The 144179-nt window shown below is 36.7% G+C and overlaps 2 protein-coding genes across 2 annotated transcripts; one reads left to right on the top strand and one right to left on the bottom strand.

Moving 5' to 3' along the window:
- The first annotated feature begins 72515 nt into the window (after positions 1-72515).
- On the top strand, positions 72516-85365 carry LOC131065123 (ribosome-binding factor PSRP1, chloroplastic). Its single transcript, XM_057999540.2, has 5 exons — positions 72516-73034; positions 73135-73278; positions 75730-75960; positions 84369-84477; positions 84585-85365. The coding sequence occupies exons 1-5, from the start codon at positions 72744-72746 to the stop codon at positions 84710-84712; spliced, it is 903 nt and encodes a 300-aa protein (XP_057855523.1). The 5' UTR covers positions 72516-72743; the 3' UTR covers positions 84713-85365.
- An 8951-nt stretch (positions 85366-94316) lies between these two features.
- Positions 94317-95695, bottom strand: LOC131065121 (uncharacterized). The gene has a single exon (XM_057999539.2). The coding sequence runs from the start codon at positions 95306-95308 to the stop codon at positions 94844-94846; it is 465 nt and encodes a 154-aa protein (XP_057855522.2). The 5' UTR covers positions 95309-95695; the 3' UTR covers positions 94317-94843.
- Positions 95696-144179: the final 48484 nt, after the last annotated feature.

Raw genomic sequence — 144179 nt, forward strand, 5'->3', positions numbered from 1 at the left:
AGCAATATGGATCCCATCTCATATCAATTTAGGCATCATTAGTATAGGCATTTTGCATTTCAATTATCTAGCATTTAGCTTTGGATTTATCATAGTATGTTAATCTAGTTTCTTAAATCATGCATTTCATATCATCTCCATAGTCAATCATGATCAAATAGCTACTCAACTCTTGAGTTGTCACTTTGGAGGTCATTGCTCTGCTGAGAGCCCATCAATCCAACACCTTCAAGGTCCTCAAGAATAGAGGAAAATGGGACATTTCAAGGAAGGCTTATGGTTTGCATTTCTAATCTAGTTTTCAATTACATTATATTGTCTCATTATATGTGTATCTTACTAACCATATTTTTAGCATCACAATAGTCATCCTTGTGATTTCATCATTCTTTTCAGACACTAATGCTTCAAGCTGTTGTTTTTCTCTTTCTGTATCTCTTATGTTATCCTCGGTTGTCCTCAATGAATCAAGATTTTCAGTCACCTGTGTGTTGAAATGCTCATGTTCTCTTTTCATTGCTTTTAGCTGATCAGTCAGTGCTTTGTTCTTTTCTTTCAATATTTCAATCATTTCTTTAGTCTCTTTAGATATAATGTTCTTAGATGATGTCTCAATTTGTTCCACTAGCTCTTGTGAGTCTTGCAAATCATCTGACAATCTTCTTCTAACTTTCAGTGATCTTTGCATTTGTTTTTGCATGTCTGCAATTACTTGATTAGTATGATCCAATTCATTTTGAAGATTCATAATTCTTCGAGATTGTTTGTAGCCTTCCATTGATAAGATCTTTCTCTTTAGGCAGTTAAACCCTTTTCCAAGATTGAAGCTCTGATACCAATTGTTAGGTCCAATATGGAAAGCTAATGTACTGAGAGGGGAGGGGTGAATTAGTACTTCAAAACTTGTCTTCGACAAAAAATTTACTGTTAAGCATAAACTGAATATTGTTGAAACATAATATAAAGCTAAAACATATAAATAACATTCATACATGTTTCACTCCATAACACATATGTTTTGGTTACGCAGAAACTCTTTGTTAGAGAGAAAAATTGCGGTGGGGATGGCACCCACAACTTACTACTGCAATAATAAAGGTTGCTTGGTTAGAGCTACATGTTTAGCTATTTCTGATAGCTTACCTTGTTAGGAGTATCAAGATCTTTAGATCTACCTTGCCAAAGGATTTTATAACACTTATACTAAATGTTGTACCTAGTTAAAGGCTTTACAATTTATATACTTTGTTAGAGTCTTTTACCCTGTTAAAGGTTTCTCTTACAACTCAAAATAATACAATCAAAATCTTTACAAAATATCTGCAACTTCACATCTAAAATGTTATAGCAGATTCTATGTGCTTAATATGAAATTACCTTGCTCATAGCATACCTCGGTAATTGATAAATCAACTCGATAAACCGTTCTGTTTACTCTGTTCCTTAACTGTTCTCTGAAATCTTTCTCGGTGACCTCTGAATATCTCTGTCAGTCGTAACAGTCACAACACATTGTGCTTTCTCATGATTTTTCCTTTCAGCTTATCTATCACACATGTCTTGCTTCATACTTTTTGATCCTCATTTCATGCTATATAAATAGATCTCTTATGACAGTGATTTGTTCATGCTTCGATCTTACAAACATGATTCATCAAATGAATAACCATACAAATTATTTCATTAGATAGATGTCCTCAAAATCATACAAAATCTTAATGTGCAATTTCCTATGTGATAACGGTTCCCTGTTCCTCAATCTTGTAACACGTTTCCACATATGTGTCTAGGTTCAATGAATTTTGTAACACATTTCACTCGGTTCATATTAACTCATTATACCATCTTTGTTGCTTGGTATACATAGAGTGTTACTCGGTAGACAGCTCGATGTATACTAAACTCTGTGACTTCTTTCTTCTATAACTAACTACTTTAGTGCTTACCGACTGAGTATTTCGGTAGTATTAACTAACTAGAGTATATAGGATGACTTTGGACATAAAACTAATGACAACTTAGTAAATAGTAACATACTTGCCTATATAATTTCTTCTCCATCTTCTTGTTCTATGCTTGTTGTTACATTGACTATTTTCTCTAAGGTGCCATCCCATGCTTCCTCTTCAATAAACTGCACATCTCTGTTGATTATTACCCTTTTGGTTATTGGATTGTATAGTTTATATGCCTTTGATTCTTCACTATATCCCATGAATATGCATCTTTCTCCTTTGTTGTCGAACTTCTTTCTTAATTCATCTCGGACATGCCCATATGCCATGCATCCAAACACTCTAATGTGAGCAACATTTTTTTTTCTTCCACTCCATACTTCTTCCGAAATCATATTCTTTAGAGTCTTGGTTGGACATCTATTTATTATATAGACTGCACATGAGACAGCTTCATCCCAATACTCATTTGACAAATGTTTTTCTTTTAGCATGCTCCTTGTCATTTCCATAATTATTCTATTTTTCCTTTTAGCTACACCATTTTGTTGAGGTGTGTACCTTGTAGTAAATTGTTTGTGAATACCATTATCCTTGCAGAATCTTAGGAATTCATTTGAGTTATACTCACCACCTCTATCCGTTCTTAATGCTTTGATATAATATCCACTTTGCTTCTCCACAAGGGCCTTGAATTGGCGAAAGTAATCAAATGCTTCATCCTTATGTTTCAAGAAGAAGACCCAATTTTTACTTGTATAGTCATCAATGAAAGTCATGAAATAATATCTTTCACCAATTGATGATGTTTTCATAGGACCACATAAGTCTGAGTGGACAATCTCTAATGGTGATGCTGCCCTCATTGACTTTCCTATTGGGAATGATTCCCTATGCTATTTGCCTAGAATGCAACCTTCACATAGTCTTGTTGGTTTCTCTACGAGTGGAAATCCCCTTACCATGTTCTTTCTATGTAATAGATTTAAGCCTCCAAAGTTTAAGTGTCTAAATCTCAAATGCCATAACCAATTTTCATCCTTAATTTCAGCTTGAAATATTGTTTGGATGACCATTGCACCTTTCCCTTTGTCTACTGGGTGTTGTGTTTGAGAAAATTATGCCTTCAAATCTGGTTGTATCCTAAGGAGAAACATTCTATTATTCGTCATTTTTACTTTTACAATAAGTTGATTGTTGGGGTACTTATCTAAGATTGTGCATTCTTTATTTTTGAAAAATATATCCCTTCTCAATAAGCTACCCAATGCTCATCAAATTGTGTTTTAATCTAGGGACAAAATATACATCTGAAATGAACCTTTTTTTCCCCCTCCTTTGTTAGAATATTAATTTTTCCTTTCCCCATTACTAAAACTTTGTTATCATTGCCTAATGTGACATCTGATTTTATATTCTTATCCAAACTAGAAAATAGTTCCGCATTTCCAGTCATATGATTGTTGCATCCTGAATCTAAAAACCATGCATCCTTTTGTGGTTCTTGTGCAACATTACAGGCTAAAAACATATTGCCCTGATTTTTATTTCCTTTTGTAAAATTTGCATTTTACTGCCTATTGTCATATTGTTTCTTTCTACATTCATTCAAATAATACCCATATTTTTTGCAATAATGACATTGGACTTGTGATTTATCATACCTTTGACCTTGGGGCTGATTTTGATTGAAATTTTGGTTGCTGCCTCTTCCACTTGAGGTTGATGGGTTGCTTCTTCCACCTGAGTCTGATGGGCTACTTCTTCCACCTCTATACCAATTTCTTCCTCTTCCTCTTGAGTTTGACCTTCCTCTGCCTCTACCATGGCTAATTGTATCTTGTATTTTGAAGGCATGCTCCAATGATGAATTTGTTGTTCTACTCAACCTGTGCTCATGTGAAATGAGTGATGCATGTAATTAATCCATTAAAAATTGAGAGAGATTCTTAGTCTCTTCAATGGCTACAACAATTGGCATAAACCTTGTAGGTAGGCTTCTCAATATCTTCTCAACTACTCTTCTTTCTTCAAGTGCCTCACCATGAGATCTAATTTGATTAACCAGTCCAATAATTTGTGTAAAAAATGAGTCTATTGATTTAGTCTCCTTCATGACTATGGTCTCAAAGTCTCTTCTTAGCATTTGTAGTTTTGTTGTCTTTATTTTTTCCATTCCCTGGTATGTTATTTATAGAATATCCCAAGCTTGATTGGATTTTGTTGCACTTTGAATCCTTGGAAAAATGCTTTCATTGACTCCTTGAAAGATGAAGAAGAGGGCTTTTGAATCTTTCTTTCTATTTTCCTTAAATAAGTCTTTATTTGCTTGAGACAATGCATTATATGTTGCTATATCTACTGGTTCTGGGTATCCATTCTCAATAAATTCCCATAAATCTTGAGCACAAAACAATGTCTTCATTGTGACTGCCCAGTAGTCATAGTTCTTGCCATTAAATTATGGAATTTGTGGGTTTCTCAAGCTTGTGCTTGTGCTTGCCATTGTTGGCTGTGTAAAACTTCAAACTCCTTGAAATTTTTGAAAAAACTTCAACACAAATAACCTTTAGCTTACTGACCTTCAGCTCTAATACCACGTGAGGAAGAAGCAGAGGACATGAAAAGAAAAAAATAGAACATCAAGAGGAAACAGTGCAGTGAGATTTAAACATAGAATTTGCCCAAATTTCTTTTCTATTTATATTCATATACCAATGCTTACAAAATCTACACCAAATAGAAAATTACAGAGCCGCTACTCTCAAGTTTGTTCTTAGAAAATAAAACAGTTTAAACTCCCCTGTTTCTGACTGGCTATTGCTACTGCACTGGATGTCTCTTTCAATTGTTGTTATAGAAAATGTGTGGCTGCTCTGCTCTGCCCTTTTTCTCTTCTCATTCTCTCCAAAAACTAACTTCAAAATGACCACCAAACTTCTATTAAAAAAAAACCATTTCTAGAAGTTACGTATGACCCAGCCAAGGAGGATAAATAAATGCATTTAATTTTTGCTAGCTGGGAAATCTTGTCTAAGAAGATATAGATTTGCATTTTTACCAAAATTTGTCCTCTCATGCAAATTTCAAAATATTGATTAAATGATATTAGCTAGAGAATGAAATCTCACACATGTGAGAATATTTGTAAGATTTGTTGGGGGCCAAAAATTAAGATTTATGGTGGCAGAAATAAATGAGGCAGTTGGGATTAATTTTCCAACAGGTTAGTATTTTAGAAGATTATTTATTTTACGATGATTCTCTTCTATTATAAGATATATCTCTGTATATTTTACATAGTTTTTTTTAATATGAGTATACTAGTTGTAATGACAAAAACCATCCAGGAAACATAACTTTGATATATTGTTTGCCTAAAAGGAGTGCAGGAACCATTCAAAGAAGGGGAAGTAGTCAGAACCCTTGAACTTGAAGATCAATAACAATTTTTGTACGATTTATTAATTTGGATTTGAATTTTTATTTCAATAACACTAAATAGAAAAGAAGAACATAGAAAATGAAAACTTAAAATGAAGATGAAGTGACTTACCAAGTTCTGCATAAATTAAGGCGTGTTGTCACCAATGTTGATGATTACAAAATTAAATTTATTTCAAAACTTAAAATGAAGATGAAGTGACTTACCAAGTTCTGCATAAATTAAGGCGTGTTGTCACCAATGTTGATGATTACAAAATTAAATTTATTTCCAGGCCATAGGCAACCAATGTTTCAGGTGCAAAAGAAAACAAAAATGATTTCATTGTGAATCTTTTTATAATAGATCAACCGACGCATAAAGAAAACAATCATTGCTTGTTGTTTCAAATTCTTTGAGTTCTTGCTATCTTTATAACCTATAGGTTTATCTATACATCTGCAAATAAAATATTAAATTTAATATTTTGTAATTGTCCTTTTTTTTTGTTTCACAATTCATTGACACTATATAGGATGTCTCTTGACGTAATTAGGAGATGAAAAGAAAGAGGAATGTTGTAAAGGGACCATTGATTGGATATATGTGCTCAAGTTATTATTGGTTTAAGATTGATTTAAGATTGATTTGTAAAATCTGAATATCCATGTGTTGTTTAATGTGTGGGAGTAATTTTAGGATAATTGTCTAATTATTTAAGAATTAGGTCTTTTAATTGCTTTTTCACTTAAGTTAAATTTAGGTGCTTTATTTTATCTAGGTGTTACGCTTTTTTAGTTCGATTTCACTTAGATGCACTTTTAGTTAGCTCTTTTAGCTTGTAGTTAAGCTCCTATTTTGTATTATTTTAGTTCTTCTAATTTTAGGATTAAGGCATCTCTTGTTTTCTATAAAGTAAATCATTCATTCATTGTAATTGTACCTCTCTAATATTGTGTATCTTCAATATTGAATCTTCAATACTTTTGTGCAATAATATAGAATTCTTTGGTTGTTATAGAGCACACAATCTTTGTTTGATCTCTTTTGTGTGATAGGTATTTTTCTTGCAGATGATTCTTGGCTCATGTGGTTGATCATCATCTTCTACATAATGAACTTGTGCTTTTGTTGTGAATTTTGGCTGCAAGATTAGGCAATTTGAAAAGGTCTCCTAGCTCTATCTGCTTCAATTGACATAGAAATTAGAAAGAGGGTTGAATTGAAGAGAAAGTAGAGGAGGGTAATAGAGACAAGGGAAGATGCACACAAAAATAGAAATACAAAGAGAGGCGCCAAAATATAGAGAGTTTTTGTTGTGTAGGAAAAAAAAAAGAATAGCTTTATGGTGGAGTTTGAGAGAGAAGGGCGATTTATTGTTAAAAAAAACAAAGCATTATACATATATACATATATTGCAAATTATAAAGGAAAGAAGAGTGGATAAGAAGAGAAGAGGAGTGGGCAACACATAATAACAAAGAGTTTCTCTTTAAAAAAATATTCCTGCAGATTTAATTTGATAAATGTAACTGTGGCTTAGGAAGTGTGTGAGAGTATAAATAAAGTGCAACTTTCTTAATAAATATTTAACAACAATAAAGAAAAGAGAGAGGGGGGCGAGATGGCTAAGAGAATCTGCAGAGAGAGAACAAGCAATAAGCTATGCACTGAAGTTTCGGTGCAAAATTTAATTAAACACTTTGTATAGAAAAAAGATAAGAGAATTGAGTGTTAAAAAACTAGAGAGGTTTGAAGGGGAATTAATAGATACAAAATTTGTTTGCAAAGTTATGATTTTGAAGTTTTAAGGTGCGGAATATTCAAAGTAAATTTGTATTTTAAACATATATGAATTATCCTTCATGTATGGGTAACAAAATTTGTTTTCTAGGTGAATGTTAGTTTCATGTTTGGGCTTATCCCCAAGCATGGTTTGCATCAAATAATAAATTGCAATCAACATACCAATAATCAATGGAAAAGATATTATGACAGTTGAATAAAGAAAATCCCAAACAGTGAAGCTGATATTCTTGTATTTGATTGTCTCTGCATTTAATCTTTCTCATTAAAATTGAATGTAATGTCATTTTGGACATCATTGTAATGTTATGTTGTTTCCCTTTCAACGTTTTTTATTTGTATTTTGGACATCATTATTGTACCTATCAATTGAATCAGGGGTTTCCTAGGACTTTGAGGGATTTTTGTCATGTTTTTGGGTTCTATAAGGTAGATATATAAATCAAAAAGGCTGAAAGGGAAACAACATAACTAAATCCTAAACTTAAAAAGAAAGAAGAATTTCATGTAGCATGTCCATAAATCCCAATCGACATACACACAAAACATAAACATTCTTTTCAAGTTGCACATGTTTAAAGCTCAAATCTTGAATAAAATACACACTCTTGGTTTAAAATTTGATTTTTCTCTTTAAGATTTGATTTGACTCATAATAGAAATAAAAGAAACCAAAATGCAAACAAATATAGGTAGATGATTGAAAACGTCTAAGGCAATATAGTCAAAAATAATGACTGGGCATGCCACACAATTGAAAAATACTAACTTAAATCTATCTTAAATGTACATAAACAAATTTACTACTTTTTCTATATCATGATTTATATATATTTTTATTTAAGTTGTGGGATGCTAAACCTAACAAAGGTTATTGCATTTTATTATTACTTTCTTTTTAAGTTAAATTAATTAATACTATTTTCATTAAAGTTTAATTATTTTATTAAAGTTAATTTAAAAGTCTATCTTCTAAACTTTTTTAAGTTACCATTAAATATTGTCAAAAAATTATAAATTAAGAAAATATCTAACACAAACCATAAAACTTAGGGTGGGGTCCCATGGAGGGGGGCTTCCTAAAAAATAGAGCTGGAGCTTTTTAGTTTTTTAAGGAATATTTTGAAGTTGTTTGTCTCATGAATTTTGTGGTGCAGTCCAACTTAAATGTTTTTAAGTCCAAAATTTAAGGAAGCTAGTGGTTTCACGAACACAATACCTTTGTATATAGAGACAAAAACAAGTTAAAAAGAATTATTTTCCCTCCAATTTTTTTTTAACAAAAATCTAAACTTAAATTATTGACAAGTGCCACCTTACATTCTTAAGGTGGTGGAATAATTTCTAGTCTCATCCCAATTTCAACTACTTAGATATGCAAGCCTAATAAGTAGGAGCTTCTATTTTTTAGGAAAAGATTTCAAATTATTCTGTAGAAAATTTTATTTTTCTTCATGGGACCTCCTCTTCCTAAAAAATAGAAACTTAAGCCCCTCCATGAGAGAACAACCTTACATATTATATCAAATTTTTAATTAAAATGATTAGGTGATAATAATATAAAAAGTAAAATATATTGTACTCTAATATTTTAATATGTATAGGATTGTAAAGTGGAAAATTGAACCCTAGTGATTCCCCACCTAGGAGAGAGAAAGGAAATCAGTAGGATGATTTTCACTTGGGAGATACTTTACATTCAAAAGAGGGGTTGAATTCACTAGATCCAAACCCTAGAGTGAATAAGGATCTGAATATTAAGTGAATTGCAAGGGTGCAATGCAATTTACCCTCTTTTGTAAGTAGAAGAATTGACTTGTTGACTATGCATAAAATGAAGACAAAATGGGTGAAATAAGGAGCTACCGATTTGGGGTCGTGCTATAAATTTGGATCTAAGGTATTTAGATTAATATGGATCTGTCCTGCAAATTTGGAGAAAATTTTTCGAGACCGTGCGTAAGTTATACACGGTCCTTCGAAAAATCTGCAAGTCGGAAAGGGTTTTTCTGTCTCTGCAAATGAATCCTAAATCTACAATTACAGTCATGCACTTGCAACCTGCACATAGAAAAGAAGGGAAGAAGGGTTGTGGATAGGGTTTTGCCTTAGTCAAACCTTGGTTGAGGAATCAACCTTGAAAGAAAGTAATTTCAAATGCTTAAATGTAAATAATGGAAATGTCTACCTTGTAGATTTGCAATTTGTTGATGATGGTTGCTTTGCTTCTTGAATGTAATCACAAGTGTTGCATAAAATGGCATGTAACATGACAAAACCCTAATACATACACATGCTTGCAAATGAATGTTGTAATGTTGCTCCAGTGGATGAATGAAGAAGACTTGATGGATGCTTGAAGACTTGAACACTTGAATGCTTGATGACGATAATGGAGACCTTCCGCTTGTTTACCCAATTTTTTCTTATGCAAATGAGAGGATTATATCCCCTTTTATACTTGCCTTGGAGGGTTAATTATCCCTTCACCAAAGGCTGACATAGGGGGGGAATTTAATTCCCAAAAGATAATTTAGGTCCAAGGTTCGGATGGACCCATTTTGGGGCCATACAAAGAGGGAGGACAAGGGAACCACACCCTTTTCCTAAGGGAACAAGGGTGCCACACCCTTGTCCTAAGGGGATTGGGGTGCCACACCATGGTCCTGCCCATTTTTGGGGCCTGAAACAGGGTCTAAACAAGTTGTAAAGTGTGGAAATGAGGCCCAGTTCCATGCTGAAGGCATAGATGGATCCTGATCAAGCGTGGGAGATGATATCGCCAAGGTAAGGGGCCTAAAACATGGTCAAAATTGCAAGGGGTGCAATTTTATGATGCTAAAAGGATAAATTTTTTAACTACATTAAATTCTTTCACATAAATAAGATACAATTTTAAAATGCATACCTATCTCTAGAGGAATATAGATAAAGTATGCCAAAAGATATCATATTTGTTCATTATTCCACTTAGGTATTTGTTATAATATTATATTGTAATTAATATAAAAATATTATTATATTACGACATTGTAATTAATATTAAATTACTATTAAGATATGATTATATTAATATATTTCCATTAAACCTTTTACAAAAATTAAAGGATTATAATACCAAATTTTTATTATTATATTTTTATTTTATATTCCTTCTTATCCCTTTTTTTTTGAAAAAGGGGTAAAGATTTATTCAAATAAAATATGAGACACAAAGAAAAGGCCATAGACCCACTAGGAAAAAATCAACACAATAAAAGGTTCCCAGAAGAACCTCCAACAACAATCCTACATATTGCTATCCTCCAACATTTACCTCTCTAAAGTCTCAAGATAGTCGGGAGGTAAACCCTCCCTGCCTTCAATATCCCAACCATCAACATCCTCTGAAACCCACTTCACCGAGAAGTTAGCCACTTGTAAAGCGGAAAATCGAACCCTAGGTGTTCTCCCCCACTCCAAGGAGAAAGGGGGTCACTAGGATTGACGGTTTTCACTTAGGAGGGACTTTACATTCAAAAGAGGGGTTGAAACCCACAAGATCCAATCCCACACAATGCAGGATTGGATTCTAAATGAGTTTCAAGGGTTGTGACATCAAGGATACCCTCTTTTGTAAAGAATGTAGATAGAAGATTGAACTAGGAATGTATGTAGAAGCAAGAAAGATTCGCTTATAAACAGAGATAGGGATACGGGATGAAGCTGTGGACTTGGAATTAGTAGTAAAATGTTGAGATGATGCTGTTCTGCAAATTCGGGTGAAAGTTGACGGGACGATGGCACCCGGCGTGCACACGGTCCTCCGAAAAATCCGCGAAACGAAGGGGGATCTGTTCGTCTCTGCACAAGGATTCCAGATCTTCAATTACAGCCGTGTACCTACAACCTACACACAGAAAAGAGAGGACGATTGGGGGGTTAGGGATTAGGGGTTTGCCTTTAGGTCAAACCCCGGTTTTGGAATTAACCAAGAAATGAGAATGCTGTAAATGTAAATGTTTGTAATGTAAACAAGTACTGATACCTTGTTGTAAGAATGTTTGTATTCTTACATGCGAAGGTGTAATGATGTTGTATTTTGTATGTTGTAAGTGATCTCCTCTTTAATGGTTGAATCCTTGTCTTGAATGCAACACCTAGCCTTGAATGGAGACTTAGAATGATCAATTGCTTGAAGGAATGCTTCAATGCTTGAATGCTTGAATGTTTGCCTAGCGCTTTCACCTCTTGTACACATATGTCCTTCCTCCTCAAAATGGGAGAGGAAATGTAGTTTATATACTTTCCAATTAGGGTTGAAAGACTGATTTTTCCAACCTTGGGCCGACCAGGAAACAATATTTTCCAATTTGCAAATTTAAAGACCCGAAGCCCCATAAGAGACCGAGCCCAAAATAGGGCCAGGGACCAGGGTGCTGGGTGCCATGGTCCTGGGGGACCAGGGCACTGGGCACCCTAGTCCTGAAGGACCAGGGCGCTGGGCGCCATGGTCCCACCTCCAAGGACAGCAGGGTGCAAGGAGGATCAGGCTAGGGTGCTGAAAAATGCAGTTTTTGGTGTCATAAACAGGTTTCGGGGTCTCCATTCAGGTTCAGTGTTGCGCTGCCATCGTGAAGACCCAAATGCAGTCGAAATTGCAAGTGTCGCAATTTTAGGATGCTACATTTAGCCCCCACTTTAGTGGGAGTATAAGCGTACGCCCATACTTCCGGTAAAGTACAAGGAAACAATATTGAAAGACTTTCACCACGTCAAGAAGGCAAGATATACCAAGCCCCCAGTGGACTAAGGATCTTACGACTTCGATTGACAAAGTAAAAGGGAAGATCACGAGGGAGAACCATGACTGTCAGTAGTAAGGTTCCCTCACTATGAGTCATGCAAGAAAGATATCAAAAATTTTCAAGGCAAAGCTAAATTTGTGAAGAAATTCTCAAGTATCTTGAAGAGATATGAACAGGGTGTATGCCCCCCTACATTAAAGTGATCGCACATGCCTCATTGGGGGTGATTGCTTTAAGGTAGTGATACATATAGGAAATGAGAAGGAAAAGGAGCACGTTATCACAAGGATTTAGCCCCCAAGTGTGAGATAAGCCCAAGGATAATAGACACAAAACACAAAGCACAAGGTGACTTCACTTTCCTTGGGGTCAGTATGCTGTATGATCATTCATGTATATCATATGTATGTATGCATAATTGTTCTTCATTCCCCAATCAAGGAAGGTCACCTAGAAGAAGGGAACACATGTGTCTTTTGAGTCAACATGAGAGAGACCAAAAGAGATCTCAATGCTTTGCATCGTCCTCAAGTAGACAACACTAAGGACAACAAATAGAAGAATGAGAATAACACATAGAAGAAGTAACAAAAGAGAGGAGGAAAGAGTCTGCTATGCTAATGAAACTAGTCTAGCACATCATCTACCCCTCGATCTTGCTGATCAATGTTTCAGGAAGGTAGGGAACACGCTAGAGGAGGAACATCCAACACAGCAGATGGAGCTATCACGAGATCCAAACAAGGGCTATGTTCATGTTCCAAGCCATGTTGTTCTTGTCTAGGAGCTAGGATAAGTGCTTTAGAAAATTCGTTAGATAAATGGTTATCAACATCAACAAATTCATATTCACTATCAGAATGAAAAGAAGTAACATTTTCATCATGAATAACATTTTCATCTATATCATCATCAAGATTTATAAAAATAGGATCTTTAACTCGCACAGGATCAAGACCATCATGCATCTTATGTTTAGGAGATTTTGGCTCAATTTTTGGTTGAGGAGAAAATGGAATAATACTAGCTGAAGGTGTTTTTGGGGATTGCAAAGTTTGAGAAGCAGCTGCCTGAGCTCTAAGATGACGCTTTCGTCGGCGTTCACGTGCAGAACGATTTCGTCTAGTCTTAGTAGGAAGTTGAGAAGATTGAGGAGGAGGAATATTCTCATCCTTGTCACTTGGGTGTTTAGGTTGTGGTCTCTTAGGTTGGATAATAGGAGAAGAGGAAGGTCTCTTCTCTCTATAAAAAGGAGTAGGAACTGCTCCATATAAAGGAAGAGTATTTGGTTTAGGAAGGAGACCAAGTCCATCATGACGAGGAGGTATAGGTCTACTTTTAGAAAGTTTATTAGGCATAGACATAGTCACATCCATAGGGATGGGTTGATAATATTCTTGAGGAAAGACATTAGTTTTATCTTTCAAAGGAAGAACTTCCTTCTCAAGAATGATAGGAGTATCAAGTTTGGGTGTTCTAGGTTCACTTAGAGATAGGATCATATCTTTTTTCCACTTTTGATAAGATTTGAAAAGATGATCACTTCGCAGTGGAAGAGATTGGAATTGTTTAGGCCAGAAATAATCAATAGGAATGCTAGAAGTTCTTTCAGCTGGTTTAAAGAGACTATGATTGACAGTAACAACTTCACCATTATGGGGAAATTTCAAACACTTGTGAATAGGAGAAGCAATAGCTTTCATGGAAGATAGCCAAGGATAGCCTAGCTTCACACAAAATTGTTCGGACGATGGAATAATAGCAAAGCTCACATCAAGAGATTTGTTATGGACTTCAATAGGTAATGTAATAGAACCAATTGCAGGAGAAGAAAATGCATCAAATAGTTTCACAACCACATTTGTTTCGTCATAGATCACTTGATTCAATTGCAAAGTAAAAAGAAATTCTTCAGTAATGATATTAACCATGCAAGAAGGATCAATAAGCACTCCACGACAAGGTGTATTCTTGACTTTTGCAACTATATATAAAGGACCATCAGGTGCCCTGATAGTTTCACTAGAATCAAATGTGATGGAAGGTTCTTTAGGGATTTTCTGCTGCTCTACAAAGTTAATCACATTTGGAGTCATAGACACAAGATCATCAGGTGAGACAGAGGAATCATTAGTATCGATCGCATTAGAGGTATGAGAAGGTAATGGATCAGTAGAAATCTTAAGATTTTGGTTAGGAGGAGCTACAGATGTATTGCCTTTATCATTCACACCAGAAACAGAGATAGTATTATTATCAATTAAATCTTGAATTTTACCCTTTAAAGCAAAAAAATTTTCAGTATCATGCCCAGGTTGACGATGAAATTGACAAAAAGATTTGTTATCAAAATAGGGTGAATTAATCTTTGCAGGATCTATTTGCCTTATAGGAGGAAGAGTAAGCACATTTTGTTCCAATAATTTATTCATAATACTATGCAATGATTCATTCAAAGGAGTAAAATTTCTTTCTTTCTTGAAAAACTTAGAAATAGGAGGCATGCCTGATGCTGCATTCACATTGTTGATGATGTTTTCATTGAATTTAATGGACTCTCTGTTCGGTTTAAACTTCCCAAATGGTTGTTGACTACTACCACCCTTATCACTTGGAGCCATAGGATTTGCTTGTTCCATTTGACTCACAGTCAGTTGATAATTGTGAAGAGTTGCACACAACTGTTGGAAAGAAGTAAACTCAGAAAACATAATTTTTTCTCTAATATCTTTTTGTAAATTAGAAATAAAGATTCTTTGAATATCATTGTCAGGCACTGGAAAAGAAATTTGAGCATACAAATGCTTATATCTGCCAATGAAATCAGTCACTTTTTCTTTAACACCTTGTTTACAATGCATTAAATAAATCAAAGTAACTTTAGGACTTATATTGTTTTGAAATTGTTGAATGAAAGCATTTACAAGTTGTTCAAAAGAAGTAATAGAATAGGAAGGCAACGAGCAATACCATTGTAGAGCCTTATCTCTTAATATTCTAGTAAACAGTTTTGCAAGCAACCTTTGGTTATAAGAAAAATCAGTACATATTGTTTGAAAAGTCTTAACATGTGTTAGAGGATCACCCTTACCATTATAAAGCTCCAAATGCGGAATTTCAACATGTTTAGGGGGGATAGCTCGAACAATGTCAAGAGAAAGTGGGCTCGCAACATCAAATGTGGGCACACTAAACTTAGATTGATTCATAGAGGCAATTTGTTGTTGTAAAGAAGAGACAGTTTGTGCAAGATTGTTAATGGTCACTTCAGTCGAAGAGTTAGATTGTGATGGAGGTGTTATGTTATTGAAAGAAGGTAGAGAGTAAGGTGGCGGGACACTATGATAGTTAGTCATAGGAGATGATTGGAAAGGAGAAACACTACAAGGAGGAATGGAATGGTTAAATGAATTGCCCCCTTGCGCCAGGTTCATTTGTGGAGATATAATAGGAACACTCATTGAAGGAATGAATGAAGAAGTCGGATTGAATGAAGGAACAGGGTTAATTGAAGAAGAAGGATTGCCCCCATGACTAGTGATCATAGGTGGAATGTCTTGTATTGAAGTAGCCATTATGTTTGATGTGAAAGTAGGTATACTAGCAATAGAAGTTGTCAAAGGGATAGAATGATTGTCTTGAGTAGGAGGTTGTGTATAACCCAAAGTTTCAACACAACTCTTCATAGGAATCACATTCGAATCCACAATGTGTGCAATACCACGCAAAATATCTATTCCATTCTTATCACTTTGAAGCATACGTTTTAGACCCTCAATTAAAGGAAGAGATTGACTATCAGGGTATTCTTGAGACATCCATTGTCGAAAATCATCAAATTGGTTATCCAATTTCGAAAGTTGTTCTACAGAAACCTCATGGAGAGATTCTTCATCATTAAGAGAATTAGAGGAATTACCCATGTCCTCGTTAAAAAGGCCATTCAAATTAGGTTCCATCTCCTCAGTAATTAAACCTTGGAAGGACTTAATTCTAAGGCTTCGTCTAACGGGAATAGTGTGAGTAGGGCTTATTGTTGTAAAACTCATGCACTAGGGAGAGAGAGAAGATTTTGAATTTTAGAGGTAGCAAATTTTAGTAAAATCAGCCAATCTCCTAGATTTAAGCTGTTAAATGCAATCAGGACAATCTCCCGAAATTTCGGAAAAAATGTCCGGGACCGTGGCGAACGGAGTGCACACGGTCCTCGCAACTTTTTTCGAAATTTTCAGGGGTGAAAGTTATGATGATTTTAAAGCTAACCTGAAAAAATCGAGTGATTTTACGATCTGTAGATAGGCCAAACTAAAGTTGCAATCTCAAAATTGAACCCTACCAAGATTGTCGAAAAATGCAAAATTTGAATTTTGAAAAAGAGAGGGAAACTGAAATTTTGAATTTTATGATTTTAGAGGGAATACTAAAAGCAATGTAGGTTTTGAAATTTAAAAATTGACTCAATTTCACACAAAATTCAATTTTGAAAGTGGAAATCAAGGTTGTTGTAATTAAACATTTAATTTCAAAAGTCACAAACTGCAAAAATTTGAATAAAGCACTGAAATTTCGAATGAATGCCAACACACTTTTCAGATTTAGGATAGTAAGAAACACAATTTTGACATGAATTTTAGTTTCAACAATTTTTTAATGATTAGAAGCCTTAATCCAAGCAATCGCTAGACCAACTTTGACTGTAATTTTGAAAGTGCTAGAATTAATGAAATCAGCCAAAATTCTGGACTTTAGCAGAAAAATACAGTAAGATCTAGCTCCCGAAATTTCAGAAAAAATGTCGGGGATGATGGCGCTCGGGGTGCACATGGTCCTCACAACTTTTTTCCAAATTTTCAGGGATGAGAGATATTATGATTTTGTTGTGGAATCCAAAGTTACAACCGATTTGGAAGTGTTTTAATCAGTGAAATCATTAGTCAAAGGCTGAATCAAGAGGGTTTTAAAAATTAGGGTTTTGACACTTAACCACTTAATTTTCAAAATTAAAGCACAGATATGATTTGACAATTTGTAGTAGAAGGGTAGATCTGAAACAAGCATTAACAATTAAACACTTCACAAGCTCAATTATTAAAAAGAAAATTTAGGGTTTTGTGCAATTAACCTCTAAAATTTGCAAAAGATCAAACATGGAAATGTAATTAAGGAGGCAAATTTTTCAGATCTAACCATGAATAATCAGAATTAGGATGTTCACGTCGGGTTCACCAAAATGTAAAGTGGAAAATCGAACCCTAGGTGTTCTCCCCCACTCCAAGGAGAAAAGGGGTCACTAGGATTGACGGTTTTCACTTAGGAGGGACTTTACATTCAAAAGAGGGGTTGAAACCCACAAGATCCAATCCCACACAATGCAGGATTGGATTCTAAATGAGTTTCAAGGGTTGTGACATCAAGGATACCCTCTTTTGTAAAGAATGTAGATAGAAGATTGAACTAGGAATGTATGTAGAAGCAAAGAAAGATTCACTTATAAACAGAGATAGGGATATGGGATGAAGCTGTGGACCTGGAATCAGCAGTAAAATGTTGAGATGATGTTGTTCTGCAAATTCGGGCAAAAGTTGACGGGACGATGGCGCCCGACGTGCACACGGTCCTCCGAAAAATCCGCGAAACGAAGGGGGATCTGTTCGTCTCTGCACAAGGATTCCAGATCTTCAATTACAGCCGCGTACCTGCAACCTACACAGAGAAAAGAGAGGAAGATTGGGGGGTTAGGGATTAGGGGTTTGCCTTTAGGTCAAACCCCGGTTTTGGAATTAACCAAGAAATGAGAATGCTGTAAATGTAAATGTTTGTAATGTAAACAAGTACTGATACCTTGTTGTAAGAATGTTTGTATTCTTACATGCGAAGGTGTAATGATGTTGTATTTTGTATGTTGTAAGTGATCTCCTCTTCAATGGTTGAATCCTTGTCTTGAATGCAACACCTAGCCTTGAATGGAGACTTAGAATGATCAATTGCTTGAAGGAATGCTTGAATGCTTGAATGCTTGAATGTTTGCCTAGCGCTTTCGCCTCTTGTACACATATGTCCTTCCTCCTCAAAATGGGAGAGGAAATGTAGTTTATATACTTGCCAATTAGGGTTGAAAGACTGATTTTTCTGACCTTGGGCCGACGAGGAAACAATATTTTCCAATTTGCAAATTTAAAGACCCGAAGCCCCATAAGAGACCAGGCCCAAAATAGGGCCAGGGACCAGGGCGCTGGGCGCCATGGTCCCACCTCCAGGGACAACAGGGTGCAAGGAGGATCAGGCTAGGGTGTTGAAAAATGCAGTTTTTGGTGTCATAAACAGGTTTCGGGGTCTCCATTCAAGTTCAGTGTTGCGCCGCCATCGTGAAGACCCAAATGCAGTCAAAATTGCAAGTGTCACAATTTTAGGATGCTACACCACTTTGTTTCACTCTCTGGGGATATAGAAAAATGAAACAAACTCCAAGGAGCTGCACGGACTCAAAATCTATCGAACCATAGAGGCTAATTGCCAATTGGCATCATCCAAATTCCATTTGTTCAGCATATCCACAACAGTCTGAGAATCTGACTCACAGATAATCCTCCTCTACCCTAAGTAAAGACCCTTCTCAATCGTAATCTTAATAGAAAGAGCCTCCATCAAATTATTAGAATGTTGTCCCTTGTAAATAGAGAAGGAATAAACAACAACTTCATCATTACCTCTACCAATGTTGGCATTCTACACTCTTATGAGAATAGTTGATGTTGTCATTGATGGCAACCATCTAGCAACCCACTAACATTCATCTGGTAAGCCATTGATAGTTACCGGCACCAGCAATAGACATCTACATACACTGACAGGCACTTCACTGGCAGTGACAATAATGCATACCAACACCCCAGCTGACAGGGAATAAACTTTTGTTTATTGTATTTAAATGTAATTATCTTTTGTAAAGCCAACATGGCATATTATAAAAGACTCATATATATCTATGAGATCTTATAAGTCATTTTCTAATGTGGAATGGTAGAGAAGAAAGGTAGTATGCATGGAGAGAATATATGGATAATATTTTTGTATAAGTAGATATAGCTAACAACAAAGGTTTTGGTTATATAATGAGCTTAAACCGGTATTGAACCTGACATAGTTGATGCTGATTTGAAGCAGTACATTGTATTGGATTTTCATAATCCACTTTTGTAGTCAGTGAGACTCTTATTGAGCAGTGAGCTCTAGACTGTTGGCCTTCCTGCATGTGCAGGCCCCTCATTGTAAGTAATATTTATTCATTTGCCAGTGAGTGAATATTGTGGGTCACAAATCCCACCGAGGTTTTTCCCATACCGGGTTTCCTCATTAAATATCTTGTGTTATGGTGTGTTCTCTATGTTGTCTCTGTTATTCTTATTTGTTGCATTAATTCTTATTTACTGATACAGTGTTTTGGGATGCAAAGTTCTTAATAAGTTTAAATATTCTGCTAACCGGTTAGATACTTATTCACCCCCCCCCCTCTCAGTATCTTTGGGACTGTCATTAATCCTAACATTTTCAAAATCCTAACAGCTTGAGGAAGATTTTGACACTGGTACAAATGGAGAACTTAAGAAAAAAATTAGAAGGAGCTCTTGTAGATTATGATGCAGAGAAAGTGAAGAATATCAAACTTCAAGATGATCTAAGGATTGCAAATGAATTCATTCAAGGACTTCCGGAGAACCTTACTATAGCTCAAAATAAAAGAAAAGAACTTCATGAGAAGATGTAGAGTGATGATGATGAAAAAGGAAAGTCTTAATGAACTTGTGAACAAGTTGAGACAAGAAAATAGTAACATGAAGAATGAAATGCAAGATATGACTATGAGGTTTTGTAAAGACATTGAAAACAAGAAAAAGAATGAAGAAGACTTGACTAGGAGACTCAATGATGCTAGAAATGAAAATCTAAGACTTAGTCATGAAAATGATATGTTGAAGATAGATCTGATTCACATGGAACATGACATAACTGAGCTTGTGAGACAAAAGGGAAATCTGGAAAATGAGTTGGCTACTGCAAATCAACACAAAGAGAAATTCAAGAAAAGTTTAGAGGAACTTGATGATATGTTGAAAAGTCAGAAACCTAATGGAGATACTAATGGACTTGGATTTGAAGTTGGAGAAAGTTCTAGTACTGCAAACAATCATGATCGCAGCAAATCGGTAAGACAACCTAGTGCTTATAAATTTAATGGGAAATGCTTTAACTGTAACAAGTATGGTCATAGAGAAAATTAGTGTAGATTCAGAAACAATCAGAACATTAATGCACCCACTGGTCAATGTTCCAAATGCAACAAAGTTGGTTATAATTCAGAAAACTACAGAATGAATGTGAAATGTTATGTTTGTGGAAGATATGGACACTTATCTAATCAATGCAGACCACAAACTGGCATACGATATGGAAAAGCTATTCAGAGGAATAATGTGACTTGCTATGCTTGTAACAAAATTGGACATATTTTAAAATTTTGTAGAAGCAAGACTTCACTGACAAATAATAAAGGATCCAGTTTGAAAGGTAAAGAAAATGTAGATGAGGTAAAGCAATAATTTTAAAAACAATGGATTAGGAAGAGAGATCAGAATGTTGATGAAATTATCTCTGCACCAGTAGAAAAGAGTAATACTCCACCGATAGGAGATTCTTCATCCAACTGAGAAGTAATCCTTTGGGGGTATTGCAATAATTTGAATATCATGCAGATCACCCTTGGTTGATGGTGAGAAGATAGATTTCTTCTTTACCAGCAGATGTGTTAAGTTTTCACTTAACCGACAAGCATTTAATGTGGTTGTTGAGAGAGAAATTATAAATCATCGAATTTCCCTCATTTTTGATTCACTGAGCATTCAAATTAGTAGAGAGCGTGAAAACTGACCGAAGGCATTCAAGGCAAAGGTGTGAAGTGATTTCTTTCAAGTATTCAGATATTGTCAAGGAGCTAAAGGTATTTTTCAATGGCTTCTTCTTCTACTCCCGAGTTTATTGTGAATCCTACTGTTGTGGAAAACATAAAACGCCCTAGGCTCGTGTTTAAAATAATTCCCGAAGTAGCTAAGCAAGATGATTCCATAGGGGCATTTTCAAAGATTCCTAAAGGTGTAGCATTTGTTGAAGACCCTAGGATATATATACATTGCAACATTGAAGAATTAGGTTTTGAGGAATTGTTGAAAATGTTTAGAACCATAATTTATGATGAAAATGGCACTGTTAAACCTGAACACAAGATTGTGGAGACTTTAGGTTTTGTTGAGATATTAAATATCCCTGAATTTCTGGAAGAAGTAATGAGAATCGTCCTAAGTAGGGAACATGGAGAATTTCTATGGTTGGCTTCTGTCTACAAGATAATCGGTCAAGCAATTAGGGCAGTAATTGGTTTACCCTCAACTGGCAATAGACCAGACAAAACAAAGAAAGTTCCTAAGAAAAAAGTGATGACCCTAACTGGAGCAACATCAAACAGTAGATCACTAAGAGTGAATGATATCAAAGACATCAATGTGAGATTCATAAGTATGGTGTTAGGTTACAAGACTACACATGCAAATAGGCTTAATTCAGTTTCTAGTCTTTGCATTAATAGTGCTTATGAAATGGTTAACAACAATGCAATGATAGATGTGTGTGAATGGCTGAAAGATGAACTCATTGATAATTTGAAAAAGACTAAAGGAGATAAGAAAGGGACATTTCGCTTTGGTAATCTTTTAGTATGCTTAATGTTGTATTTCACTAAGGAAATCCCCAGTATAGGACTGAAAGACTTTGGATATGACACACCAGTAGGAAAATAATTATAGGAAGCTTTCACTAGTATGGGAACTGCAAAAGACAACAACATAACAGAATAGTTTAAAGTTTTTCAAGCTAAAATGAAAACTAGAGAAAGACTACCGCAGGGTGCAGTGGACAAATATGACAAAGAAATCTATTTTGTTATTAAGAAGGATGAGACATGGATGGAATTTGTACGTCCTAGAACTATCTGGGTAACTGAAATGGGTTATGAGGTAGATCTAAACATTATTGAGACTTATGCAAAAGCTTTGTTAGATGCACCAAGAGAACCATCAGAAATTTTTTTGGTAGTGTTGAAGCTATTGAAAAGGGTGTAAAAACATTAAAGAAAAGGAATAAAAGAGAAAAGTACATTAGAGATGCTTAAAAGAAAGTAAAGGAAATAAAAGAAAGTGTAATAAACTTTACTGGGATAACGGCTAGTGAGCTTGAAGTACTGCAACCAAAGGCACACATTTCACAAGTTGGCACATCTTCTGGAACCGACACTGACAAGCTAGCAAAATTCAAAAGAGTTGAGAGGAAGAGAAAACCTTCACCGGTACCCTCTCCTTCACCCAAAAGAACAAGGACCTTGAGGAAGAAACAATAGGCAGTAAGGCAACTGACTAAGAAACTAACTCCCAAGAAGAAACAGAAACCAGTCATACCTTCATTAGATGATTTGTTAAATGAAATAACTGATGATGGTAATTTGGCTAATGTGAGTAAAATGTATAACACATTCAATGATTTAGACAAGGAAAGCATTAAGAACAGTATTATCTTACATCTGGATATATATAAGAAAGTTTTAATTGAAGTTGTGGATGACTTGCCAAATGAACTATACAGAAGATTAGATGCAAAAAGGGTAGCAATGATGGAATTGGATAAGAAACTTAAAGTTGAAAAACTTCTAGCTGTACATCCGGTTAACTCAAAAGAGGAAATTGATGATCTGATTTGTGAGGCTAACAGATCCGTTTTTGCTAGTGGTCACCAACAAGTAAGTTTGATGGCAGGTAGAGTAAATGAGATTTCAGAGGAGACTGCTGATAAATGGGATATATTTATTGTGGAAAAAGAAAAACAAGAGGAATTGAACTAGCCAAAGAAAACATTCAAAGTTTATCAAAAGGATAAGGACAAGGGGAAAGGTAAAATTGGTGGTATTCCAAACATCAGGATCACTGACAATTTACCGCCACCTTTGGAGACTGCACTGGTACATACTGATGATCCACCGGTTACTGACACTGAAGGTATCACACATGATAACACTAATCCTGAATCTGAGATACTATTCACCATGAATGTGGACACTCATGAAGTGAATATCATTGTGGACAAGGACAGTACAGAGGTTAAGGATGATAATGTTGACAGTAGCAACATTACTGACAAACCAATAGAGACTATTGAGGTTGAGATCCCAATAGAGCAATCATTACCAACAAAGAAATCATTACCAACAGAGCAACCATTGGATACTGGGAAGAAAAATAAAGGTATAGATGCTAACAAAGAGCAACCTACCTAGACTGAGATACCGACAGTTCAGCATACAGAGAAACCCATAGAGGCAGAGGTACATATTGAGGCAGAAAAATTGATAATCATTGAGATACCTAAACAATCAGACAAACCCTTATAGGTTGAAATGCAAACTTAGACTGATCCACCAGAGGTTAACAGAAGCAAAATGGTTACAAATGTTGAAAGCATAGAGGTAGTAAAGGTAATTGGTCAGACATCCGGTACTTCAACAAGTGAATTCAGACCTACAAATGTTACTGAGGTACTTTTGGACTCGATCAAGAAGATAACAGACTGTAATGCATTGGCCTACAAGGCAATTGATGACACTATACCAATTCTTAAATTGATTGCACTGAAATGTAGCATAGATCATGTTAAGGATTCTTTAGGTAAATTGGACACATTGTCCAAATTTATTGTTGACAATGTAATAACGGTTGATAAGGTGAATGAGGACACCTTCAAGGAGAAAGTTGAAAAGGAGAAGGATAAATTATTTGAGGACACAATAAAGAAGTGATCAGAACACATGAATACACTATTACCAGCACTGGACTCTACAATTTTGGAATACAAAGAGTTGTACAGAGAAACATGCAAACCATATATTTTGACACAAGACATAGAAAACGAGATCAACAATGTACAGAAAGAAATAGATGACATGGCTGATAACATAATTGGTTCATCCGAATCTATATCAGTTATTGAGCAGGAAATAGCAGATTTTAAGGAGAAATTGGAGAAATTTGAGAAAGAGAAGGCAAGGATTAAGTCTAATGCCAGAGAGCTTAAATATAAACTTGGTGCTAAGTTGGACAATCTTATTTCTCTGAGAAATGAAATATCTAAGGCATTACTTCAAGGAGAAAGATCACTGGAAGAGCACATGCATCATCTCACTGACATGATCCAATAGATTGAGGCAACCCTGAACAATAGCAATAGATTCATGCAGAGTCTTAATTTGGTTTTGGCAGATATATTTCAGATTGTAACCAACCAGTTACAAACTTTGAGGTGAAATTTTTGCACTCGTTTGACTATTTTTGACAACCTTTGTCATTGATGTCAAAGGGGGAGTAGTGGAGAGAGAAAAATGTTTATTCAGAGGAGATCATTTTCTTAGGGGGAGCACATCTTTTTGGTACTTTTTTTGGACTTCAGTTTTGGAACAGTTTTTGGATTTTTCTCATGAGTGTTGCCATCAATGCCAAAGGGGGAGATTGTTGGCATTCTACACTCTTATGAGAATAGTTGATGTTGTCATTGATGGCAACCATTTGGAAAACCACTGACATTCATCTAGTAAGCCACCGATAGTTACTGGCATTGGCAATAGACATCCTCATACACTGGCAGGCACTTCACCGACAGCGGCAACAATGCATACCAACACCCTAGCCGAAAGGGAATAAACTTTTATTTATTGTATTTAAATGTAATTAACTTTTGTAAAGCCGACATGGAATATTGTAAAAGACTCATATATATGTATGAGATCTTATAAGTCATATTATAATGTGGAATGGTAGAGAAGAAAGGTAGTAATGCATGGAGAGAATATATGGATAATATTTTTGTATAAGGAGATATAGTTGATAGCGAAGGTTTTGGTTATAGAATGAGCTTAAACCAGTACTGAACCTGACATAGTTGATGCTGATTTGAAGTAGTACATTGTATTGGATTTTCATAATCCACTTTTGTAGTCAGTGAGACTCTTATTGAGTAGTGACCTCTAGACAGTTGGCCTTCCTGCATGTGCAGGCCCCTCATTGTAAGTAATATTTATTCATTTTCCAGTGAGTGAATATTGTGGGTCACAAATCCCACCAAGGTTTTTCCCACATTGTGTTTCCTCGTTAAATATCTCGTGTTATGGTGTGTTCTCTATGTTGTCTCTGTTCTTCTTAGTTGTTGCATTAATTCTTATTTATCGGTACACTGTTTTGGGATGCAAAGCTCTTAATAAGTGTAAATATTCTGCTAATCGGTTAGATACTGATTCACCCCCCCCCTCTCAGTATCTTTGGGACTGTCATTAATCCTAACAACCAATACCACCAATACCGACATGCCCTGGGTTCCCATGAGAGGATCCATCTGTATTAATCTTCAAGAAACCACCAGGAGGAGGCATCCACCTTCCATGTCTACAAACCCTCTTCTTAACATGTTGAGAGCCTTTTCCAATAGTGTAACCCCATCTACTATCCCCCAAACTCAGATCCCTCATAATAACATGATCACTAGGATCCACATTTTTAGACATATCACACAACATAAATAGTCTCTTGAAGCCTGCTAACTATCTTCTGCCACAACTGAAGACTCCCCATTTTGGAATCATATTAAACCCTATGGTTTCTTTCCAACCAAAAATATCATATAATGAGAGCAAGCCTAATAGTCCAAGCCACTTGAAGAAAAGATGTCTTCACCGAAGGTTTGCCCATACTTTCCCAAAATTCAACTAAGGAGATGGCATAAAACAGGCATGTTGTCATGCCCCCCACCACTTGTGCCATATCTCTCTAGATAAAGTGCACTAAAAAACTAGATAAGAACTGCATTCTTCACTACTCACACAAAGAACACAAATAGAGGGGCCTTGAAAATCTCTCCTCTGAAGGTTCTCCCACGTAAGGCATTTCCTTTGAACAACCGTCCATATGAAAAAATTACACCTAGGCCAAGAGGAGCTATTCCATACCTTCTTCCACCAGTGCACATCTGCTAGACCATGTATTTGCCTGTCCAACAAAGCATACCCTGCAACAACCATAAATTTTCCTTTTGGGTTGGGACCCCAAGCCATAATATCTCTTCCTTTAAGGGAATTGCATAATCTTCTGTTTAAAAATTTTCCTAGATCCATATGATCCTTAACTGAGCCACCCAAGGGTCATGCTCATGTGGCTCTTTCCAACAAATCATCTCATACTGACCATGATGCTTAGTGGTCTTAAAATTATCCACCCTGACCCAACCAACATTAGTAAAAATTTTACAAAGAGAATGGACTAGGTGAGGGAAGCTATCAAGAATAGGAGGGTGTCTATCCCAAGACTCTTGCCAAAAAAGAGCATTATAGTCCTTATTACAAATCTAGAAAAGGCCCTCCTCAATAAATTGTGCGCCTTTTTGAAGAATGTCCCAAATACAAGATCCCCTTCCAATCAAAGCAAGTCGAGGCACATCATGGCTATCAACTCTAGGAAAATACTTGTGAGTTAGAATCTTGGCCCAATCTTGATACTGACAAGTACACCACCTCCAATACAATTTAGTCATCAAGGCTTTACTAACCAAACCAATTGACTGAAGACCAAGGCCTCTAGCATGCTTTGGTCTACAAATAGATTCCCATTTGAATAAGCTCCACTTAGAAGAAAGAAGACTTCTAGACCATAAAAATTGCCGAGAAAGGGCATCAAACTCCCTAACAAAGTTAGAGGGGGGAACTTGAACAAAACACCTATAGAAATGGAGAGTCTACACCACAATCTTTAAGAGAATCACTCTCCCAATAGAAGAAAGACATCTAAAAGTCTAGTGGATAGCTTTACTCTGAAACTTAACCAAAATCCCCTGCCAAAATTCTCTATATTGAGATCCCAAGGCCAAAGGAATCCAAAGGTACCTCAGGGGAGAGAACTAATATGAAATATAAGGATCCTATAAATCTTGCTCTGAATAAGATGTGGAGTATTAAAGAATAAGATAAAAGATTTATCTTCATTAATTCTCTAACCCGAGGCCTTCAAGTAGATATCTAGTACTCTTTTGAAATTCACTACCTTATTGATTCTAGTCACACCCATCAAAGTAGTGTCATCCACAAATAGAAGGTGAGAATAAGGAGACACGTCACTATTCCAACTCCAGCCTTGAATAAGACCTTGCTGCACCTGAGATTTGATAAATCTACCTAGACCCTCCACCATGATAATGAATAAATAAGTAGATAAGGGATCCCCTTGCTGAAGTCCCCAAGAAGCACTAGACAACTCAAAAGGTTCCCCATTAACAAGAACTGAAAAGGAAGAAGAAGTCACACAACTGAGAACCCAATTAACCCACTCCTCTCCAAAACCAAAGTCTAATTAAGATAATTTTTTGTAGGAATTCCCAGCTCACTCGATCATAAGCTTTAGCCATGTCAAGTTTAATAAACATAGACTTCTCCTTAGATATTGCCATAGAATGAATGGTCTCCATCTCTATCACAATGCCATCCAAAATTTGTCTCCCCCAAACAAAACCACCCTACTCCTCAGAAATCAAAGCACTAAGAAGTGGCTTAAGTCTTTCAACAATCAGCTTAGTAATAATCTTCTAGATCACATTACATAGAGTAATAGGCTTGAAATGGTCCCAACTGTTAGCCCCATCCTTCTTAGGAACAAGAGCCAAAAAATTTGAGTTTATAGACTTAAGAATTGGTTTGTTCCTATGAGAACCTTGAACCACTTCTACAAGATCAAATTTCATGATCTCCCATAATTCCTAAAAAATTCAATAGGAAACCCATTAGGGCCAGGAGCCTTACCTTTTTTCATATGAAACACAACTTCCTCCAATTTTGACAACAAAATGGGTCACACAAGGGCATCATTCATCTCTTCAAAGACCAATAGGGGAATGCAATTTAAAATGGCCCTCACCTCCTCCACAACAATGGAATAATCCTTAGTAAACAACTTTGAAAAATAACTAACAACTTCCCTAGAAATATCTTCACATGAAGAGAGTTAAGCCCCTTCCAAAGAGATGAGAGAAGTAATAGAATTGCCATACCTTCGAGCCTTAACAAAATTATAAAAAAAAATCATATTTTTATCTCCTTCCTAAAGCCAATCAACTTGAGACTTTTGCTTCTAGAAAATCTCCTCACGCAACTCCCACTCCTCAAACTCCCCAAGGGCGAAGGAAATTGCCTTACTAAGATCAGGAGTTATACCATGATCTTGAATCTACATGTAACATTATCCAACTTAGATTGTGAAGCCATCCTTTGAGAGTGCAGATTACCAAAACATTATTTATTCCACTTCTTAAGTCTATATTTCACATGTTAGAGTATCTTTTCAAATGTATACATGGCCCTACCATGAGCAGGCCTTCCTTCATACCACAAAACATTCATAAGATCCTAGAGAGGCTGATCCTGCAACCACATCAATTGAAATTTGAAAGAAGGGTATTTGGACATTTTAAATGAGGTAGTTGAAAACTTGACAGGCCAGTGGTTAGATCCCCTCCAATTAAGAATTTCAGAGCTAGTGGACCACCTATCACTCACCCAATAGCAGGAAACTAGAAATCTATCCAATCTTTCTGAAATAGCTTCAACATCACTCCTCCTATTATTCCATGTGAAGACACCATTAGTTGGTTTTACATCAATCAGGTTCAAGAGTTCTATATTATCTCTAAGAAAATTTGAGGAGGGATCTGTTGGAATCTAAGAACACTGAGAGGTGGGGGGGTGTACTAGTGTTCTACCAGTAATAGTATTTTGAACTTATTTCTTATGAATCGGTTAACAATAAATAAAATTAAAATAGGAGTCTCACTGACTTACACAAAATAAGAGTGACCTTATAAGATGCATCTAACCATGTTGGATAAGTTACGGTTCAAGCTCTGTTAACCCTCACTGTGTACTGATTACCAATGCTCTGTTCTACCCTGTTCTGCTACCGGTTTAAACTTGCACGTGAAATTGCACACAAAGGCTTCCATTCACTAATCAAAATGCATACTGATAGTTTCTCAATTATTCACAACCAAATTCACATCCTTTTTAACTCTAAATCCATTGCTGAAGTGATCTCCTTAAATATCCTTTAAACTTTTCATCATGTCGGCTTCAATGAAGAATATAATCTTGTCGGTTGTCAGATCACAAGGTATTTCATAAATAATTATGATGATCATGTCGGCCTTCACATGTTACCAAAAATTCCATGAAAGAAATAATTGGGGCCACAAGATCTCTTAGCCGGGTCCTATCCATAATCGAGTTCCAAATACACGTTATCGGGATTAGGACTTAACCGGCTATGAAGCAAAGCAAATGTTGGTTGAGTATGGTGAATAACGATTAACTCAAACAAAGAAAAGTGATAAATCAATGAGTCCTAATAGAGAATATTTACACTTGGAGATGAGTTGCCATCAATGACAACCCAAAATGCCATTACCTTTACCAGATGAGCATCAATTGCCAACAGGATCAAGTCTGGCTAACCCACCATATTTTTCCTCCAAACTAGAAACAACATTAAAATCACCAGCAACAATCCAAGGAAGGAAAGGAGCCAAGGAGCGAACAAACTTAATGGGAGCCCAAAGTTGAGACTTACCCAAAATATCAATGGGGGCATAAATATTAGAGAAAAGGCATAGTTCTCGTGTCCCAAAGCTGGAAGCAACTATAGAAATGGAAGAGTGACTAGAAACCCACCACAATGGGGCAACCTCTTTGGATTCCAAAAGTACGCAACCCCTCCAGAATTACCATGCACACCCACTCCTTTCCAATGGCCAAGGGGCCAGACATGAGGAGCCCTATTGAATAAATCATCCACTATCATCTTGGTTTCCTGAATAAAGACTATATAAGGGTAATGAGATTCAATTAATCTGCGAATGGATTTTTGTATGGGGATGCTATTCATACCCCTCACATTCCAAGAAATTACAATCATTTATGAGATTGGGAGAAATGAGAATCAATGGTCTTAATAGAACCAAATTCTACCAATTTCTCACCAATTAACTTCACTTTTTCCTAGATCAGTCCTCCACCCTTCCTTCGAGAGTTTTTCAACAAGACCTTTCTTAAGGGGTTTTTGAAGTAACCCCAAAATTTGTGAAGCACTATTTCTCTTGCCATGATCCAAAGCCCCTTTAGATAGAAGAGGAATAGATTCTATCCCAACACTAGTACCCATTTGAACCTCAGTACCACCTGAGTCTTGACCATCGGGAAGTTGAGCAAAAACATTAGTATCCGTCTGCCTTCCTTGTTCAACCTTCATAGGCATATTAGAATTCTCCCATCCTCCATCATCAAGCATTGTTGCATCCTTTGTCCCATCCCCGAAGGAAATATCAACTGGAATGCCCTCTTCCTGGTGGAAACCTTCTAGAGCCTCAAATCTGTTAAAATTATCTTGATTTTGTCTCTCTCAAAGTCCTTTTCTACCCTCTCCCCTTATTACGAGACTTCACATGAATAAATCATACATAATTCCAATGATCATGTCCACCTTCACACGTTACCAAAACTTCCATGAAAGATAATCGGGGCCACAATATCTCTTAGTCGGGTCCTATCCATAACCGGGTGCCAAATACACGTTACCAGGATTAGGACTTAACTGGTTGTGAAGCAAAGTGAATACCAATTGAGTGTAGTCAATACCGGTTAACCCAAACAAAGCAAAGTGACAAATCAATGAGTCCCAATAGATAATATTTACACCTGGAGATGATTTCCATCAATGGCAACCCAAAATACCATTACCTTTACCGGATGAGTGTCAATTGCCAACAATCTCCCCCTTTGGCATTGCTGGCAATACTTATGTGAAAATTGATGCCATTCTTGAATCTGCCTTTGAATTTGCTTATGCTCATGACCTATACATGAATCAGCTATATACATCTGATACTCCCCCTGATTTCTATATACATTTTTCACTTTATTCCTCCCCCTTTGACATCAATAACAAAGTGGGGTGCCCACAAAGAATTCTATATAGCTATAAACAAATGTCGGTTCTATACAAGTTTCAAAATGTCTTTATACATAGTCTTAAAAAATGAAAAGTAAGTATCCCACCCTTGCTTAAGAGAGTCAAAAATGGAGGTGAATCCATTGAAGAGAGTGGCATAATATTCAATTTCTTCTTATGCTGTGGGATCCTCCTTTTGCATGTTAGATATACATTCAGTCTTATGAAATAATAAATTATCCAATCAGGGACCAATGAGATTGCGAAGCTCATTTGCTCGCCTTATTATGTTGTCTTTTTCCTTCTCTAATTTCAAAATTTGATCCATGACCGCCAAAATTGGACCATCCAAAGAACTTGTAAGGTTAGTTGTCAGGTTGTAAGAGTTAGAAATCTGAATTAAATTGTTCCTATAGTCTGATAGTTTCTTGTCTATAGGAGTTGTGAGCTTAGCAAAATTTAGACAAGTCTTATATACTTTACCTCCTTCCTCCAATGTTGCATCAATGGATTGCAAGCAAGTTTGGAGTTTACCCTTTTCAGACTCAATCATTTGCAAAAAATTATGTTTCTGGGCCTCAACAAATTTTTCTTTGGCCTCAGTTAATGAAATCTTGAGTAAAGAGTCATAATGCTTAGGAATAAAATTATTAATCTCTTCCAATTTACCAAATGAGCTTGCACTCTCTTGAACCTGGAATTCAAGTACCAACTGGTTCAAAACTTCAAAAATGTGCTTAATTAATTTTGTCTTTTGAGTCCTCTTGAGCCAACTCTTGGGTTGCTTGAGCCTGAAGTGTTGCCGCTGCCAAAATTTTCTCTGTCGGAGACATCTTGTGGTATGGCTTGTCAAAACTGATAGAAAATTGTGACAAATTTCTTTTGGCTATGGTTGAAGTGTCAATTGCCAAGCCGGAAGAAAGATCTATCACAATTTCCTTTCCCTTGTCTACCAGAGAGGTATCATTTGAATCCTTTATTTCTTGTGCATCGGTGGCTTCACCACTTGGTTCCCTATCTAGATCCTATACATCCTTAGAAACTTTATTCTTATTGTCCTTATCTACATTTGCCTCTATATCCTTTTTGTCAACATTAACCTCTACATTCTGTATATTGTTTGCCGAGGTATTCTCTGTTGCAAAACTTGACTCACTAGTCGTTACAGTAGTAGCCGGTGGAGTGCTAGCGGGTTGCTAAATATTTACATTTTGTTCCTCTGTATCTACCGGTTTCTTATCCCCTGGTAATTGTATATTTTGAGACTGTACAAAACTGGGGTTCAACTCATATCCCAAACTTAAAAATAATTCTTACCCAAATGTCTATAGTTTCCTTTCTGATTTCCTCAAACCTTTCTAACATTAGGTTATTTATTTTGTACTTTGGATTGAATTCAGATGAGTCAGTTTTATTTATTAAATTTTCCATGTCTGGAGGGGTTATTGTTGGACACAGATTAGCCAATTTTGTCTCTTTTATTTGCTCGTCCAGAGTTTGAGCATGTAATTTCCTGGCCTCTAGCTTATCATACAATTCCTTAGGCAAAATTTTCTTTAATTCAATCAATGCTCTACTAAAAGAATCAAGATATAAAAGAATAGCTTCCTCAATATGCTTTTTATCCTTCTCATCAAATCCATCAAAGAATGTAGAAATGTTGTCTAAATTACCATCATTAATAATCTTATCAATTAAGTCCCGAGCATCGAATTTCTTCTTACCAGTTCTTCTCTTGGCTTTCGGTTTAGGCTGCTCATCAGATTTTGGCTTGCGTTTATGTAAAATGGTAATTTTGGGTTTTCGGAGAGGCTCCTTAGCAGGTTCTTTCTTTTTCTCTTCCATCTTCTTGCTCACTACCCTTGCAAAAATGCCTTTCTTCTTCGAAACTTCCTTGATGTCTTCATTTGATTCTATTTCCTCAGAAGAAACTATCATTTATTTCCAGGCTACCTTTTGTTTTCTCTTTACTAGTTCAGTCAGTTTAGGACTGGCAAGCTCAACTGAAGATGCTTCTGGTTGCTTGGAAGTCTCAGTGGATACCGGGACCACATTAGGAGTGGCCTAAGCTACCTTCCTGGTTTCCCTTTCTTCCTTTCTTTTTTTTTTCATTTTTTCTTTCCTCTGGGCTTCAAGGATTTCGACCTTTTATTCAATTTCTACCCTATCATACCCTTCACTTATTAGGGTTTCAGCTGCAACCTTAGTCATTTTTTTTCTAATTGTCGGTGCAACCTGTTCTTGGTGAACCTTTATCCCTTTCTCTTGGGCTGTGCCAAATTTCTCCTCTTTTTCGTCAACTGGTGCTTGCAATAAGTGTTGTGCATAGGCATCCGGTGTGGCCTCATCCACCTTGTAACCCATAGGCATAATCTAGACTATCCTAGGCTGGACTGCTTCCATCATGCATTCATCCTTATTTACCATAAAACATATTGTATCTTTATATTTCTCTACTATAGATTTAGGAATTCTAGCTCTATTTTTCATTTCCTCTTGAAAAGTTTTGAAAAATGCCCATAAATTAACCTCTCTATTTATCACCTTGTCTATCCAAAATTTGGGCTATCTGGGTGCCTACCGGTCGATCAACGACCCATTGAATCTTCCCATAACCGAGAACAGCATCCAAAAAGTAGAATGCTAAATAGATAACAAAAGATCCATACTAGAAAGTGTTTTTCTTATCTTGTTTGATCTTCTAAAGGTTTGACATAAGCTCCTTCAACATCACACTATAGAGATCATAGTTTGGATCCTCCTTCACCATTTGGTGAGCAATCAAAATGTTATTACCAGAGATAGAGTTTAGTCGGTTAGATTGGTAAACTTTGTAACTGAATATCATTACAGTAAACTTAACATTAATTTCCTTCACATCATCAACCGTCATTGAATGACCATAGAAAGTGGTGTAGGTGAGTTTGTAGAGTTCTGTGTTGGAGAGCTTGCACCTAGGGCTGGGTACACCTCCAATCTTGTGCAGACAGGTGACGTTCTTAATCACTTCCTTGGTGATCTTGTAGGGCCAATCCAACCAAATAAATTATCCATGAATGCAGCTCAGAATGTATCAGACCCATTCTACCTCATCGAATATGGAAAAATCCATGAATTGTGTGAAACCCTTCCTCTGCAAGTGGGTAAATTCTAGTTTCAGTTGGTTGTCCATGATTAGATTCTCAGTGAAAACACAGGACAATGCATATCCTCTGAGCTCCTCAATGTTGCAGTGAATGTATGCCCTAATGTCTTTGGTGTGAAGAACACCATGGCAGACACTTGAGAATGCTCCCAGTGGTTCATCCAAAAGAGATTTGAAGGGATGCTTCTTGAATATAGGATGGGGGCAATTCTTGATTTGCACCACCAAAGGAGTATCGACATTGGATGAAGAAGCCATGATCTAACAAATAAATGTTGAGACTAGGGTTCCTATTATCGGTAAATACCTTAAGATACTACCAAATGATGAGATTGCTTTCGAAAAAAAAATGCTTGCACGAGTCGCCTTGAACTCTTGAATCACTTTGGAAATCATTCTTTTGAATGCTCAATCTCTGTGTAAAGAAAATAACTTTACTTTTCCCTTTTTATCATCGTTAACCCTAATTTTCCTTTGACATAAATGTTGTCGGTAAGTCTGACTGGTTCACATAGTCTGCGAGTAGGTTCTAGTAAACACTTTGAAATTGCCTGAGTACCCATCCGCAATCAAAATTCTTTGACTATAGATCTAGTTTGGGGTATTTGCATGATCTTCAATGATTTGCCTACCCCTAAGGTTGAGTGCCTTAGTTACTGGTTATTTCTGCTTCTGGTGCAGGACCTGATGACTCTACTGGATGTTTTGTTGGTGGTGTATCTGATCTCCTTACCCATCTTTTCTCATGTTGCTTTTTGATGTCATCCACCTTTGCCTTTCCTTTCTCATATGTATTTCCATTAGTTACCGATGGGTTCTTACTTCTGCAATAGTTAGCAATATGTCCAACCTTGTTGCATGCATAACAAACAATATTGTTCTTCTGAATTGCTTTGTTAAACCCTTGATTTCCTTTTGATTTGCATTGGTTAGCCATGTGTCCAAATCTGCTACATGCATGACATATTACGTTTCCAAGACCGGTGATTAATGCCTTTTTCTGATTATTCCTATTTCTGCACTGACTTGCCATATGACCATATTTATTACATACAAAGCATGTACCATTGAATTTGTGAACATTAGGCTGTCTTATCGGTGATTTCTGGTTCTGGTTGTTGGCATGATTCTGCTTCTATCTGGATGATTGATCTTGGTGTGTTGTACCAGAGCTTTCACCTTCTTCATAACCAAGTCATCTCTTGTCATTGCCATTTCTTTGACTCTTCAATAGTTCATCAAGTTTGGCAGAGCTGGCTTTGGGCTTGTCCTTGTTCTCATTTCCAGTGACCAAGTCATCTCTCATGATTATAATTTGTCTCTCAAGTTCCTGTTCATTGTTTTGGGACTTGACCAACTCAAGTTTCAACATATCATTCTCATGTGTCAGTCTATTGCATTCATTAGATCTATCCTTCAATGCTTGAGCTAGGTTTTCTTCATTCTTCTGTCTTCAATCTCCTTGCACATTCTCATGGTTAAAGCTTGCATCTCATTCTTCAAGATAGTGTTCTCCTAAGTGATTTTCTGATATTGATCCTTCATAACATCTTCCTCATCATTGTTTTGATTTTTCAATTGATCACAAAGTTCCTTCATTTTAGCTTGAACAACTGAAAGCTTTCCTTGCAATGAAATTATGTGTTCCCTGGCTTGCTTTAGTTCATTCTTCAATTTACTGTTCTCCATCTGTTCATTATGAAGATCCTCAAGAGCAAGTTGAAGTTTCTACTATAGACTGGTTTCCATTGATTCCAAATTCCAGATCTTCCTCAAGTGGTTAAATTTCTTCCAAGGGACCAAGCTCTGATACCAATTGTTGGAATCCATGAACATTGAGAGGGGGGGGTGAATTAATGTTCTACCGGTAATAGTATTTTGAACTTATTGCTTACAAACCAGTTAACAGTAAATAAAATTAAAGTGCATAAACCAAATAACACATAAAGAGGCAACAACATAACACCAATATTTATATGTGGAAAACCCCGCAAAGGGAAAAACCACGATGGGGCTGATACCCACTATATCTATATACTTGATCAAGGTATACAAATATTACATTGAGGGGATTTCACATGCAATCAGGTCAATAACCTAGATCTCACTACTCAAATAGGAGTCTCACTGACTTACACAATATTACAAAGTGATTACAAATAAGAGTGAACTTATAAGATGCATCTAACCATGCTGGATAAGTTCTGATTCAAGCTCTATTAACCCTCACTATGTACCGGTTACTGATGTTCTATTTTGCCTTGTTCTGCTACTGATTTAAATTGTGCACGTGAAACTCCACACAAATTCACTGACCAAAATGCATACTGATAATTTATGAATTATTTGCAACCAAATTCACATCCTTTTTAACTCTAGATCCATCATTGAAGGGGTCTCCTTAAATATCCTTCAAACTTTTCATCATGTCGGCTTCAATGAAGAATATAATCCTATCGGCTGTCGGATCACAAGGTATTTCATACATAATTCTGATGATCATGTCAGCCTTCACACATTACCAAAAATTCCATGAAAGAAATAATCGGGGCCACAAGATCTCTTAGTTGGGTCCTATCCATAACCGAGTTCCAAATACACATTATCGGGATTAGGAATTAACCGGTTATGAAGCAAAGCAAATGTCGGTTGAGTGTAGTGAATACCAATTAACTCAAACAAAGAAAAGTGATAAATCAATGAGTCCTAATAGAGAATATTTACACTTGGAGATGAGTTGCCATCAATGACAACCCAAAATGCCATTACCTTTACCAGTTGAGCATCAATTGCCAACAGGATCAAGTCTGGCTAACCCACCATATTTTTCCTCCAAACTAGAAACAACATTAAAATCACCAGCAACAATCCAAGGAAGGAAAGGAGCCAAGGAGAAAACAAACTTAATGGGAGCCCAAAGTTGAGACTTACCCAAAATATCAGTGGGGGCATAAATATTAGAGAAAAGGCATAGTTCTCGTGTCCCAAAGCTGGAAGCAACTATAGAAATGGAAGAGTGGCTAGAAACCCACCACAATGGGGAAACCTCTTTGGATTCCAAAAGTACGCAACCCCTCCAGAATTACCATGCACACCCACTCCTTTCCAATGACCAAGGGGCCAGACATGAGGAGCCCTATTGAATAAATCATCCACTATCATCTTGGTTTCCTGAACAAAGACTATATAAGGGTAATGAGATTCAATTAATCTGCAAATAGATTTTTGTATAGGGATGCTATTCATACCCCTCACATTCCAAGAAATGACAATCATTTATGAGATTGGGAGAAATGAGAATAAATGGTCTTAATAGAACCAAATTCTATCAATGTCTCACCAATTAACTTCACTTTTTCCTAGATCAGTCCTCCACCCTGCCTTCGAGAGTTTTTCTACAAGACCTTTCTTAAGGGGTTTTTGAAGTAACCCCAAATTTTATGAAGCACTATTTCTCTTGCCATGATCCAATGCCCCTTTAGATAGAAGAGGAATAGATTCTATCCCAACACCAGTACCCATTTGAACCTCAGTACCAGCTGAGTCTTGACCATCAGGAAGTTGAGCAAAAACATCAGTATCCATCTGCCTTCCTTGTTCAACCTTCGTAGGCATATTATAATTCTCCCATACTCCATCATCAAGCATTGTTGCATCCTTTGTCCTATCCCTGAAGGAAAGATCAACTGGAATACCCTCTTCCTGGTCAAAACCTTCTAGAGCCTCAAATCTATTAAAATTATCTTGATTTTGTCTCTCTCAAAGTCCTTTTCTACCCTCACCCCTTATTACGAGACTTCACAGGAATAAATCCTTATCCACATTTACCTCAGCCATAGGTGCCTTCCCCTTATCCTTCCTAGGAATAGAACTAGAAGGGATTGACAAATCAAGAGTGTTATAGACAAATCGGGGACATTTCCTTTGCAATTATCCATACTCATGGCATAAACGACATCTAAAGGGAAGGGTCTCATGGTCCAGTTGTTGGATCCAAGAAGAGGTACCTATGCATATTTCAATAGAATCTAGTAAAGGGTTATTCAAATCAACTTCCACACAAATTTGAGCAAAGGAAATTGCCTTTCTATCCTGAGTTTGTGTAGTCAACCCAACTGGTTTACCAAGCAAGAGAGCAATAGACTTTAGAATATTACTCTTCCAGAATTTGAGAGGAAGCTTGGGAAGCTGAACCCAAACTAGGACTCTAGAAGGAAACTCCTCTGCTGAATTGAACCTCGCATTCCAAGGTTTGACAAACAACCTGATCTTGCTAAAGAAATAGGGACCTCCCTCAAAAGCCTTATGTCTATCTAACATGCATGAGAAAACAACTATAAAATAATTATTAGTAGCCAACAAGATCTCCATATCCCCTTCAGGCTTCCAAACACGTTGCACCCACATATCTAAGACTAGCAAGGAGAGCCTAAGCCTCATAAATTTGCAGATTAAAGCATGATCTAACCAATATGTAATGTCATCTGAAATGGCCTCTGACTTTATAAATAACATAGGACAATCCTGGCTCCTAGCCAAGCATCCATTCACTTTCTTTATGCGAAAAGAGTCATTAGCATTCACAAAATTCTCCCCCAAAATCCTAGTTCCATGCACAAAAGAAGAGAGATTAGAACCCATCATGGTTGAATCCATTAAAAGAGGGCTAGCACCTACCCCAACCATACCAATAGAAGAGGGCACAACACCAAGAGTATTCAACCATGCTAAAACAAAGAAGAGAAACAAAAACAAACTCAACACCCCAATAAGCATCTACCTCCCCTCACCACAACTCGCGGGATAAAGTAGAAAATGACAAACACAAAAAAAGGGAGAGCCTCCACACGGCTCCCAACACAAAATCCATCCCTGAACACAACACCCCTCCCCAAATGCTTCCCTACAACCCACACACATAGAACACTGACCAACACAAGGAATGACTCGGCTAGGGTTTCCCCTAGCGTGTGTATAGTCTCAGACTGCCGCTCTCCATCCGAGAACCATATTTCTTCTTATCCTTATCCTTGAAAAAAAATAGATTTTTTTTATAATATTAGATTGAGATAATTGTGAAGTCAACTAATTGCATGATAGAGAAAGAGATAATTGATTGATCAATTAAACTCAAAGTGAGTGGCACTTGAGAGGTGGAAGTGAAGATACAATTAACATTAAATAATTAAACAATACTATATTGAGTACATAAAAGGAGAAAATAAATAAAATTAAATTAAAAAATAATAATAAAATAGTATTTTGTTTTTCATGTATTTAAGTGTCACAAATGTGTCAAATTAAATGCTTCTAGTTTTGATTGATGAATGTTTTTGCATCCATATGTGAGTATAATACTAGCCTTTGACATAACTAACATACCTATATTTAAAAAAATCTATGTAAAATATACCAAGAAATATCAAATTTGAAAGCATATAATATTCATAAATAATAAAAAAGAGTTACTATAATGAATTTGAAGTGAAATGGTTCAATAGATCCTTCATAGTACTTCAAGGAAATTTAAAAAATGTAGCACACGACATAGATTGATAGAAATCATAAATCAATGGTGGTACATTTAAATAATTTAAACAAGTGCCACGTAGTGGCAAGTACTTGTTGTCATAGGATTATAATTTTGAATCATTGTTATTTTAAAATCATATTAGTATAATTATATTTATGTAATATTAACTATAACTCTTATTTTAATTAAAAAAGAGTTGTGATATAGCTGGAGTCCCTGTCTATTTGCTAAAAATTGACGAGTTATTGTTTTTTGTGAAAATAATAAAAGGATTGCTTGTTTTTTAGGTTTCATAATGAGCTTAGTGACTGATGTTATGTGGTTTTTGGCTAGTCTAGTACCTCAAGCCAACTGTCTTTTTGTTTGCCACTATTTTTGTTTTGATGCTAAAACAAACATACATATATTTCAGATTTGAAAGTGAAAGAAGACAATTGATGGAGTAATCTGACATTATCCTACAACTAGCAATTTCACTTTGGTGTGCAATAGGTATGCCGAAGAGGTGTGGAAGGTCAAATAAGGAATTTTTTGGGCTATTAGTTGCATACTATTGCTTATTAAATGAGGTCAATCGATAGGCCATTTACCAAGTGATGTTGTTTGTGCAACAAAGTTCTTAATGAAGAAATGATATCTTCAAACAAACTATGCATCCACTTAGAAAGATCTAATCAGGAGTGAAATAAAACATATGGATTGAGAAGATAGTTAAGCTCATGTTATGTTCATAATAGGGAGAGAGGGAGAGATGGAGTGGGGAAGAGTGAGAGAGTGGGGGTAAGGAGATAGAGATAAAAAAAGGTGTATATATATATATATACATAGAGAGAGAGAGAGAGAGATAAACAAAAATATAGTGGGAGAGATATAGGTGTGGAGAGAGAAGATGAAATAACAAGATTGAGATAAAGGGAGATTCAGGACAATAAGTATGGAGAGAGTGATAAAGAGACAATGAGATATAGATATAGAGGCCTAAGAATAGTGAGAGGGATAGAGAGGGAGAGACATAAATAAATAAATGGGGCACATGTATAGAACATAGAGGGAGGAGGAAGATGGAGCGAGACAAAAAGGGAGACAAATAGATATAAAGAGGTAGGAAGATAGAGAGGGAGATATAAAGAAGAAGAGATAACAAGATGTAGAGGACAGAGAGGGAGAGACAACTGAATAGAGGGACACATGTCTAGAGATAGAGGGAGTAGGAGGAACATAGAGCAAGACAAAAAGGGAGAGAAATAGATATAGAGAGGTGGGAAGATAGAGAGGGAGATACAAAGCAAAAAATATGACAAGATATAAAGGAAGATGTAAAGGAAAGATAGATCTACATGGTGATATTGAGTGATAGAGAGTAATAAGGATCCATTGCCAAAATGCACATGTTATGTTTGTGATAGGGAGAGATGAGGAGAGGAAGAGACATGTATATAAAGAAGAAGAGATAAATATATAGAAAATGTATATAATATAGTATAATACATAATAATTTATAATATTAAAATTTATTTTTTTTTGGCGAAAGTGGCAAGCCACTAAAATATATATATAAATAAGATTTTTGATTCAAGAGCTCAATAGGCAAAGAACCAGGAAGAAAACCCTATATCCTTGCTCGGATACAATGGAGAAAGAGAAGATGGATCTATAAGAAGGAACCCCTACAAACCTCATAGAGGCCACAATTGAGACTAGTGGAACAAGATAAACCAAAATAACTCTTAAAAAATGCCCCCCACATCCGGTTATCATTGATCTTGATAAATATAATTATGGATGCCTGAGCACTGCAGATCTGCCATAACTAGTTACCGATGAGCATATGAGTATACTGGTCAAAAGCAGAAAAAGGAACGCAATCGGTTGAGTTATTCTGGAACTATAATACCGGTATGTTGCCCTTTTCATCATTTGAGTTTTTTTGGAACTATAATACCGGTATGCTTCCCTTTTCATCATTTGAGTTTTTTCAAAACTATAACACCAGTATTGTAGATTTACTATATATCTCCACCACCAAATCTATTACCGGTTGACTAACACCTGCTACTGGTGAAGATGTGAAAACCAGAACCAAAAACTGGTTATGTTATACCAGAGCTTAAATACCGGAATGCTGATGTATCTCCACCACCAAATCTATTACCGGTTGACTAACACCTGCTACTGGTGAAGATGTGAAAACCAGAACCAAAAACTGGTTATGTTATACCAGAGCTTAAATACCGGAATGTTGATGTAACCGGTTGTGTTATACCGGAACTTAAATACCGGTATGCAAACTTAATTATCAATTCACAAGAGAGCCCCCAATACTGGTAATACAGAACTGAAATACAAAATGACTCCCTTATTGGATCTGCAATGGCTTAATAGGTTGGATTGGTAGGCCCCAATCCTATATAAATTAACAAAATTACACCTCCATAAGTTGTAAACTCTAAGAAATCAACACCAACATTGACCAACTGGTCCCTAAAACTAGTATGAGCATCAAGGATTACTTCTCCAATCATTGCAATCTCAACAAAAATCCATCACCAACTTTGAGTGCAGCGAAGGCAGATATCAAATCTTCAATCGGTGAACAATGAATTGCATTGACTTGGTCAAAGGAGAGTTGAGGAGGAGGAGAAATGTTGTTCACCTGCATAGAAACTTCATCACCCACTATCACTGATAGAGAAATAATAGATGGCTCTATTTGCCCATGGTCATGACCTAAAATTGCTAAGATGGCATGCATTTTAGAGAAAATTCTGCTTTTTAAATATGAATTTAAGCTTCTCCCTACATTGCAGGCAACAATTTGAAAGGGTCTCACATTCTGCAAGGAAAGAGACTGCTTTATACTATCAAAGATTGCAGGAAATTCCTCATGTGTGAGTAGAAGGTGCCTGGGGAAAAGTCCACCAACTTTTGCCTGACCATTCCACAAATCATACTGGCGGATGGCATCCAAGAGTTGATTATCATTCAAATAATTTGCTTGAATTGTTTTATGAATGATATTTTTCAAGGGAACCCAAGATTGCAGCAAATCTACTAAATTGGAAAAAAATACATAACACAATTGGGAAGGAAAGAGAAACCTTTTCTCTTGCGGATAGAGTATTTCTTCCCCAATAATCCACTTGATGCTTCATTTGCAATGTTGACATGAGGTGTTGAAGATAATACCCAACTGCTCTTCAGTGATATGGTCCTCAAATGGCTTTTCCCAATCAGCAACTAACACAGGCACTCTGTAGTTTCGCGGGGAGTAGTCCATAATGCAATAAAACAGGGCAGACTATAGAGGCAAGAACATGTCGGTTATGAATAAAACTCGGTAATAAAACTGTCTATCTTGAAATTCTCATACCCTGCCAAAATCATTTCAAATCTTCGTCTGCTGTGAAATAACTAGCAAGTATGGGCAACATGCTTAATACTGAGATTATTAATTATTTTGCAGAATAATAGAGGATGCCGCATGTGTGAATTTAAACAAGGAAATGAATTTGATCTCACGAGACTCATAGGGAAGGCCACCACCGTACTTCCAACATGGGAGCTCAAAGAAAAAGCCAAATATACCAAACTTTTAATCCACTTGCTACAAGTGTAGAAAACTTCATTAATTGCTCACTCAACAAAACCAGAGTAAAAACATTCAAACAAGAGGTTGAGAAATAGGGTGAGTGTGTCAATTATTTAAATATTTTTCCTTTCATCATTGATAATGCTTGCTAGATGAGGAAAATTTTCCACCTTGAAATTTGGAGATGCAGAGTCCACTACCAACTTATCACAACCCAAATTTGCTAAAACATCTGCAACTCTATTACCTTCGCTGAATATGTGAGAAATGCAACATTCCTCAAACGAATCTATTAATAACCATGCTTGTTTTAAAATGTAGGAGATTTTCTAGTTAAATGAACATCTGGGAATGCAAGCTTTCACTGTAATAGAGGAATCTCCTTCAGCATGTAACTTGTCGAATCTTAATTTTTTTCCAATGTCGGTCCATATAGTAAGGCAAGAGCTTCTGCTAAATTATTTGTTCCAGGAGGAATGGAAGAGGATTTAGCTGCCAAGAGAAAGCCTAAATGATCTCTAATACAAACACCAATTCCTGAATCACCAGGATTTCTCCTAGATGAACCATCAAAATTTAACTTGACAAAGCCAATTTGAGAAGGTTGCCATTTAGTTAAGTTTTTGTTGATTGATTGGATTTCCTGACCGAATGTGGCACAAAAAGAAGGGATAGCAAGACCTTTCCAAATCTTAATAATGCGGCCATCCCAAGATGACAAATTTAAATTGCTACTTATATTCTTGATATGAGCATTAACCTGTTCTGAAGCATATTTCTCAATTCCTTCTAAAACCAAATGAGTTGGGGATTCAATATGTCTAAAGATTCTTTTATTTCTTTCCCACTAGATTGACCAAATGACAATTGTCAGAATACATTTCCAGATGCTAGGAAACAAATATTTTGTGAAAAGAGTAGGCCATGATTGAAAAAGTTCCCATAAAGTATAGGGTAGTGGCATAGATATATTTAGTTTATGCACAACATGGAGCCAACATTGTTGAGAAAATAGGCACCTAAGGAGTAAATGATCTACAATTTCAGTTTCAGCTTTGCATAAGACACAAGAAAAAGAGTTAGTGATGTGTAATCTTTCCAATTTATCACTTGTTAATATCCTTTTTCTTAAAGCTAGCCAGGCAAAGCAACCTGCTTTAGGAAGAACAACACTATTCCAACAAAATGTATAAGCTCGACTCTTAACTTGCTGATTTTCCATATGTCGGGCAACCACATAACCATCTCTGACTGAATATTTGCCATCATAAGCTGGAGCCCATAATAATTTGTCTTCTTGATTTGAGATATACACTCTTCTTGTAGACAAAATTTCTTGAAGACATGACCTTTGATCATCTCTAATTGGTAGATCAAGAGGATCTTTCCAGACAACTTTCCCTGAAAAAATTTCCACACCACTAACATAATCTATCAAAAGAGAACCCCAACAATTTTTTATAATTGGAATGGCATCCAAAAAGAGTTCTGAAAATTTTTAAGGAGGTGGGCCATTCCAAGAATCCTCCCAAAAATGAATGCTCTCTCCATTGTGGACCTCCCAGGATACATATCTTGTAATAATCTGCCTACAAGACATCATGAAGCTCCAAATAGCTGACCCTTTTGGGGGATCGAGGGTTGTAATGACTTGGGAAGGGTTTAAAGAGTCCAAGTATTTTTCTTGCATGATTCCGCACCACTTGGTGCCTGGTTTGGAGACCATTTTCCACACAAGTTTACATCCAAAGGTGATGTTCCTTTTAGATAGGTCATGTAGACCAACACCCCCTCCCCCCTTATCATGTGCCATTTCCTGAATTTAAATAAGTGGGATCTTCTTTTCTTCTGACATATTGTCCCTCCATAAGAAACCTCTAATAATGTTTTCAATCTGATGTATGACTCCAACAGGGGCTTTGAGGACAGACATGAAATAATTGGGAATGATAGACAAGACAGTTTTTATTAGAAGTAACCTCCCTGATAAAGACAACCAACGAGCTTTCCATGTGGATATGGCATTCTTAATTCTATCTATAATAGCTTTCCAATAAGCTGACTTATTGGCACCTACAAAAAAAGAATGCCAAGATATGTGGAAGGAAGACATTCTGGAGAAAAAACCAAAGAATCCACAATATTCCTTGTGACTATATCATTTGTATTAAAAACATATATTTTAATTTTTGAGCATTAATTCTTTGACTTGAAACTGCCATGTAAAGGTCCAAAGTTTGCCTGATTTTCTTTGCCTCCTGAATATTTAATTTACCGAACAACAATGTCTCATCAGCAAATAAAGAATGTGTAACTGACAAAGATGTACCTTCAATATGTGCTCCCCTCCAAAGCCCTTGATCATGTTTAGACTTAATAATTTTGCTAAAAGTTTCTGCCATAATTATAAACAGAGATGGGGATAGGGGGTTTCCTTGTCTCAATCCTTGCGAAGAAGTGAAGAAACCACTAGGAACTCCATTAATTAACACTGAGAAGTGAGCTCCTGAGATGCAAACCCTAATCCACTTACACCATTTTTCAGCAAATCCAAATAAGCTCAAGACTTTAAACAAAAAAGACCAGTTAAGTTTGTCATAAGCTTTCATCATATCCATTTTGACTACAAAAGAAGATGTATTGTTGGAGTGGATGGAGTGCAACACTTCATGAGCAATCAAGGCACCTTCCATGGTTTCTCTTCCCGGAATGAAGCCACCTTGTTCTAGGGATATGATTTTGATTATCAGTTTCTGCAATGTCAAATAAATGGCTTTGGTAATAATCTTGTATATTGTATTACATAACGAAATGGGCCTAAAATCTACAAAAGTTGTTGGTTCTTTGATTTTCGGAATAATAGCCATATTTGTAGTATTGAAGTTTCGAAGAATGGATGAGCTTTTTCTTGACTCCTCCATTACTGCCAGCAATTCAGAGCCCAAAACATCCCAACATTTTTGGAAGAAAAGAGCCGTAAAACCATCCGGCCCCGAAGCCTTGTCTGGCGGAAAAGAAAAAAACTACTTTTCTGATCTCTTCAATTTTAAAAGGGGCCAATAGCTATTGATTATCCAGGGGACAAATAATATCAGGAATAGCATCCATAATCTCCTATTCTTGCACATCAAGTGGAGGGTCAGAAGAGGTAGGGGCAAGTAGGTTCTTAAAGTAATTAAATCCTTCATCTTGAATTTCTTGAGCATCACGAAGTATTTTACTCGAGGATGCCTCCTTAATGGAAAATATAGTAGAGGCTATCCTCTTCTGCTTAGTTGATATTTGAAAGAATTTGGTGTTTTTATCCCCTTCCCTTAACCATAGCTCACGATATTTCTGTCTCCAGTATTCCTCCTCTCTCTTACAGATTTTTTCCCATTCCACCTGAGCCTATTTCTACTTAGCAAACAATTATGAATCAAGTCCATTAGAGATGATTTGTTCATTAATTAGATGCAACTGATTTTCAACAAGTTCTTTTTGGGCAAATATGTTTTTGAAGACACCCTTATTCCATGTTTTAATTTGGGTTTTAACATACTGCATTTTTTTATGAAATTTAAACATTTTGGTACCCCTCACCAAGGGGGCACTCACCCACCATTATCAAATCAAGGCATAAAAGTGAGGATGTTGGAACCACATCCTTTCAAATTTGAAAGAGGGTCTCTGATTATGTTTTGGTGGGGCTGCCTTTTTTTCAATACTCAAAAGGATAGGGAAATGGTCTAAGCCTGTTAAAGGTAAAATTTAAACCTGTAAAGAATAATTTTGAGCCCTCCTTTCTTGGGAGAAAAGAAATCTATCTAATCTCTCCGCGATTTGTATGAAACTGGCTCCCCTATTGGTCCAAGTGAAAAAGCCATTTTGTGGAAGACTGTCAAACAAGTCATTATCATTTACAAATTCTTTGAAATCTTCAATCGTCTTGATAGAGGGACAAATACCCCCTTTTTTCTCTTCTAGAGAGGTAATTTCATTGAAATCCCCCCCAAAATGACATGTTTCCCTGCAACTTATTGGATGATTCGAGTAAGAGATTACCATAAATTCTTCTTCTCCTGGGTAGAGGTTGGACCATAGACATTTATCAAGTTAAAGAATATATCAAAATGCTTTATACTAATATGCTGCCAATTGGTTCCTTACTTTATAGACTGAGCAATGATCAAATTTGGATTCCAAAGAACCACAAGACATCCTGAAGCACCTATACTTTGACTATGTGTTGACTTCCAATTTGGCCATTTGGCTTTGTTTTTTGGAAAACCTCATCTAACAATTTAGTTTCTTGAAGTAAAACAACATCTGCCTAAGAAGAATCAAGTTGTGAGTTGATTCTCTTCCTTGTGTTAGGGGCATTTATACCCCTGACATTCCAAGACAAGACCTTCATACCTATTGAGGAGAACTGCATTTAGTTCTCCTTGTAACTCTCTTGGAAGCTGAAATTTTTTTATCAAGGGTTGTTTGAATACCATCATCAATTTCTTCTTTTACTTTAACTTCTTTCGACTTTCTCCCTCTTTTTTTAGGAGTTCTCAATTTTGATTTACTTAGAGCAGGCATTTGGGAGATGGAAAGGGTTTGAGAAAAATCAAAGCTTCCCTTAAATAGGTCTTCTTCCAAGGACGAGTTACAAGGGACAAGGTCTTATTGCTCTTCTTCTGCTATAGCCCCTTCCTGGTCTATTGTTGTCGATATTCTTAGAAACACGTCCGGTGAAAGCTGATGACAAATATCATCATCATCTAGACCAGAATTAAGTGGAACAAATAATTGTATATTTTCCATATTGGCATGATCAATTGGAAAAATATGATCAGATGCAATAACCTGATTATGTACAATTGTTTTATGTCTCCCAATCCAATCATCAAAGTGAGACTATGAAATTATCTCTAGGCCCTCAAGTTTAGATAAATGAGACATATTGTCAACTTTGCCATTCATACTAGGACCCAGTTTATTATCATACCCTAGAGGTTGCATACAATTAGCATACTTTCCCATCATCTCCTCGAGTGCAATTTCATCGAGCCATTTTGAGGCTACACTTAAAATTAGCTCGTCTGCCATTCTTTGAAGCTCTTCTAATTTTTTATTACATTTAGTCAAATGCAAGGAAGGAGAACTTGACTCTATATGAGCAAGACCCGTTAAATCATTCTAGAAGATCATATTTTGAACAATGCTTTTCATTTTGAAATAAGATCTGAGCCCTTTATGTGGGATACTAAAAGAAATATTTTTACCAAAATGAAGCCTAAATGTTCCATTCAATGAGAAAGTAGCATTAATAGTCTTATAAAAAAACCAACTGCTATTAAACTCTAAGAACTTGTGCCTTCTCAAATTAGATGGGAGAAATGCCTTAAGAAGTGCATCTAGCAGTGCTTTATAAACAATCTTAAGATTTATTTCATTAAGGCTTTTCTAGTAAGGAGAATCAGGTGAATCATCTGAATGGGCATTTTTAAATATTGATTGAGAAGAGACATTGGAAGTCATCTCGTCCTACACTTTGAGCATGTGAATTGAAAGCTCATCACCCAACCCTTCCTCATATATAGGACCTCTATTTTCAGACAAATGTAGAGAGCATTGAAGAGGATACAAAGTGTGATCTTTACACATGAAAATCCTTTGTTGAGCAGAACCCTAGCACTGTGTGTTATAGTGACCCAGAGCATTTTGGTGTTGATCTATAGAGGTAGTATTTTGGATTTCTATTTTATGATCCCAAGTTCCCCATTTGCTTTGAATAGAGATTGAATAGAGAAAAGACTTTGAAAGATTAAGAAGGAGACACACTCTGACTTGCAAGTGGATAAAATCGAATGGGATCAAGTCATGCTTTATAAGTATTCCAACCTTATTGGCGAGAGCTTCAATAATATCAGGGTCTCGGTATTCAAGGGGTAGGTCTGGAAATGATATCCAGAAAGGCATGGATTGACATAAATTTGGATCCGGCTTAAAATTGGGTACCCAAGGCAAAGTAAACAGGCCTGATCCCATGCAAAACCATCTCTTGTGCTTATGTACTTTATCTCTATTGGCTTTCAAATCAAATAAAACAATCAGGTATTTTGATTGTGAATCTAAAAATGAAATAGTCTTAACCCCTAGCCACATTTTATTTGCCCATTCCATAATATCAAAAAGTTGTAGATTTTGGTCCCAGAATTTACCTATGAGTGTCGTCTCCTTTAAGAATTTGATATGAGAGGAAAGTAACTCATCTAGTAATTCAATGCTATGACTGCTGGTAATAAAACCCTCGTTAGCCTCTTTCTCTACAGGATGATCCTGGGGCCTATCTTCTTTAGCTTGCAACACCTTCTTCTCAGACCTGATTTTTGCATTTTCCGGCTTCTTTCTCCAAGCTCTGTTATCTTTATTTGGTGTGAAGGAAGCTCTGCTTGTTCGTATTGCCTTAAAATCTTCTCCTTCCAGAAATCTATTATGAATGAAGATATTATTTGGTTTGGTCATAAATATAGGGCTTTTAATAGAGACATTATTTGGCCACGAGACAAAGGATGGGAGATGACGATAAGCATTTGAACGCTTATCAGCTAAACTCAACTTTTGAGCATGAGCATTGAGTCTCTTATTTTGTCCTTTTCCTTTATCAAAAGTCTTCACATGATCCCTATTTGGGAGTTGAGGAGAGCCATCACAAATGTCAAAGATAACCCTAGGACCATATTTATGCCACCTAGTCTTGCTCGACCAAGTAGGAGCTCGCTGTTGCTGAAGGCCATATTTGTGATTATGACCTAACCAGTTTCTACCTGCAAAACCCTGCTGCAGTCCTGTCATGCCTACATCTCAAAGCTTTATCCACCCAATGCCAAATTCAAAATTTGGGAATCAGCCGCTCCCACACCTCCTCCACCACTCCATTCCTCAAACTTGCAAAATAATTGAATTTATAATATTAAAATATTATATATAATAATAAGTATAATTTTATTATATATTTTAAAAATGAAATAAATATAGTTGAATAATAATTTTATATAAAAATTAAATATATTACATTTAACTATATAATATTATTATATCAAGAGTTTTTTTTAAATGTTGCATGTTTATATCATATTATTTTATTTTATAATATTGTATTAGTCAATAAAATTATATTTTTAATCTAAATTTAAATATCAAAAAGTATAAGAATATAAAATATTGACGTTACAAACAATAATAACATTAATTGAAAGATAAACTCAATATTAACAAATAATTTTTTAATTATAAAATTATACATAAATATAGTTAAATTCTTAAATAAATTAAATTTAAATTCAAATAAAATAAAATAAACTAAATTAAAATTGATACAATTTACATTTTAACTTTTACATTAAAAATTACAAGTTAAATCATAGTAAAAAAGCTAAAAATACAAAAAAAGAACATATTAAAAAGATTTTAAAAAATTGATTTTATTTATGTAATTTATTTATTATCATTTGATATAATAAATAATGTCAAATATAGGAGTGACTTTGCCTATATATGTAGGCGGGGACTAATAAAATATTTTTTTAACATTAAAGAATAAGTTAATGGTATAAAGTTTGAAAATATAAGCTATTGTTATATTATTATATAATATAAAAATATAATAATAATAATAATTTGGTATTAAGAAAACATAATAATAAAATCATATTTTAATAATAATTTGGTATCAATCACAATATGATAATATAATAATAATAATGGAAGTGTCCTACATAAAATCCACTTTTTTCTCAAGGATAAGGATAAGAATGAATATAAAATAAATATCAATATCATAATTTAAAAAACATTAGAAAACCATCCCAATATTTTCCCTTCTCACATTTGATTGGCCACTTGTTTTTTTCCAGAAAAAAAAAAACTATAGGCTAATAAAAAATTACAAAAATGAAGAGAAAAATGATTTTAATAAAAAATCAAGATAAAGCATAGAATAATTTTTGACATAATTTTGAAAGCAAATTAAATAATTGAGATTGAAACATTAGTCTCCGCCTATGGATATGTGGGACTAATAATTAACTAATCTGTACTCAATGAAAATTTATTTTCTTTAAAAAAAAAAATTAGTTTCCTTTATAGAAAGTTATTAAAGGTAGCCATCAAACATAAAATTTAAAATTAACTATGAGAAGAGTAACCTCTTCTTCTTCAACACTCCTAATGACCTCCAACTCAGAATCCTCTCTATCCTTAGATGCAGGATGACGGCTCTCCCGAGGACCTACCTTGGTCTCCCCCTCATGGTCAAGGAAGTCACTCCCACCTTTTGGAACACTATCCTGGAACGTGTACAGAAAAAGCTTGCTGGATGGAAAGGGAAGTTCCTTAGTAGTGCGGGGAAGCTTCAACTCCTCACGGCTTCCCTATAGGGAATCCCTGTGTACTTCCTTTCTATGTTTAAAATATCAGGTGCCATGGGGAAAAACTAGAGAAAATCCAAAGAACCTTCTTATGGACAGGCCTAGAAGAGAAAAAGTGCCTTGCTTTGGTCAACTGGGATAGTGTTTGCTTACCCAAATCAATGGGAGGCCTGGGTATAAGAAAGATAAATGCCATGAATAAGGCACTAATAGCAAAGATTGGATGGACCCTGGCTAATTTGAATACGGCTAATCTTCCCCAAGGATCCAAGTTATGGAACAACATCCTGAAAAGCAGATTGATTGTAAGAGAAGGATTGAAATGACAATTGGGAAATGGTAGAAAAGTGAGATTCTGGGAAGGCTTTTGGACAGAGGACAGACCCTTGGCTAACACCCATTTCCATCAAATTATGCACCACCTAAAGGGTCTCCTGGGAGATTATATAACTGATTATTTGGAACCTGAAAGGAAAGGTTGGAAGGATATTGTCCACATCTTCAGCAACAGGCCTAACCTGGTCCCTCGTGCTCAGGACCTGCAGAACATTATGAAGAAAACTAGAATCCCCCTATCCTCTCATGAAGACAGATTTATCTAGAAAGAGACCCAATCGGGCTCCTTCTTGGCCAAATCTGCTTACAATTAGCTCCTGAGACCTCCTACGGATGTTGAGTGCTGGAAGAAAATATGGAACCCTCAGCTAATCCCTAAAATTAATTTCTTCTGGTGGTCCCTCATGCATGGTAGAACCCTCACTCTGGATAACCTGAAAAGGAGGGGATTCCAGCTCCCCGACAGATGCAGCCTGTGTAAAGCTAACAAGGAAACTATTGACCACTTGTTTGTCCTTTGCCCCTTTGTTGAACATCTATGGACTAACACTATTCAGAAATGTGGTCTCTTTTGGGTCTTCCAGAATGACATTAAACAATTTATCTTTAATTGGAACCCCCCCTCCCATCACCCCCTCATCATTCAATTATGGAGACAAATACCACCGCACATCTGCTGGGCCATATGGAGAGAAAGAAACAACATAATTTTCAAAGACACTGAAACCCCCCTTGATAGTGTTGCTCACATTTGCTTTAAGTTGATCTCTGAAAAACATAGAGGTGACAAAATGGAAAACCCTCCCTAACCCTTCTAATTGGATAGAGAAAAAAATTGTTGAAAAATGGAAGCTCCCTCCCAGTTTTGAAATCTTCAACAACAGTGCCAAAAACAAAAGAAGGATGACTAGATGGTCAACCCCTAAGTTGCACTGGTATAAGCTGAACTTTTATGGTTCAACCAATTGTACTATCAAGCGGGAGGTGGAATCATTTGGGATAATTTGGGGAATACAGTGGCTGCCTACACGAGCAACCTAAAGAACAATACAGTCACCCAAGCTGAAGGAATGGCCCTCCTATGGGGTCTGAAATTGGCCATCTCCATAGGAATTAAACAGCTGGAAATTGAAGGAGACTCTCAGATTATTGTGGAATCAATGAAAGGGAGTTCTACTGCAGGTTGGCGAGTGGAATCCATTCTGAGGGATGTCATGGGCCTTCTGGTCAACCTGGATGACTTCACCATCTGTCATATCTTTAGAGAAGGAAATGAAGTTGTCGATTCAATTGCGGCGGTGGGAAGGCTGCAAAACGGCTTACGATGTTGGAGGGACCCCAATCTGCTGTCAGTCACCACCATGGCGATCTTGGAAAAGGAAAAGGCCTATGCCCAAGAAGGAACCATTTTATCCGCCCAAAGATGAAGGAAACCAACTTTCAAATTTTAAGTTGGTACGCGAATCCCGCCCATTACTATCTCAAACAACCACGTATCAAAGGCAGGCTTAGTCACCACTACCACAAGGGATGGATTTATGATGACAGTACAGGTATTGGGAATGATTATTCCCTAATTATTACCCGGACAGAGCCAACTAGTGATGATAAAGATGATGAATGAGAAAGGTCAAATCACATTGGCCCAATTGAAGGTTCACACGTTCCGAGTAGATTTTCTATCTTTGATATCTACTCGGACATAAGAGATAATAATCACTCCGATTATTACGTCCTCTTAGCTCAAGTTTGGCACAATGTTTTTAATCAACTCTACCTTAATCTTGCCTCGGCTCTTTGTTTTTTCTGGAAGAAATCACTTTCATTCTATTAAGCTGGAGGAACCAAGAATGGGGGGATAGGCTCAGACTGGAACCCAATAAAGTGGATGAGTTCAAAGCAAAACCGATGGTGTGGTTTGTCTGCTCAGAAGGCAGCATTGATAAGTTCATGGAAAGTATGAAGGGAAATGACGAAAGACTATCCAAGCAGTTCGTGACTTCCTGGGAAGATAGAAGAGTAACCATGAGGGGCATCTCGTTCGAAATCAATAAAGAGGTGATATCCCAGGTGATAGGTCTTTCTATGGAGGGAAGGAAATGGAAAAAGAAGAGCTGTATTGCGGATTCCACTAGCCTTAATTAGTTCTTCCGCCAGGGCGAAAACCCTATTAAGAGGGCGGGCGGCTTCAACAAGGAGGAGCTCCCTCACTCGTGGGACAAGGTCTGCTATATCGTGATGAAGTATTTCATGCTGGAGGGAAGGTATGGAATATTCTATTACTACCATCTCCCATTCCTAAACCATTTGAGGAATAAGGACTATATTTCCATTCCATTTTTCTTGCTGCATTCTATGGATGCTAATGTTAAGGATATAGCCGAAGCTATGAAAAAAGGGAAAGATTTCCCCATCCTTCACTAAGGCCTCATTCTCCACCTGTACAACTTTCACCTCGCCCTCTGCTTGCTCCATTCCATCTCTGTCCAAAACATGACTAATACTAGCCCTTCAACCCAACCTCCTGCTAATATCGATGCTAGCCCTCCTCGGCTTTCGGAAATTGGCTCTTGCAGCAAGAAAACTAAAAAACACTCCCTGGAGGAGGTTAGAACTCCCAAGAAAGTCAAAATTCAAGAGATTGACTCTGATATGGAATTTACCAAAGATGCCAATACCCCCCATCGCTCTAGCAAGCTTGCCTCAAAACCCTCAGATAAATCCCTGAGAGACCCCTCCTTTTCGCATGACACTAGCAATTCCATTCTGACTGATAAAATGGCTCTGCCCTACCATAACCCGACCCCCCATCCTGTGAGCTCCACTCAGGTTTGTGAGAGCCCCACCTCTTCCAAGAGTCCAGAGCTAACAAATTTCCCCTCCCCGACTTTCATGCTGGAAAAAATGATGGTTGTGGAGGAGGCGAGTAGCGTTAAAGAGGAGGAAAACAACATGGCGGAGCTGGAGAAGAAGATGGAGGCCCTCTCTGATAATGTGTAGGTTATCACCAGTAGACTGGAGGCAGTGGAGTCCAAGATGCATGATGTCTCTAAATTTGCTTTGAATGTTATGCGATGCTCGACTACCACTCTATGCCTCATGCAAGAAAGCACGTCCAAAGGTAAAGGCAAGGATGACGAGGACTACAAAGCCCTATTCAAATTCCTCACCAAGGAATGGGCTAGAAAGCTACTCCCCAAGAAGAGCCATGGAAAAAATAAATAATTTTCTGAATGTGGAGGAACACTGGTTTTTTGTCTACGACTAGTAGCCTATGGGCGGATAGCTTTAGTTTATGCTTTTGTTTATATTTCTTTGCTTATTGCCCTGCGTGGCAAATGACTATAACTCTGATTAGTACTACGTTAACTCTGATATACTCTCGTAGAATGATTTTTGTTTTTTTAAGGCTGTAACTCTACTGATTATCTGCGAACAGTGGTCCTACCACTGGCCTTCTAATTGTTCCTATGGGTCAGCCCCCTTGTTTTTTGGCTGCTCTTAATATCAAAAACATAAAATTTAAAATTGAATTAAAAATATGTTTTTTTTAATATCTAAAAAAAAATTAAATATAATATCTTTATGCATGTCCTAATTAAATTAGATAGCATAATTATTAAGTTAAAAAAATCAATTAATAATATATTTTTTAAGCAATTTCTATAGTATAATGAATAGGTAACTAATATGTACTCAATGATTTTTATTTTCTTTTAAAGAAAAATTGATTGAGAGTATAATTTTGAAGTTCAACAAAACTTATTAGTGTAATCTATTTTTAAAGCAATTACAATTAATTTAATAGTGTACTTTATAACTAATTAATTTGTATACTCAATGAAAAATTATTATTTTTTATAAAATTCAGTTTCCTTTATAAAAAAGTTACTAAAAGTAGCCATCAAAAATAAAATTTAAAATTGAATTAAAAATATATTTTTAAAAAATATTTAAAATTAAAGATAATATCTATATGCATGTGCCAATTAATTTAGATAGTATAATTTTGAAGTACAACAAAATAAGTTAACAAACTATTTTAAAGAAATTTCTATTAATCGAATAATATAATGAATAACTAACTAAAGTGTATTCAATGGTTTTTTATTTTCATTTAAAGAAAAAAGTGATTTCAAAAAATTATTTAAGGTAGCCATCAAACATAAAATTTAAACTTAAATAACATAAAATTTTAAACTTAAATTAAAGATTTTTTTAAAAAACATCTAAAATTAAAGATAATATCTTTATGCATGTCTCAAGTAAATTAGATAGTATACTTTTAAAGTTTAGCAAAATCACCTTTTTAAAGACAGTTTCTATTAATTGAATAATATAATGAATAACTAACTCATGTGTAGTCAATAAAAATCTATTTTCTTTTATAGAAAAATTAGTTCTCAATGAAAATCTATTTTCTTTAAAGAAATTTATTAAACATAGCCATCAAACAAAATAATATAAAATTGAATTAAGATATATATTTTTAAAAATGTCTAAATTTATCGATTGGAGTTTTTTTTATAGCGGCGTTGCGCGTGGAGGGAGCCGAACACGGGCTAGGGCATCATAGCCCTAGCTCATAGGAGGAACTGCATGCTGGTGTGGTGACGTGAGGGTGGCGGTTGCGGACGTGGGTGTTGTTGCAGGAGGGTTTGGCTTCGAGGCTGCGGGGGTAAAGGTGGAGCGGTGGCTGTGGGTGGTGGGAGGTGTTGCGGGGGCAGGGGCTCAGGGTTCCTATGGAACTGCAGCTTGTGCGTGGGGTAGGGCAGTGGGGGGATCTAGCTGCATGGTGGGGAGAGGGTGTTTGTTGCAAGAGGGTGTGGAGTCATTGACCAGCTCCTTTCAGGAGGTGGGCTCACCGAGAGGTGCGATGTCTAGACATGGTGGAGATGCCTCGAAGGTGCCTCACGATATGGATTTCTGGGTTGCGGTGGGTTTGAAATCTCCACCCCATAATATAAAGACCTTTGATAATAACCTTTTTGCCTCAGAATCTAGGGCTGGAAGTGCTGGGGGTTCTTGGATCTCAAAGATAAATGGCTGCCTGGAGAAGTGCAACAAGAGACCTAGGGTGAGTATTCCTCCGGAGATGATAGCGGAAGATGTTGATTATTTTTCCAAACATTCGTTATACTGCAAATTTTTGGGGATGAGGGTTTCTCTGTAGTTTTTAGAGAATTGGGATCAGAGATCTTGGGCTCCGGAAGGGGAGATGGAGCTTATGTTACTGGCAAACAACTACTTCATGGTTACCTTCAATTGCATGGAGGATCGGAGTAGGGTTTTTGAAGGAGGGTCGTATTTTTACAACCAGGTGGGATTTTTAACAAACCCTGGCATGAAAGGTTCAACCCTTCGGAGGAACTCCCGAATAGGGTCCCAGTGTGGGTCCATCTACCACGTCTTCCGGTGGAATGTTGTCAAGAGGATGTGCTACGGATTCTTGCTTTAATTCTTGGGAGGCCATTTGGAGCCTCTTCGCAAACCCTAAGGAAAAGGGTAATGACCTTCGCTCGCATGAGTGTTGAAATTGATCTTAGTAAGCCTTTGCCAGATGCTATAGATATGTGTGCAGGCTCTTATTCCTGGGTTCAGCAACTGGATCATGAGACTTTACCTTTTCAGTGTCGCCTATGTCATGAGTACGGTCACTTGCAGCGCAAGTATCCTAGGTATAAACTGATGGTGTGCCAATCTCAACAGCCGACCCATAACACAAATGGGGTTGATAAAGGAAAAGTCGCCATGATTGGGGAAGCTATGGGTACTGATGGTTTTGTCCCAGTTAAGACAAAGAATAGGAATCGGGGACAAAAGAGGCCCCTACATGAGAGACAGGAGGAGGATACCTTTAACAGGTTTGAAGCCCTGGATGACCTCACCCAATAGGAGGTGAACCCTGGGCTGACTCCTTTAGATCAGGGTGCTCCAGGGTTGGCTGATGATAGTGTGAATTGGGACTCGACCCAGGCTATGCAAATCGTTGGGAGCTGGCAAATGGAGATGGATCAACCAATTGTGGCTCAGTTGGGGACCATACCTAGTGTTGTGGGGGGAGGTCTCTCCTTCAGCTCAAAAATTGGAATCTACTGGGGCAAAAAGTAACAAGATGGGTTTACATTTGGGTCTCCACCAAAAGGACATTAAGAAAGGATCATCGGAGAAGAGTTCAAAGGCTGGCAGAAAAAAGGACTTAGAGAAGATCAAATTGATGGGGGAGAATTTGGTTGAGTCGGGGTTAGTGAAGACTCTGGATTCTCATTTTCCAATCCCCCTAAATGATTGTTTTATCATGAAATGTGAGGGGCTTGAATAGTGGCCCTAGACAAAAAACTGTTCGGGAGTTGATAAGGAGCCATTCTCCTGATATCCTATTTTTGCAGGAGACAAAACTTTCTGTGGAAAGTATGATGGATCTGGTGCCAAAGCTTTGGGGGAGATGCCAGTGTCAGTGTATTGGGGTTGTGGGCTCCTCAAGAGGGGTGGCCTGTCTTTGGAACCCTCTAAGGATTTGCCCTGTCTGGTGGGCGGCCTCCAGATCTTCATTATTCGGGGTTGTCTCTAGTCTTGAGACGGGGGAATATATCTTGGTTACTAACATCTATGCCCCCACTGATCTTCAGGGTAAGAAGCATTTATGGTCTCATATCTCTTGTATGTGGAGGTTGGTCCCCTTACATCCTTGGATTATGGCAGGCGATTTCAATGCCATCCTTGAGTTGAGTGAGAAAAAGGGGGGTGTTATGCTGTTAGAACCTTCGTCTTTCCTTTTTTGAGATAATATAGCTTCGTTGCATCTTGTTGACATTAATCCTGGTAATGGTCTGTTCACCTAGACCAATAGGAGGGTAGGGGAGTATTGGATTGCGGAAAGGCTGGGTCGTTTTCTAGTTTCTAGTTTTTGGATTGGTGGGGAGTGGTCCACAAGCTCGAAGATTCTTGACTGGAGAGGATCCGATCACTGGCCCATCAAGTTGGTTTCTTCTTCTACTCGGGTTTCTCGCTCTCCTTCATTCAAATTCCAACTTATGTGGCTTCGGGATCCTGCTTTGCAGACTCTTGTAGCGGAGTGGTGGAGGCAAGGGAGGCCAACCTTTGACACTGCTATGTACACTTTTTCCAAGCAATTGCAATTTGTTAAGTTTCAGCTTAAAAAGTGGAACTGTCAAGGTTTTGAGAATATTTTCCATGCTAAGAAAGCTACTCAGATTGTGTTGAATGGCATCACCAGTGACATCAGAGAGCATGGTTTGTCTGAAGCCTTGCTTAGGGAGGAAGACAGGGCTGTCAAGGCTCTAGAGGAATGGGAACTTAGGGAGGAAATATACTAGAAACAGAGAGATCGTATTGATTGGCTTCAAGAGGGGGATAAGAACACTACCTTCTTCTTCAATTTAGTGAAAGCAAGAAGACATGGAAATGCTATTCCGACTCTGGTTAATGATAGAGGTGAGAAACTTTTATCCTTGCAGGAGATTTCTAGGGAGTCTTTACTTTATTTCCGGTTTCTCTTCAGGGAGGATTCTCAAGGGGAACCAGTGGAGGAGAATCAAGTTCTTGATTGCATCCCTTCTATAGTTACTAGGGAGATGAATGAGCAGCTTATGGGCCCCATTTCGTTGGAAGAACTAGAGAGGATTGTTTTTCACATGAGAAAGGGAAAGCCTCCTGGACCGAATGGGTTCCTGGTTGAATTCTTTCAAGAGTTCTGGGATATTATCAATCTGGACTTATGGGATGTAGTTCAGGAGTCCCAAAGGAATAAGTAGATGCTTCGGGCCTTGAATGCAACTTTCATTGCACTCATCCCCAAGTGTCATGGGGCTAACCGGTTAGGCCAATTCCGACCCATCTCTCTCTGCAATGTGATTTACAAGATTATCTCTAAGATGATAGCGGATAGGTTGAAAAAGTGTATGGGGGATGTTATCTCTGAGGAGCAGAGTGGGTTTGTGGAAGGGCGCCAAATCCTAGATGGGGTGGTCATTGCTACGGAGACCATTCACTCTATGGCAATCTCCAAGGAAAAAGCTATGTTTATTAAGTTGGATATGACTAAGGCTTACAATAGAGTTCGTTGGTCCTTCCTCCATAATATTCTCAGGGCGTTTGGCTTTGCTAATGAATGGATCTAATGGGTAATGAGTTGTGTGACGTCTACATCTTTCTCGGTGCTAATCAATGGAGATCATACTGAGCTATTTGGTGCTTCTGGGGGTCTTCGCTAGGGGGACCCCCTATCCCCATACCTATTCATTCTTTTGGTTGATTAAACATAATGTGGGTTGGGGATTTATTCAGGGATGGAATTGGGGTAATGACTTGCAGCCGGAGTCTCACTTGCAATTTGTCGATGACATGACCCTGATGGGAATTTCTCGGATCAGAGAGGCCACTAATCTGAGAAAGGTTTTGGATGTTTATCTTGCAGCTTCAAGCCAGATGATTAATGAGAATAAATATTCTATCCTCTTTTTCAACACTCCTGGTTCTATTCAAAGGAGGATTTCTCTTATCCTGAGATTCCAAGTGGGCTCTCTGCCTTTGACTTATTTGGGTATTCCTATTTCTTCTGGTAACCCTCCTAGGGAATCTTGGTAGGGTATCTTGGATAAATTTCACACGAAGGTTGATCACTGGACTAATAGATGGTTATCCTTTGCTGGGAGGGTTCAGCTGATTCAGTCGGTGGTCCAGGCTCTTTCGACTTATCGTTGTATGCTTCAAGTGGATCCTAAGTGGTTCTTGAAGGGATTGGACTCTCTGGCTAGGCAATTCTTATGGGCAGGTAACCTCTCCTCCTCCAAATGGAGTCTTGTCAATTGGGAGTTGGTGTGTAGCCTAGAGCACTCAGGGCGGCTTGGTTTAAGGTATTTTATTTGGAGAGGCTCTGGCGGCTAAATTGTACTGGAGGTGGCGTGTTGAGTAGGATCGTGGCTGGGCTAGGATTTTGGCCTACAAATATATGCACAGGATCTCGATGGAGGAAATTCCAAGATATCCACTTGCAGGTAAAGGTTCAATGATTTGGTGTATTCTTAAGAAGGGGGCTTCTCTTATTAAGGAAGGTCCCTTTTGGATTTGCAGGAGGGGGGAAGAGGTCCTATTCTGGAACGACTCTTAGGATGGTTACCCCCCCATCCTGGATCAGTTTCCCAACATTGGGAATCTTTGCCAGAGGTTTTTGGAGGCGGGGTGGTCTAGGGTGAGTGACTTCAAGGCTGTGTATAGGTGTGGGTGGCTGGAGATGGAGCAGTGGAAGGCTCCAAATGAGTGGCCGATTGCTGGGATGGAGGAAGAGTGTGCGGAGTTGTATGGCATTCTGTTGAATAGACACTATAGTTCTCTCAAGGGTAGGGATGGACTTGCTTGGTTTCTGAATCCCAAGGGCGTCTTTACTGTTGCTAGTGGATATCGGGTACTCTTGAACTGAAGACTTGAGGGAAGAGAGGTGCCCTAGTGGAAATAGGTGTGGAATAATCTTTCTTGGCCAAAGTGTAACTGCTTTGCTTGGACTTTGGCATTGAACAAATGCCTAACCTGGGACAATATCTGCAAGCAGGGATTTTTGGGGCCTTCCATTTGTGCCTTGTGCAGTAATGGGGAGGAAGACTCCTCACACCTATTTTTCAGATGCCCCTTCTCTATGCTTATTTGGCACTATTGGTGGGGGTGTGTGGAAGCATCCTTGTGTTCACGTGGATTCACTAGTGGAGTTTTGGAGTAGTTTGGGCATACTTCCTATCTCCTCCTCCTTCCTCCTGACTGTCTGGTACATCGAGCCCATTTTCATACTGTGGTAGATCTGGCTCGAGAGGAATAGGAGGATCTTTTGTGAGGTCAGACTGGTGGTTCAACAAGTGTGGAATAGAATCATTGTTATGATCTGGGAGACGGTGGAAGCTAAATGTGAGGTGCATTTTACCCTGAATAGAGATGAGGCGGATATTGTGAGTAGGTTGGGGTTGCAAGAATTGTCTCTTGCCTTAGCTTGTGTTAGGAGAGGTAGATGTACTTTGAAGAAGGTTCAAAGGATGGGAAGATGGATACCTCCTCAGGATGAGTTTATCAAGGTTAATACCGATGGCTCTCTAGGGGTAACCCAGGCCCTGCTGGGGTTGGTGGTGTTGGTAGGAATCATATGGGGGAGGTGGTCCTCTTTTTTCCGGTTCATAAAGGGTGGCATTCTAATAATTTTATGGGGGGCTTTGCTATTCTCTATGACTTGGAGCGTTTCTAGGAGTTGGGTCGCAGGAAGGTTTTTTGTGAATCGGATTCACAAATTATGGTGAACTTGTTGACGGAGCAGAAGGTGAGTGGGGTTCATTGGCAGTTGGTAGAGATTGTTCGTCAGATTCTTCATATTAGCTTGGCTATGGAGCAGGTGTCTTTCATCCACATTCCTCATGAGTGGAATAGAGCAACAGATTGTTTGGCTAAGTGGGTCTCGGAACATGGTAGTGATTGGAAAGTGGAAGGTTGGGAGCATCTTTCCCTGGATTATTGTCAAGACTTGCCAAATATTCTTGCTGAGGACATGGATGGGTATGAAATTGGCTGATTTGGGGTTGGGCTTGTGGTTCTTTTCTAGGGCCTTGGGGCCTTGGTTCTCTTTGTAATTCTTGTGTCTAATTTTCAATAAAGCTTTTACCCCTTTATTTAAAAAAAAAATGTCTAAATTTAAATATGATATCTCTATGCATGTCCCAATTAATTTAATAGTAAAATTTTGAAGTTCAACAAAATCAATTAAAAATTTATTTTTAAAACATTTTCCATTAATTGAATAGTACAATAAATAACTAACTAATATCTAAAATTATAGATAATATAAATAAAATCTATTTCAAATATTGATATTTTTCCAAAATTGAATCCACCTCTTTGACAAAAAAAAGCCTTTGCAGAATACAAGTGTTCATCTGATTTGCCCAACCTTCATGGTCATTTATCACTAATTTTTTACAAAATACAATAACAACAAAGGTTGCCTATTGGTGCGAAAACCAAATCTATGCTCTCGTTGCCAAGTGTTGTAGCTACATTTTGCATAATTGCAATAGAGGAAGGTCTTAGGTCATGTTCATTGAGATTGTCCCCTGCAATTCAATTAATCAAGATAAATGTATGCATAATCATTTAAGTTTAATTAATTAAACGTGTTCATTAATCATATTATTTAGTTATTTATTTCCTATTTAAATATCAATATATAATAGATTTTTAAGTATTCCAAAACCACAATTAAAAAATAGTTTTTTAAAAATTAAAATAAATAAAATATGCGTGGTTTAAGATTAATTCACTACTTTTATTTCTATCTCTTCATATGTTGGTTTCAGACCTAGTAATTCATTTTTGAACTCCATATCATTGAAATCTTCAAAGCAATACAATAGATTTACTGTTAAAGTATTCAATGAAGGAGAATTTCTAAGAACAAAACCCAACACAAATAATTTTATTTACTCTAATGTGATGAAATATACACAGATGCATTCTTCAAATTTGGAAAGAGCAAGTTTGATATCGTCTCATTCTTCTTTCCCCTTACCATTATAGTTCCCAACCATACAAAAGATGAACAATTGATGGGAAAAACCAAAGATCTTGCTCGATAAAACATTGGATTTGAAATGAGTAAAAGAAGAGAAATGTTACCATCATGTATGGAAATACTTTGAGTTCTTCAAGGTTAGGAAAGATGCTAAGGATAGTTGGACAAGATAAGCCACAAAATATTGATGATGTGCATCCAATGTTGGGGATGAATATAATTTATTTCCTCCATTATTAACTTTGAATTCGACATCTCAAAACTATCATATCTTCATATTTAAAACCAATCCCTACTTCAAGATAGATTCATGGATGGTGTGCTATATATAAAGTTTTGAGATGACCAAATAAAAGAATTGAAGATGTAAAAGTAAAAATCCAAATCTACAAGTTTTAAAGGAAAACATCCATATCACATTAAAATAGAAAGTTGCCCAATATTACATTGAAATGGAAAGTTGCCCAATATTAGATTGATGAGTGGTAATTTTAATCATATAGAAATTTTATTGACAAACATTCTTCAATCCATTATGTGCGTATAATACGCCTCTTGACATAATAAAAAGCAATGTAAAAAAATGCATTTAGGGATCCATGAAATCCAACAATAAGATGTAAAACTTTTGAGCCAATTAGATTCGAGAAAAAAATAAATTAGAAACTTAAAAATCATGCATCTTAACTTTTAAAAAATGAAAAAAAATGGATTAAAAGAAAAAAATTGACAATTCTTATTGGTGGAGAAACAATTGAATAAAAATGAGTTAAGAAAAACTAATTGCAATAGTACTAATAAGCTAAGCAACCACATGAAAATTTTCCCTTATTGCTAGCATACATGTTTTTAGAGAAATATATGTAAAGTATTCAAAAGTTCTTTTAGAGATGTCTATTTAATTAATTGTATATTATAATTTTATTTCAAAATGGAATATTTTCAAATACATAACTAGGTTTAAAGGAATAAAGGCTATGCACAACTTTCTATTAACATAGAATGTTGCTACCATCTAATCCTTATCTTTATCCCAAAAAATAAAATTTTCTTTGAAAATGTTTATAGAGATATATATACTTAAACTTCTTGACCTAACTACTATTTTTTATTGTATTGATTTAATGCAAAAGATTACATAAGAGAGAAAATTAATAGACTATCAAAGAATAGAACATAACAACAAACATATAGTTGTATGCGAACATATTTACAAACATAAGATTGAGAATCACAACTACAAATAGACATTGGAAAAACAATTACATGTTTATAAACATAAAATCTATAACATAGACAATACACATCTGGTTTGTTGGTCAACTAGGAATGACATAAGAAGCTGTAACAAAGAAAATACAATTTTGATTGTTGAATCGCCAACGGTGAAATGAGCAAGTCTGGGAAGAATGACAACCAATTGTGACAAAAATAGGACCAAGAGGGACAACATAAGCAATACATATCTTGTTAGAGTTATCTTGTATTAGCTAATAATTATTTATTTAATTAATTATTTAATTATTAGCCTATTATACTTTATGCTTAAGCTAAACTTAGGCATTTAATAATATTGTAAGTATTTAATAATTATTAAATACACATTATCCCTTTAAGGTTTCTTTAGGGTTGCACATATTTAGTGTTGCACACCTTTAGGGTTGCTAATATCATTTTATAAGGATTGTATTGTACTTTTTCATTTAATTGAATTCCCTCTTTGAATGATAATCTTTTTCTTCAAAGCCATTATTGTTTTTCTATCTCCAATCTTCTCTTGTGACATGTATTTTGCTTGCAGGTGCTCTTGGGATCTCTGAAGTTGTATTTTCTCAACTTCTTCATGGTATTAGAGCCTACATCTGCTGCTGCTTGTTCCTGATTTTTTAGAAGATTTTTTGGAGGGTTTCAAACTTTTTTAGAGTTTTTTTATTGGATATGGGGTAGTTGTTTTGTTTCTGATCATTTTTGGCTCAAACGACTCTCACCGTTGAGCTCAAAACTCCCCCAAACCCCCCATGTCAATATAAAATTTGTCAAATTTCGATAAATTTGGGTTTTGGACATTTTTTGACACAAATTTTGAGAAATTCATCAGAAAAATCATTAAATGATTTTTTAGAGCAATTTGGGCCAAAAAAAGACCTCACCGTTGGCTTTCGAAGGGCGTTTCCATTCATTTTAATATATAATTCGACCTATTTCGATGACAAGGGCATCTGGGCCGTGATTTTTTCATTGACACGCTTTGCGAGACACAAAAATCCGTACAGCTGTACCTGCAAATGCGTCAGAAAATTTTCATCAATTTTTTTTTTTTTAATACTCTTTATGCCCTAAAAGAGGGGTTTTTTTCTTTTGGCCGTAACTTGGTCATACTGAGGCACTTTTTTGAAAACTTTATATCATCGGAAAGCTCTTTTTGAGCTCTCTTCAGATCTGGAGGTTTGATCTTTTGATTTTCTTTTTTGATGATGTTTTTTTCTGTCAAAGCCAAAAGTTCCTTTTTGCACTTTGGGAGACATAACTTGAGCATCCGCACTCCGTTTTTCAAAAAATTTATATCATTGGAAAGATTGTTCTGTGCACTTTCCAGTCATATGAGTTTTCTTTCCATATTCTACTCCAAGTACATTTTATTTAGTTTTTTGCTTTTCAGCACTCTGGTGAATATCTTGGATGTTTCAGGTCTTGGGATCTCTTTCTTTGAGTAGGATGTCTCATCTTTGGTTGTTCTTTTTGTATTTCCAGTCTTATGTCTCTTCTGATCTTTGTATACATCATTTTGTAAGCATTTCCTTTTTTGCAAACGCACTAAGATAAAGTGCTACTATGCATTGTATACTTGGGATCTTACATATCTTGTGCCTTATTGTACATGCACTACATTATAAAGTGTTGTGGGGGGGTTGATGTTTGCCTTTGCTTTCCATCTACCTTTGTCATGTGAGTGTTCCTTCCATGACATTAGCCTCATGATGTGTGTCAAGTGAGTGTTCCTTCCACGACACTGTATTTTCTCTGCACCTTCGATGTTCTTGGTTCTTCGTCATGCAGTTCTTGTTGGTCGTTCTTTTCAGTGTACCTGTCCCTCACTCTTTTCAGCATTATGGGGGGGTTTCTCATGTTGTTCTAATGCTTCCTTGGTTTGTTGGTTCAACTCTTCAGGCTTTGGTGTTTTATGCCATCTGTATCTTCGAGTTCAGTTGTTTGTCTTTGGTTGCCATCTGATTCGAGTAGTGTTATTTGAGGGCACTCACGCAGATTACAGTCTTCTCTACCTGATCATCTTCTATTTTAGTGGAGGTTCTTCAGATCAACAGTTATTCTTCGACAGTGTTTGCAGGTTCTTCATGCTTCAGTGATTCTCTTGTATTCCATCTCTTTTTGGAATAGAGTTTTTTTCCCACGTGGTTTTCTCTATTTCTCCGGTTCATAGATATTTGGTTGTGATTGGGTACCTCATCAGACTTTGTTGCCAGGAACCAAATTTTTTACCTTCTCATGTAGTTGCATTTTTTTTTGCTTCATGCATTTAGTTTTTTAGCTACTCCCTAAGTTCATCTTAAGGGGGGGTGTTAGAGTTATCTTGTATTAGCTAATAATTATTTATTTAATTATTAGTCTATTATACTCTACACTTAAGCTAAACTTAGGCATTTAATAATATTGTAGGTATTTAATAATTATTCTAATTATTAAATACACATTATCCCTTTAAGGTTTCTTTAGGGTTGCACATCTTTAGGGTTTCTAATATCCTTTTATAAGGATTGTATTGTACTTTTTCATTTAATTGAATTCCCTCTCTGAATGACAATCCTTTTCTTCAGAGCCTTTTTTTTTTTTTTTTCTATCCCCAATCTTTTTCTTCAGAGCCATTATTGTTTTTTTGTCTCCAATCTTTTTCTTCAGAGCCATTATTGTTTTTTTTGTCTCCAATCGTCTCTTGTGATAGGTATTTTGCTTGTAGGTTCTCTTGGGATCTCAGAAGTTGTATTTTCTCAACTTCTTCATATCTGATATACCAACAATAACATTAGCAAGACTTGATGAAACAACAATCAATCTTCAAAAGAGGATCTTAGTCCCTATGCCATGACCACCTTCCTTTTGTTGAGTAGTAGCTTAACCTAAAGTTTGATTTGTTGAATTTGGAAGTCAATCTTCAAATTCTTCTTAGCCTTTGCCTGTAATTGAGAAAATAGTGAAGTTAGACAATTAAAAATATCTAAGTAAAACCTTAGAAAAGTAGCTTCTTGGTGAGTATTAAGGTTATTAAAAATGGCTTTACACCTATATCTCCATATATGGGACATAATCACATGTCTGACCCCATCACCAATAGTATTAACATGTAAACCCCACACCAAGAAGGACTTATTTATAGGTTAATTTGTGTTCAGAGATGGCTAGAAAATCATTAAAAACCAAGTTCCACTATTTTTTAACAAATTGGCATTCCCGGAAAATGTCTTTTATTTTCTTGCTTTTGATAGAAAGGGCAATGGGTAGTTTGAAATGTAAAATCTTCCAAGCAATTAATTGATCATGAACATTGGCTTTTGAATTCCAAATATGGGTAGATAATTTTGACCAATATTTTTCATCGAACATGTATTTCCATTTGGAGTTGAATCGAGACCTTAATGGCATTTTTGGAAGTAGCTGCAAATAAACCTTATTTAAAGGAAAAAATAGAAAAGGATATGTTGACATCCATAACTAGTCTTTGTAAAAGTTGTAGTGGATAGCGGTACACAATTTCATAGACGATTCCAATGGAACCAAAGACTGCACCAAAATTAGAAATACTTTGTATTTGTGGCTTAAATTGAATTGATCTTTAACAACATGCCATGATAGCCAACTTGTATTGTGAAAATCCTAAAGATCTCCAACAATACAAACTCCTTTTTTGAATCTAGGGCATAAGACTGATTCAAAAAGCTTAAGGCAAGGGGTTGATCTTGATAAATGATGTGCTTATTCCATCAAATAGATGAAGTGGAGAAGCTAAAACCATATTGAAGTGAGTTGTCTCTTCATTTTAAAAGAGAACAATAGTGTTGCCAAGCCTTCCATATAGAGAGCAGGGAAGGAAAACCCTTTATTGAGAAAAAAGAAGCATGAAGGAGTTTATCTAACCATCCCACATATTTCCATCTACCCTTGGCAGTAGAAAGATTGATGCAATTCCATATGAGGATCTTCCATGGTTCATCCCCATGGACAACTCTAATAATCCATTTGGTAACCAAACAAAACCCTTATGTTTGTGGGTCTATAAACCCCAATCCACCTTTACATTTGGGTTGGATACAATGAGTCCATGAAGTGGATATGAAACCTCTATTGCCATCCCATTTAGCCCAGCAAAATTGACAAATCATTTTGATCAAATCCTTATATCCCTTTTTTGAAGACATCCAATATGAAGAGAAGTAAACATGTGTTGCAAGAAAAATCTTATTGGCAACTTGCATTTTGCCAGCTAAGGAAAGAAATTTATTACCCCAATCAAAGAGCTTATTCTTGACTCTATTAAGGTACCAATTCCACATATCTGCGAGAGACGCCCCAAAAATGAAAAGGAATACCAAGGTATCCCATAATTTCCTCGTGTTTAACTTGTTTCCACTCTTAGGGAATCCAATGAGGAACATTGCCATTTTGAACCATCAAAAATTCTATTTTCTTATGAGCAATTTTGGAACTTGAAACAACACAGTAAAGCTCAAGTATGTCCATCATATTGTAAATACATTTTCAAAATTTTATAAAAATAACAGCTTGCTATCATCAACATAGTGGGAATTAGCGACAACCATGTTATCAGGAATAGAGATTCCAGAGATTAGCTTCATGTGATTAGCACTTTGAAGTAAATATCCCAAAGCATTGACTATGAGAACATATAAATATGGGGCTAAGGGACAACCTTGCCATATAGATCTTTGTAAAGAAAATGGATCTGTAATTAGATTATTAATAATAATTCGAGCATTGACATCTTGAAAAAGCATTTGAACATGAGCTTGAAATTCAGGACCAAAACCCAACTATTGAAGCATTTTAAGGATAAGACTCCAATAAATTCTATCATAAGCCTTATCAAAATCAAGTTTAACAAAATGGCATTTTGTCCTGTTTGTTGAACCCATTCACTAGTCTTCCATGCTAACATTAGATTGTCAAGAAAAAATCTGCCAACAATGAAACCTGTTTGTTCATCTCTAACAATTTCTTGCACTACTAGTTCGATCTTGATGGCCAAGGCTTTTTGCTATAATTTTATAAGTGTTGAGTAAGGTTATAGGGCATCAACTAGAGATGGAGTTTTCGTGTTTTCCTTTAGGAAGAAGCTTGATTATACCACCATTAATGATAGGCCCCAATGAACCATTCTTATAAGCCTCTAGGTATAAACAATAAGAATCTTCCTTAATGTGTTGCCACATAGCTTGGTAGAATTTCATAAGAAGCCCATTGCTGCCAAGACTTTTGTAAGGGGCCATCAAGAATCTAGAGCCACCTCTACCATTATTTTGGGATGTGTACATAAAGCTAGCATCTCTCCAAATATTGCATAGTACAACATCAAGCTTTAAATTACAAATTGTAACTTCTTGAAGACAAAGCATTTCAGGCTTACATTTAAGAACCATATCTTTCACTTTTTTACTTATGAGGAAGGAGAGAAATCCCTTCAACATTCCAAGAAAGGATCCTAAAGTTCATGATGAGAATGAGAAGGATCGTTGGCCTGGGACAACACACTGGAACTATTGCCAAGATTCAATTTTGGATCTTTGGTTGCATGGTCTTTAGTGGTGGGAGACAGGGATCTAGAATAGTGCCAGAGGCAAGAAGAAGGGGGGGTGGAGTCATAGGAGCACGATTGAGGGGAAAGGGAATAGGGAGAACGAGTATGGGGCTGAGAGGATGAAAGATGTGGAGAAGAAGAAGTGTCTTAAGTCTTGGGAGAAGAAGAATAAAGAAAAGAATCTCAAACCTTGGGAGAAGGAGAAGGGAAAGAAGTGAAAGAGATAGGTGGCTTCTTCCTCTTTCTAATAGAAGTCCATCTATATGACATGATAACATCCTTAAAAGATGAAGCAAACTCCTCAAGAGCATTAGAAGAAATGTTAGGGTCATAAGAGGAAATAGGACCTTTCTTAACAACAAGTATTAGGAAGACAATGGCCGAACGAAAGAGAGAGTGAGCACGGTTGGGAGAGGACTCACGACCACTAGATGGAACAAAATTGGTTAGTGGCTGGGCAAACTTACTCCTCCTAATCATGGATCAAGTGATCTTCCTTTCGACAGTAAAAATATGTATTTGACTTATTCAAGTAAACAAATGGCAGTTCGAAAGCTCATAAACCTGGGCCAAAAAGTTTAATGCTCTTTGACAATGGTTTGTTTAGATCCACCTCAACACAAACCCTTGGGTGAACTCGTAAGCTTGAAACTTTATTAGTACTATGTTTGCACCAGATTAATCTCCCTAATTGAGCCACAATATCCTTTGAAAATGGTTTGAAAGCAAGATTAAGGAAAGGCAACTCAATCCACATGGGATAATGTGAATGAGAGGGACCTTCGGGATGAAAATTGAAGGTCTAGGCTTGCAAATAACAAATTTGCTCGCAAATGACCTAGGTGTCGTATTGTAAGACAACTTGAGTGCAGGCTTTTGACTTGAACATACATGACACATTTCCTTTCCCCATACCTTGTAGGGGTTTCAATCTCCCATCCTCTAGATTCCTAGTTTTGTCTATCCCATTTGTAAAAGTCAGTTTCATGAGTGACTCCTTGTAGAAAAAATAAAATAACAACTTTGCTTTGATATTTTGTAATAACCTCAACAATATCATTAGGAAGTTGAATTTCGAGGGTTTTACCTGAGTGGTCTTCTATCATTATTTCATTTGGATCAACACATATGGCAACATTATCTTTCTCCATATCTATATCAACAAAGATGCCAAAGTTTGGATTTGCAAGGATTGTCTTACACTCCTGGTCTTTTTCTCATGTTCCTTCATGAGAAACCACTCCACCCTGACTAGCCACAAGCTCCTCCTCCTTAGGTGTCGTATCACTATTGGGTTCCAATGTTTGACCCTTATTCATTGACCTAGCTTCGAATTTCAGTCTCATTTTCCTTAGACTCCTGACTTCTTCTACTATTATGGTTTGGAACCTAAATCTGTTGACTCTGTTGCAAGGGAAAGAGAGGCCAGAGGCACTCGTTCCTTGCAAACTACTAAATCTCCATTCTCTTGAGACCCCGTTTTGCCTATTTTGTTCTCCCAAATATAACTTCTTCTGCCTGAGATCCACAAAAATCTGCTTGAAATCCACCAAAATCTACCAAAATCCCTAACTAGAGTTTCAACATTTCATCTCTAATCTCAACAATCAGCACATAAATCTAAGCAGGACCTAACTACTATTGCTATTATTAAATATTATTTAATAACTATTGAGAAATGTACTCCCTTAATCATCACAGATCCAAAACGAGTAGATATTTTGTTTTATTTCCCTCTAAGTCTATACAGATCCAAAACGAGTAGATATTTTGTTTTATTTCCCTCGTCTATACAAATCCAAAACCAATCCATGACGAATACATTCTTTTGGGACTACCACACAAGTCCAAAGTCGGAAGTGTAACAAAAAGCTAGAAACAATCTAGCGAAATTTAATTTTGGAAAGCACCCAACACGATCGAATTAAAAGAATTGAAGTATTAAAACCTTTTAGGTGGATATGGCACGTATGATTGTGCAATTCTATGGTCTAGAGATACCTAAGAAGGTTCTTTGAATTATATGTTTTAGGAGTTTGGATATACACAAGCCTGTCTAATAGCAAGGACAACGACTATTAAAATATCTTGTCTGCAATCATCTTATCTGATTACATTCTCACGGCTAGTGTGGTTTGCAAATATCCTACACCTCCATCAAAAGCAATGGCAGAATCCTTTCTATCCTTAGGTGCTCAAAGGAGCAAAACACATTACGCCGTCTAACATTACAGTTGTTGGCACTTGAATTTCATGGCCTTGCAGTCTGCATTTCGTTCTTGCCCCGCTCTTTCGCATTCTCATTGTTATGACCCAAATCCATATCCCACAGTGGTTCAATGTAGAACCAGTATCTTCAACTCAACAAAAAAGCCCACCAGTCTCTCGAGCTTTCATTCTGCACTTTATCATCATGCCCTTCAATTGGAATTTGTTGGACCCATAATATCTAAAGGCAAACGCAGCAGCAGACAAATAAAGTGCATGGTATGGGACGGGCCTCTTTCATCTGTTCATTTGATGATGCAAGGCAAAAATTTCAAGGTATTACACTTATTAATTAATCAGTACAATTCTTGGTTTGTTTCTTGGCATTGCAGTTTGTTTGGCTTGTTAAATGTTGTGGCGCCTTGATGGGTGGCAGTTGACAGATGGAGTGAAGAACTATATACAACAGAAGGTGGGCAGCGCGATTCACCATTTTGCCCCGATTGTGAAAGAGGTTGATGTTCGTTTGTCTCTCCTAGGCGGGGAGGTGGGAAAAGGCCCACCAGTCAGACGTTGTGAGGTACCTTCTGTCAACTCAGCATTTGATTTTTATTGAAATTTCTCTTTGGTTATATACTAAACATTTTGTGAAAGATGAAAACAATTTAGTCGCCTCCATTTTTCCTCAATTTATTAGTTTGCTGAATACACAGACTTATATTACTCTGTAGCAAATTCATTTTTAAGTTTGTTAGAGGGGGGCTTTTGCGAACCATTACTCAAAAACATCAATACAAAGTTATGGACCATCAGGCTTCTATGTTAGATAAATTCTTCTAAATTATTACTTATGAAAGATGGCTCATCTCACAGAAGATGGATTCTTTAAACTACTCCCAATAAAAGATGACCCATCTTCCCCGAGACGTTTTTTTTTTTGAATTACTTACTAATACGATATTGGCCATGAAGATTCTCTCGATATTATAGCACATAGTAGACTCCCTAAAATCCACATCAAATGCTTAAATATCTATTTTAACCCTGTTCTCACAAATTATAGGTGCTACTTACCTATAGAATGTGGTTTCTCTAACAAGTGTTTTGTCTAGCTTCAGATGTTTAACACGTTTGTATTTCAATGTCAGCCTTAAACCGGGCCACTTTGAGTGGACCTCCCAGCAAACTAAGAATATATAGTTTTCATAAAGAACATGGCATTTATAGGCTTACCCTGTCCTACCAAAGCAAGAAGAGATAGTATATCTGGTTTTGCAGTAGAATCCATGGGACTGTCCTTAGTGGTTCCAGTCAGCACATCTATAGGTGTATGATAATGCATTTGGGGAGCAACCGATGCAGAGGGGAGGACTTGGTAGCTGTGCACCCTAGACTTGTATTTTCTTTTATCTAAAACTATGCCTGGAAAACTTTTTAACGTGACCGGTGATGCTGGCACGACATGCCCTCTGGCTCCACGCGAAACGCTTTTGACCTGGAGCTATGAACCGGTGAGGCCACAAATGGGGGTCCTCATCCCTGCACTTCACTTGATCAAACCCGCAAGCACAATGGCCCAGCAAAAGCACAAGGCATTCAAGCACAGTGGCCCAGCAGGGATTCGAACCTTGGTGGCTGCTTTACCAACGAAATGTTTTAACCGCGACACTACATGTCCAAAGACTAGACTTGTATATCTTAAGCTCTTAAATGGTACATCAAATTTTTGGCATTTGCAAAAGAATCAGCATACCTCCATATGTAAGTTAAGAGCTTAAATCTATTGATTAGAGTTTTGGGAATCAATGATGTAGTCACATCAGCTACATCTTCGCTGAGTTGTCCAAAAACAGCCACCTTAGAAAGTTAAATCAAAACATGTGCATTCACGATGTGGTTGGTTGTTTTTACTGTGACTTGTGTAAAATAGATACTTTGTGTCCATTTTTAAAGTACACACATAATGGCTACTAGTGGTTATCATTACAAGTAATACAAGTAATACAAGTAATAGGTAAAACTTAAAAGTATTAAAAAAAAGAGGCGATTACCACACTGCACCATAATAGCTATTGGAGCTTCCTCATCTATTGGGTCCTTTCACCTATATTGACTGAATGCTCTTCCTCATTAGGTTTTGAGCTGATTACAAGGTTCAAAAGTAAACCAAGCAATCCACTTACATAGTCTAGTATCGATTTGAATGCATAGATTTGCAAGGAAGATACACAGATCTATGTTACGAAGGCCTCCTCTAGAGCACGTCACTAAATCGCCCTTAGATAGTACTGGAAACTAGCTTGGGACAGGCAATGCATACTTCAACAATCTACTATCTATGACAATATATGCACTGCAATCATAAGATAACTAAAAACAGCTCTGTGCAGTAAAGATGGCAGCCAAAAGACTTAATAAATAGTAATAAAGCAGTAAAGCAATTACAAGATATCTGGCATTTCACAATCTCAAAACAAGAATAAGTTAGAATGGTATTACAGTCAATAAATCACTGCAACAAAATTAATTAGCTCTTATTGCCAATATCTTGGCTATTAAACTTGTTTTCCATCCAGTATTTTTCTCTTTCTTTTTTGTCATGATTGGGACTTGACAATGTGATGTGTCATCTTTCCTTGCACTATGCATTTTGATAGTCTGTCTGTTCATTGGAACTGAACTTTACTATCACCTATGCCAATATCTCTTGATCATTTGGGAATAAAAGTTGCTTTGTCTATACTGATGCGTTTGACAATTTTTCTTCCTAATATGGTACGATGGGATGGGAAAACACGATTAACAAATCAGATGATTTGTACTTGTATTGTCTTTCCTCTGTTGTCAGACTGACCTGGAACTGCATGTCCCACTAAATGAGTTCTACTTGTTCCTGTTATATTACATTTATATGGTGCTTTTTTAACTCTATTCTTTTGTTGGGAACTTATCCCTCAAATATTTATGAATCATTTCAAGGTTTATCTAAATAAGGTTTGTGCAAAAGCATGAAAGAACATTTGGACTGTAGGTAACGATATTCACAAAAAAGCATGGAGTTGTACGAGTGGAAAGGGAAGCTGATAGCACATATGCTAGCATAGATATGGTTTCAGATATTATTAAAAGAAAGCTAAGGAAGATCAAAGAGAAGGACGTAGATCTTGCACACAAATCATCCAAGGTTTGGCAGCCATCAAAGGAATCAGTGAATGTAGATGAAATTCTTGACAAGGAGGATCCTTATGATTTATCTGATGAGGTATGTTTTGTTATTTTTGTTACTGGTTTACAATGGTTAGATATTAGACTGATAAGCAAATGTGACAGAAAAATCTGCCCAGGAAAGGTTACTAATATTTTGAATGGAAGACATAGGGAATGGTTTCAAATCTAAAAGTAAATCTTGTGGTTACTGAGTGGCACACATAATTTACTTTAACCTGGGAAAGTTGAATATGGCAAATGTATAGGGTAGGAATGTGTTATGCGGATGAGTAGTTTTAAGATGATTCAGCAAGAAGGGACTATTAATGATTCAGATAAGTTTTCTGTGCTTTTCATTTTGATTGGCACAAGAGGATCTTGAGGGTGAAAATTAAATAGAGAACATTAATATCCTGCACAAGAGACAGAAGTTTACCCTCTTAATAAAAAATTAAATTATATTGAAAGCAAATATATAACTGGCTGTGTACGTTAAAATTATTTGCATATCTAAATTTAAATCATGTTGTTACTGAATGACACACATAATTAAGTTTAAGCTAGGAAGGTTGAACATGCCAAAGTGATGGGACAGAAGTGTACAATACTACAATGGGATGAGTAGTTTTAGTGCAGTCTAAATTGAAGTACCAAATTGATAGCAGCCTAACAAAATCCACACTATTTGATATAATGAACAGTGAATAAAATTTACTTGCATTAAATTTAAATTAGCTTTCAATGGCTTACAAATTTGTTGAGAGTCTGAGAACGAAAACCCTAACTATTACAAAACAGAGAAATGACATAAACTTGAGCCAATCATGGATGGATAAACTGTTTTTTCGCTCCTAGTTATTCACTTTCTTCACCCGATATTTCCCCACTGTTTCTCAATGTTCTCTGCTCAGAATGGTTGTCTCTCCTTTTCCTATAAATTTCCGGTGTTTTTTTATGTTCCCTCTGCAAATCTTCCCTGTTTTTTTTCTGGTGTATTTCTGGTATGACCTATTCTTTTAAAATCACATTTCTTTTTCCAAACAGTATTGGATCAACAAACTAATAAAACTATCTTAAATAAAATACTTCAGCCATGGAGTTTTGTCCCTAGCGTTTGGGCTCTTGCATGTTGCCCATGCTTCTTTAAAATTTGAGTCATGTTCATATAGCTCTTTAATGGAAGCAAACCCAACAACTTCAATTTTCATCTCATTCAACAGAAGACATCTTCTACTCAATTCATCGTACCTTGTTTTATCTACCACTTCTATGCTTTAAAACAAATGAATAGCTTTGAAAAAATTCAACCAACTTTGTGTGCTTTTGATTCAACTTACCATGGCTGTGAATAAATTGTAATGCCTGATAATCTATGAATAAAACGATTTTTTTTTGGTAGCAAATAGTGTCTCTGGTTACATGTTTAAACAATTTCATAAATTTCTTGGTCACAGACCAAATACTTTCTCTTGGCTTTCTTTAACTCATTGGTGCAATATGCAATGGGTTTGCCTTCTTGGCTCAAAACTTTTCTTATCGTTGTTCCCCTTGCATCATAGTCCACTTCCTTCCCAACTTTCATGATGGTGTAGGTATTCATCCTACCATCATGCATAGCCTTCATGTCAAATTGCTCACCACCTTCTCAACAGAACATAACAAGCATCTATGGGCATACCATAGCATATAATTTCATCCTTATATGTATCAATCTGAAAATTCACTAAACAATGCTCTTTTACCCAGAGTTGATGTCCTTTTTGTAGCCATGAAACTTTGTATGGGTTTTTAATTGTCTACAACTTAAGTTTTTCTACCATTTCTTTGGACACCAGATTGTCTGTACTTACAGCATCAATAATGACTTTGGAACATTTTCTTCCAAAATTACATATAGTGCTAATTAAATTCTTTCTGTGCATCAACAATGACTTTGGAACATTTTCTTCCAAAATTACATATAGTGCTAATTAATTTCTTCCTATGTATTGGTTCATGGTTCATGCCCTTTTTAATCTGGTTTTAATAGCACTCTCGTCATAAGTGAGATTCTCTTGGGCGAAGCTACACTTTTCTCATTAGCTTGGACAATGTGATTTTTTGCCTCATTTACTTTATCACCATTTTGTTGTATTTGTGGGTAGTCAAATACCCTACGACTAGCCTCTCCACACCTATAACAAGCTCTGGTAAATCCTCTACCTCTTTCTCTTTTGTAATAACATCTTCTTCTTGAATAATTGCCTCTTTCTCTTGATGAATTGCCTCTTCCTCTCTTGTTTTGATTGGAATTTTCGTTTTGAGAAGTGCCAGACTCTTATTCATTTGCATGTTGTCCTCTACTACTACTTGATTGCCTCTTCGTATATAATTGTTTTGTTGTTTCCTTACCAATTTCTCTTGATTGCAATTGTTGTTTTGAGAAGCGCTAGGCTCTTCTTCATTCGCATGTTGTCCTCTGCTACTACATGATTGCCTCTTTGTCTAGAAATTTTTTTGTTGTTTCCTTTCCAACTTATCTTACATGTCTAAAGCATATTGATAGGATTCCTCAATTGATCTCACTTTGATCATACTGGATTCATTGTGAATTGATATTCAGAGTTTGTTAAAATACCTTGAGATCTTTTGTAGTCATCCTCCACATGGTCAGCATGAATGAAGCTTGTAAAATTTGAACTTGTAACATTCATCTATGTAGTCTTTGGCATTCAACTCTGTTGGTAGGAATTTGGTCTTCAGTTTTGCGACCATTCAATTCAATTTAAGATATAATCTTCTCTTTTTCTCTTTTTTGTCTTTTTGTTTGTACATGATCCCACCACAAAGATGCATCACCATTGAGCTTAGTGTAGATAGACTCAGCTTTTTCTAGGATCGTTCATTGATTCATAATCAAGGTACATTTTCATTTCTGCAATCCAGTCTATAAGCTCTTCAAGGTTTAGACTTATATAGCCCTAATCACCTAGTTTCAATTGCCTCCTCAACTTGTACTCCTCTTCTTTGTGCTGCCTCCATTGTATCCAATCTGGCTGTAATTTCTCTCAACATTTGTGCTCTTTTTGTTTTCCTTTATAAGCCATGCCTCCTCTTTGCTATTCACAGTTAGAGGACTCCATGCATGCTTGCAACAAAATTCTAGATTTTTCATGACACAACTAGGCAAAGAAACCTTCTCTAATACCAAGTGTTGGGTGCAATCTAAGTCTGGGATGCCAAATCAATGGTAGCCGAATCTAGCAGCTTAACTATGTTCACACTACCTCACACAACAACCAGGTGGAACAACAAATTATTTTTTTGTATTAAATGTAAATCAACTTTCAATTGCCCATGAATTGGTGAGAACAAAAACCCTAACTATTATAAACAGGGAAATGACATGGATTTGCCCTAATTATGGATGGTCAAATTGGTTTTCTCTTTCTACTAGTTATTCACTTTCTTTCCCCAATTTTCCTCTTTTGTTTCTCAATGTTCTTTGCTCAAAATTGTTGTCTCTCCCTGTCCCATAAACTGCTGGTGATGTTTTGGATTCCTTGCACAAGTCTTTCTTGCTGCTCATGAACTACGTCATGTTTTCTGTCAAGAATAATCATCCTTTTTTTCCCTTTGCCTACATTTTTGTGTTGCAGTTAGTTTTGGATCAATTAAACGGCCCTAATCACTACATGACAATTTGCACACGATTTTGCTGCCAAAATAATGTGTCAAATTTCTTCTTGGGCTGTTTTTTTCCAAGAAATGCTATTGTTTGAAACACTTTAGTTGCTTTATTCAATCCCAGTTGAAATCATGTTGGAGTTTTAATTGTGGACAAATGTTTTGATGAAATGTTTGGAGAAGAAACAATGATAACCAAAAAAATTGTAACACACGACTATGTGACAGTTGGATATATGAAAGATGTTGAGTTGGGCAAGGATAAAGCCAAGTGTCCAAAGAGATCCACATCATCAAAATTGCCTTTTTCTACTAAAGTTACTTGCTACAGAAGTCATAATGTTAAGAAATGAAATCATGAAGCTCTAGAAATTACTCGCAATCAAGCTGCCAAAGAGACTCACAAGTTGCTTCAGAAGATGAATCATGAAGTCCATAATGCTGTTGAAGTTACTCACAGCTTGCTGACAACGATGTTTAGATGCTACAGAAGTGGCTTGAAATGTTTGATAAATTGTACATAGTGTTGATGAAGTAAGTTTGTGTTGTTGCAGAAGATGGCTAATTGGGGCCGAAGGTGCACTATCTACCTCTAATGCTATTGAAGTTAGCTGGAACAAACTTAGACTGCGATTTTTCAAATATCCCATTTAACCAAGAACATTCACACGAAACCAAAATTTCATCTCAACCTACATTATTCTATTTTTGGGTGATGTGTGATTGTTCATTAACCTGGATGCTCCTGCATCAAGCTTTTAAGATGATTAAACAAAAAAGGGCTTTGAATTGTCCAGATGGATTTTATTGCCTTTTCATTTTACTGGTTATAAGAGTAACGTGGGACAGAAAATCAAACAAATAACATCAATGTGTGTTTGGGGAAATTGTGGTACAGCACAAGGATCAGAGTTTTCTCCTCTTAATTATACTATCCAGGAATTATATTGAAAGCATGGCTTCCGATTGATGGTGGACCCTGAAATGATTTACTAATCTATAAGTAAATCCTGTAACTACTGAATGATAAACATAATTGAATTTAACCTAGGAAGATGCTGAAGAGATGGGTCAAGAATGTGAGTGGATGAGTAGTTTCAAAATGATTAAGAAAGAAGGGACTCATCCAGATAGATTTCTTCTGCTTTTAATTTTGCTGGGCACAAAAAGGATTTTGGGAGGGAAAATTAAATAATGAGCATTAATATGTATGTTTTTGGGTGATGTGTGATTGTGCATGAACCTTAATGCTCCTGATCAATTTTTAAGATGATTAAGCAAAAAATGGCTTTGAATCATCCCCAAATGGATTCTATTGCCTTCCCATTGTACTGGCCACAAGAGTATTGTAGGATGGAAAATTAAACAAAGAACATCAACATTTGTTTGGGCAAAACGTGGACTGCACAAGAATCAGAATTTTCTCCTCTTAATTACACCATCTTGGGATTATATTGAAAGCATGACTCCCAATTGACTGTAGACCTTGAAATGATTTGCAAATCTATAAGTAAATCTTGTAAGTTGTAACTATGGCATGATCATAATTGAATTTAACCTAGGAATGTGTTATGTGGATTAGCAGTTTCAAAATGATTCAGCGAGAAGGAATTCATCCAGGTAGTTTTTATGTGCTTTTAGTTTTTCTGGGCACAAAAGGATTTTGGGAGGAATAACTAAATAGCAAACATTAATATGTTCGATGGGAAAATCACGTTATTGCACAACAAACAGAATCTCTCTTAGTTAAAATACTTACAAATTATAGTGAGCGTATGACTTGAACTGTTTGTGTGAAATAATTTGCATATCTAAAAGTAACTCTTATGGTGATTGTGTTACACACAATTGATTTTAACCTATGTAGGCTGAACAAGCCAAAAGGATGGGGAAGAAATGTGTTACAGGGGCAAGTAGTTTTAAGTGATCTGGCAAGAAAGGACTTATAATCACCCAGATAGATTTAATATGGTTTTAATTTTTCTGGGCACAAGAGGGTCTTGAGAAGCAAATTCAAATTGAGAACATTAATATATATGTATTGGGAAAATTTTGATATCGCATGGAATGGAATTTTCTCCTCTTCCTAAGATACCTACAAATTATATTCAGAGCATGACTTCCAACTGAATGACTTGCATTTCCAATTCCGTAAAGGATACCTTTGATTAAATTTAATTAGATTACAGATCATGTTTTTTATGCATTCCTTGGCCTCCGTGGGTTTGATAGTCATCAATAATTATTATGAGCAATGAAAGTTGAGCCATCAAAACAAGGTATATTTTATGAATTCCTCAGGGTTATGTATGATGTCATAGCTATTCAAGACTCGGTTTCACAGCTTCTACGTCACATTTTGATCCTCTCCATTCCATACCACAGAGACTTGCTATCTGCTTATATTTGCGTCATTTGCCACCAGGCTATAGATATATGAACAAGCTTTCCTGAGAAATGACTTGTTTTGATCAAGTGCTGTAGTCGAATCTGATTTTTTTATTTTTACCAATCTTTAAGTTATGCAACATGGGACGGACTTTACTTTACACTTTGATATCATCCTCTTTATAGAATCCAACAAACTTTGCCTTCTTATTTTTCTAGAATTCAACCACATGTCTCTTGAACAAAAGAGCCTAAAAATTTCTAGAGTGATTCAGAGATCTAAGGTTTGTTTCTTAAACAATTTAAAGTGTTTGCTCCAATATTGTCTATTAGTGGGAAGAAACATGTCAATTGATTCTCAATTTCACTGTTAAAGGTTGCAAATTAAATTAAGAACAATATTCTCAATGGAGGTGGCCCTTGAGAAGTGATTCCATATTTTAGTTTCATCACTTAATGTAAGAAATCTGCGACTAGATAATTAGCAGTCTATGTAATGTCCCCTAATTGAGTATGCCCTAAGTTTACCCTAATTTCGTAATTTCCAAGTGGATGAGTGAATTTAAGAAATACCTTTCACCCTGCAGCAGAATAGAAACTTCTTGCAATAATAATCTCAGAAATCAGAACAGTAATCAGATTAACATATTAGTAAATTCATAGCAGTATTATTAATTCTTAATAATATGTATACATAATTAGTAACAGATTTAATGATCCATCTATTAAACATCCTAAATGCTTTGGAGGCTCAACCATAGGAGAGCATAGGAGAAAGTAGCCTTGATGGAGTGTCTTGGACCCTCTACCCTGGGCCCAAGAGCGGATATACCATCCCTCTTGGCCTCATTTGGCCCATGCCATCTAGATGAGGTGGCCTACCCAGTGACGTATCCCCTTTCCTCATCCCCTCATCTTGCCAACCTTCTCCTCTTTATGATTGGCCCCCTTGTACTTATGCATCATGATATGCAAGAGAATTTGCAACAGGGTGCCCTGAAAACCATCTCCTCTAGGCCCAAGGGCAGTACCCACTGTACTCCCTTGGTTTCATGGGGAACATCTGGTCTCCTCATAGAGGTGGCGTACCATAGAGGAATGCCTCATCACCGTACGCCTCTTGCAGACCCTCTTCCTTCTATCACAGCATGGAAAAACACACAGAATGTCTGAGAAAATATATTTAATATGAAACAATTGCAAAATATAATGGTCTGACTTATATTTTCTATGATATAAATAGTCATGTCACAGTACGTAAATAATGATAAAGATGCTGAAGTAGTTATGCAGACAGTAATGTGCAGAAACAGACGTATATAATATTGTTACAGCATTTAGGAGTTTATACAGAATGGCCATAGTACATACCACACAGCAGTAGTCAGACGGCTGCCTGAGATGATGTCCTAAGATGTCTCAGATCCTCAATCCCAATCGATGACTGCATGTACTCCCCTTTCGAAATCTGCTGATTACATATTTATGTGTCTGCTGCTTATACTTAGAATTGTGCAATTTAGGATGGCATCCCATATCCTCCTTTCTTTTGTCTGCTCTGAAATGGTATCACCTTCCACTCTCCTCAAATGGAACCTTCTCCCGTTATAACTTCCAATGTGAGGGAGAGTCGCACCCCTTCATCAATGCCTTAACTTTGCAAGGGTCACGACCTTTCACAATTACCACCCCTTTGAAAGGTCGCAACCTTTCATCATTTCTGCCCTTAAAAGACACTTTCTTATTTTCTGCCCATTCCTTTCTTCTTCCATTAATCCTTCCTTAATCCCCATGCTCCATTCTTTCCTCCTTTTCTCCATATCCCCCCTCTCCATATTAATTGCTTACTCTTTTTAAACTCTCGTATCTCATTGAAGAGACACATCTCTTTGGAAAGAGATATCCCTTTGAAAGGTCATGTCCCATTATTGCTGTCTTACTATTTAACTCCGATCTGTGCTTCTGATTGTAGATTAAAATTGTTGTTTCAAATGAATTTATCTTGTCCCTTTTATACCTCATGTTTGAGGAGGTCACAACTTTGCATTTCATGCCTTTTGACCATTCATTTAACTTAACTAGTTAAGTTTTAATTATTTTAATTTTATTTCTATTCTTACAATTTTATTATTAAATCCTATTTCAAAATGGGGTCATTACAGTTGATAGGAGAATACAGTGATCTACTTTGAGGAATACAGTCCCAATTTTCGTTTAAGGGTGAGAGATTTAAATTTTAAACTAAAAAGGATTACATTGCATCGAGATCAAGTCACTGTATTCACAACCATGGAATTCATGGCATAAGTGTGATATATATATACAATTAGGGGATTTGTTGTATATTTCATGGATTTCTCATCTATTCTGTTTTAGTCCTCCTTGCTAAATGCTGTTGTTCCAATTCAGGTTGTTCGAACAAAATACTTCGAAATTCCACCAATGACTCGTGAAGAAGCCTTAGAGCAGCTTCTAAATGTCGACCATGATTTCTATGCATTTCGTAATCCACGGAGTGGTGGGTTGATGAATAAATTTTCCACATAGCGTGCATGTTTTGAGGTTTCATTTGTTTGCAGACATTATTTCTTGTCTTCTGACTGCTTGTTTGTCTCCATCTTGCAGGAGAAATCAATATTATTTACAGAAGAAAACATGGCGGTTATGGATTAATAATTCCAAAACATGATGAAAGATGGGAGAATCCAAGCACAGAAGTTCCAAATGAAATACCTAAGGAATCTCATGGCTAGGTACAGTAATTTATAGTCTGTTTTACAAAATGGTTTTGAGACTCTATCCATTCTGTTGAGTTAAAAATCCAATGAATTTCATTCCGGACTGGAAAATTATTACACTGGAAAAGAGAAAATGTTACAGAAGGCATAGCTAGAAATTATCGCCCAGTGGGAAACCTCAAAATGCAATTTTCGCTATTCCATTGTTTCCAATGAGCTTCAATGCTTTAGTTCATTGTCAGTTTTTAAATCCCATGCACATTTGTCTCAGTAAATGGAAGGAAAGCAATGTTCAGCATTTCTCATTACTAAGCCAAGAGATGAGAACAGTTAAATACTTTGAATCCAGAATGTAAAGAAGCATGCGAGTTATCTAGGATTTTGCATAGGGATTAATGTTGGTGTAAATTGCAGAAATGGATAAATTTAAACTGTACTAAAATCTATCTGACCTCGGAAAAGTGACTCATACAACTCACCATACCCTTACCTCAACTTGCATCAGAAACATCAAATGGCACTACTCACTGGGCAAACTGTTGTGGTTATGAAAGAATGATATTTCCTTTTGCTAGTGGATTATACTGGCCAGCAGTGGGCAGAGTCTATATGCATTGTCTTATTGACTGTTTGCACATTTCCAAAATCAGAGAGAATGCTTTGTTGTACATGGGTGTTTTATGTTTCGCTGTACTTATTAATGCGGAGAGGCATTCTACAATGGCAGTAAGTGGTGGAGTGAAATAGGTGAGTTTGTTAATGTTAACTTTTACCTTTAGCTTAAATTTGACAACCATTCATATGTCAAAATATTAATATTAATTATAAACTTAATATGTTCAAAATAAACACCATATAAAACAAAATATATCCCTCATCAAAATTATAAGTTTTACATAGATATATAAATATAAAATAAAAACAAAGATATTTAAAAATAATCCACCATTTCATAATTACAATATTTTAAAGAAAAAAGAATTTCATAAATTTTTATTTGTCTATTTCCCATGTTTTATTGCAAACAGCGACTTCAAATACTATCTTAATCATATAACAGAAATAGAATGGGTACACCGTACATATATACCTTAAAAATGAAATTACAGAACTGAATAGTTGAAATTGAGTTGAATAGACTCTGAGTGCATCTGATATGGTTCATAATGGGGAAAGAAACTTCCGACATCAGTCTTCAAAGTTTGAAAGCCACTTGTTCCTGTCAAGCAAGTCTTGAGTAACGGCTATTTTTCAAGATTGTCTTTCATAACCCCATATATACTTGTATATGACTTTTAACATACTTATTGAACCCAAAAGCCAGTCACCGGTTATTTTAACCGATTTTGAAATCTCAGGCAGGTCTTGTGGGCCGAAGAAGTAATGGCCGTTTTAGAGGGAGGGAGCATTATCAAGGCTAAAGATTGTGGTCAAGAATAAGGAGCTAGAATAAGTTAGTTTGTAATGGGATATTTAATATTTTTAAAAAATGGATATTATCATTAAGTATTGAGGGTGGTGAGAGTAATTATATTTATGTTTTTTTTTTTAGATTGATAGTGGAAGGGTTTGGGTGGAAGGGATAAGAAATTAGGGAAAAAAATATAAATATAAATTTATATTTTGCTTTTAGTTTTTATGAAGTGATATGAGTATTTTTTATGTTCTTTATGTAAGATTTGTAAATGGATTTGCTGAGTTCCATGTAGGTGAAATGATGGAGATGTTTGTACATTATAGAGGAGATACATGATCATTGAAAATGAGATATTTAATATTTAAAATAATAGATATTATCATTAAGTATTGGGGGTAAAGAGAGTAATTATTTATGATTTTTTATAATTATGTTATGAATAAGATAGTGGAAGGGGTTGGGGTTGGATTGAAGGGATAAAAAATTAGGAAAAAAGAATATAAATATAAATCTATCTTTTGCTTTTAGCTTTCATGAAGTGATATGAGCAATTTATTATGCTCTTTATGTAAGATTTGTAAATGGATTTGTCGAGTTCCATGTAGGTGAAATGATGCAGATGTTTTATAGTATAGAGGAGATATATGTTCGATTGAAAAAGAGCAATTTTATGTATGTACATCTTGTAGAACAATGTAAGGTAAATGGAAAATCTCTCCATTTAGGTATTTCTAAAAAGTTGAACTCGTACAAAAACAATGTCTCGCTTCATAATGATAAGAACAAAATTGCAACTCTATTTATCCAATAATAATAATAATAATTATTTAGTTATTTTTTCTCGGAATGGTTAAGTAATACCATGTTTAAAGGATTGTAGCTTGATAATATTAAAGATGATTTGTTAAAATTTTGGTGGGTAGATATGAGATGGGTAAACATAATTTTTTTAATCTCTTATGCTTTATAATATGAACAATTATTAATTTATTTTTTGATGCAAAGGAAGTTTAGAATGACTACATATTCATATCAAATTGTTACTCAAATAATTATATTTCCATTGAGGATCAACATCAAATTATCATAGTTTTAAAATATTTTAATGTATTTATTTTCATAATCTATTACCAAAATTCATTCTATCATTTTCATTTAGAGTTGAATGAGATAGTGATCGAAATAATATGTTTCAATTGAACATATGTTGTAAGTAAATAGGGATATAAAAAAAGATATTTAATACATATGGTAAAGATAATTTGTATTTGAATTTCTGCTCTCACATACATGAGCCACGGTTAAACTTGAATGGGCACTAAGGAACCTAAAATAGGCCCATGGTTTTAAAACTTTGTTTACAATATTATTATCATATTTTGTATTGTATTTATCTATTTATTAATACCTTGGGATAGTGGATTGTAAGTTTTGCAAGTCGTTTTGTATTGCTATCAAAATGCTATTAAATTAAAGATGGTGTTGTTTTGAGAATAATACAAGCTTGCACTCAATTTGGTGTTAAGAGTTTTTATGAAAAATATTTTTTCTAGGTATATATGTGTTTTTATGGTTTTCATGTTTCTTTTTTTATTGTGTTATTTCTATTTGTGTTATGTTAATGTTAACGAATTGGTGAGTGCTAAGGAACAATAATTTTATTGTATTTTTTCTTAGGTTATCAACATTATACTTATTTTACATATTACCTCAATGATAACGAAATGAAACAAAAAGAAATGTAGAATCAAAGATTCCTCAAGCTCTAATGAAGATTGTATGGCTCCAATGAGATTCTATATTTTCAAATTTTAAACTAGTGACAAGCAAGTCTATCCCCCACCTATGTGGAACTAGGAAGCTCATTCCCACTTTGTAGGAGATGGATAACATGGACAAAAAGTAAAATTACAACACATAAGCTAACTCAAATCATGCACACGTACAATAATGGTTTCTCAAACACAATGAAGATATTCAAAAGACCCAAATAAAAAAGGATGAAAGAAGTAGGATCTGATGCTAGAGTGCGATTCATCTCAACTACCCAAGACCAAGATGGATACTAGAATATTCACAAAGACTTGTCAAAATGTCCTACACTCACCCATGGATGTTATGAAGATAAAATAGAGTAGCATTTGAAAGGATTTTAGAAAACTACACGTCCCCCTTATCTCACCTAAACCATCATTCCTTTTCATTTCAATTAAAGAAAAGACAGTATAATTCACAAGGATTTCTAATACACTCCAAGCCCTCTACTTGACCTCTTAATCCTAAACAACTAAGATGCCCAATTTTAGTCATTGACTATTGGGAGAGATGCAAAGAGAAAAAACATGGTTAAAGTGCACAAAATTAGTAGTCCTACATAGTTGAGATGGTCATTTCCACAAAATGGCCCATGGGAAATATACATACAACAAAAATATGCCAAAAACACACACAAAAAATAACCTTTTCATTTCCATCTAATTGAGATTTATGTAAAAAGAAAAAGAAAAACCCTTCACAATGGTTCTATAATTCAAATTTCTATAAAATCTCATAAAACATAGTTGACTTCATTAATGGTCTCCTTTAAGTTGTTTTTTCTATGGAGTATTTTTTTATCATCAACAAAGACATTTTTAGCAATTTGATATGAGAGCATGAGCTTTTAGGTTGAAACTTCTTCAGTTGAGAGCCAAAGACTAAGTGGTATCCATTTTGCCAAATTCGCTCAGGGTACAATCCCAACCTCATCCCTTATGGTATTGGGTCCTTCCACTCAACAAAAGTTGATCCTTGGTGGGCTCATATAGAACCATTCAACTTCAACAATAAATCAAGGGCTCATTGACTTTGATATGTTTTTAGCAAAGTTATTGAATATATTTAAACATCTAACTTTCAAAGCATATAATTGCAATTGATTCTATCTTAATCTAAAGATATAAAATTAACTTTTAAAACATTCAAAGGAAAATTCTTCCTTGTATTCAATTTTGAATCAATGGTTTGAAGATAACGCACCCAAAACAAGCTATCACTAAATTCTTCAAGAAGTCAAACTAAAATAGCTTTTACATACTCACTTTCATATCTTCATAAATAAGACAAGAGTTTGAAGAAGTTTCTCTCAAGCTTTTCAAATTTACATAGTGCCAAAATAATCATCATGAAATCCCTTTTTAATTTTAAAAACATAAAGCCAAAACCCTTTTTCCAATAGTGTCCGTTTTCAATAAACACACAAATCAAGTAATATGACATAAAAATCTATTTTTCTAGAATATTGTATTTTAACTTATATCTTCTTTGCAAGATAAAATTTATCTTTTTAATAATTACAAAGTGCTTTAAACACACAAACATGTGTATGTATGTATATGCTCCAAGGTATTTCTACCACAATCATACAACAAGGACCTTTAACATATATACATTAGTTTCTCAATTCTATTTGACCTCCTTATTTTTTCAAATGAAACTTTGGTATTCATAGAAGCAATTAGTTCACCCTAATACAAATGAATACTTTTATGCTTTCTAGATAGTTAAATGATTTTCTTTGCACACATGCAACATACTAGTTCAACATGAAGGGTCCCAAATCACATACTATTCAAATATATGGGTTTCATAGGTTAAACACATGAGTTTGATTATTTCATTATGGAGTGAGACGAAAACACTTAGAAGTCCATGTTACACCTCCATTAGCTACCAACATTAGTTTACTCTATAACCACATACACTCTGGTATATATAAAACCTATTAACATAAGATTAGTTGAAGCATAATATTTAAAACCAACGAGCACAATCACACTAACACAAGGCACAATCATCTTATAGAATCTCATCATATAGTAATTATATCACAATAATGATTCACAATTATATATTAATTAAATTGATAAATAGCCAAAATGATCAAATCACATATAATTACTTACAAACAATAATAATAAATTGGTCAAATAAGTACAATTAACACACACTTTATAAAAGAATTAGTAAAGTTGCAAAGATCAATATAGTTCAAACATAACATAATCTAACACATCTCATGCCAAAAGTGATCACAAAATACATAATTTGATACAAAGTTATGTAGTAAATATGAAGGCATAATGTATATGGGCCTTACATGGATCTATTACAGGGATCTTTCCCCTTTGACCTTTCAAATTGAGTCTTGCAAAGTGATCTAACTATTACCTTAGATAGAGTCTTAGCACTCATTACTCCATTATCAATTTTAGAACATAGAAAATAGTGCCACAAGTTAAAACTTCCACTTTAAGAGACACATATACATGTCTAGAATGTCATATACGATGAAGTTTTTTTTTTTTTATTGTGCCTAAAGATTGGGATACTATTATCTTGGGGTAGTATTTTACATAAATTGGTAAAACAACATATTGCTTACTATTGGGATGCACTATTATGCTTCAACCCTATTGGAAAAGGAGAGCACTAAATATGTGTGGTTTTGAGCCATCCATTTTTAGCTATTTTGCATTACCTTTCATGTGTGATGAGCCCAAGAATGTGACAGAGACTCTTAGCAATGACGAGGCAACTCAATAGAAGGCCATGGAATCTCTTGAGAAATTTGCAACAACTGCCAAAGAATAGGAAATAAATTGTTTGTAAATGGGTATTTAGAAAGAAATGCAAGGTTGATGCTTTTGTTAAAAGGTACAAGGCTAGATCAGTGGCAAAAGGATACCCTTAAGTTAAAGGTTTAAAATTTGATGAGACATTGTCTCTAGTTGCAAAGCTAGCTTCAATCATATTTTTGTGGGCATTATCAATTTCTCATGATTGGGAAATTAATCATATAGATGTGAAGACATTCTTTCCTTATGGAGAGTTTAATGAAGACATCTTTACCTCTTGAAGGATTTGAAGCAAGTGGGACAGAAGAAATTGTGCAAATTAAATAAGTCATTATATGGGTTGAAGCAATCCCCAAGAAAGTGGTACCAAAGGTTTGATACATATGTGATTGGGCATGGTTTTATGAGAAGCGATGGATATCATTGTATATACTTAAGCAAAAAGTTATCCAATTCATTAATTTGGCTTTATATATTGATGACATCCTTTTATTCAATGATTTGAAGGAGTTGATCAAGAAAACCAAGTCTAAATTGCCAAGTGAATATAACATGAAAGGCCTTAGTCCATTACACTATTGTTTGGCATTGAAGTGATAAGAAATCACATAAATAGATAGCTATTGATAATCCAAAGGAGGTACACAACATACCTACTTAACACTTTGGAATGGACAACTGCACTATTATGAATACTTCATCTTAATTAGGAGTAGCATCAATATAAGAAATGAGTCCCAAGAGTAAGCAAGAAGAGGAAGAAATGGTACAATTAGTATATACTAGTGTATTTAGAATGCTCATGTATGCAATGGTGTGCACAAGATCAAATTTGACTCATGTAGTGGGAATTGCGAGCATATTTATGTCCAGCTAGATAAGCAAAATTAGGTTGATGGTAAGACAATTTTGAGATATTTGCAAGGAAGAAGGGATTATGCAACCATCAAGGAAGTGGGAAGCAATCAAATTCATGGATTCTTTGAGTATGAATTTGTTGAAGATATGGATGAAGCAATTTCCACAAATGTATACATGTTTACATTATTTGGACTAATAAGTTGTGCAATCTAGTACAAAAATTGAGTAAATTGTTGTTGTGAAGGTCTTCAAGGTTTTGATTGCACAAACCTTGTAAAGATGAGGGTTCAAACAAGGGCCAAAGTCATTATGGCATGATAATAAGAGTGGGAATGACTTGTCTATAATTTTGAAGTTTCAATCTAGGACAAAGCATGCTAGAGTGATGTTTCATTGTATTAGAGAAGTGGTGGAATCACATAAGCATATCTATTGAAGGTCAACACATGCAATTCAATAGTTGCATTGACTAAAGCATTAGATGGCATAAAGTTTGTGTAGTGTAGGGGTATGATTGAAATTTATCCTTATGAGAAACACTTGGCAAGTGTTGGTAGGTGTTACAATTACTTGCAAAATCTAGTGAGTTAACATAAGCATTCAATGCACAATTGGTGAAAGCTATGTGTATAAGGCATGATTTTGATTGTCCTGGTTTTTATTGAATGTCAGGATTGCATGCACACAATTATAAATATATGTGAATTACTCTATAATCAAACAAAATTCTCGAGTCTTCTTAGTTGTGCAAGAACATTTGGTTTACATACATATAAAGCTAACAAATAGAACATCATTTACTAAGAAAATAATAATATAACATTCTAATATTTGTAAAGGAAAACAATCCTTTCTTAAATGTGATTTATGGTGAACCAATACTATGCACACAAATAAGCATAGATTAACCTAAATCTAATAAGTATGAATTAAGAACATGCATATTCTTCAATTAAATGTTAAAATGATGAAATTATATGTAATGAGTAAATGTAGTTAGCTTGTTGATTGAAGGTGAATTAAAAGCATAGATTAACCTAAATCTAATAAGTATGCCTTTAATTCACCTCAAGGTCAAAATATTTGTTTGCTTTGTGTGAGATTAAGTCCAAAGCTTAGGGATAAGTGCATGTTTGCAAAAATACCTTGGACCTGTGAAAATGATATTGTAATATATACAACTCTACCTTGTATTCACCTTATTCATCGTTGCTTCTATTGTCCCCTTGTTTATTTGGAATTGATGGCATATATAAACACCTTTGGAGAGGTGTTGTTGTGTTGCTAAGGGACACGTTCTCCTCGATTAGCCATTGAAAAAACTTATGTAAAAGATTGAGAATGACAATCTTTTGCCATGCTCCTAAAATGAATTTGTAGATCTAATTCATTTTAGACCACCAATCAAAACATTTTAGACCTAGGATAACATTGAGAAAACTTTGGGTAAAAGATTAAGAACAACACTTTTCATTGATGGAGATGGTCCTCAAATGAATGTATAGATCTAGATTTGTTTTAGACCATCAATCAAGATATTTTATTCCTCAAATACAAATGATTTGAAAGGTAGAGATGTTTGGATGTGAAAATGAAAGAATTGAATGCCTTTAAATACAAAACTATAGCAATAATTCATATGAATTTATGTTTTATTAAAAATGCATTGAAAGGAATTGTGGGCTGGAGAAGAAAAATCTTGTGGCTTCATGGTGGTCGGGGGCCTCATACCAACATTATACTGTAAATTATTCTTTGGACTCTTCTAAAGAGTCGCAGGATGCAGGGGTTTCTTCTATGGTTGGTTTAGATTCTCTTGTGGCGAAGAAAGATTCTTCGGATGCCACAAGATGTTTATGTGATTAAAGATGTTGTGATACAAGATGTTGTTGTCTCTTACCCCGCCGACTGCTTCACCATGTATTGATACATCTTTTGCCCCATCTTCTGGATGTGGTCCTGTGTCCATGATGGTTGTTGCTCCCTCTATTGATGTTCTTTCTTCCAATCCGATTAGATCGATGCTGAGCTCTTTGGACTGGTCTGTTGTGGTAGCTAAAGTTGAAGAAGGATGGATTACTATAAGGGGAAGCATTCAAAGACGTCCAAGCCTTCTTTTGATATGACTCTTTGTTCCCACAAGACTAGTTGTAAATCTTGAGGGCCCTTGTGGTTAGTTATTTGGGCTAGTCTTTTTGGCCCTGTCTTTGGTTGGGTTGTTTGCTGTCTTTTGGGCAGACTGTTTTTTGGTTGTGGCTCTCTTCTCTTTGTTGAGAGGTCATAGCCCTTGTTTGATTTGTAAAAGGTTTCGGGTCCCTTCAAAACCTGTTTTTCACGTAATAAAAAACAATGCATTGAAAGGAAAAGGATTGCCAAGAGTTAACCAAAATGTGAATTTGGAAAGGCCAATTTTAGAACTCAAGATCAACCTTGTGGAAATGGACTTCACCTAAAGCTAAAAAAAAGCTAGATCAAGATGGATGACAAATATATAAAAGAATGTACATATATAAATATAAGAATAGAAAAATTATATTAAACATTAAACATAGAAAACTTAGTATTAAAGATAAATAAATGACATAAAAAACCAACTTTAAGCTAAGTATATCATGTATTAATATATCCATAAATACATTCCGAGAAGTGACATGAACATAAAATTTCACAATTTTCACAATTACAACTTGTCCCCCACAAAGTCGACATCAGAAGTGGCTGGAGGGAACAATAAATTGTAGAAATATATTTAACAAACAATTTGACGGTAACTGAGACAGACCAGAATCCGACGGATTCCTTCGAAATTAACAGAGTATTTACAGTCGCTTTTCAAGCAGAGACGAAAACAGGAAATTACACACAGAGACAAAATACAGGATATCATAATACGCCATGCTCGCGTCACGGCTGATACTGATTTTGAACACACAGAGGACTGCAAAACATCCCTCTTCTTTAAAATCAACAAGTAGAAAAATTACAAAACCCTTAATAGACATCTGAAACAAAATCACAAAAGATTTTTTTACAGGTTGTGGAGATTTGCAAAGGGAATACAAATCTTCAAGCAGAATCCTGGTCAGAGACGGCTAAGCCACACAGAGGACTGCAAAAGATCCCTCTTCTTTAAAATCAACAAGCAGAAAAATTACAAAACCCTTCATAGACATCTGAAACAAAATCACAAAAGATTTATTTACAGGTTGTGGAGATTTGCAAAGGGAATACACATCTTCAAGCAGAAGAATCCTAGTCAGAGATGGCCAAGCGCGAGGCAATGGCGGAATGGTACATGAGATCGTGCCATGTTTCTGTTTCCCGCAGCTCTCTTCGTAAAGCCCTCGCCTTCTCCTCTGTAAACACCGTTGTTCTCCGCGCCCTGCCGTCGCTCTCCGCCGCCGCAGCCGCCGCCGCAGCCGCCACACTACCATTTCCGCTCTGCAAATCCTCGGCTTTACCAAATTTAAAGATTGGAGTCCACCACGGGTTTTTACGGAGCAGATTGCATTCTCCTTTCCCCAAACCCTCCCTACCTTTACCCGCCGCTTCCATCGCCGTACGATCGCTAGGGTTCGTAATTTCCATCGGCGCGCCAGAGGCGGAGCCGAGGGCCACAATTTGCAGCGATCTCTGGCCATGATATTTCACAGATCCCCCTGGAGGGTAAATTCCTGCTCCCAAATTGATTCTACCTGCTTTCAATGAACACTCCATTAGAATACAATGACGAAAAACTTCAAGCGACTTCAAATACAGATGGAAAGGCTGAAAATCGCTGTCCTGTTTGGCATCCAGTTGTGAGAATTGATACTGACAGGACAGGGCTTGATCCAGAGGGCAAAAAGCATAATTAGGTTAAGGTATTTTGATGGGAAATCCACGTCGTCGCTCTTATCTGCTTGCTTTCTTATCGCTGTCCTGTCTCCCTGTGCTTATTTGCAGTCAACGAAAGATTAATCCGTTGGAAGAGTGGTTGCATAATTTCATTCAACTATTTCTTAAATCGCAAGCTTCGGTGTCTGTGGATTGTCGCAGTCGCTTATCAAATAATTCTTTTTTTATTTCTCGGCGTGAATTTCATGAACAGCGAACATGGGGGCATTATCAATATTTTCCATTAAAATAATTGATATTTATATTTTCATGATCTATTGAAAGAATTGATATTTATATTTATCTAAGTTTTAATAGCATTTTAGACGTTTGATTTGAATATTTTAGTTCCGTGCACCCAAACTTCAACTTCTTTTATAATATTATTAATGATGATAATTACCCAAAACCTTGGATTGGATCATGCTTGAAATCCGGTAATTTTCACTATATTTATATAATATTAAAAAAAGATCATTTGGATTTTGACATAAGATAGGTGTAGAGAGTCGAATCTATTGAAAAATAATTAAAATTTTATCTATGCAAGTAGTGCTAAAATATAATTTTGTATTGGACCATTTCTTCTTAACTTTGCTGCCACTTTATGATACCAATCACAATAAAAATAATTGTGTTGGATATTAGATGGAGGGATGATTCTTTTTAAATTTATATCTTAAAATTCAAGAGTGAAAGAATATATATATATATATATATATATATATATATATATATATATATATATATATATATATATATATATATATATATATATTTTAAAATATAGGTGGTATGGGATCATGTTTTAGAGTTAGTTTCGTTAAGTAGCAATTATAAAGAACAGAAAAGATACGATGTCATAAGAGAAACAATTGTCTAATCACTAATTCAACAAAATGAAAATAAACCATTATTATTATGTTGCAAGGTGAATTCCAAGGCAATTATAGTTGCAAAGATATAGCAAGAGCCAAGTGAAAGAATTTCACTTGACTAAGAAGGACTTAACCACATCATTAAGAGGACAAAGAAGAGTGATTTGGAGGTAGAGACCACCCATCTTGGTAACTAGAAGGCAAAGGTGACAATAAGGTACAACCAGAGCACTACTTGGTGATGGTGGCAAATGAGTGGAGGCTCTTTGATGGTTGTGAGGGAGGAGTTGAAAGGACTTAGAGTGGTTTTCCAACTGGTTCTAATAAGGAGATCTAGCATGGGAAGGCATAGAAGGCGGAACACTTGCCGCCATGCAACGAGCATTTCCCTAACGGTTGAACAAGGTTTGAAGATGTAGGCATTTTAATGCCAGCTAGCTAGCTTAAACTTGAATTTGCATGAGCACATTAGAGATCACCAATGATTTGTAGTGAATAGAAAAGTCAATGCCCATAATAGAATGTAAAAATAGTAAATATTTATATTTTCAAATACAAAAAATAACAATTTAAAAGCATGACAGAGCTAGGAGAACTCTCTAGGTAACTTTATTGCATCAACAACAAGGATATTGTTCCAAGTAAAGGAACTGGACCTTAAAGATTAAAAAAGCATCAATTCATTGCTAAGTATTTTGGTGAACAAATGTAAAACCATAAGACATGAAGAAGGGTTTCTAGTTGTCCACAAAATGAACATCTTAGATTAGATACTTGCCAAGATATATGAAACAAGTACCAATAGGAAGGTCATGTTAAAGAAAACATTAGGCAAAATGAGCAACTTTGGGCTCCACAACTAGTTTCAAAATTATTTGAAAATACTTAGCTTAGATAGAATTAGGTGATCAAAGAGACTACTTACTATTAATCTTATGAACTAAGGGAAGATGAGGTGAAATCCACAAATAACTTTTCTCAAGGATTTGATTACATAAAGGAGTATAAATATGCCATTTCTAGTCCTTCCACCACAACTAAATGGAGGACATAGATATTTGTGCAAATGATAAGAATGCATTGCTTCAATTATCATTAGAAGATTTCATGGTCAATGTGACTAAAATTAAACCTTGCTTTAGCTTGAGGCCAAAAAAACCAAATGGAATGGGCCTTGTAGGTGCCTGATTTCCCTTCTAAAGAACCGAAAGGAGTGCACCCAGGAAGTAGTTGCCAATAAATTATCTTGAACCAAGGTGATTTGAGACCACCATACAAATTGTTGGTTGATAGATAATCCACTTTGGAAGCTATCCTTATTAAATAGTAGCCACGACTTAATAGTTTTCCAAGCCTTCCAAATACTTTTTTTCTTTAAAAGTACCATTAATTTTAGTAGGCATAAGAGAAATCACAAGGGAGTAGAAGCCAAGACCATTTCAAGTTGGATTCTCGTGTGACAAACTAGAAGCAAAATAATTTCTCAACAAGTTTTTTTTAGGATTCATTGTTGTCACAAGCTTTGAAAATCCATTGATCATATAAAATAATACTTTGTTCGTTGACATTAATAGGGACTAGCCTACTAGAATCTCTTGGCAAGAAATAAGGTCTCAATAAGCATGATGAAACCCTTTATAGTAGTTTGAAATGGTTCATAAAAAGTCATGTAGAAGCTTGTGGTATGCTACTTTGAAAAGAACTTATTGGCTCTTTTGTTAGAATTTGGCTTTGTTTGAGAATTTATATGAAGAATATTGCTTAAAGCTTCAAAATTTTAGTGTCAATATTTTAGCATAGTGAATTTCTATGATTAAAAAAATTAGGTGAACAAGTTAAAGTGAAAAGATAGGGATTTTATCTCCTACATTTTGAGGTATGTTAGATTCAAAAGGGTGGTTTACGAAGTGTATTGGGGTGGAAAATTAGGAATTAGGGGTTAAGATAATAAAACCATTAACCTAATTAACCCAATTACATTGAAAGAGAAGTGAACCCAATAGATCTAGCCACAATCCAAGTAAGGAAAGGGCTGAAATTCTAATTAGATTCATTGGATGGGAATGATTATCCTCTTTCTTAGTTGAATTGTAAAATTAGGGAAAAACAATGAATAATTGAAGTCTACTATTGAAAATAGACTGGTACAGATATCCCATGGAGCCACAAACTGAGATATGGGCAAAAAAATATGTTTAGTGCCTATTCCCAAAAGTTCAGCCTAAATTTTTGGGACCAGGTAGTACAAATTTGCCTCGACCCTTCGAAATTTTCATTGTCAAAAGTTTAACCTGTTCATCGCTATTGGCTTTGATGAAATTCCCAAGTACAACTCCTGCACCTATTTCCCACACACAAAAAGAGAGGAAAAGATGTTGGGGATAGGGGTTTGCCTTAGGTCAAACCTCGGGTTAGGAATTAACCTTGAAATTGAAATAGGAATCGAAATAGAAACTACTGCAAAATGCTATCCTTTTGAGGGAAAGGCCATATCTGAAGTAAAAATGCTTGTAATTAAAATATACCTTGATGAAGTTTTTTTTATTCTCATGCAAGGATTTTAAGGTTTCATGTAGAATGTCTTCAAATAAGGTTGATCATGGATGCCATCTTGAATGCATAAATTCAAGTGACTTCATTTATTGTCCTATGCTTGATGAATGACTGATTGTTTGCTCACTTGAATTTTCTAGAGTGTATTTGAGATCTTGATTTTGGTTAGGTTCAAATGAGAGGGGTAGGCCTCCTTTTATACTTGACTACCCAAAAATTAATTCAATTTTTGAAGTAGTTCGACACAGGATCAGATTTCCCACTCATATGAAGTGACCGTTATGGGAATTTGTCAGTGTCTTTTATATGCACGTGCAACTCATAATAAAATACCTAGAGATATCCAAGTATTCTCTCTTGATCAAAATCTTCTATGTGCTAAATAGATGGATTGTGTGATCACAAAGACGACTCCAAGGTTCCAGATTCATGCGGATAGTCTCACTTGGTTTGTTTTGATATGTTGGTAATCTCAAGGGGGACTTACACAATTGTCCTAAGAATTTTAATTAATCTAAAGATTTTATGAATTCTTGACAAAAAAAAATTGGGACGGTTTTCCAGTAAGTTCCACTTCTACTAAGATTCGAAAAAAAAAGCAAAAGATGAGGGTTCAATAAGATAGTTCTAATTCTAAGATAATCATACAAACTTAGGAGATGAAAATTATAAATGCGGAATCAAAAAAAATTACAATGCGGAATGAAAATTTTGGTTACACTTAGCCAAAATTGCCAACACTACAACAAAACAACTCATTGACCTTATAAGCAAAACAATAGGTCGGTAACACATCACAAACCTAGGATCTCATAGAGATTACACACAAATCAGTTCAAGTATGACCGTTGGATTACATAGTAATCATTGCACATTATTCAAGACAACCTCGACCGCTCCTTGATCACCGCTTCATCGATTCCTATAACTCATCACACAGCTTCCACTTCATGCAATGTACTCGCTCATTCCCAAGATAAAAACATAATCTCTATACGCCAAAAACTATTTGAAAATCTTCACATACAAAATGCATATGTGGCATAATCATTATCGTTCATCATTTGATCATAAACCAATACAATCGATTCACTAAGCTCCATCGGTTAGGGTTTAGCACATCAACACGTAGGGTTACCGGTTGATCTCACTGCTTCTCAAGTAATACCAGTTTCCTTCACTATCTCACCTACCGGTTGCAACACAACATCATAACAACATCATTACCGATTATAATTGACATCAATGACAACATAATAGTTCTGTTAGGAACCGAGAAGGACAACTGAGAGGGGGGGTGAATTAGTTGTCAATAAATTATAACCCAAAATAAATTATTCCAACTTAAAACACAGTGCCGGTAAAATAGATTAACAGTTATAGCAATACCGGTACAACTTAATGCATGAAATAGAAAGAGAAACAACATCCACAACACATGACACAAATATTTTGACGTGGAAACCCTGTAAGGGGAAAAACCACGATGGGAAATCTTACCCACAATCAAATGATACTACTACAGATAGTAAGTGAATACAATAATGGGGTCTGCACATGTAGAAAGGCCAACCTTCTAGAGCTCATTGCTCAATCACAAACTAGGAGTCACACTGACTACAATTGGATGGTTTAATCCAATAACAATGTACTGCTTTAGTATAACATCTTCAATGTTGGATTCAGTACCAGTTTAAGCTCTAACCATGAGTGCCAAACACCTTCATAGCCTTTCCTTCAACCTTCAGATAATATCTGCATGATTCGCACAAGGATCTGCTTATTTTCGCTATTCACAATGATCTTCAATATTCCCACACACTCATACTTCTTCCAAATATGATCTTACAATTATTTATACAAAACCTAAGACCTCATCATCAGGTCGACTCCCTAAAGATATTACATTTAAATCAATTACAAACTAAGCCTTGGTGTAATACAATATGTCGGCCTCAATACATTTACACATTATCCAATCAATAAACCATTTCCAAAATGTGTCGTGCTGATCTAGAACATGATATCTTGTACCGGTCCATAACCTAGACCTATCTACCGGTAAAGGCAAATATGTGAATCCAATCAGACCAATAAGCAAAACACCAAATGTAAACATCCAATCCATGTCTTCGACATAACCAAATGATCTCCAGATGATAACAAGTCATCATCAACTTTCTGAGCTGCCGGTGAAACATATATCGGTGACTATGCATAAGCCAATATCCATACCGGGATGACAAAGTGATGGTTCAACAACAAACCAATATAACCAGAGTGCCAAATCAACAATGTAGAAATCCAGAAAGATAAGTGTTGACATCAATGACAAAACCAATGCAACACATGACGAAGTCATCCATAATACCAACAATATCCCCCTTTGGCATTGATGGCAACACTAGATGGAAAAACATCTAAATGCCAAAACAAAATGCCAACAATCTCCCTTAAATAGATCAATACAAAGTTTTGTACCAAAAACAGAAACAATATAACCAAAACCAAAATACATCTCCAAAAATACATCTCTCCCCAATCTTCAAAGTACAATGTTTTTCATAGACATCTCTCCCCAATCTTCAAAGTACAATGTTTTTCATAGACATCTCTCCCCCTTTGACATCAAATGCCAAAGTAGTCAAGAATCAAAGTCAGAACATAACATACAACTAACTACTCCCCCTGAGCAGTAGCTCTCCTTCATCAAGCCAATTTTTTTTTTTCTATTAGTCCCTGCTGGTTTGATGTCGATTTGCATCATTTAAGTCTCTGCCATTGGGGTGATTACCCCAAGCTTCTCTCTGAGATATTAAAATGTTTCCTTAGGTAAAGGCTTTGTAAAAATATTTGCAATTTTCTCTTTAGTGTTCACATAAACCAATCTCACTTCATTTGCTTCAACATTTTCTTTCACAAAATCATACTTAATAGAAACATGCTTTGTTTTAGAGTGAAATACCAGATTCTTTGATATATCTATTGCTGTTGAATTATCACAGTAAATAATTACCAGTTCTTTGCATTTTACCTTGATATCCTTCAACATTTTCTTGATCCATAATACCTTAGTGCAATTAGTTGCTGCTGCAACATATTCTGCTTCTGCTGTAGATAATGATGTACAAGTCTGCTTCTTGCTGATCCATGAAATTAATCTTCTGCCAAGAAAGAATGCACTGCCAATGGTTCTCTTTTTGTCATCCACATCTCCTACCCAATTTGCATCTGTATATACACATAACTCAAAATTGTCATTCTTAGGATACCATAAACCAAGATTTGTTGTGCCTTGCAGGTACCGAAAAATCCTTTTTACTGTAGTTTCATGATTTTCTTTAGGATTGCTTTGAAATATTGAAACAATACAACTGCATTCATTATATTAGGTCTAGTTTGTGTCAAATATAGTAATCCTTCAGTCATAGATTTGTACCTTGTCATATTTATAGGAGCTAAGTCATCCTTTGATGTCAATTTATCAGTTGTAGTCATAGGAGTGCTTATCGGTTTGGAGTTTTCCATTCCAAATTTCTTCAAAAGTTCCTTCAAGTATTTTGTTTGACAAATGAATATACCTTTATCTGTTTGAGAAATCTGCAAACCTAGAAATTTTTTTATCTCTCCAATCATAGACATTTCAAATTCTTCCTGCATCTTATTAGCAAAGTCTTTGCATAGATCTTCTTCTCCTCCAAAAATGATATCATCCACAAATACTTCAATAACCAAAATATCATCATTGGTAATTTTCTAATACAAATTACTGTCAGCATTACCTTTTGTGTATCCAAGCTTTAGAAGATATTTATCCAGTCTAGCATACCAAGCTCTGGGAGCTTGCTTCAATCCATATAAAACTTTCCTTAACCTGCAAACCATATCCTTATCATCTGTTAATGAAAATCCATCAGGTTGTTCAATGTAAACTTCTTCAAGATCTCCATTCAAAAATGCACATTTTACATCCATTTGATAAACCTTATAGTTCTTGTGACCTGCAAATGCAAGAAATAGTATTAGTGCTTCAATTTTTGGCTACCGATGTAAAGGTTTCATTATAATCTATTCCTTCTTTCTGCGAGTGTTCCAATGAGCTTTGTTTCATCATCTACTAGTGCTCCAAATCCTAGTGTTCAAAATACTAGTGTTCCAAAAAGCATGGTTTTAGCATGTTCTCGTGTTCCTACATCCCTTACTATTCTCACTTCTGATGTTTTGATATCTGGATTTGGATCATTATCTGGATCAATTGGATATGAAGTGGGATAAGCTACTAGGTCAACTGTCTTAACTACTTAATCATACATAGGGGAATATAGATAGACCACCCATGAGCACAAGACATGCACCTGACTACCATAACACACGGGAAAACTGTTCCAAACTACAGATTCTATTTCTTGCAAAACAAGATTTCATCCATGATGCATGAGCAAGATAGATAATGTGGTGAGCTACATGGCTAAGATCACAGAGTTGAGAAATCATTTGAGTGCTATTGGGACGAAGGTGGAAGACAAGGAGTTGGTGTCCATTGCCTTGAATGGACTTTTACCATCTTGGAGGCCTTTTGTTCAGGGTGTCTATGCTCGTGAGACATTGCCAGCTTTAACAAAGCTCTGGGATGACCTTATGCAGGAAGAGATCAGGTTGCAGTCCTGTTCAGCGCAGCAAGAGGAAGTAGAAGAGATTGCTCTCGTCAGCCTTTACAAACTAAGCTTGCTTATTTTCTGATTGCTTCACCATCTTCATTAAGTTTATTTCTAAATACCCATTTAGTTCCAATTACATTTTTGTCTTTAGTCCAGGGAACTAATGTCCAAGTATTATTCTTTTCAATCTATTCTAATTCATCTTCCATTGCTTTTATCCAATGTTTATCTTGACATGCTTCAATAACTGATTTTGGTTCAACTTGATAAATTAAACATACCTCTTCATTTGCCAATATTCCTCTTGGCATAACACCTTGATTTTTATTTCCAATTATCTGATTTTCTGAATGATTCAATCTTACATACTTGGGTTTATTCTGATTTCCACTTATAGGCTACTGTTCTTCAGTCACAGTTGAGTTTTCTGATGATGCCGATGTGACTGGTTCTTCAGTCTGTTCTGTTGCAATCTGTGCCAGTTCATTTATAATCATTTCTACTGCCACTTCAGAACCTATATATCTTGATTCTCCTCTAAAATGTTCATCTATCTTCACCTTAGTACTTTCAATGATTTTTTGCAATCTTTTATTATAACATCTATATGCCTTGCTTCTAGCTGAATAACCAAGAAATATTCCTTCATCACTTCTAGGATCAAATTCGCCAATAGACTCATCTCTCTTAATATTGCATTTGCTTCCAAATATTCTGAAATATTTAAGAGTAAGAATATGACCGAACCATAGTTCATAAGGGATCTTACGGGTTTCAACTTTGATGTGAACTCCATTGAAAGTATAAACCGTTGTATTTACTGCTTCTCTCCAGTACATATGAGGTAGATTTGCTTCCATCATCATGGTTCTTGCTGCATCCAGTATAGTTCTATTCTTCCTTTCCACAACTCCATTCTGTTGGGGTATCTAGGGTGCTAATAGTTATCTTTTGATTCCATTCTCTTCACATAATGCATTGAATTCCCTAGATGTAAATTCTCCTCCTTGATCAGATCTCAAACATTTGATTTTCATGCCGGTTTCATTCTCTACCATTGCCTTGTATATCTTGAATCTTCCAAAAGCTTCTGATTTCTCCTTGAGAAAAATAAACCAACACATTTTAGAATAATTATCAATTATTAGCATAAAGTATCTATCACCCTGAAGACTCCTTGTTCTTGCTGGACCACATAAATCAGTATGAATTAAATCAAGAATATTATTGGATTTATTAGAAATGCTCTTAAATATTGTTCTAACTTGCTTTCCCATTTGACATTCCTTACATACCAGATTATGAGGTTTCACAATCTTAGGTAAATCCCTTACTGCCTTGGTTGAACTGATCTTTACAATGCAATCAAAATTCACATGACAAAGTCTTTTATGCCATAACCAACTTTCATCAATCTGAGCAATCAAACATGTCTTATCACTGGTATTCAAATGAAAGATATCACCTTTAGTCTGATTACCAGTTGCAATCTCCAATCCAGTTTTGTTCATGATTTTGCATTTTCCAATCTTGAATTGTAGTTGAAATCCTTTTTCCACTAACTGACCAACACTCAAAATATTATGCTTTAAACCTTCAACATAATAAACATTGTTAGTATTGTGCTTACCATCCAAAGATATAGTGCCTCTTCCTTTGATTAAACAAGCTTTGTCATCTCCAAATCTTACTAGACCTCCATGACATTCCCGAAATGATAAGAATTTGCTTTTATCACTGGTCATATGATGCGAGCAACCACTATCAATGATCCATTCATCCTTTTCTTTTCTTTTTGTTGCTAATGCCTGCTCTACCGGTTTGATAATAGGTGTCGGTTGATCTTATTCTATTGCAACAAATGCCCATCCACTATCTGTTGGATCTTCATCAGAGTCATTTGTAACACCTTCATCTGCATAGTAACATGACTTATCTCTGTTTTTCTTAAATCTGCATCTTTGATATTCAGGGTTAGGTTTATATGTTCTTTTTGCCTCATCTCTTAGTCTTGAATGTCTATCAGGACACCTAGATGCCATATGACCAACTTTATTGCAATTAAAACATTTGAAAGGTGCTTTACCTTCATACTTACTTCATGCTAGACCTTTAAGCATCTTCCTTGCAAATAGTGCTTCAAGTTCTTCATTTTCTCTTTTGATATCTTCAAGTTCTTTTGCATAAAGTGCTTTCCAATTAGATTTGTCAGATGATGATGATGATGATGGTGATGCTGATGCTTTGAAGGCTATATCAGTCTTGACTGTAGCAACAGGACCAAATTCTTCAAGCTCAAATGCTGAAAGTTTTCCAACCAAGGTATCTCTAGATACTGATGTATTAGGCATTGCTCTCAACTCATTAATAGTTGTCACTTTTATTTTGTAAGCCGGTGGAAAATTTCTTAGAAATTTAGAAATAATTTCATCTTCACTTAAATATCCTCCATGACATTAGATTCCTAAAACAATTTCATTAACTCTGTGCATAAATTCTTTCATCCTCTTCCATTTTTAAATTTTCATACCCGACTCGGTAAAATTCCAATTTTGCAATTTTGAAAGTGGAATCTCCTTCATTCAATGTTTCCAATTTATCCCAAATAGATTTTGTAGTAGATCTGTCTGATAATCCCATGATTTGCTGATCTGATAATGCGCTTAGAAGTGCTTCTCTTGCTTTGCAATCATTCTCCAAGTCTTTAGCCAAGGTCAGTGGATTAGGGTTATTCAGAGTAGGATAAACATACCCATTCTTTGTAACATCCCATATATCTCTTCCAATGCAATTCAGATGTGTGTCCATTCTGATCTTCCATATACCATAGTTAGTTCCATCAATTTTGGGACTATCCTTCTTGAAGATATTTGCTGCCATAGGATCTCCTCAAGTTGTTAGGCTTCTGCAAAAAGAGGACTAGGCTCTGATACCAATTGTTAGGAACTGGGAAGGACAATTGAGAGGGAGGGGGTGAATCAGTTGTCAATAAATTATAACCCAAAACAAATTATTCCAAATTAAAACATAGTGCCGGTAAAATAGATTAACAGTTATAGCAATATCGGTACAACTTAATGCATGAAACAAAAAAAGAAACAACATCCACAACACATGACATAGAGATTTTGATGTGGAAACCCTATAAGGGGAAAACCCACGGTGGGAAACCTTACCCACAATTAGATGATACTACTACAGATAGCAAGTGAATACAATAATGGGGTCTACACATGCAGAAAGGCCAACTACCTAGAGCTCATTGCTCAATCACAAAATAGGAGTCACACTGACTACAATTGGATGGTTAAATCCAATAACAATGTACTACTTCAGTATAGCATCTTCAATGTTGGATTCAGTACCAGTTTAAGCTCTGATCATGAGTGCCAAACACCTTCATAACCTTTCCTTCAACCTTCAAATAATATCTACGTGATTCACACAAGGATTTGCTTATTTTTGCTCTTCACAATGATCTTCAATATTCACACACACACTCATACTTCTTCCAAATAAGATCTTACAATTATTTATACAAAACCTAAGACCTCATCATTAGGTCAGCTCCCTAAAGATATTACATTTAAATCAATTACAAACTAAGCCTTGGTGCAATACAATATGTCGTCCTCAATACATTTACACATTATCTAATCAATAAACCATTTCCAAAACGCGTCGTGCTGATCTAGAACATGATATCTTGTACCGGTCCATAACCTAGACCTATCTATCAGAAAAGGCAAATATGTGAACTCGATCAGATCAATAAGAAAAACACCAAATGTAAACATCCAATCCATGTCTTCGACATAACCAAATGATCTCTAGATGATAACAAGTCATCATCAACTTCCTGAGCTGTCGGTGAAACATATACCAGTGACTGTGCATAAGCCAATATCCATACTGAGATCACAAAGTGTCGGTTCAACAACAAACCAATATAACTAGAGTGCCAAATCAACAATGTAGACCTCCAAAAAGATAAGTGTTGACATCAATGACAAAACCAATGCAACACATGACAAAGTCATCCATAATACCAACAAGTTCATCAATACAATCTTCATGCAAATGCCAACAATCTCCCCCTTTGACATTGATGGCAATACAAGTATCAATACCCTTGATTGTGATATTTGAGAGTAATGTACATACACAGGTATAGGAATCCTGGTTTACATTTTACCATGTACTCTCCTTCAACTGAGTCTCCATGTCTTCTGTTGGTAACTAGCTATAGATCTTTTCTCTATCAATCATACGATTATTCTTCCCATAATCATATAGTTCTTCTCCCCCTTTGACAACAATGCCAAAGTGAAAGTAAAACATGTAGTGTCATACTTCATTGTTTTGCATCAACAATTTGCAACTCGATGCTCCCCGTGTGGAATAATTCCACTCTACACCAATTCTGCTTCAAGATTCTTCAATTAGCTCTGGGACCGATGTATTCCACATCTGCTCAATTGAACTCATGTAGGGGCACAACCCCTAGCTAAACTCTAAGATATTCAAAAGTAGTCTTAGGTAGAGATTTAGTAAAGTTATTTGCTAGCTACTCCTTAGTGGATACATGCTCCAACAACACATCTTTACTTTGCACTTTCTCTCTCAAGAAATGATATTTCAGCTCAATATGCTTGGTTCTAGCATGCAACACCGCGTTCTTTGAAATATTTATTGCACTGGTGTTGTCACGTAAAATATTTACTGTTTCTGTAATCTTAAGCTTGAATCCTTCCAGAATGTGTTTCATCCAGATTGCTTGGGTACAATTCATATACGTTGCAACATGGTTAGCTTCAACAATAGACTGTGATATACAACTCTGCTTCTTGCTACTTCAGGATACAAGTCTTCCTCCAAGAAAGAATGCACCACCAGTTGTGCTCTTCCTATCATCAACATTACCTGCCCAGTCTACATCTGTATAAACCTTCAAATCAAAGTTACCTGCATATGGCTACCATAATCCATAGTCAACAATACCTTTCAAATATTTGAATGTCCTTTTGGTTCCTATCAAGTGTGTCTCCTTTGGATTCTTCTGAAATCTGGCAACTAAACCAATTGTATGAGCAATATCTGGTCTGCTATGAAAAACATAATGCGGTTTCCCTATCATTGATCTGTACTCCTTTTCATCAATAGATGCAACATCATCCTTCTTAGACAGTTTACAACCTGTAACCATTGGTGTCCCAACTGGTTTACAGTCACTTATTCCAAATGTGTTCAATATCTCTTTCACATACTTAGACCGTGTGATAAAAATGCCACTCTTAATCTGCTTAATTTGCAAACTGTTGGATTTTGCCAAGATCAAGAGGTCAATGAAATGTACAAGATAGAGACACAATATAGGACAAGAATAAACTGTATTCTCATCAATAGAAAATGATCAACAATTGTTACATACAATGTAGATGAGCCTGCTTATATAGGCAAGGCTAGGGATATGTATGAGCACACAAATATGACATGTGGCTCAATAAGAAACAAGGGTAGGTAGGAAATAGGTGTGGGTAGGTAGGAGAAATAATATAATATTCCACATGAGGTGGATCACCCACCGAAGGTGGAATTATCACTCCACAATAAGTGGATATGATAGTGTAATAACAAGATCAACACCATAAGAGGTGGAATTTCTCCTACACACACTATCCCAATGTGGCACAAACACCCAAGTGTCTCATATCCAAACTACTATGAAATGCATTATCCTAAGTAAACTTAAGTAAGTGTAATAATATCCATGATGAATAATTATTTACACCAACACCCCCCCTTAAGTGAAACTTAGGGGAATGCACTTAAGTCTACAATGCAACTAAGCAATGCAAGATGGGTCCCGGCTATGAGGCCATGTTAGGTACCCATGCACAAATGCAAATGCATGCAAACCAATGCAATGAAATCTCTCACAAAGTGGGGAAAGAGAGAAAAACCCAATGGGAAAAAACCCTCCCCCAAAAGAGAGATGAAAGCTATACAAGAGAACTCTCAAAGAAGTATGTGAGGAACAAAACCCCATGTGAGGAAAAAGTCCCCCCCATATGAGAGAAGAAGAGAAGTCAAACTGTGATCCTCCCTCAATGAAGAATCTGCACCAATGATAGAAGCTCGATGTATGAAGAAACTGCTCCATGAACGTCGAACAACATTCCTCCCCTTAGGAAGAAACAAAACCAAAGGTGTATCCATGAAGTCTCCCCAATCATGAAGGGAAGATGTATGAAGAAAACTCATGATGAAAGGAATCTCTGAAAACTGCTCAAGTGTCCCCATGTCGATGCTGAAAGATACCCCTTCCAAAGGTGGTAAACTGTGCCACACTACTGAAAAAGGCACTCCAAGATCTAGTGGAGATGGATGTAGAACAATATCCAAAGACTCATGTGTCTCCTCAAAGCATAAAGAGACCTCCTCCAACTGCTGTACATAAGTATCCACAATCATGTCAACCTCGAAAGAATGATCATGTAGAGAATGAACAAGAGGGTCAGAGTGTGCCCTCGCAACAATCGAAGAAGGATCATCTTCATCAAAGAGAAGATGTATGTCATCAATGATGTCTCCCAAATCTGCAATGTAGGATTCCACAAACAAACCTGCAATATCTATCATGTAATCATCCCATGAATCTGAAGCTGGAAGACAATGAATATCCTACTGCACTGAATCACATGAAGGCAAAACTGTTGCACTATCTGCATAATCAGGTGCAATAGGTGATGTAATATCAATACAAGACTCAAGAACTGGGTTACATGTGAGAATCCCCATGTTCAAGTGTCCAAAGTTCTCCTCAAAATCTGAACTATCACAATAAGTGTGATCATCATGTGTAGAATCATCAAATGTGAAATCATCATCATCAACAAAATCTGAAAAGGAGTATAACCAAGATGCATGATCAACCACCCCAGTTGCAATGATAGCTCTAGTCTCCATGTCTCTAATAAAAACTGAGTCAGGTGTGAACTCCACAACTCTCTTAGTTGCGCCATGTGTGATTTGATAGATAGAAAGGAGATTGTTTGTCAAGTGGGGTACACACAACACATCATTGAAGGAGTTATCCCCAATGTCAATAGATCCTTTCCCAATCACATCCATGTATGTATGATTGCCCATCAAAATCTGTGGCATGGTGCAAGGCTCAAATGTAGAGAACATAGACTATGAAGATGCCATATGATGAGAAGCCCCTGAATCTAGAAGCCATCTCTCTGAATCATGACTGATAGTAGCACATAGAGCTTTTCCTTTTCTTGTTCCAAAAGAGTGAGTTTTTCCACTTGTAGAAGCCATGAATGCTTGCCCTTTTCCTTTTGAATGTGAGGAAGTGGAAGTTGATGAATCATCCTTCTTGTAGACTTTAGGCAAATCAATGTTATGCTTTTTGATGATATGTGTGAGCTCATCAATCTTCTTAGTATGGCAACGATGTTCCTCATGACCAATCTTTTTACAATAAGCACAAGTAGGTCTCTCTCTCTTTGGTGAATTATCTCTCTTGGAAGAGGATGAATCTCCTTGTTGTGGAGAAGATTGTGCTTTTTCTTTAGGCTTTGATTGCCATTTCTTCTTGTTTGAGTTGTCCTTTCCTTGATTTCCTTTGTTCCCTTGATTTGCTACTAATGCTTGAGACTTAGAAGAAGCCTTAAGAATGCCCATGCTTATCAACTTAGTTTGTTCCATCATCAACATTTCATTGAAAGCATCAAATGTAGGCATTTTGTAGCTTGAACCCATTGTCATCCTATGAGTTTGGAAACTAGAAACAAATGCTGCATATTCTTGTGGAAGCTTGCCTATCAAGTTGAATATCAATTGAGTATCCTTTTTATCAATGCCACAATCTTTGAGTTGTGCCCTCAACTCATTTGCCTTAGTGACATAATCTTGTATAGTATCAAAGTTCTTGGGATCTAACATGGTGAGATCACTGTCAATTTGATATCCCCTAATCTCATCAACTTGACCATACAAGTCTTGAAACTTTTGCCAAGCATATTTGATTAGAGTACATTTCTCAATATGAAAAATGAGATCCTTTGATACATACTTTCTTAAGGTACCAATTGCCATGATATTTTTAGTGAGCCAATCTAAGTGACCAACTAGATCAGCCTTAGGATCAGCTGGAGCAACAATAGTTCCATCAATGTAATGAGTGAGTCCTTTTTCCATAAGTTTACTCCATGCATCAGTTTTCCAAGTAGCATAGTTATGTGGAGTTAAGAGAGGAAACTTAGAAGAACCCATAGCAGCAAAAAGGAAAGAACACAAGAGCACAAAAGCACAAGAGACACCCCCCAAATTCAATCAATCAAAGTACCCCCCCAAAAGTGATGATTTTGGCACTTTATACTTAGTGCGATTACAATGAGCCACTTGCAAAACAAGACAAAGTGGACTTATGATGCAAATTTTACAACTTCTCAAATGAGATACAAGAGACTTCAATCAATAGTGCAATGAATCTAACTGAGATTCAAGCAAATATACAAGTACCAAGAGAGCCAAAAATGGCCAAGATCTAAAAGTACAATTTCTACTAATAATGACATCAATCTGATAGTATCATGTGAAAGTAGATGAAAAAATACGCACTTTCAAAAAAAACGGCACCTAAAAAGGAGGTCGGATGACCACAAACGAAGCCTCTGAAGTTGCAAAAACTGGGATTATTCAGGGACAGTCACCAAAAACTGAATTTTCTAAAACATCCGTGCATCAAAATTAAAAAATTCTTTCACCACTGTGGAGAGCACGAAATTCTAGCCCATTTCAAAAAAAATTGCACCAAAAAAGGAGCAAAAATGAGCAAGTTATGGCCATTTGAACTTGAACTGCAAAATCAAAAATGCAAATGAGAGGGGGTCCAAAAATTTTCAAACCCTGCTGATGTGGCGCTGACGTCAGCAAGTCACGCGATTAAATTTGACGACCATATGACCGTCGCCAAACTTCGCCTGTGCTGACTGTGTCGTCCGTACCGTACGGACTGATTGCATGGCAACTGACTGTGTATTCCGTACTGTACGAAATGTTGACTAGGCGAGCTGATTCGGCAGGTGACGTGTCGTCCGTACGGTTGATGTGGCGTACGAAAAAGGCTGACTCTGCGTACGGAAGGTACCCCGCGGGCCAGTGGCCGCCTGCCACGTGGCGGACGCGGGTTCGCCGGTTTGGTGACCTGTCAGATGTCCGCGTGGCGGTGCCCGGAGGCGGAGCGGCGGGAGGAGCCTGTGGAAGCGGGGAGCGGCGTCGGAGAGGAGGCGCTGCCGGAGCCGGAGCCGCTGGTGGAGGTCCGGGAGGACGCAGGCTGCGCCGGAGCGTGGACGCAGGAGGCGCCGCTCGGATGGACGTGGCGCGGACGGAGGACGAGGCGGAGTCCGGCGAGTTCATGGGGCGCTGCCGGGAGGAGTCGGAGCTGAGCGTGGATGCCGAGGGTACCGGTGCACAGACTGTGGCGGCAGGTCGGACAGGTACATGTGCGGCAGAGTACCTGCAACCTGCGGGTTACGGGGGTACGGGGGTCTGCGGACCCCCAAACAAATTTGATTTTTTTTTGCCTTTTTTTTTTTTCAATTTTTTTTGATTTTTTGATTTTTCAAAACAATTTTCTGAAAAATGAATTTTTTTTTTTTGAAAAATATATTAAAAAGTCGAAAATCCGTACGAATAGGGCAAAAATGGAGAAAAAATTTTTCTCACCAAAATAGGCCAACTTTATAACCAAAATTCATGGAAACGGCCTTCCGGACGCAATGGAGAGGTCGGATCTGGTCTAGGATGCCTCCAAAAGATGCTGCTCCTCAGATCTGCCTCTTGACGTCACAATAATGCCTCTTCAAGACGAATCAATGAAGCCCCAATAGCACTGATACCATGTTGGATTTTGCCAAGATCAAGAGGTCAATGAAATGTACAAGATAGAGACACAATATAGGACAAGAATAAACTGTATTCTCATCAATAGAAAATGATCAACAATTGTTACATACAATGTAGATGAGCCTGCTTATATAGGCAAGGCTAGGGATATGTATGAGCACACAAATATGACATGTGGCTCAATAAGAAACAAGGGTAGGTAGGAAATAGGTGTGGGTAGGTAGGAGAAATAATATAATATTCCACATGAGGTGGATCACCCACCGAAGGTGGAATTATCACTCCACAATAAGTGGATATGATAGTGTAATAACAAGATCAACACCATAAGAGGTGGAATTTCTCCTACACACACTATCCCAATGTGGCACAAACACCCAAGTGTCTCATATCCAAACTACTATGAAATGCATTATCCTAAGTAAACTTAAGTAAGTGTAATAATATCCATGATGAATAATTATTTACACCAACACAAACCTATGAAGAATTTTATCTCTCCTACTAGAGACATTTCAAATTCACCTTTCATCTCATTTACAAAGTCATCACTCATATCATCATTGTCTCCAAATATGATATCATCTACAAACACTTCACTAACGAGTATCTTATCTCCTTTAGATTTGAGATAGATATTGTTGTCTTCACTGGTTCTCTGAAAACCTATCTTCATTAGGTGTGAATGTAGTGTTTCATACCATGCTCTTGGTGCTTTCTTCAAACCATATAGTGCCTTGTGCATTTTACACACCATATCCTTTGCATCAGTCAAAGAATAACCATCTGGCTGCTCAATGTATACTTCTTCTTCTAGTATTCCATTTAGAAATGCTGAATTCACATCCATCTGATATACTTTGAATCCCTTATATGCTGAAAATACAAGTAGAGTCCTAACACCTTTCAATATAACAACTAGTGCAAATGTATCTCCATAGTCTTCTCCTTCTTCATGTACATAACCTTTGCATACCAATCTAGCTTTGTTTCTGACTACTACTCCATCTTTGTTCAATTTATTCCTAAATACCCATCTAGTACCTATCACATTTTTATTCACCGGTCTGGGTACTAGGGTCCATGTATTGTTCTTCTCAATCTGGTCAAGCTCTTCTTCCATAGCTTTAATCTAGTGATCATCTCCAAATGCTTCCTTAGCAATTCTAGGCTCAATAGTGGAGATCATGCAAGAATTCTCTCTAATTCTTCTTCTGGTTAATACTCCAACATCTTTATCTCCAATAATTTGGTTAGGATTATGATTGAGTCTCACATACCTTGGAACAACATGATCATTATCTTTAGGTTCTTCTTCCTCACTATCATCATATTCTTCTACAGAATCCACCCGTTCCGGTAGAACTGGTACTACAACATTCACTTCACCAACTTCTGGCTTCACCGGTTTTGGTTCCAAAATCAAAATGTAAGGTTCATCTTCCTTTTTCTCCTCACTGGTTTCTCATGAAACTTCAAGATACTCATCCACTTGGACATCAACACTCTCAATGATTCTCTTCATCAGGTTGTTGTAACATTTGTAGGCCTTACTCTTGGTGGAGTAACCAAGAAATATACCTTCATCACTTTTAGCCTCAAAATTACTAACATAGTCACCTCTCTTGATAAAACATTTATTGCCAAAAATCAAAATAACTAACATTAGGTGATCGACCATACCAGTATTCATAAGGAGTTTTATCTTTACCTCTCTTTATTAATATTTGGTTCATAGTGTAGACAGCTGTGCTGACAACTTCTCTCCAGAAAGTTTTTGCTACACCTCCTTGTATTAGCATCATTCTAGCAGCTTCAACAACTGACTGATTGTTCCTCTCTGTAATACCATTTTGCTATGGTTTCCTTGGTGCAGAAAGTTGCCTCTTAATTCCATTGTCTTCACAATATCTAGTGAATTCCTCTGAAGTAAATTCACCACCTTGATTAGTCCTCAAACACTTTATCTTCTTACCACTTTCGTTTTCAGCTAAGGCCCTGAATGCTTTGAACTTACTAAAGGCTTCTATTTTTTCCTTCAAGAATGCGACCCACATCATTCTTGAGCAATCATCAATGAAAATTATAAAATATCTACCACCTTGAATATGTTTAGTCCTTATTGGTCCACAAAGATCTGTATGAACATAATCTAACAAATGTTCTGCTGAGAAAGATTTTCTCTTAAAAGTTGAGGATGTCATCTTTCCTAACTAACATTCCTTATATAGAGCATTCACCAGTTTGTGCAACTGAGGCAAACCTCTTACCGACTTGGACTTACTAGCTTTGACAATGTTATCAAAATTTATATGACAAAATCTCCGATGCCAAATCCAACTATCATCTACTTTAGAAATTAAATAGTTGTTGACTTTAGGATTTAGGTGAAACAGGTTACCTTTTGTCTGCTTGCCGGTTGCAATTATTTCACCTTTGCTCCTATAGAAATTATACATTCCATTCTTAAATTCCAATGGATAACCTCTGTCATTGAGTTGAGCTACACTCAAAATATTGTGCTTTAATCCTTCAACCAAGTAGACATCATCTGCACTGCTCTTTCCATTAAGAGAAATGGTTCCATTTCCTTTTACCATGCAGGGTGAGTCATTTCCAAATCTCACAACTCCTCTATCAAATTCCTTCAAAGTAAGAAATTTACTCCGATCATCATTCATGTGGTGTGAACAACCACTATCTATGATCCAATCATCAGAACTATCCATGCGAGAAACTAATGCCTTCTGATCAGATGTCTCCTCTTTAATGGAAACAAAGACAATGTCTTCATTAGCATCTTCCTTAGATTCCTCATCAATGATACCACCATCAATTGATATGAGACAATCTCTTTTGCCTTTTCCTTTGTACTTCTTGTACTTCTCATGGTTATGCTCATTGTCACCATTAGGATAGTTAGCTGCAATGTGTCCAATCTTGTTACATGCAAAAAAGTTCAAAGGTAATTTACCTCTGTACTTAATGGTACCTCTGGGCAACCGCTTGGCCAACAATGCTTCAAGCTCAATCAGACTGTCTTCATCATCAACTTCTCTGTTGAGTCTAGACTCATAACTGTGACAAACATCTCTACTTTTCCTCATAGGTGAATTAGAAACTGAAGCTCTAAATGCAGATTCGGATTTCTAAGCACTACCATCATAACCATTTAATTCAAATGCAGTAAGTTTACCAATGATGGAGTCAAGAGTTACCTTAGTTTTATCAATAGACTTTAGCTCCTAAATGGTTGCAACTCGGATAGCATAGACCGATAGAAGGGTTCTCAACACCTTACTAACCAATATGGAATCCTCCACTTTACCACCAACACTCTTGATCTCACCAACTATATCCTTGATCCTCTGACCATACTGTTGAATATTCTCACCTTCAGCTATCCGCATGTCATCAAATTTACCTCTCAGACTCTCTTCTTTGGCAATCTTCGCATGCTCATCACCACTATAGATTTCCTCAAGTTTTTTCCACACATCATATGCAGTCCCTAGACCATGGATATCAACATACTCTGAATCAGACAAAGAACTGATAATGGCCTCCAATGCTTGATTATTTTCTTGTTGCTCTTTCTTTTGATCATTAGACATAGTCCCACTGGGTGCAACCTATTGAGTAATAACATGTTCCCTGTATTAACTTCCTAGAATCTTGATATAGATTTTCATCCTATCACTCCATATTATGTAGTTTTCCCTATTAAACTTCAGACCTTCTTTCTTCATCATGTTCTTTAAGATCTTTACCTCAAGTTGCTAGGCTTAGACACTAGAGGACCTAAAATGCTCTGATACCAATTAATGGTATGATGAATCAATAAGGATCTAGATAACTACTGAAAGGGGAGGGGGTGAATCAGTAGATAGAAAACTGACTAAACTTTCACCAAACTCAAAAGCAATCTCTCAAGTCAAATTCAAAACTAACTGGTTCAAACACTGAACTACAAATTGCAATATCAGTGTCAAGTATTCCGATTGACTGTCATAACAGAATAACAATATAACAGCTCTGAAACTCTCAAAACCTTAAAAAAAAAACATTCAAATACTTTACTAACAATAGTAAAAGCACATTTCAAATTACCATCTGTCATCTTATCATATCTAAGTGGATTTAGCAGTTAAGAAAATTAACCATAGCAAACATAACCACAAAAACATTCACCACTTGACACAATGATTTTGACGTGGAAACCCAAATGAGGAAAACCATGGTGGAGATGAATACCCACAAGTATTATGAACTCTTCTGAAGTTCACCTTGTTAGAAGCCAAGCTTGTTAAATCTTTAAAAAAAGTCCAGTTAGGAAGAGATCCTGTTAGAGACCACCCGGTTAAGGGATTGACTATAATGCCCTATTAGAAGCAATACCCTGATAGGAGTAACCTCGGTAGAGGATTTGAAATCCAAGCTAATGGATCACCTGGTTAGAGGATTTAGATAACACTAAGCCTATTAGAGCTTACCCAGTTAAGGGATTTTACTGTTGTAATTGTTAGAGAACAACAGGGGTTTTCTGATCTGGTGAATAACACTACTCCTCTTGATCAGATCTTTTTCATGCTTCTATCTTCCTTCACACATATTGCAGATATACCTTCTGGTTTGACAAAAAATCACACTAACACTTAACCAAAATTGCCAACACTACAACAAAATAACTCATCGACCTTATAAGAAAAACAATAGGTCAGTAACACATCACAAACCTAAGATCTCATAGAGATTACAAACAAATCAATTCAAGAATGACTGTTGGATTACATAGCAATCATTGCACATTATTCAAGACAACCTCGAACACTCCTTGATCATCACTTTATCGATTCCTGTAACTCATCATACGGCTTCCACTTCATGCAATGCACTCGCTCATTCCCAAGATAAAACCGTTATCTCTACGTGCCAAAAAGCATTTGAAACTCTTCACATACAACATGCATACGTGGCATAATCATTACCATTCATCATTTGATCATAAAATAATACAACCGATTCACCAAGCTCCATCAGTTAGGGTTTAGCACATCAACAGGTAGGGTTACTGGTTGATCTCACTGCTTCTCAAGTAATACCGGTTTCCTTCACTAGCTCACCTACCGGTTGCAAAACAACATCATAACATCATTACCAGTTATAATTGACATCAATGACAACACAATAGTTCATCAATGCAAGATTCATGCAATGCCAATAGTGATGAGGTAGTAGATGCAAATGTCGTGAAACCAAAAATAACCTTCACCGGTGCAAGTTCTTCCAATACGAAAAATCAAGTGAACAATCAAAGGCCATCAAAACCTTGAAGAAAATACACCCCGTTGGGAGAACCAATTGAAACCGCATTCAAGAAGTTAGTGAAAAACAAGCTCATAACACTACCAAATAATCCACCATATGAGCCAAAAGTAAAACCAAATTGGTGGAATGATGATGAATATTGCGAATATCACAAGAGTAAAGGACATCTAACTAGCAATTGCCACAGATTGAAGAATATCATACAGGATCTCATTGACATAGGTGACATAGAAGTTGATGGACATACCTCCAATGAAGAGCATGCAATGCTTAAGGAGCCATTTCCTAAACATGACAAGGGAAAAGAAAAAAACTACAAATAATCAAGCTAATTATACCAAGACGCCCTATGACTATGATTCTACTATTAGTCACATTTCAATTGACAACTAGGTTTCAACGATCATCATCAAGGACAAAACTCCTAAAGGTCCTACCCAAAAGAGTAAGGTTGTCTTAAAAGGTATTGGACCATCTTCCTCATCCTCCAAAAATGAAACCTCCGAATGTAATGTTACAACCCATCGAGGTAAAGTCACCTTGCAAGGTGTTCCATCCAAGCCCACAACCTCTTCATCCACAAAGAATGAGTATGACCTTGTAGATCAGCTAGGGAAGACACCTGCCCTCATTTCCATCCTTGAGCTTTTACGCATATCCCCTGCACATAAGGCCATCCTTGATAAGACCTTGAGAGAGACTTTTGTACCCACTGATCTAACTGTGGACCAATTTCAAGCCATGGGGGATACCTTTCCATTCCACATACCCTTACATTTATAGAAGTCGAAGACGCATCTGTCACCCAGCCTCATAATGCACCTCTACATATTGAAGCCTTTATCCATAAAAACTAAATAAAACGAGTATTGATAGATGGAGCAAGTTTGAACATTTGTACATTGAATACTATTAAGCAATTGGGATATTTTGAAAAGGCTGTGGATTCTACACATGCAATCACCTTTTAAGCATATGATGACGAAGAGTGCTCATCCAAAGGCATAATCACCTTACCTCTCAAAGTTGGGCCAGTTACAAAGGATGTGGTATGCCAAGTCCTTGATTTAGAGCTCACATATAATATACTCTTGGGATGCCCATGGACTCATGAAATGAGAGTTGTTCCTTCAACAAATCATCGATGTATCAATTTTCCACACAATGGAGTTGAAGTGACCGTTAATGGTGATCCTAATTCATTCATGTATTGCAACAACCTACAATCAAGATCAAAAATAACAATCCCAGTCAATCGAGAAGCAATTCCATCATCAACATGTTTGGATCCAGAATCCTTTAAACCTTCTACATCAAAGCAAGCAGAGCTAAAAGAAAAATTTAAGGTTAAAGACATGGGATGTGGTGAGTATATCTTTCATGTTGATCAACTCCAACTATCTCCTAAGACATTTAGTCAACAAGAACAACCTACAAACAATTTGCAATATCAAGGAATTGGGTGTGAACCACCTAGTGTTGTGGCTACTACGTCTAAATGCAAATCTCCTCTAGTGGTGCAAGCATCTCTTGATATCAATAGTCCTAAGAGTGGTTAGTGAAGAATCTATTGAGCATATTGCCAACCCTCTTGAGAACTCACATAGCATTACCATTTCATCCACTCATTCCATTTCCACTCCACTCCTAGACTTGGATCAACAAGAATTATAAAAACCCTTACTCATTATGGATAAAAAATCAAGCTTTGAAAAGAAAAATCTAAAAGTCAAAAATAAAGAAAAGTCCTTTAGTCCAAATCAAAATCAAAAGCTATTGGACTTTGCAAAAATCAAGGTCAAGGATAAAAATCCTATGAAAGAAAAAGAGCAAGAGTTGATCTCACCTAATATCAAAATAATTGGGGGAAAAAGTTCTACAATTTTAAGTCAAAAAGTATACTTGTTGATCCCAAGTCTCCATCATGTCATGATACTTTCACTTCTTTCTGCAATCATAAGCCTTCATAACTCATCCACTTGTTCAACACATCCATTCCTTTTTGGTGATACATCACATCAATGGACCTTTAGTGGAGCTTCTTTGAGGGACTTTGTTATCAGGGATGGCTAGACTTCTTTAGGTGACACGCATATGGGCGAACGTAGTCCACACATTAGTAATTCTACCTTAGTTCCTTCATCAAGGAAGATAGTCACTTGAGCTACACATCATTTAGTCAAGGAACAATGTAGTTACAATCATAAGGTAAAGCCTCGTACATTTGAGGTGGGTGACTTAGTATTGAGAGAAAATCCTAAAAATCAACAAGATATAGAGAAGAAGGGAAAGTTCAAACCAAATTGGCTTAGTCCTTATGTCATCACAATGATCTATGGGTCAGGTGCATATCAGCTCTCAACACTAGATGGAGAACCTTTGGAAGATCCGATCAACAAAATGCACCTTTGCAGGTTTTACACATAGCTCTTCAGAATATCCTAATTCAAAAATACAAATATATAAAAAAATATAAAAAATACAAAAAAAAAAAATAAAAAAAAAATCGTTACTTGGTAAAAAGCTGACAAATAGGCACCTTGTGACACAAAGAAAAATAAAATTAAAAAAAGTAAAGAGAAATAAATTTGTCCAATGGTGAAAACCAGTTCAGTGGCGCCCTGGGCAAGTACCATGGTGAAAACTAAGTTATTGATGCCATGTGTAGAGACATTGCTCCTCCCTCCTTCAAGATTCAATCTCATCCTTTCACTTTTGCACATACTCACAACCTATCCATCAATAATAAACTTACCCATTCCCATCATGGTTTGTTATTGATCTACCTAAGATTGGTTTTCCATTCATAATAAACCTCCCTTTTCACCCTTTTCCTTCCATAATAAATCAGGTCCAATTTATAACTGGGGCAAAAATCCTAAATCTAGTGATGGAAGTGGTACCTTGAGCATCACATGTTTTGAGGACCATCGTCTTTTCATTCCTCCTTTTCACACACACTCCACAATAAAAGATCCTTTGCATCACCAATCCGCAATAAGGTTCCATTCTTCTTCGCAATAAAGTATCAATTTCATGGATTCAGTTAGTTTCAGATGAGACACAAGCAACAATGGGATTTCAACAAATCAAATCTTTCAACAGACTTTGGTAGCAACATGGTTTTTCAGTACAATCTATCCTTTATCAAGATAACAACACTATGACCAAATCAAACATGTTAGCATATGTGGCAAGAAACACAAATAACTTGAAGATTTCATTGTGTGTTGGTGTGAAGTCCTAGTTTTATTTTGATTTTATCTTTTGGTGACATGTCTTTTTGTAGGATTTTTCCAAGATCAAGAGGCAATGGAAAGCACAAATAAGAGAGACCAAAATAGATGATAGGAATAAACTGTATTCTATCAAGATGCAAAATATGATCAACTAGATCATAAAGCATTACATACAATGAATATGAGCCTACTTATATAGGCAAGGCTATATGGATATGTGAGCACACAAACATGACATTTGGCTCAATAAGAAGCAAGGGTAGGTAGGAAATAGGTGTGGGTAGGTAGGAGAAACAATATAATATTCCACATGAGGTGGATCACCCACTGAATGTTGAGTGTAACTGTACCATCAAATTTAGTTATGGGCTGAGTTGCCAGATGTGTTGATTTAGAAGGTAAACCATGCGATCTAGGTGATGTTGGCAATCTGGTCAAACACAAAGGCTCCATAGAGTATTCGCCCATGCCTTGGTCTTTGATTTGCATTTTTTGTTTGAAATCTCTCCATAAGGAGTTGGATTTTGCTATCGGTGGATCAGGTGTTGAAGACCGCTGCTTTTCTCTGTTATAAGGAACCAAACTGTCTTGGGCTGCCCCCATTGCATTGCAATGTTGAAATGGATTGTGATCACCTGATATGGAGATTTCCTGTCCATCATAAGGAAATTTGACACACTGGTGGTATGTAGAAGGTACTGCTTGCATTTCATGTATCCAGGGTCGGCCCAATAAGATATTATAGGTGAGATCAATATCTAAAACTTGACATATAGTATCTTTTTGCACTGGTCCTACCTGAATAGGCAATATCACTGTTCCTTTAGAGGACCTTTCCTCATCATCATATTCTTTTATGGTAATCCTTTTACAAGGATCAATAGATTCTTCTGAGAAACCTAGTGCATGGATAAGCTTTAAAGTACATATATTAAGTCCGACTTCTCCATCTATTAAGACTCTTTTGACACGGTGTTTGCAAACAATGACTTCAATATGTAGAGGAGTATTATGTGGATGACTCAATGAAGTATTATCATGCTCTGAGAAGGTGAGGTTATGAGACTCTGTCATGTGGGCCACCATAGCTTGGAATCTGTCTGTATCCAGATTTTGAGGTACATTTGTTTCTAAGAGTGCTTGCTCCAATATGTCTTTGTGTCTTGGAGATAGTTTCAACAATTCCAGGATAGATATCTGAGCCGGGGTCTTGCCTAGTTGATTAACTAAGTCGTATTGGATTTTTGGTGTAGTAGTTGGAGGTGCAGTATGTCCCTTCAAGACATATTTCTGAGTCCAGGTTGTTACATTGACAGATTCATGATCACGTTTATCTCGAATGGTTATAACATTGACTTGATGGTCTTCGGCCGATATGTGATTGATAGTGTTGTTGTAGATGTGATTAATACGAGCTCCGCGGGTATCATTTGAAGTTGATGCTCCATCTTTGTTATAATTTGGAAGAGGATCTTTGAAGGCTTCGTGATCATTATTTGTTTTGAGACCATCCACTGTTAAGTCACCTCGATCAATCATGTCTTGGATTATGTGTTTCAATCTCATGCATTCGTTTGTTCTATGACCTTTGTTGCGATGAAAATCACAATAGTGTGAATCATTCCACCAAGGTGGTTTGATTGGGGGCTCATAATTGTTGATTGGAGGTAAAGAAAGAACCTTGTTTGCTAACAGCTCTCTGAATGCGGACTCTAATGATTGGCCCAATGGTGTGAAGATACGTTTATGGAAATTGTTGGTGTTGTTGCGTGAATTGTTGTTAGGCCCTGGATTCAGATTTTTGTTTTGATTATCGTTGGCATTGTTGGTATTGAGTTGTCCTTGAGCATTGTTTGGTGCATTGGGAGTAGCATTTTTAGGATTTTTCGTATTCTGAGTATTTCCTGATAAGGCAAGCACTGGCTGTTTAGATTTAGGATCATATGATTCATTGTTACCTTCGTTTTTGTTTCGAGTCCAAAATCGAGTTTTGTCTAGATTGGTATTGTTTTGGTTATTGTAGTTTGATGAGTTCGTGCCTTCTTTGTAGAACTTGAGTGTTCCCTTTTTGACACAAGCTTCCTCTACTTGGATGCCATTTTTGATTAATTTGTCAAAAGATGGGATGCATTGAAGTTTGAGTCTGTAACTCATTTCACCATTCAAGTTATCAATGAAGATTTCCATTTTCTCTTTTTCAGGAATATCTCGAGGATACCTTGATACCATGCGTCGCCAACGTTGAAGGAATATCATGAACGTTTCATTGTTCTTTTGTTTGGTGTTGCAGATATCTAGCATGGTTATGGCATGTTGGATGTTGTAAGAATAATGGGTGATGAATTTGTTAACCAATTCGTCAAATGATCTAACAGGTGGTGTAATCTTAGATAACCATTCCATTGTTTGTCCTCCCAGGCTTCTTGGGAATAACCTCATCAAATACGTGTCATTATGAGCAAATTCAAGACTCATAGTACAAAATTCTCGAACATGATCTCGAGGATCACCTTTTCCATCATATTTATCAAATTTGGGAATGTCTGAGTTTGGAGGAAAAGGTATCATGTTTAAGCTTCTGTCAAATGGATAAGGACAGATTTCATTTATCGAATACCGCACTGTTGTCCCTTGTTGCATATCCTGTATTTGTCTTTGTAACATTTGCATTTGTTGAGTAAGAGCAATCAAGGGTGCATTGTCTTGCCGAGGAAAAAGTTCTTGCCTAGTATTGGCTCTCAGCTGAAAGGGAGTGGTAAATGGTATATGTTGCTCTGGTGTTTCTAGTTCAGGTATATGCATTTCTGGTATGCGTTGTTCTGGAATGTGTTGTTCAAAGTTATGTTGTTCAGATATGTGAGTTTCTTCTTCTCGGTTTTGTTCTTGAGATGCATATTGCCGGGATTCGGTTTGAAAAAGATTTGGGTCGAAATCTTCCGGAAGTTTAACGCCCTTGCTTGTGAGCATCAACAAATATTTTTCTTTGTCATTCTCTATGAGCTTTTCGACAAGTTTTTGGAAGGCGGGATTTACTTGACATTCTCTAAGAAGGGTGTCGGTAATTTCAGGTTCTTCTACGGGTGGAACTTCAAAAGGATTTGATAATCTTCGATTCATACTTGATTCTGCGTGTGCCTCGCTTTGTTTGTCTCGTTGAGAGCGAGTAACAGACATTGTTAATAGAAACTTTCAGTGATGAAGGGAACAAAGTCCTCGTTGATATTTTTCTCTGGCGTTGGTGGTTCTGGTCTAGATGTGTTATATGTGATGCACTTGTCGGGCAGGAATGCTGGATTGATCTTTCCTCCGCGGTTTATCTTTTGATTAAAAGCAGACTTTTGACAGTATGCTCTTGTTTTCAGGGGTTCGTTGTCAAATTCACTGGATTTGTTTTGGATATAGCGTTTGACGTGATGAAGAAATACCCGATGGGATTTGAAGAGTTGACGATTGATGTATAAAAATTTGTTTCTCTTGATGAATTTGGAAAAGCTAGGCTGCTATTTCTTCAACGTGATGTTGCGATAGAGGTTCTTCCTTCTCAGAATGAGGTGATTAGTCATGCATGAGTGATCAATGATTTCCTTTGATTTGTTTTGGATTTAGTTGATTCTTGTTTTGAAAATTTCAAATCTTACTTTATCAGGATGAAGGTTTAGCTGCCTCTTCACGATAAAGCGTGTCAAATGATATGGATAAGAGTTTCCCGCTCTGGAAACTGGATTTGACAATTTGGAAAATTTCTAGACAAGTGTTTTTGAGATAAGATCCGTAAGATATTTAAAGGATTGAATCGACACTGATGATGAAAAGTTTCTGGATTATGATAGGAAAGACGTCCTCTAATGCTCGATTCGTTTTCAGATTTGGACAACCTTGTTTGACACAAATTGGACTTGAAAAATAGTTTTATGGCTTGTTTTTGTCACTCGAGTTTGATAAAAGACGTGTTTTGATAAAAAACGTGTTTTGATAAAAAACTGTGTTTGAATTTTTTTTGAGATTTTCAAAATTTTTGGTTTTCGTACTCCCTGTTTTTCTCCTTTTTCTCACGCGCTAAAACAGGGTTCAATGCACTATTAAATTTTCTCAATGCGCTAAAACTATTTACCCACGCGCTACTTTGCCCCTGGTTACGCGCTAAAATATTGATTCTGGAAAATTTTGCCTTGTTGACTGTGAAATATGCACGCGCTAGACTGTATTTTCCACGCACTGACTGGTTTGGCTAATGCGCTAAAACAGGAATTCTACGCACTAAGCTGTTTGTTCCATGCGCTAAAACAGACTGTTTTGAAAGTTGCTGTGAAGTTTTTCTGGAGAATCACGCGCTACACTGTGACTGTCATGCACTATATGTTTCTGTTTATGCACTAAAAGATTCCTAATACGTGCTAGAATATGTTTTGTACGCGCTAAAAGATTGGTTTCTGTTTTGCTTTTCAGTTGAAACACTACTGTTTTTATGGTACGCGCTATTTTGTTCTGTAGATGCGCTAAAATAACTGTTTGACGCGCTAATATGTTGTTCCTACGCACTAAACTGCCTTGATTTTTCCTTTTGGTGCCTTTGTGATGTTTTTGACTTTTGTTGAGAGAATTTTCAAGTAGGATGGATGATTTTCTGGAATAAAAAATGTAAGCATCGCACACAAAGTACAATCATTTCACTTAATCTAACATAAAGTGTATGTTCTGTCGAGGATGTTTTCAAATCCCCAATGTTTTAACAGGTTGGATACAAGATAAACACGTCAGAAAGACTCTTTATTCAAGGGTCATAAGCAACATCATAGCTCACTAGTCTCGATACTCCGTTAGCTCAAACAGCCGTGTCACCCCCTAGAGGGCGCCCGTTTTTTTGCCTTTTGCCAGAAATTAACCCAAAGTGAATTGCTTCACTGTTGAGTAGTTATCTTGGGAGATATATGGTGAGTAATCTTGTGGGCGGATTCTTCCCCACCCTTGCACTATGATGTTACAAATGTTTGGATACTGACTCAGCTCAAAGTTTCTAATGCTAAGGTTCTTAATCAGGCTTCCCGTTCGGCCGTTAGTGATAAACTCCCTCAGGAGGCTTCCCAACCTTTAGAACAAAGGCTTTACGTATCTCAAGGATACTGGGGGAAGGCTAATCGCTGCGCACAACCGTTGAAAAAGACTTTCATCACTTTTCACATTTGATTATAGTGGGTTGGAATTCTTGGCGTCAAAGCCGTTCCCCACTTAGATCGTTCCCTTCACACCAGCCATAAACGACTTTAAGAGTTGAGTGCAACTCCTCGGGAAGGCAGGCTTGCTAAAGGATTTATTGCTTGAAATACTGAAAGCATAAGAGTGGCGTGGCTTTTTGGTCACCCAGTTAAGGGGAGAGCATATACCTTCCACTTTTGATACACGGCAAATAAGTTGTTCTTTTTAGCCTTCAAGACAATGGTTTGCTAACTTCTATTTGGAGATGTTGCTCCAACAAGCATGGTGTTCTTTTTAACCCTTTATAGCAATAATTATCAAATCTATGGAAAATATATCGTCAACAAAGCAAATTTTGATTTTTGAGGTCAACAAAAAGAAAAAACGTTTTGCTTGTAAAAACAAATCTCCTCGCTTTTCCTGCAAGAAACTTGTTAAAAATCCTGCAAAAAGAAATTGGTTAGTTTGTTTCGGGGGACTTCCACAAGTCTAAAATTTTTTATTCGGTTACAAATTTTTTTTGTTGGTTTTGTTTGTGATGCGCTACAGAACAAACTGTACGCGCTACAATACTTGGTGGATGCGCTACTGTCCCGCTTGCGTGCGCTATTCTGTTTCCCGGAAGCGCTATTCTGTGGCTCAGACGCGCTAATTTATGGTTTGGTTTTCCCGCAGTCTGTTATTCAGGAAATTTTGGATTATAATGCGCTAACTGTCTGTTCAAATGCGCTGGAAGATTGAGTCTAAGCGCTAATATTTTGAGCCGATGCGCTAATCTGTCAGGTAGACGCGTTGATCTGTGTTTCGGTTTTCCGCGGTCCGCCGTCGGGAAATTTTGAATTTCGATGCGCTAACTGGTTGTTGACACGCGCTGGAATATGCAGGTGAAGCGCTAAAACTTTGGGTCTATGCGCTAATCTGTCAGGTAGACGCGCTGATCTGTATTTCGCCGGCGTCGACACCTACAGGAAAATTTGTCAATAGTTTTTATGCGCTAAGGAACAGTTTGAACGCGCTAAGACAGAAAGCCCATGCGCTAAACAGTAGGCTAGAAGCGCTAAAATGTTAGGCGGATGCGCTAAAATGTTTCTTAGACGCGCCAATTCTAGTTTCCCGCGTACCTGCAAAAGTCTTCAAATTCAAAAAACGATAGGTTATTGGGGTGCGTGCCCCACGGTGGGCGCCAGAAATGTATGTGGGAAAAATGGATTAATAAAACTAAATATGTGAAAAATTACGATAAATATCAATCCACACACACACACACAGGACTTCTTGATGCAAGCTATGGAGTAACGTAGTGTTACTCAGCTTCCCAAGGAGGGTCCCATGGTTCTCTATCTCATAATGTCCCTCAAACCAACGTTTTTGCTCTCAGATTACTGAGCAAAATGGCTTAGGGATGGCAAATATGAGAACGAGAGAGATTTTTAATTGATTTTGGTATGAGATGAATGTTAAGCTATGTGTGATACTAAAATGCAATAAACTAAATGATAAGATGACAGGGTTAGTATGAATACTATCCTAGCATGCTATATTTAATCTATGATTGAACTAAATGATAAAGAACTTATTCTAAACATGCATATTCATGATTAATTATGATCTAAAGAGAGGCTAAATGATGAGCATAAAATGATATGAAAGCTTGAAAGTATTTGAGCATAAGTATAATGCTACAAATTTGAAAGATGATTGTTTAGAATGGAGGAATGAGAGCTCTATTTATAGCACAAACAAGGCAATGGATGGTCAAGATTGAATGGTTTAATCAAGGGCCAAATTTGAAAGTTGGGGATCCATGTGCACAATTGGCACCAATAAAATGGTGACAAGTGTCAACATAGGATTGGGTTGAGAAAAGAGGTTGGAGGCATTAAAGGCCTGAGAAGACCTCATGGTTATCTAAAGGCTAAGGGTCAAGTCTAAGTTAGGTTTACCCAATGAATTAGGATCTAATCCAAAAATAAACCTTTGTGCAAATGATTAAGAGATAATCATGGTCAAAGCATTAATGACCTGATGAGACCCTTGGGTTGGGTAGAGGTTGAGTCAAAACAAATGTTTTAACCATGTGGGAAGGTTTGAATTAACCATTAATGGTTATTGGAGACTTTGGAGATTAAGTGGTTGAAGATTGGAAGCCTTTAATGGTTTTCAAAGACTTTAAGGGTTTTAGTGGTTGAAGGTTGAAAACCTTCAATGGTTATCAAAGACTTTAAGGTTTTTGAGAAGTGACTTCCCTTTGCTTAGGGATGTGACAAAGTTTAGAGGAGGGTTAGGTTAATTAGAAGCGATTAGAAGATTCTAGAAGGGATTAGAAAGGGGTTTGGGATTTTGCAAGTGGATGGGGGGGATAATATGATTTAATTGAATTATTTGATTTTCATTCAATTTGGTTGTAATTAAATAAATTTGATTTATTCAATTTAGGATAACTATTTAATTAAATTTAAATTTAATTAAAAGTGGCTAGGGGGATTTAATTGAATAAAATGATTTATTCATTAAATGGGTATAGTGAATTTAATTGAAATAAATTGAGTAACTTATTTAATTAAATAGAAGAATGTGGATAATTTAATTAAATTGGATTTAATTAAATTGGATTTAATTAAATAGAGAAATGAACATAAAATATTCATTCAAGAATATGGTCATTTTTATACGTCTATTATCCACTACCTATGTACCATAAATCCCGAAACAGGCTCTACCAGTGAACCGCATAACAACGTCTATTCTTTAGGGAGTGCCGAGTCTCTCAGTCGCAAAAATGAATCAAATAATGAATCTAATGCTGAAAACCAGTCAATGGCAGCAATGGATCCCAAAAAAGTAAAAATAAAGGACGTATCGGAGGGTGAAAACCTTTTTAAGGCACCTAACGATGGGAGACTTGACACTCTTCCTGAGCACTTTCATGAGCGATCGCCCATATTGATTGAGCCCACTCAATCAATCAACATTGGTACTACAGAAGCAGCCAGAAATATACATCTTGCAGAATCTCTAACAGAAGAAGAAAGATTGGCTTTCATCATCTTCTTTAAAGAACAACAAATCAACTTTGCTTGGTCATATGCTGATATGCTCGGAGTAGATCCACACCTAATCATGCATCACTTGTCCATCTCTGCAGGAGTCAAGCCAGTCAAGCAGAAACTACGAAAGATGAATCCACAGATAGCACTCATGGTCAAAACGGAATTAAAGAAATTATTAGATGTCGGATTCATTCGACCTATTGACTATGCAGAATGGATTTCCAACATTGTTCCAGTCTCAAAACCAGATGGTAGTATAAGAATATGTACTGACTTCAGAGATGTTAATAAAGCTTGCCCAAAGGATGACTTTCCTCTGCCAAGTATTGATATAATTGTAGATCTCACAGCAGGCCATGCAATGCCTCTCACTAATGGATGGTTTCTCAGGTTATAACCAAATTAAGATAGCTCCAGAAGATCAAGATAAAACAACATTCACCTGTCCTTGGGGGACGTACTATTGGAATGTCATGCCTTTTGGCTTAAAGAATGCCGGAGCCACTTATCAAAGAGCAATGACAACAATATTTCATGATATGATGCACACATTCATGGAAGACTATGTGGATGATTTACTAGCAAAATCTTTCACCAGAGCTGAACATCTTGGCATCCTAACAAAGATCTTTGATCGATTGCAGAAATTCAAGGTCCGACTCAACCCTAAGAAGTGTGTCTTCGGGGTTACATCAGGCAAATTACTAGGCTACATAGTATCAGCTAAAGGTATTGAAGTTGATCCAGCAAAGGTACAAGCCATCATGGAAATGCCACCACCAAAGAATATCAGTCAACTCAGATCTCTACAGGGACGACTTCAATCCATCCGGCGATTCATCGCTTAGCTAGCAGATAAAAGTCTACCATTTAACCATTTGCTACACAAAAATGTACCCTTCAAATGGGAGACTTAATGTGTTGAATCTTTTTACCACATTAAACAGTACCTGATGAATCCACCAGTTCTAGTACCACCAGTTGCCGGAAAGCCACTTATTCTATATATCTCAACAACAGATATTTCATTGGGGGCACTATTGGCACAAGAAGATCAACAAGGAAAGGAACATGCCATATACTACATCAGTAGAACATTGAATGGCTATGAGCTCAACTATACATTTATTGAAAAAGCTTGCCTAACAGTAGTCTTTGCATCTCAGAAATTCCGACATTACATGCTCGCACACACCATAAAGCTAGTTGCAAAAATTGATCCTCTCAAATATCTACTCAGCAAAGCCGCTCTTACAGGCCGATTGGCTAAATGGGTCATGATTCTCAGTGAATTCGACATCCAATACACAGAAAGACGAGCCATCCAAGGACAAGCAATTGCAGATCAATTGGCCGAAGCACCGCTACCAGGCAAACAAACCATGGAGGTTGAATTTTCGGACAGGGATGTACTTGTTCTTACTACTAAACAATGGACCCTATACTTTGACGGATCCTATACTCAACATGGTTCAGGTGCCGGCATTCTGTTCATCACTCCTGAAGGACACACTATGCCAAAATCATACAGACTTATGTTTCCATGCACAAATAATGTGGCTGAATATGAAGCACTAGTCATCGGCATCAAAATGGCTGTCGAATGGAAAATCACAGAATTAAAAGTCTATGGAGACTCACAATTGGTCATCAATCAGATCAACAACAACTATCAGACAAAGGATGATAAGCTACTACCCTACAAACACATGGTGGATGACTTCAAGCAGTATTTTGTGCACATCACCTTTGAACAAATACCAAGGTTAAATAACAAAGCAGCTGATGCAATGGCTACGATCGCTTCATTACTACAAATTCCAGAACAACAGAGTTGTTATGAGTTCCTGGTAGAGCAACTGTTCTCCCCCACCTATGACCACTCTGAATCCCATGTTATATATGCCTTAACCGGTTCAGATTCTCTGCTCTATGGACCAATATACGACTACCTCAAGCATAATATCTTACCCATTGACCAATCCCGTAACCAAAAATGTAACTTTATCCGACAAGCTGCCTGTTACACCCTTACCGCTGATACCTTATATCGTCGAGGTCTAGATGGTACTCTTCTTCGTTGTCTTGATCGTAATGATTCTGATTCGGCTTTACACGAGCTTCATGAAGGTATTTGTGGCACACATTCGAGTGGCACTACTCTTGCTAAAAAGCTTCTCCGCATGGGATACTACTGGCCTACAATGGAGAAAGATTCATATCACTTTGCCAAGAAATGTCCTAAATGCCAGATCCATGGCAATCTGATACATGCACCAGCACAGGAACTGCAGCCCTTTACAACATCATGGCCCTTTTGTCAGTGGGGACTAGACTTAGTTGGCAAAATTCATCCTTCATCTTCAAATGGACACAAGTTCATTATAACTACAACAGAATACTTTACCAAATGGATCGAAGCAGTTCCCATGACCACAGTAACCAGGAAACAAATTGCCTCTTTTATCCTGAATTATCTGATCTGCAGATATGGTATTCCAAGTTCAATCGTCACAGATAATGGACGCCCTTTCAAAAACCAAGATGTGCAGGAACTGTGTGAAAAATTCAAAATTCAACATCGGTTTTCTACACCATACTATCCACAAGGAAATGGTCAGGCAGAAGCATCTAACAAAACAATCCTAAAAATTCTCAAGAAAACAGTGAATGATGCAGGCAAAGATTGGCACGTACAACTCAATCCAGCACTTTGGGCCTATAGGACCAGCATTCGTACGCCTACAGGGGCAACACCATATTCCTTAGTATATGGATCAGAGGCTATTTTACCCTTGGAGGTGGAAATTCCATCTCTTAGAGTCTCTTTGAAAGGTTTGATTCTAGATGAAGAGTATCGAGTCAACCGACTGCAAGAATTGGAACTATTAGATGAAAGGTGCCAACATGCTTATACTCATCTCAAAGCATATCAGCAACGCATGTGCAGGAGCTACAATCATAAGGTCATTCCTAGTAACTTCAAGGTTGGTGATCTAGTCTTAAAAGAAAATCCAAGAAACCAGCAAGATAGAGAAAAGAAAGGGAAATTTGAACCTAACTGGTTGGGTCCCTATGTCATCATTTCAGTCTATGGATCAGGTGCCTATCAGCTAACAAATTCTGAAGGAGATGTGCTTGATGATCCAACTAACAGCATTCATCTAAAGAAATACTATACTTAAGGTAGCCTAGTGCACGGAAAACGCCAAAAACAAACAAAAAAAACAAAAAAAAAAAAAATCCAGAAAAAGTCAAAATACAAAGTACAATAAAAACAAATGGTGAAAACCTGGTAAACAGGCGCCCTTGTGAAAGGCCAGCTCCTCTATCTATATCCATGTCAGTTTATTCATCAAAACACTATCCGCCATTGCCCGACACTTAGCATCTATCCATCCAGGACATACTTAGCGTAGTCACTATCCTGAGTTATCCATCTGTATCTATTCTCTTATCGCATTTCACCATGGCTTGGAAATCACTGTACATAATCATATCCGAGCGAACACTCATCTAGGGACATTACACTATTCAAAAACTTGCAAACATTCAAGACATACCAACTATTGCAAAACTCAGACATATGACAAACACAACTACGCTTCATCACAACAACCAAAAACACGAACAATACACCAGAAACTTAAGGATGGATGATTTTCTGAAGTATTAAATGTTGCATTATCACATTAAAGTCTTGATCATTTTGCATTTTGAACTTTTTAAATAAATTGGAATCTTTTCCTTATCTCATCAAAAGCTTCATAGCCGGAGATCATGAGGAACTTCCAACATTTTCTTAGTCTTCTGTCTGGGAGACGATCACTTGTATTGTGTGAATATTTGCCTCGAGACGTGATCCATATCACTGAAGGCCTGATTCCATTCCACACATATAACTGATCTAATCTTGTCTGTTTACGCAATACGCACTCAGGTCGTCCTGGTTTAATTATACCTTGACGCTTGTGCTATCTTGCAAAATTAAAAATCATGTAAATTTTACTCAGGTCATTATGGTTCAATTATACCATTATGCTTGTATAAATTTTTAACATATCCTAAACAAATCAATGCTCAATGATGATATTTACAAAGAAAGCAAATAAATGGTTCTATCGGATGGCAAATACAAAATGAGAGATGCTTCAAAAACAATTAGTTGCATTTCATTTTACAATTAGTTGCATTTCATTTTACAATTAGTTGCATTTCATTTAGTTGCATTTCATTTTACAATTAATTGCATTTCATTTTACAATTAGTTGCATTTTACAAATTAGTCGCACATCATTTTACGCTATTATCCCATATCCTTATTACATCATTATTACATCATTTCATATTACATCTCATAGCATATTAAACCACCATCTCATTTTCAAGATACATCTCATAGCATATAAAAACATACATCCTACATAACACATTACATCATATATGTAAGCATTACATCATCATATGAAAGGAAGTAGCACACATAAAATGCATCCATAAACACATCACATCGATCAAAAATGGTGCTCCGTATATATATATCTCTCAAAAAATGATCAAAATCTACAAAATGTGTCTCAGCCATGTGTCCAGTACAAAGAATACAAAAATCCAAAAATACAATGGAGACCATGTCTCTCAAGTGTGACTATCCCCTGATGGAGATGGTCTCGCTCCGGATGCACCTGCCCCTGGATCTCCAGGAGGATCCTGCCTAGCTCCAGATACACTCGCCCCCGGATCTGCAGGAGGGTCCTGTCTCGCTGGCCCTGTCACTCCTCGGCTCTCCGATCGTGTCCCGACAGTTCGAGATCGACTCGATCTCGACTGTGCAAAACTCGCTACACGTCGCTCTCTGGGTACTGCATCCTCATAATGCCGCCGATAATACTCGACCTCCTGTACCCTCCAGGTCAGCTCTCTCAGGGTGTCTCTCAAGGGACCACCCGCCCCTGCTCTCTGTACGGTCGCTAGGGCCTCCTCTGCTCGACCCCATCGCTCCATCTCGGTATCTCTCTCAGTGGTTAACTGAGATATCTGCCGCTGATACGTCAAAATCTGTGCCTGCAGCTGTTGCACAGTAATCTGTAGGGTCCGGATCTGTGCATCCTCTACATGACCCGGCACTCATACCCGCAGTGGTCCCTGTGCTGGAGGAACCCCTCCCACTCGGCCTGTCTTGGGTACAGGAGGTGGGAGTATATCTATCCTCCTCCTCTGTACTGGCCTCCCCACCTCCTCCTCTCCTCCCACTGCAGCGAGCACCTCCGTCACTCTACCCTCTCTCCCGGCCCCAATGGCCAATCCTCCTCTCCCCCTCTCAATCCTGCCCTGTCGTACTGCCCTCTGCACACCTCTACCTCTCCTCCTCCCTCTATCTCCTCCATCTCCTCCATCATCCCCATCATCTCCCCCATCTCCCTTCTCTCCTTCTGAATCGAATACCGGTCTCATCTCCTCTGGATCTGAGATCCTAGCCACGGCCCGAGCAGTAAACAAATGAGCGAACTCCTCTGTCATCCCGGCATCCTGTATCTCCGGGGCATAATCCCAGACCTGTCCAGCCAACCCGGTAAACTCCTCAATGGCCACAGCACTGTCAATGGTCGGCCCCCAATCGGCCACATCCTGCTACCGCCGTGCGTATAAGCACGCCCCCTGTGGAATCCCCTGCTGTCTCCCGAACTGCCTCAAAACTCGAGTAACCAAAAACCGCTCTATAACGAATGGAGTCCTCCCGATCAGATACCTCGTCATAAAAATGAAAGGCATCTCCATCCCATCCTCTGCCCACACCTCACAGTCTGTATACGGTCTCCAGGTGACCGTATCTATATCGTCGAACACCCTCCTCCAGTGCTCTAGTTTGCCCAGCTTACGCTAGACAACTAGGCCTCTATATCCATAAGCATAAGCCGCCCCTACGGGCCTATCCCTGTCTGCCAGTGGCCTCGCTACTGGAATGTGCTCCCAGCACCATACCTGTAAAAGGGTCACCCCTGCTGATAAACTCCCATATCCGAGGTATACCACCTCATGCAGGCTCCTGTAGAGGTGGGCCAGCATCGCTGACCCCCATGCAAATCTCCGGCCCTGTGTGACCATCTGCTCCAGAACCAGCCCCCATCCCACTGAAAATCCCTTTGACCTGCGATCAGGACAAAGGAATCCTCCAATAAATCCTGCCAATACAGATGGCAGCGGTGCATAATCCAGATCCAGGAACTCCTGCCACGGGATCTCATAACCGCAGACACTCTCATCATGAAAAATCCGGCGCAGTGCCTCTGTGCCGCCCTCCTCCGTCTGCTCATAGGGCAATATGGCTCCTACCACAGGAATGCGCAGAATGCGATAGCAGTCCTCTGGCGTCACGGTCATCTCTCCCGTAGCAAAATGGAAGGTGTTTGTATCGCTGTGCCACCTCTCCACCAAAGCTGTCAATAGTCCCCGGTTCACAGTGAACCGCGACATATCCAGAAGTGAGGTCAATCCGCATCGCTCAATAATGTCCAAGTCTGCCTGTGACAGATGTGGTATCAATGTCCATGGTCTCGGGAATCTCTCCCTCGACTGCACAATGCCCAATCGCTCCTGTCAACAAATAAAACATATCCAATATCAGATTCCACATCAACAAAAAGATATCAAAATAAAACTTACATCAAAACACATGAAACAAATTTGCTCATCTACATCAAGTTCAAAATCTTATCATTTCATATCAACTTGTAAAACAACTCAAGTTCTCAAAAACCATATCAAAACTTGTAAAACAACTCAAGTACCACAATCACAAACTTGTAAAACAACTCAAGTTTCCCACCCATATCAGCTTGTAAAACAACTCAAGTTTCCAACCCATATCGGCTTGTAAAACAACTCAGGCTTTCATACACATTTGAACTTAAAACAGATAACACAAATAAATCATGTTTTGATCACCACAAATAGCTTGATATGTATAAATAACTTGGCAAAATTCACATCAAAACAAGTTATACAAATGCTCATCTTGGATACGTGCATCAAAAACGCGACAGGCACGCAAAAAAACACAACTTTTCAAAAATACCAAAACTACAAATTTTGATGGATACGCTAAAATAGACCTCCAAAACGCTAAAACAGACCCATGCGCTAGGCTGCTTGTCCTATGCGCTAACCCATCTGCTTTACGCGCTGGATTCCATCTACGCGCTACCCAAACTAACCTATGCGCTAGAATATTTCTACGCGCTAATCTATTCTCCTTAAGCGCTCCTCTTCTCATCCTATGCGCTAGGTTTACCCTACGCGCTAAACCCCTTTGCCTAAGCGCTACCCTTTCAGCCCTATGCGCTAGGTTATGCCTACGCGCTAAACTCCCTATTTCATGCGAACTTCTGCGACTCCTATGCGCTAGGTTAGTCCTACGCGCTACCCTGTTCCTCCAACGTGCTACTCAACGCATTACCTGCGCTATTCTACGTGGACGCGCTAACCCAGGTGACCTATGCGCTAGCAAAATTATTTCGGACGCGACCCCTAAAATGACTTCTATGCGCTACTGTGTACTTCATATGCGCTAATCTACCTCCTAGACGCGCTAAAATGATTTGTCCGAACTTGAAAATTCAAAAAGCACATAAAAATGACAAAACCAAAAATCAAAAAGAGGTCAAAAGAGTTGACTTACTGGTGGTCCACGCGCGACTGGTCTCCGGTACCTCCGAACGCGCTCGAAACGGTGTCTGTGGTAGGGAATAGGCATTTTCTCTCCAGAGCAAATTCTCTTTTCTTCAAAGTCAACAAGCACAAATGAATCTAAATCAAGCCCTTTTCCCCTTTTATAGGAGGAAAATGAAATTAGGGTTAGCTAACTGGGCCTGTAATATGGTCGCGGTCTCCCCTATGCCAAAACATTTGTAATTTATCGGGAGATGAATCAATTTACACACTAACTACACGCATGAAATCCTACATCATACGAACGTCATCAATTTAAATCAGAAATTTTCCAAACAAAAAATATTGATTCATCTCCCGAGGGGGCATCACCATCAAATCTCGAATCTGGGGCATCACATCAAATCTGGGGCACGATTGGCAAATCAAAAAAGTGACACAACAAAAATTGCATTTGATCATAAAAAAACACAAAAACAATCATTTTTCTTTGAAATAACATGTGCACACACGTCACTTCAAAGAGGGGCAAAATGTAGACGTATAAAAATGACCATATTCCTGAATGAATATTTTATGTTCATTTCTCTATTTAATTAAATCCAATTTAATTAAATTATCCACATTCTTCTATTTAATTAAATAAGTTACTCAATTTATTTAAATTAAATTCACTATACCCATTTAATGAATAAATCATTTTATTCAATTAAATCCCCCTAGCCACTTTTAATTAAATTCAAATTTAATTAAATAGTTATCCTAAATTGAATAAATCAAATTTATTTAATTACAACCAAATTGAATGAAAATCAAATAATTCAATTAAATCATATTATCCCCCCCATCCACTTGCAAAATCCCAAACCCCTTTCTAATCCCTTCTAGAATCTTCTAATCGCTTTTAATTAACCTAACCCTCCTCTAAACTTTGTCACATCCCTAAGCAAAGGGAAGTCACTTCTCAAAAACCTTAAAGTCTTTGATAACCATTGAAGGTTTTCAACCTTCAACCACTAAAACCCTTAAAGTCTTTGAAAACCATTAAAGGCTTCCAATCTTCAACCACTTAATCCCCAAAGTCTCCAATAACCATTAATGGTTAATTCAAACCTTCCCACATGGTTAAAACATTTGTTTTGACTCAACCTCTACCCAACCCAAGGGTCTCATCAGGTCATTAATGCTTTGACCATGATTATCTCTTAATCATTTGCACAAAGGTTTATTTTTGGATTAGATCCTAATTCATTGGGTAAACCTAACTTAGACTTGACCCTTAGCCTTTAGATAACCATGAGGTCTTCTCAGGCCTTTAATGCCTCCAACCTCTTTTCTCAACCCAATCCTATGTTGACACTTGTCACCATTTTATTGGTGCCAATTGTGCACATGGATCCCCAACTTTCAAACTTGGCCCTTGATTAAACCATTCAATCTTGACCATCCATTGCCTTGTTTGTGCTATAAATAGAGCTCTCATTCCTCCATTCTAAACAATCATCTTTCAAATTTGTAGCATTATACTTATGCTCAAATACTTTCAAGCTTTCATATCATTTTATGCTCATCATTTAGCCTCTCTTTAGATTATAATTAATCATGAATATGCATGTTTAGAATAAGTTCTTTATCATTTAGTTCAATCATAGATTAAATATAGCATGCTAGGATAGTATTCATACTAACCCTGTCATCTTATCATTTAGTTTATTGCATTTTAGTATCACACATAGCTTAACATTCATCTCATACCAAAATCAATTAAAAATCTCTCTCGTTCTCATATTTGCCATCCCTAAGCCATTTTGCTCAGTAATCTGAGAGCAAAAACATTGGTTTGAGGGACATTGTGAGATAGAGAACCATGGGACCCTCCTTGGGAAGATGAGTAACACTACGTTATTCCATAGCTTGCATCAAGAAGTCCTGTGTGTGTGTGTGTGGATTGATATTTATCGTAATTTTTCACATATTTAGTTTTATTAATCCATTTTTCCCACATACAGTAACAACAAGATCACACCATAAAAGGTAGAAATTCTTGTACACACACTATCCCAATGTGGCACAAACACCCAAGTGTCTCATACCCAAACTATTATGAAATGCATGTACCTAAGTAAACTTAAGTAAAGTGTAATAATATCCAAGATGAATAATTATTTACACCAACATTTTAGCTTTTCGGGATGTCTCTGACTAGAGATTATATCTCTAGGATGTCTTTGACTAGAAAGGCAAGGATGGGATATGTTCACCTATTATTTTGTTGTTTGTGGATTGTCTCTTGTTAATGCTATGACTTGTCCAAGGATATGAGGACATTGTGCGTCTAGTGTGAACTAGGGCATTCCTTGTTTGTGACTGTCTGATCTCCATGCAAATGGGTACAATGACTTTCTGGGTCGAATCTATACCTCGATTGTTATAACCTATTTTCCATAATAAAGCTCAATGATGATAAAGCATAAGAATCTCTTTCACTTCCATATCTTCTACCTTCCATCCCCCTTTCTTGATTGACCTCCATCATCCTTCTTGAGTCTGTGTAGCCTGCTATCATATGATTGAGTATAATGAAATGCCAAAAATATTTGCATTTCATGTAGTTTGCACTTGCATGCATCATCACATGTTAGCATATCTCATTTCATACATACATACATATATATATATATATATCACAATTACATTACATCTTGCATATATCATTGGTTAGTATCTGCATCCACATATAAAAACATAAAAGAACAAAAATATATTGCATTTCATCATATACATATTTGTATCCATATCATACGCATCATAAAATCATCGTAAAGCATATAGAACATCACATATGAACACATACATATAGTTGTCGCAAGGAATGAGTCATCTCTCTCTCTCTCTCTCTCACACACACACACACACACACACACACACACACACACACACACACACACATATCAAAATCATAAGTGTCATGATACAATGATATCAAAATATCTCATATGGCTACAAAATCAGCCAAAGGTGTCTACATCATCATATAAAAACTGATAAAAATGGGATCCAAGAGAGCTATGATCGAATCTAAGCTCTCAAAGGACCAACCCCTAGATCATGTCATTTGTCCCCTCTTGTAGACCCTCTGGGACCATCTTTTCACCAAAATAGTTAACAGTCGTGTGTTTGCCCAAATCTTAGGCATATACATAATGTGTCTCAATCCCATCGCCTTGATTGCGGCATGGTCCTCCACACTCAAATCTATTCGTAACTGTTGTGTCACAAGAAATCTCTATCTAGACTCAATCTGGAGTAAGTACTCCTGCATCCAATCAAATCAATCATGTCAATCCTAGTGGTACCTATGTCCATCACATGGTGTTGCTCATCAGGCTCTATCCTAGTGCTTATGTTTATCACATGGTGCTGCATCCTAGTGTATATGTTTATCATATTTCACTATATCCTATCTTGCTAAAGCACTTGCTGGATTTTATCATTTCGATGACTTATCCTACATTCAGCTTAGCAAACCTACCTATTTTAGGGTGCTTGTTAAGTGAATCCTCTTAGCAGCTTATCCAATTGGCAACATATGTTTATCACAAAATTATCAATTCTAGCCTTGTTTTTAGTTTGTCTTCCCTAGGGCACCTATTTGAGTGAATCCTCTCAGTAGCTTATCCAATTGATAGTGTATGTTCATCACAAAACTATCAATTTTGGCCTCTTAAGATATAGACACAATTTTTGTTGATTCCTCTTGAGTCATTTTTTTTCCTGCGTGACCTTGTCATCCTATCTTGTCAGTCCTTTCTATCCTTTCTTGATTATCGAGAGATTGTCTACAACCACTTTCAATATTTTCATCCAATCTCTCGAGGGCGCATATCATTCCCGTCATAGGGAAACTTTGTATTAGTTTATCTTATCTTCTTTGAGCCAACACAACAAGTTACTTTGTCTCAAAGAGGGGCAAAATGTAGACACCTAAAATTGTTCTGTCTAATTAAATAATTTTTTTTTTTTATTTAATTATTTTATCCTAAGTCTTCTATTAATTAAATAAATATTTATTTATTTAATTAATTCATTAATCCTCTTCTAAGCCTTTCCTCATTTAAATAAATACTTTTATTTATTTAAATTATCCTTTTCCTAAATTAAATAAATACTTCTATTTATTTAATTGATCCCACTTACTCTATTAATTAAATAAATCTTTATTTATTTAATTAATTCATTAGCCTTTTCTACTTATGACACATGTCACTCATCTCTTAATTCCCACACTACCTACCCCTTGTATCTTTATTATATCCTCTACCTACCCTTTAATCCTAGTTGACCATTTATCTTTACACCTCTTAATCTTATCCGTCCATTTCCTAAAGTGTCTTCTATATAAGAGGATACTCTCCTTCATTATCAACCCTGATTATCTAATGAGCATTCTAATTGTCTAATGATCATTCTAATCAAGGTGTCTAATCAATCTTATGCAATCAAGCCTTTTTGCGATCAAGCTATCAACCACATTTTCGTTCTTTGTTGAGCTCTTATGCACACATAAAATCAGAGAGCAAATATATCAAGCAAGATCAATGGAGATAGGAAGACAATGGAGATTGAAACCCTAGTAGACATGGGAATGGTAATATTACTTTATTTTGTTGATTTACATGATCTTAGGTATCTATATTGGTATTGGTGAATGTTTCATTGTAGGATCTAGATTGTTTGTGGTTGAATCTTTATGGTTTTACAATAGTTCATTATTCAATTTTCACCATACACATTTGACACTATTCACTGCAGAGGAGCCCACATATTAGCCATCATGCCTCGATGCCAACCTGAGTGACCTATGAGGATGGAGATCCTACGCTAGTCCGTACTCATCGACTGACCACTCAATGAGGTGAGTTGACCTTCCGTTGACTCTCTTTTGACTTTTTCATGCTTTCACTAATTTAGGGATGGTGATATCATCGTTAAGACTGGGTCCATGCCCCCTCTTAGGGCACCTTGGGGTCCTAGGGTGCCCTGGTCTTTGTCTGGGGTGACACACAATCAGGTGATTGAATGTTAGAATAGATAGAATGAATGCTTTGATTAGATGATAATTATGATGATCGATTACTGATGATAGGATGCTTCACCTTTTGTAGACACTTCCATACATCCATGAGCATACTGTCGGAGCCTTCGGGAGTAGATCCTAAGGCTAACAGTGAGGGAGAGGGAGTTGCTATATATAGTGGGCTTGTGGTATGCGATGACTATGCTGACCATTAGATTCCATTCTGTGATGCTGATGGCATTGATGGAGAGATGGAATGCAAACACCTCGACATTCCTGTAACCTATGGGGGAGATGACGGTCACCCTCGAGGATGTATACCACATCTTGCACCTTCCCATCAGGGGAGAGACCATGATATATCGATCCAACCGTATAGAGGAGGGTTATAGGAGAGAGTAGGTGTCTGCTATGGGGAGAGTGATGCTCGGTGAGACGAGGGGCCGTATCATGACCAGCTGGCTCCTACACCCTATCGATGAGGTTCCATTAGTGAGGCGACTCATGATCGCGACCCTTGCATTAGCCGTGTTCCCTAATGGGTGCAACACACACATGCATGGAGGAATCATCTACACTCTCCGAGCGATGGAGAGACATAGGAGGGTATACTATTAGGGTTGGACCATGCTTGCACATCTCTATCATGACCATGGGGAGTATGTATTTGGGCAGGGATGCATCTTGATGACATGCACACTACTACAAGTGTGGATGTTCAAGCATATTACCTACAATAGGCCTGCTAGAGTCCCTATAGACTTAGTCCTAGAGCAGCCTAGGGTATTTGATTATCCATTTACCCACGAGTGGTGATTCAGAAATCTCCTGCATGGGAGGTTGAGCTTAGATAGATTGATAGTGGGCAGAGTCATATGGAGACCCTACCTTAGGATGTACACGTGGGCAGAGATACACAGGTAGATGTTCAGCATGCAGAGGAACTATCTACTAGAAGTCAGTATGTTCAGTATGCTTTCCTCAGGGTCAGTATGCTATATGATAACTCATGTATATCATATATGTATGTGCATATAATAATTGTCATTCCCCAAAGAAGGACACTACCTTGGAAGAAAGGGAAGAGAGGATGTCTTTTGAGTCAACTTGAAAGAGACCAAGAAAAGATCTCAATGCTTTGTATCAT

The sequence above is a fragment of the Cryptomeria japonica genome, chromosome 11 (genome assembly GCF_030272615.1).
Source record: "Cryptomeria japonica chromosome 11, Sugi_1.0, whole genome shotgun sequence".
In the NCBI taxonomy this organism is placed as follows: domain Eukaryota; kingdom Viridiplantae; phylum Streptophyta; class Pinopsida; order Cupressales; family Cupressaceae; genus Cryptomeria; species Cryptomeria japonica.

What these genes read in the sequence shown, in the direction of transcription:
- LOC131065123 (XM_057999540.2), top strand. Translation starts at nt 72,744, where the DNA reads ATGGCCTTGCAGTCTGCATTTCGTTCTTGCCCCGCTCTTTCGCATTCT. An exon ending in TGCAAGGCAAAAATTTCAAG is followed by an intron (nt 73,035 to 73,134) that starts GTATTACACTTA and finishes GATGGGTGGCAG; the next exon opens with TTGACAGATGGAGTGAAGAA. An exon ending in ATTTCGTAATCCACGGAGTG is followed by an intron (nt 84,478 to 84,584) that starts GTGGGTTGATGA and finishes TCCATCTTGCAG; the next exon opens with GAGAAATCAATATTATTTAC.
- LOC131065121 (XM_057999539.2), bottom strand. Translation starts at nt 95,308, where the DNA reads ATGGAGTGTTCATTGAAAGCAGGTAGAATCAATTTGGGAGCAGGAATT.